The 144,179-nt window shown below is 43.7% G+C and overlaps 2 protein-coding genes across 2 annotated transcripts; one reads left to right on the top strand and one right to left on the bottom strand.

Annotated features, from left to right (window-relative positions):
- The first annotated feature begins 27,327 nt into the window (after nucleotides 1-27,327).
- LOC101745707 (NACHT and WD repeat domain-containing protein 2) lies at nucleotides 27,328-74,181 on the top strand. Its single transcript, XM_004923456.5, has 33 exons — nucleotides 27,328-27,545; nucleotides 33,091-33,227; nucleotides 37,843-37,931; nucleotides 48,182-48,327; nucleotides 48,953-49,127; nucleotides 49,917-50,061; nucleotides 51,819-52,044; nucleotides 52,856-52,966; nucleotides 53,521-53,696; nucleotides 54,103-54,257; nucleotides 54,479-54,682; nucleotides 54,907-55,046; nucleotides 55,579-55,690; nucleotides 56,242-56,340; nucleotides 56,993-57,162; nucleotides 58,340-58,503; nucleotides 58,859-59,022; nucleotides 59,587-59,756; nucleotides 60,322-60,541; nucleotides 61,071-61,283; nucleotides 61,516-61,576; nucleotides 62,065-62,217; nucleotides 63,239-63,426; nucleotides 63,781-63,910; nucleotides 65,169-65,287; nucleotides 66,307-66,461; nucleotides 67,037-67,255; nucleotides 67,769-67,973; nucleotides 68,768-68,912; nucleotides 69,932-70,094; nucleotides 70,808-70,939; nucleotides 71,150-71,374; nucleotides 71,716-74,181. Exons 2-33 carry the CDS (start codon nucleotides 33,125-33,127, stop codon nucleotides 71,858-71,860), a joined length of 5,022 nt encoding a protein of 1,673 aa, XP_004923513.1. The 5' UTR covers nucleotides 27,328-27,545; nucleotides 33,091-33,124; the 3' UTR covers nucleotides 71,861-74,181.
- On the bottom strand, nucleotides 72,973-112,983 carry LOC101745856 (fibrillin-1). The gene is made up of 28 exons (XM_038020917.2): nucleotides 112,759-112,983; nucleotides 105,439-105,619; nucleotides 104,112-104,190; nucleotides 100,752-100,883; nucleotides 100,141-100,204; nucleotides 99,075-99,208; nucleotides 98,497-98,620; nucleotides 97,789-97,959; nucleotides 97,100-97,282; nucleotides 94,683-94,832; nucleotides 93,815-93,911; nucleotides 93,109-93,167; nucleotides 92,897-93,025; nucleotides 91,900-92,043; nucleotides 90,750-90,912; nucleotides 89,125-90,038; nucleotides 86,994-87,206; nucleotides 86,477-86,587; nucleotides 85,529-85,705; nucleotides 84,880-85,023; nucleotides 83,401-83,558; nucleotides 81,378-81,473; nucleotides 80,532-80,659; nucleotides 78,868-79,007; nucleotides 77,952-78,096; nucleotides 76,585-76,705; nucleotides 75,170-75,291; nucleotides 72,973-74,809 (listed from the first exon to the last, which is right to left on the bottom strand). Exons 1-28 carry the CDS (start codon nucleotides 112,814-112,816, stop codon nucleotides 74,647-74,649), a joined length of 4,500 nt encoding a protein of 1,499 aa, XP_037876845.1. The 5' UTR covers nucleotides 112,817-112,983; the 3' UTR covers nucleotides 72,973-74,646.
- Between the last annotated feature and the right edge of the window lie 31,196 nt (nucleotides 112,984-144,179).

Raw genomic sequence — 144,179 nt, 5'->3', positions numbered from 1 at the left:
GCAAACAGATCTGTTCATCACACGATCACACGAGTGTTTGCTCAACATGGCAGTCGAACCCACGACCCTTGGCGCAGTAGTCAGCGGCGCAAACTTAATGGTAGGCAGCGGCTTGGCTCTGCCCCTGGCATTGCTGACGTCCATGACGTCCATGACATTGCGACGGTGATCACTTACCATCAGGTGGGCCGTATGCTCGTCTGCCTATAAAGGCTATAAAAAAAAAACAACGACTGCACTACCAAGTCAGTCAGTCAAGTAAAAATAGGTAAGTTAAAATGCGCCTACATCGAAATTCGTTGATCTATTTTTAATATGCAGCTCATAGTAATAGGGGTTAAAGTATGAAATTGCCGTTTTTTTGTAATAGGTAATTTTAATTGACAAAGAACTTTCATGGTATGAGATTTTTGAGTCAAACTTTTTTCAAATGGTAGGTACCTATAAGGTTCTCTTTTTTAAAATGTGCAACATTTGATTATCGACTTTCAGTTGTTTTTTTAATTCAGCTTAGACAAGAAATACTTCGAAAATTCTAGTGATTTTTGAATACGAGTTCCGACGCGGAACTAACGCTGCAGAAAAAGTTCGTAATATCAATGTTGCATTTGGAGAGGGGATTGCTAATGAATGCACTGTGTGAAAAAAAAAATGAATTTAAATTTTTCAGTATAAATCGTCAATTTCATACTTTACAACCCTTAATATTACAGTAGGTGATAAGTAACCGATTTCACGAAAAACATTAAACATAATTTATGGAATCATAAGAATTGGAAGAGTCTTGCTCCCTCTCATCAGTATGTTCTATATATAGGTCTAGTATAAATAGGCCTCAATTGTAGGCCTCAGGCCTATAATTCATCTATGAAGATGTCGTTTTACAATACTGGCCATTTTAAAGTTTAATTAATTATGACTGGTAATCAAATCTAAATAAAAGTTATTTTTTCTCCTACTTGCTCCTGCGTGATCAGGATTCGGGGAGTAGTCAGCGGCGGCAACGATATGCTATTATCATGACGAAATCCTCCATACTCGCCAGACTTTGTTTGTAGGGAAATAATCGAATACCCGATAGGCAGTACAAAATGCACACCAGACTTCTTCAAGAGGGGCATTGATTTGGATGAGCGGTTAACTGATACATTAAATACAATCAAACTATAAAATACCTATCCACTAAAAACACAAGAACGAAGCAAATATGACATCGTCATTGACATTAGAAAAAGATAACTCATAAGTACCACACAAAAATTCGTTTAAGCTTTATTACAATTATCATCCCTTATATAACTAGTATCAAATTTTTCTGCAATTGGGGTCCAGCTGCCAATTATTAGTCTATATATCAATATATGCATAGCTTAATAAACAAATATCGCTTGGCTTTTGTTACGGTGGTGTTTGACCGTTTCGTCTTGGCAAATATGATCTTATGCTCTGCACATCGTCTTCGGCTGTAAGTATAAATATAGTCTTCTGTCAGGACAATTCCAGTGCTCGATTGCACTGATAATAGTCAACCTTACCTGGACCCACTGCGTTCATCCACAGTGCGTTTCCAGAAATATTTTTTGCCACGTACCATCCGGCTTTGGAATGAGCGCTATGACATATCCTTCTTCAAACGAGGCTTGTGGAGAGTACTTAACGGTAGGCAGCGGCTTGGCTCTGCACCTGGCATTGCTGAAGTCCATGGGTGAAGGTAAAAACTCACCATCAGGTATGCTCGTCTGCCTACAAGGGCAAAAAATCCAAAACAAAAAACTGATCAGCAATTGTCCATGGCAGAACAATTACGCTAGCTTACAAATTTTAATTTTGTTTTTAAATACCAATCACAAAGCCTTTTTTTTGTCATGAGGAAATCACCGGAATTCCGCCCTCCACTGGGGATAGAGCGCCCTTTAGGGGCATGTCGGAGGTGAACCTACTAAAACCCCCTGTCGCTCAACAACCAGCATCCAAACCTCGCATGAGACAGAACTCATGAAAAGGCAAAGGGGGGAAAGTGAAGCGTTTAGTGCGGAGCACATCTCCGCTATCACCCTCCCCCTCGGGACGCTGGACCGGCGGTCGTCGGCGCCACGACCACCAGTCCTCTCGGTCGGCATCACAAAGCCTATCTCAGTAGTTCTTTATAAGTTCTAAAAGTATCAACATAAAACAATTCTATCACGTCACATCTTTCTAACCGCAAATATTAAAAAAAAAAAGTTTTGATTAGCTTTGGTGCTGCATTACTTGTTTAGTTTAAGAGTTATTTATTGTTTAACTCAATTAATAATTGTTAGTTCGCTGCACTACTCTGTTATCCTTATCTAACCATTGTTATTACTACCTAGAAGGAATTCAAAATAATACTTTTGGAGAACAAAATTTTATAATATTTAATAATTCCTTATATTCTATAAGTAGTATAATTTTATAATATTCATTCATAACATAAGGCCGTGCCTTATGGGTGAGCAGTAAATGTTATTACGTACTTAAGATCATTTTATGGGCATACTTAAGCGTCATAGATTATTACTAAATATAGAAACGTCTTTTGCTTCTGAGAAACATTTGAGCAACTTCCTGACTAGATTAGATACGAACATTTTAGCTCTCTATAGATTAATTTCGTCTGTTATTTATTGTTGGAGCTTAAAACCTTTTTTTTTATTGCCCTCGTAGGCAGACGAACATACGGCCCACCTGATGGTGAGTGGTTACCGTCGCCCATGGACTTCAGCAATGCCAGGGGCAGAGCCAAGCCGCTGCCTACCGATCTTATGACCCAAATACGTGACGATTAAAGTTTCGAACAAGACATTAAACCTACATGAAATATGAGCGAAAACTCTCGAATAAAAGATCACAGGAGGTATAACAGAAGGAACGCTTTCACTTCTGTGTAAACTAAATAATCTTTGAGAAATTTTATGTTCATATACAGGGTGCTATTTTTTTCGTACTCAAGATTCTTCGGGAGGGCCCATAATTGTTCCTAACCCTTTTATAATGGCCATTTGCGATGACGTGAGAGAGATTTATATGCACACATTCCAAGATTTACAGTGTACTTTTATTTTTAAAACATCTCAATATGGTGGCTCCTACTACGTTCCGCTAGAGGATTGAGAGAATATATTTGACTTTGAGATTAAAGGCGCTTTCAGACTACGCTATTATGTATTAGCATATAGTATTTATCTCATAGCACAACAATATCGCACCCAATACGTTGTTATGGACACGTTCACACTGTACTGTACTATATATTATTTGGCTAAGTATAGGCTGCTATACTACTTGGCGCTATGGTATAGCGTAGTCTGAAAGCAGCTTAAAGCTTTTATTGTATAGTATAGCCGCTGTGACGCCCTTCAAACATGATCGATTTACAGCAGATTTGTTTTATATCTGGATAAGTAAGACAAGTAAGACAAGGGACTTCAAGTATGCGCAACCACAAAAACATTAGAAAAGGTTTACTAGCTATGTATTATGTGACGTACATAGAAACAAATAAAAAGGCCGTATATACATGTAGAATTTGGATCGTGGCGCATAAAATAAAACAATTACACAATTGTTACCTACACTTTTATACTTCTTTGCTAAAATCTTCTTTATAATAATCAATCAATCTTTATAATAATTAAAAAATCAGCTGACACCTTTAGGCCTTGATCATTTTAACAGTTTACGCCATCTTCTTTTTCCTTGTCATTCTCTTTCCCTTTACCGTTTTCTCTCACTCACATCTTAACGCTCCGTTCTACACCGTCCCCTCTCATACGTTCCATTCTTACCAATCCTATATATACGCAGTCAATTCTGGTTTGTGATCGTATCCATTCCGTATGTTGGGGCTCATCGAGAATACCCACACCAGTAGAATTATAGACAGCTTGGTTTTCAGAGTTGAAAGCGAGGACCTTCCACCGAGTATATATAATCTAATTGAATTGGTGTTTTTTTAGAGCCTATATAATATGTATAATAGAAGATGTGATTCTATGTTGTTTATTCGCCGGTTCCTTCTCTATTTGCTGGTAGCCTAAGAGCTCACGGGCTCAAACTGAGTGAATTTGCTATCACTAGCCCTAACAAGAGTAGGGTTTCGCTGAACCTACCACAGGATCGGAATCGCGATCCACTGTGAAGGTGCGGCGAGAAACTCAGTGAGTGTCAGGAATGTTTTTTTACAGTATTCGTTAAGGCCACGGGTATTAAAACAACACTAATATTTTTCTTAGTTCACTTGCACGGTACTAGAGACTAGAACAATGCGCATTTGACATCATCGTTGTATGGAAGCGATCGTGATCAGAATCTAACCGTCATTTGCTTATGTAAACGTTGTTATGCAAGAAATGTCCAATCAATAAAACTATTTTGAACGTAAATTTAAATGCATCGCGTTAAGTACAGAATTTTCTGGAACTAATCTGGATGCAGACTGCGCAAAACTGGTTATTGTGGCGAACCTTGTGGAAGGTTTAGCAATGGATCCATTGGTCCGGAAAAAAAAATTATAACTTTATGATAACAGAGCTTTCGAATACGATACATTCTCTGTGTGAAGGAGCTTGGCAGCGGGTAGAAAATATTATAAAATTTTAACAAGAAAGGAACCCAACTTCAAGAAAATAAAATGAGACTATCATCAAATTAGTTGAAGTAAATTAAACATCATTATCAAGGATAGCTTGAAAAGCACTAGTCAGATCTTCATAGAATTTAAATGGGACCACACGAAAAGCATCAGTTTTTAGATAAATAAAATCCATTATCCAAATTGGTTCACCTGGAAAAAAGTTTTAAGGTGACAGACAAAAACTGCAGTCAAATTGTGAACTTTCTTTTTTGTGGCATCTAAAAAGTGAGGCAAGGTCCAACAAACAGACATAATCTAAAGGATTGTTTTGGAAAATTTTGTGCGAATTATCGTCGCTGCACTAGACTTTTCAGCAGTGGCGGTAGGTTCATGATCTTCATAGTGTAAAACAAGGGCTTAGCCCAGGGTAACCCTTTGGAGCAAGAAAAACATGCCTTCCCTAATATTTTTTGCGTGGCTACTTTCTGCCTGACGACATTCAATTGTGCAACATAACACACACATGACTAAAATATGAGGTTGTTTGTTTGATTGTTGTTGTTGTAGTCCTGGGGTACATAGATGGTACATAGGGCCCTCGCATTCTGTGTCCACTTCACCAGGTCAAGATCCAGGTCTCTCATCTCGGTTTCCATGGTGCGTTGAAAAATGTGCGCAGGTCGACCAAGTCTTCTACTACGCGGTTGGCATTTGATTGCACCACCAAAAAGTACTTTAGCAAGTAAGTCCTATGGTTGGCCTGGCTTCCAAACTTAATTTATTTCTGATGGGTTCTCTTAGGTTTGGTGAACGTAAAATTAATTTAATTTAGATATGGGAGTGACTTTCTGTAAAGTGACAATTTCTGGAAATTTCTGGAATTTATTGTAAAATAATAAATCATAAATCATAATGAGTTGCTCGCTCCGGGCATTTCAATATCGTAGTAATTGTTACGTTATAATACTCATTGTAAAAAATTCATATTTAAAAAATAATAATCTAATATTAAAAAATAAATAAATAATAATTTCATATTTAAAAAAAAAAAAAAAAGACTTGCCCGCTGAGTTTCTTGCCAATTCTTCTCAGGACGGAGGCTAGTTCTTGTGAACTGGCGGTAGTTCTTTTGACGTTCAACAAGTATGTACTTTCATTTATGTTGAATAAAAATTTTTTGATTTGATTTTGTTTTTGATTTGATAAACTTGATTAATTCTAGTCTAGATTGATGTATAATAGATGACCGCTTTTGGTTCTTAATCAAGGAAAGGCTGCGTAAAACTATATACGTGGAACGTAACGTACAATATAACTACATATAAAATGGCTTTTAAAATGTTAATTGCGAAACAGGAACACGATATATATAATCCCTTGTTTGATCTCAGAAGGCGTAGAGATCTTCAAAAGGGAAAACGTATCTGTAGCCATATGGAGGCCTCATAGTTAGGTACCACAGCCTACCTATTTTTATAGCTATTATCCTTTTGAACGCGCCGTCGGTCTAATAGCATGTGTAACGGACGTGACGTCAGCTGTCATGCCCTGCCGCCAGCCAAGCCGCCAAGCCATATTAACACGCCCCCTTCCGCCACAGCCACCGCCACCGCCGCCAGCCAAAGCCAACGAAGGGGGGATAGTGTTAATAAAACAAGCCGTGCCAGCCATTTCTACTGCTTTCTGCATTCTCGCACAAATAAAAGAACTTGTCGTTACGCTGCTGGTTTTTATTGTCACATCATTTGCAACAATCAGAAGTGGCATAAAGAAATTAAACAACGTCATATACACGCTCAGATCTCTCGGTCTTCCGACAAGTTGGAAAAAGAAGATGATGAAGCTCCTATTCCACCGGCGAAGGAGATGTAGAAAAAAATGCTTCAGAAGGAGGTCTACAAGGCGATACTTGAGCTACAGGATGAAGAACCTGGAACAATCAAACCAAACGAACATCGACGTCGTCGGACGAAGAGCGCCCGCCGCCCTGTCCTTCCATCATTCTGGTTCACGCGGACGGAAACTAGAAGAGCAACAACGTGGAGTTACCCACTGTGGCACTACGAGCTTCACGAGATTCACGGCTACGAGCTTCCTTCTCCCTGCCTGCGACGCTGCTGCGCGGCGAAGACGGCTACATCAAAGTCATCAACATGGGCTCGGAGACCATCATGTGGCCGCCGGGCGAGGTCCTGCCGAGGGCTAACAGCTGCGAGGAGCCGCAGCCAAACAGGCAGGTGTGTTGCATTTCTACTTGCCCTAGCCATGCCATTACAAATATTTCGAGATTTGAGGGTAGAAATAAAAAAAAAATTTAAAAAGAGCCATTAAATAATAAGGGTCATTCTGATTTTAAAAAAATACAGTATAAGCATTGCTTTGCTACGAATACACATGATTTAGGTATTGCCATTTAGTTCAAATGCTAATTAAGCTTACTAGTGATCAGCCCGTGTACCGCCACTTCTAGACTTTCTCATAATTAACAAACTATAGTTAAATCTAAAGCTAATCAACTTTTAGATGCCGGCATTATAAAATAATCAGAATCTAGTCATGCTTCACCAGTGGTCTTATTAAGAAAAAGAACGGCGACAGTAGGCTATGCGTTGATTATCGTGTGTGAAACGCTATGGTAAAATATAAAAGTATCCACCGAACAGTAAGTACTGCACGAGTTTAGATTTAGCCCAGGGCTACCATCAATTGAGCGTTGTGCCAGACACACAACTGCTTTCATTACACCGCAAGGTCATTATTTCGGGTACACTAGAATTCCTTTTGGTTTAGCAAATGCGCCATCTGTATTCATGCGTTTCTTCTTTTTCTCCACCTTATTCCACAAGGTGGGGTAGTTAAATGCGTTTAATAAATAAAATAATTGAGTCTGTGGGTAGAAAAGAAATGGGTAAAAATAAATGTAGGTCAAATCGAGATACTAGAAATTTTAAATGATTTACCTCTACCCTCAGTTGGTATAAAATCAGGTTCAATAATTATTGAGAAAGTACTTGGGAAATTTTATGGTGGAGACTTAAAATTAAATATGAGTAAATGTTCATTCTTGGAAAAACAAGTCACTTATTTAGGTCATGAAATATCTTCAGACGGTATACAGCCGGGTGCAACAAAAATTGACGGCCGTTTCGCAGTTTCTTGTGCCAATTAATGCTCATAGTGTGCGACAGTTTATTGGTTATGTGTTACTTTAGAAAGTTTATTCCCAGTTTTGCCATGATTGCACGTCCATTAACTGAGTTAAGAAAAAGAAAAAAAAAGATAAATCATGGGTGTGGGGCCGTGAACATAACGCGAATTTCGAACAACTGAAAAACAGTCTATGATCCAAACCTCTGTATAATCCTATGCTTCTTACAGAAATACAAACCGATGCGTGTAACTTAGGAATTTCTGGTATACTATTACAAAAACAAACTGACAACTCACTGCGGCCTGTTATGTATTTTAGCCGAGTTACTAGGAAGGAAGAGTGTGTATCATAGTTAAGAGCTCATAACCTGGCGGTCGTACAATCGCTTCGTAGGTTCCGTGTTTATGAAGTAGGTAAACATGATATAGTAGAAACTGATTGTACTGTGGTTTGTGCTACGCCTACCAAACGCGACATTATAACACGCATTGCGCGATGGTGAGTTTTGAAAGAAGATTGTGACATTAGTGTTGAGTATAGACCTGGTGAACGTATGGAAGGCATCCTGTTGACATGATGAACGTGAATCGTCTTAGTTACTGATTGATTCTGTACTGTGCAACGTCAGGACGAAAAGCTTAGTTCGATTATAAAGCAATCTATACTAACATTATAAAGCTGAAGAGTTTGTTTGTTTGTTTGTTTGAACGCGCTAATCTCAAGAACTGCTGGTCCGATTTGAAAAATTCTTTCAGTGTTGTTAAATAACCCATTTATTGAGAAAGGTTATAGGCTATATAACGCTAAAGACCGCTAAGACCATCACTGTGTCACGCTAAGACCAATACAAGCGAAGTACCAGTAAAGAATGTTTCAAAATCGGGTTATTTTCCCTTTTGAGAGCTTCCGCTGCGTGCGCTGCAGAAACGGTTAAAGTTTTCGCTAAAATAATGTGACAGAATTGTTCCCCTTTAAAAGATCAAAAAAAAATGTCCGCAATAGCATATAGTCTATATGTTAAGGTTGGCTCAATTTGTTCTAAAATAATGCATTATTTGTGAACTATATTCCACGCGGACGAAGTCGTGCTGATGTTACAGATAATTATGAACTAGTTCAAAAAAACTTTTAACGGAAACAGACTCGCAGTCCCTTCGGCTAAATGGAAAATTGTACAAATGCACTATGACGACATTTGTCACGTGGATCTAAATCATCGTTTAGCTTTGATTAAAAGCCAATATTGGTTTCTTAAAATGACACGCTTTATTAGGAAATACGTGGCAGCATGTCTTTATTGTACACATGAGAAGGATAACTATGTTAAAAAAAGAAGACTGTATATATCCGATCTCTAAGCCATCTGATACTATGCGCATGGTACAAATAGATAACATGATGCCCTTCTGTAGGACATCTAAAGGGCACCAACCAGTACATGATCGTAATGAAAGATGCGTTGTCTAAATTTGTGATAGCTGAACTAACGCGCACTGTAAATTCAATCGGGACCATTCGTGCATTGAAAAATATATTAATAGGGTTTGTCCAGATACCCGAATTACGTGGTGACAGACTACGGGAAAGCTTTTACGAGTAGGTACTTTAAAAAAAATATCAGAAGATAAACAGTTTAGGCATACGTTAAACGGTATTGCTTGTCCGCGCGCTAATTGGCCAGGTTGAACAAACTAAACATACAATTTTATGTGTTGCGGGCAACTGATCCTAGTGAAACTTCAAATAATTTAAACTCCGTCATTTGAGGCACAAACAACACAATTAAAAGTAACAGCGGCTACAAGCCTTGTGATTTAATCTTTGCGCGCTCTGGTAGGTCAATATGTGATGTTTCGATTCCTGGTCGCGAACCAGAAACTGTTGACGCACGGCGTAAGATAGCTGCAGCTAGGATAAAACAAGCGAGTACAATAATGACACACAACATTAATATAAAAAAAAACGCTCATGTTTATAAGAAAAGGCATATTTGTATCGTAGAGACAGGCGCCAACTGGTTAGTAGCGCCGCTAGGATTAATACCAAATTAGACGATTTGTACTCAGGTCCGTCGATTTGTACTCAGGTCCGTATGTAGTAACTAAAGTAGTAGGTAACAATTGGTATCGAATTAGAAGTATATATCTAAAAGGTTTACGAAGTTATAAAAACTTCACTGGCCTGGTATCAACAGATTCATTAAGGCCCTATAAAAGTATAGCCCATGTGTCCGATAGCGCTAGTAGTTCCGATGAGCAGGTCGAAACTGAAGACCTTATTGATTTATTTGAGAACTAAATGTTTTTGTGTGTTCCCCATTGCGGGAGCAATTGTTGCAGGATGGCCGAATGTAACGGACGTGACGTCAGCTGTCATGCCCTGCCGCCAGCCAAGCCGCCAAGCCATATTAACACGCCCCCTTCCGCCACAGCCACCGCCACCGCCGCCAGCCAAAGCCAACGAAGGGGGGATAGTGTTAATAAAACAAGCCGTGCCAGCCATTTCTACTGCTTTCTGCATTCTCGCACAAATAAAAGAACTTGTCGTTACGCTGCTGGTTTTTATTGTCACATCATTTGCAACACATGTGACCGACCAGTTTGCTGTATACAAGACTTAGGTGTACTTGTTTTCATCGTGTATGACCATTTTTGTTAATAAAACACGTCCCAACTTTGCCCGAATACAGCAAAATCAAATCGAGATTAAGCTGTGAAAGTTTTTTGTGCATGCAACCTGAGGACTTGTTTGGGATGATTCCTTTGTTAACTTTTTTCAGCCGAAGCACAACCTCCATCCATACCACAGCTCATACCAGTACATTATTTTCCAGGATCTGTTTTGCTACTTAAATACCATCCGGCTTTGAATGCTGCTGACTCTGCTTCTTAAAGCCTCTTTTTAAAAGACGTGGTCTTTCCATCGAGTCACGAGTGTCATTGGCGGTAGTCAACACATTAGCTGTGTCCATGGTCTTGCTGGTGTCCATAAACATCAGCAATTAATGTGGGATAGGTGGACCGTAGTCTCATTTGTCTAAGAAGACAGAAGGCATTCATTATACTAGTAGTCCCACAGTAGTCGAAATTCGACTATAATTAATTGAAATTATAAGATTGAACATTATTATACTTTTCAAAGACTATTAAAATTTATTATACCTCTATAATCACAGATTTCGCCAAGACTACACTATAGACTAGATACTATAGACTACACTATAGAATAATTTTAAAGATAAACAATATTAACCTATTTTCAATTTGACCACAGACTTTAAGCATTAACTAAAGTTTGACAATAAATAAAGAGTATATATACATATGTGTGTGTGTCAAATACATGACAGTGTGTGTAATGTTTTCTTTATTGATTTAATGTTTCTTTGTGCATTCTTTTATAAAATCATTAGCATTGTGCACTCCTTTTCTATATTCTCTATAAGTGTAGGAAATTTCATACTCCTCCGTCCGCGCAATTTTCGTAAAAAGGGGTATTTTTTTTTTTTTGGTCAGGAGGAAATCGCCGGACTTCCGCCCTTTTCTGGGGATACTGGGCGGGGTATGTCAGAGTCGAACTGCCTAAAACCTCCTGTCGCTCAACAACCAACGTCCAAACCTCGCATGAGACAGAACTCATGACAAGGCAAAGGGGGGAAAGTGAAGCGTTTAGTGCGGAGCACATCTCTCCCATCACCCTCCCCCTCGGGACGCCGGACTGGCGGTCGTCGGCGCCACGACCACCAGCCCTCTCGGTCGGCAGACTCTCCGAAGCCCGCCTAGATGGCGCCGGTTAGAGTGGGTTACCCTACGGAATACCCCGCTGGGCCAGAACCAGCGTGGGTCGAGGATAGCCGGCCTTCCATCACCCGGATGCTCTTGCGTAAAACGCGTGCAGAGCAGCTTGCACGTCGTCTTCTTAGGCCCCCCTCGCCGGTCCCCAGACCGACATGTGAGGGGGACCCGAAACACTTAGAGGGCCAGGGCTTGGGCGAGATCCGCCTCCCTGGCCCCCGCTCGACGGCGGCGGGATTGTGCGTCTCTCACGCGCCCCGCCGCCTCCTTCTGCGAGATGGTGCACTCGCAGAAGTCGAGCATCGCCTTCCACGACTCGTCGTCGCCGAGCATCGATGCCACAACACTCGGCAACGACAAGTCGGTTCCTATTTTTGCGACGAGGACACGGCGCCACCCCTCCCATGCGGGGCAGGCGACGAGCGTATGCTCTGCCGTGTCCAAGTCGCAACCACAATGGTGGCACTCTGCCGTCGGCTCGGCTGTGATCCGGTGCAGGAACTCACCGAAACAACCATGCCCAGTGAGCACCTGCGTAAGCCGGAAAGTGAGGCGTCCTCTGTCACGATTCACCCAATCCACAAGGACCGGGCGAATCGCCTCGACGGTCCTACGACCAGCCGAAGGATCAGCCAGCCGTCTGGACCATGACTCCAGCACGGACCGCCGAGATTGGGCCCTCCGTGCTCTGACCACACTGGGGCTGGGACGCGCCACGCCCCGGGCACGAAGTTCAGCCCGCCACCTATAGTCAGCGGCGAGCGCCTCCGCTTCCAGAACCCAAGGCGGCGTCCCAGCCAGTACACACGCCGCCTCAAAGGAGATGGTGCGATAACCACGGATGACCCTGACCGCGATGGTGCGTTGCGGCCGTTGCAGCAGCTTCGCCACCCCCACGGCCAGGGACTGGCCCCACACGGGCGCCCCGTATAGGGCCATTGATCGCACCACCCCCGTATAGAGACGGCGCGTCACCTGGTCAGGCCCCCCGACGTTGGGCAGAAGCCGGCTTAGCGCGCCGGCCACCCCCAACAAACGAGGGACCAGGTTCTGAAAGTGAGCACGGAAGGTCCAACGACTGTCCAGAATGAGGCCGAGGTACTTCAACTGCACCCCGACCCCGATACGGACGCCTCCAACCACGATATGGGCATCGACAGGTGGCACTCTCCGGGGCCTGTGGAACCACATGGCCTCGGATTTACTGAGCGCCACGTCGAGGCCCAATCTCCTAATTTTGCCGACGACATGCGCCACCCCAGCCGTAGCAAGACGGGCAGACTCAGCAAAACTCCCCCCCCGGGCCACGACCAACAACGTGTCGTCCGCGTAACATATTACGCTCAGGCCCGGGAGGAGGGCACCTCTCAGCACCCAGTCATACCCGATATTCCACAAAAGGGGGCCGAGCACCGACCCCTGTGGAACACCGCGCACGACCGGGAACCGGTGCAGGATCCCACCATGTCCGGTACACGTGACCGATCTGTCCTCTAAGTAGGAACCCACCAGCCGGCGAAGGTAGGGGGGCACTCTATGTCGTTCCAGCGCCCCCCCTATCACGGACCAGGGCAGGGTGTTAAACGCATTGGCGATATCGAGCGACACCGCCAAAGCCACCCCACCCCTGGAGACGGCCTCCTCCGAGAGGGCCCGCACGCGAAGGATCGCGTCTACCGTTGAGCGGCCCTCTCGGAAGCCATACTGCTCCGCCGACAGATCGGGTCCCACCCCGACCAGATGCTGGATGATGCGGGCTGCCAGAATGCGTTCCAGCAGCTTGCCCACCTCATCCAGCAACACGATGGGACGGTACCCGGCGGCAGTATCCGCCGGGCGCCCCTCCTTTCTCAACAGCACGAGTCTGCCCGTCCTCCACGATGAAGGAAACCGTCCCGACTCGAGGCAGGAGTTGTAAAGTCTCAAGAGTCGGTCCCCTAGGGCACCAAGAGCCAAGGCCCAAACCCGGCCATGGACGCCATCCGGGCCGGGTGCAGTGTCCTTCGCGCACATTTTGCGAACGGCCACACGGAGCTCCGCCCCCGTTATATGGGGCACCTCAGCAGGGACTTCGCCGTCGTAGTCCGGCGGCGCGTCCCCATAGCGGGAGCGACAAATCCCTCCCGCTCCTGCGGGAAAAGCACCGAGACGATGTCCCGCAGCTGCTGAGGCTGGAGACGCTCCGTGATCGGGGGGGCCCATGGGCGCATTTTATTGCGCACCATATGATAGGGCCGCCCCCACGGATCCTCATCCAGCGTCTGCAAGAGACCCTCCATGTGTTGGTTCTTGGCTCTTCTGATGGCCAGCTGCAATGCCCTCTGCGCGACGCGGAATGCGCCGTGCAGCCGGGCCTCTGCTGCCGCGAACGCAATCGGATCGTTGCGCCGCGGCAGGCGGCGGCGGCGATGCCTGGAGCACTCGCGCCTCGCCCGAACGCACTCCACGCGGAGTTGCGCAATTTCGGGCGACCACCAGTACGCCTGGCGATTAGGAAGTCGAGGGCCGATCCGGGGCATCGACGCATCACAGATGCGACGCATCGTGTCCCGGAACCACCCTGCCTCTCCCTCGACCCGTAAAAAGGGGTACAAAGTTTTTTGCTTCACGTATTAATATATAGATTCCTATTCACAAAGCTTGAACGACAAAAATCAGTGTCGCCAGTGTAATTATTGTTGAATTCAAAGATAATTCGTGCACGGTACCGTCTGTTGATAGGGGACAAAAAACAGCTGTTCGGTCAATGAACTTATAGTCAGTTTTAGTCATACCGATTGTGTGTTTTCGTTGTTAGAAAATCGTGACGTCAGACCTTTTAATTTTGATGTTGTTACGGATGACATAAACATAAACTTGCACATGATGGTAATTGAAAACATAGTTTTGATTGTTTTTCCTATATCTATTTTACGCAGGCGGGTACTAATTTTTCTAATGAAATACGTACTTAACAGATGGACACGTACTTAACAGGCACGATTTCCACCATAGAGGAATAATTATAGCATCGTGTTATAATTTGCATAATTAGTGGTGGTAGGACCTCTTGTGAGTCCGCACGGGTAGGTACCACCACCCTGCCTATTTCTGCCGTGAAGCAGTAATACGTTTCGATTTGAAGGGTGGGGCTATGGGCTCCAGTAACCATTCAACACCAGGTAGGCTGTGAGCTCGTCCACACACCTAAGCAATAAAAAAAATCTATTCTAATTTTAAAATTTACTTAAACAGACATAAGCCAAAATAAAAATAGAAACAAATTTCGGAATATCATAAGAATGATTAGCTTACAAATCACTCGACCATTAGTACTTGTAGCACCATTAGTTTCATCATCATATAGAAACTGTACTACTCTAGGGTTCGGAATAAATAAAACTTTCACCGAAATACAAATTAAATCTCTACTTAATAATTACAATACTTAAGGTACACTTCACAAATTGCAATTTAAGTCTTCCGTTTTTTTTTCAAACATATATACGTTTTTGCTATTTGACAATAGATGACGACACACTTCTCGAGCGCTTCCGATAGTACTAGTACTTTTGTTATTCGTTTTTGCGATTTGATGACAGATGGCGTTACTCTTACCGGCATAACAATACTTTTTATGTATAACGACTTATCCTGTATAAAGTAGGTACAGCATAATTATTGGAGGTTTCTAGAAAGGAAATAGAGGAAGAGGGAGACCTAAGAAGAAATAGACGGATTGCGTGTAAGACGATATGTGTAAGAGGGGAGAGAGCGAAGAAATGGTATATGATAGAGGAGAAGACATGTTGCACCGACCCCAAGTGACTAGGAGAAGGGCGAATAATAGTTACAGCGTTAACAATGACGTTACACAATGGAACTATACAGCAATCAAGTCACGCATTCGCCGGGCCACCTTGCTTCAATACTACGGGTATTACATATCCGTGAGCACAAGTGGATTAGGAGTATGAAGGACATCCTCTCTCCTATACTTTTTGGATACCAAAATTGGAATTCAAATTTATTCAAACCTAAATTTATATAATACAATAGTGTTTTATAAAAGTATGCTGGATAAAAAACGGAAACTCAATGGAAATCTCCGAAATATAACAAAATAACCTCAAAAAGACTACAAAATTAGCGAGCCTAATGTATTTTTAGATCTTTAAGCTCAATGATGTCATTAAATATTGTATCGAAATGTAGTTGTAAGACTAGACTGTATGTCTCTTACTATAGAAACAATTTTAAAGACTTAATCACGTCAAAAGAACATGAGACAAATTATAGACAAAAAAAATTGATACACATCAGAATAACGTTGACCACACTTTTAGAAGAAATTTTCATAAATACAAGTTCCTAACAACCACATTCGGAGCCACTCGTCAAACCATTAGCACTAGCAAGGCATGTTCTCTTAGCCAAGTCCTTCATTCCGCTCATCTGTCCTAGCCAATCAACAAGGTCTCTTGACCAGCCGTGATCTTCCATCCAGTAGAAGATATTCCTTTTATCGTTTCTCTCAGAAGCTTCTATCATAATTAGATCACAAATACTTAGGATACCTTTATTTAATTTACGCCATACGTATTTTGGGTTCAGAAAGCCTGTGGAGCCTTGGTCTATTTCATTCATCATGCAAATGCGTATGTGTGTGTTCGGGAAAGCTGTTATAGCGACATGATTTCGACCTGAGATAGGGTTCACATTCCCTTGCTTTACCCAATGAGACAAAGGGTAAACGTATGCATCGTCATTCTATCCAGTAGAGGGATCCTTATTTTTCTAAAGAAATATGTATTTGACACATGTTCACCTACGACCACGACGAAGGAAGTGTGTATAAAATATAACCCGAAAATTTTATAACTCAATTATTAATAGTATCATTTTATTACCTAAGCACGCGATGAATGATTTTGCCACAGAAAAAGCAGCCCGCACGTGTGGATAGGATCATTCTAACTGCTTCTGGTATGAAGCAGTAATGGGTTTCGGTTTGAAGAGCGGGGCAGCCGTTGTACTATAAAACTGAAGCTTAGAGCACATGTTTCTTTTTTTTCCTACCTATTCTAGTAACCTCGAGGGGTTATTCTAGATTCACCGACCTATTAGGTGAGCTAACGGGGCTCAAACCGGGAGTGTTGCTAACACTGGCCCTAGCAAGAGCAGTGCTTCGCAGAATCTACCACCGGATCGGGAACGTGACCCACTCAGAAGATCCGGTGAGAAACTCAGTGGGCTGTGTCTATGGGTTAGAGCCCTTCGTCGCAAGCGGCAGGTTCGGCGAGGACCGGTGCTTGAGGTACCTAAAAGTACCGTTAATGCTTCGGGAGGATCCGTAATGACGTGTCTAGGGCGACGTTGACTGTTTACCATTCGGTCCACAGGATCGGGTAAGGTGTAAGGTGGCTAGCTACATTTACGTTGCTTGTACACATAAAGAAAATTTATTCTGACGGTTATGCTTTTAAACACGCTTTTGTTGGCTTTTTTATGTTTTTTTTTGTATGTAACGGAATCTTATAGCGGTATTTTCACCCGTTTCAAGATTTCCGATGGGTGGACGAGCTCCAGCCTGGTGTTGAGCGGTTACGAGAGCCCATAGACATCTATCTACAACGTAAATGCCGCCACCCACCTTGAGAAATGAGTTCTAAGGTTCGGCCCTGTCTTTCAAACGGAAACGCATTGCCGTTTCACGGCAGTAATAGGCAGGGTGGTGGTACCTACCCGTGTGGACTCACAAGACGTCCTACCACCAGTAAATCAGTAACTCAAAAGTTTGCGCACGCATCAAGGACCCATGACAATATGTATAATAATTTAATAACCTCGCTCTAATATCCTGACCACTATAAAAAGGCTAAAAAAAACTTTGAAAATAAATAATTGTTAGTTGTTTTTGCTATTTAAGTTTGTTTTTTTTACTTTTGTTTATCTTATACATTTTCTCATGAAAAGTTTCAAATTCAACAGTAAAATATTCGTAGAACGATATTCGTGCAAACAATTAACCAACTACCGACCAATAAATCGTTAACGAAATATGAATTGATAACAACAATGTACAGTCGTGGTCAGTGAATGTATTTACCTTGATTAAAGTACAGTCGGCAACAACAGTTTTGTGGTGTTAATGCAAAAGTAATTGTCGCATTACTACAATTTATTTAAAATTGTTTTATTACAATGATGGGTGAACAAGCTTACAGGTCAGCTGGTGTTAAGTAGCCAACGGAATTTGTAGATATCACAACATGAATACAGCTATCCACCATGAGACTCAACCAAGTCTCAACCATGTTGCATAACTGCTGCCTCACTGCTCAAGGCCACAACTTTACTTTGACGACCACGGTATATGCCTTACAAGATAGAACCCATGAATAACGCAATATTTTCTTTGTATTATAATCACCTGTATACATTTGTTGCTTGTGATATGATGGTATTATAAACCTTTATTCATTGGGAACATAATTACATACTGTATCATCACTACATATATATATCACGCTTTCAAATATAACAGCCACATTAGACGAGATAGGTTAATGACCCTCGATAATGAATGTTTCACACTGCGGGTTATGAATGTTTTACATTGCGGGTTTTAATTTAGACTCTTGCCATTCAAGCTTAGGTAGCTTGTTGCATGCTCTATTACTGGAATTGTAATTGTATTCAATGCCTTTTTAAATGTACCAACACTGTTGCAATCAACTGTACCGATCGCGCCGTATACGATATGGGCTTGCTTCAGGATTCGAATGAATCAAAATAAAATTATGAACACAAATGTTACCGCACAACTAATTCTTATTGGTCCTATGGGTTTTAAAGCACTGAGAAGCTTTTAGTTCTTTTTTTCGAATTGTCTTCCTTTATTTCTTGTGTCATAGATGAGTTGTAAACACAAAAACTGCCGATACAGTGTTCACTAGAGACATTTCAAGATTAATCTCACCATCCGCTTATAGTATTAATAATGACTAAGAACAGATCACGCACGGACTATTCTACTTTATTTTATCATCCCACAGACATCCACTGCTGGACATAGGTTACCCCAAGCCTCGCCACAAAGATCGGTCCTGCGCTGCTAGCATCCAGCGGATCCCTGCGAACCTCAATAGGTCGTCAGTCCATTTTTTGGGAAGCCTACCGACTCTATGTCTTCCGGTACACAGTCACCAATCAAGAACTTAGAAATTTTCGGCGCCAACAGCCATTTGTTCTACGAGCAATATGCCCTACCCACTACCACCTCAACGTTTCAATCTTTTAGGCTATGTCGGTTACCATAGTTTTCCTGCGAATCTTCTCATTTCTGATTTGATCTCGTAGGAAAAAGACAAACACGGTCATCAGGCACCAATTTAGGATTCCCTGTGCTATAGGCACCATTTAAAGTTATAAATATGTATGTAGATAATAAATACCCCGATAAAGAGCAAACAAATCTGTTAATCACGCGAATGTTTGCCCGATGTGGGAAACGAACCCACGATCTCGTCGCAACAGTCACATGGAACACATAGAACAGCGCCCCTAACGGCAAACGTAGCTAAACATTCAAACTTCACACAAATTTGAGTTAACTTTTACGCTTTCGAGAACGTTAAAAAACTCTCACTAAGCACACCGTTTTCTATATGTGAAACTATGGATAGGCGGGTTTTGCATAAAAATTTATTTATGTTTTAAATAAATTGCAATATATTAGTATGAGCACGAATATGAAAATCGCGGGCTTGGCCAACTCTGCGCTAAGGATCTCAAAAAAAAAGCGAAACGCGTTATACTAAATCAAATTTACTGCGTTCACGTTAATTCTTAATTAGTCGAAGTAATTGTCTATTAACATTGTTGTATTAATGAAACGGTCCCGAGACTTGGGGGGAGGGGAGGGCGCGATCATTACTTTTATTAGATTCCCTGTAATTATGTACTTCGTGAAATCGTTCCGAGTGAAATGGCGTTTCTGTTTGAGAAAGCCTTTTTATTTATTAGACGGGTTATATCTATATACATAAAAGAAAGTCGTGTTAGTTACACTATTTATAACTCAAGAACGGTTTCACTGATTTGGCTGAAAATTGGTGGGAAGGTAGCTTAGAACCAGGAGAAGGACATAAGATACTTTTGATAACCTTCCCCTGGGAAGTGATATAAAACGTGGTATAACAAAACGCAACTGATATGGAATAACAAAACGCAACTGACAGCTAAACATAATGTTGTCTATCGTTAAATATAGTACAATTTTGAACTTGACCGGTTGATGTGTTTGTTTCGAGTTTTTATTAGCTTATTGTGCCGAGATAGGTAATCATTAAGAAGGTCATGCCGCGACCAACACGATCAAATTTTTCAAGACGAAGCCGTAATGCCACTAGGATTCGAAACATTTCGAGTGAAAAGACTTAATAAAAGAAGAAAATATAAGAATAATAATAACACCTAAAATACATGGCCAATAAAGAATCATTAAAATACTTGCTTTTTTAATTTACATTAATTATCCAAATAAAAAATTGATCTTGGTAAAACAAAGGTCTGCTCATTGATTGCCTCTAAGGCGGAATAAAGGTCGCCGGGTCAACTAGTATTATATATATTATAACTATTTCGGTCATATTGCCCGCCGACAGTCAGATAACTTGGACAAAGTGATTGTGACGGGCAAAATAGAAGGAAAGACACCCCGCGGCCGATTACCTAGCCGTTGGTGTGATCAAATAACCGCCCTAACTGGGCTGCCAGTCGCAACCGCCATTCGAGAAGCTGAGGACCGGATGAGATGGAAACTACTCACGAGACAGGCCACGTTCAAGCTTCAGGGACACGACCTACAGCAATGAAGAAAGCGACGAAGAAGAAGAAGCTCACTTGACTCATTGGACGAAGTGGCTACCGGAGCTCATAGTCATCGACAAAGTAAAATATCTTCGTCCACATCGATACATAAGTTCTGAGTCTCAGTTTTACAGTACAACGGCTGCCCTACCCTCCAAACCAAGATGCATTACTGCTTAATGACATAAATAGTATTACAAGACACGCAGGGGCCCGTAAACATAAAAGCATACACATATTATTGGATTACTCTATAAAAATGCATCAAATTGAGACGTATGTTTTTTTTTTCTTTTTTTTTATTGCCTTGATGGGTGGACGGGCTCACAGCCCACCTGGTGTTAAGTGGTTACCGGAGCCCATAGACATCTACAACGTAAATGCCGCCACCCACCAGGGGATATGAGTTCTAAGGTCCTCAGTATAGTTACAACGGCTGCCCTACCCTTCAAACCGAAACGCATTACTGCTTCACGGCAGAAATAGGCAGGGTAGTGGTACCTACCCGTGCGGAATCACAAGACGTCCCTACCACCAGTTGATTTTTATTACACGATGTTATTCCTTCACCGTGGAAGTCAATCGTGAATATTTGTTAAGTACCTACGTATTTCATTACAAAAATTGGTACCCGCCTGGGATTCGAACATCGGGGCATCGCTCATCCTTTAGGCCACGACTACTTCATCAAAAGACGACGACGACTTGATCAAAAACTTTACCTTTGAAATCATATTATATTATTGTAAGACTGCTCCGCGACAAAATAGACACGATAGAGGTTCTTACCCAGTCGAGTCAGCCAGTACTCTGTAACTGACACGCGAGTGATTACGCAGTTTATTTTTAATTTACCAGTTCGAGATTTATTAAATAAAACCAATGTATTTCTTTTATTATGAATCCGTGAACACTTAGTATAAAATTTGGATGCCAGTCTACGGGATTTGAAGATTGGAAAGCTCAGTCACATTGCGAGTACAAAAGCAGCCATGTGTTTTAGGCCATAAATATTTGTTCATATCGTTACGCCGGTAAGAGTAACGCCATCTATCGCCGAATAGTCGAACTAATATAGAAGGATCTAGTGGCACCTAGAACGGTCGAGAAGTACAACGCCATCTATTGTCAGATATCAGAAACAATACTAGAGATGTGTGGAATATTCTCGATAATTCTAGGGATGAGGTATCGAATATAAAATCGTTGCAGATACAGCACGCAGTCAGTCAGTAATCGGAACTACTCGAAGCGAAACAACGAATTGAGAATTTTAAAGTGTTTGTTGTGTGTTTTAAGTATACAATAATACAGTTTTTAAGTTGTACTTTGGTGAAATTTTATTTATTCCGAACCCCAGCGCGTAACAATATCCATTTAAAAAATAACTGTACTACGTTTGTTAAATATGAACCGTAGTCAGCTTACGGTCTCGGCAATACCTTAATCCGTGTCCGTTTCTTTTTTCTAGTGATTACCGACTCTTGACTACTGTAAAAATGCGTTTGCATGACTCTCAATATAAGCTCGTTATAAGATACCTTTATGAAAATATGTTCGGCATTCAGATTCTCAGCGTTCTTGTCCATCTTCTTCTTAGTTGGTCTCTTCATTGCTGAAGGCGCTATGCTTCTCCACGTTTTCCTGTTCTCAGCGTTCCTTATAGCTTCGGTCAATGGCAGGCCCGTGAGCATCTTTACCAGATCTGATTAGCTAGTAATCTAACCGGCACCCATAACGAAACCGGCACCCAAAACGAGAAATTCCCACCTATGCCCGGTAGACCGTGTAACATTTTTTGAAGTGAAAACTTTTTTGATAGCGTTCTGAATTGAAACTCGATGAAACGAAAAAGCGACACTAAAAAGAGACAAACATATACATCTATTAAATTCAGCTAGTCAGCCAATGGCATATAATACTTCTGAAAGTTTCCTTTCTACTTAGATATAAATTTAAATAGAATTCATAAAAAGAGACAAATGTATATAGGACTTAACCTGCGAGTGAACGAGACAGAATGTTTATGAAGGGTCTGCTTCGAACGCGCGCTAACACATACGATCTTTTATTATAAAGGGTGTTTTTTTTTATTTTAAAAATCTAGCTCACATATCGATTCAAGATTCTGATGATCTTAGTGTTCCTTTAATTAGAAACTACAGTAACACGATTTACATTTTCAGCTCAAAGACTCTGAGAACTGAAACAGAGTAATAATTTTAATGTTTAAGTCATAAAGCGCAACCGAAACGGTACAAGGCGCGGTCCGGAGCCCTGTTTACGATGGTCTAATCGTGGAAAAGCAGGTACCAATCAGCACAAAAATAGAAGCATTTCCGATGTAGCTTGGACCAAGTTACGAGCTTACGATAGTTAAGCGTTATTTTCCAAGATCCATTTAGGTTTTTTTTATTGCTTAGATGGGTGGACGAGCTCACAGCCCACCTGGTGTTAAGTGGTTACTGGAGCCTATAGACATCTACAATGTAAATGCGCCACCCACCTTGAGATATAAGTTCTAAGGTCTCAGTATAGTTACAACGGCTACCCCATCCTTCAAACCGAAACGCATTACTGCTTCACGGCAGAAATAGGCGGGTTTTGTAGTACCTACCCGTGCGGTCTCACAAGAGGTCCTACCACCAGTGATGTGGTGTGTGTGTGCACATAACGTTTTACCGCATTTCTCGAATTTCTTTTAGTCGTCCTCTTCCACATTATACTTTTGTTTAAGTATTTATATTGTTTCCTATACGTTAGATTAAATGAAACATCGCGCCTTTGATTTTACAGGTTTGCTGTTCTAGATTATTACTCTTAGAGTAATTAGAGGGTTGCAAAGATATTAGGGCAAACGGTATGACAGTGTTCGATGAAAATATTTAAAGAATTAATCTAATGATGAAACAAAACCTAGCCTTCTTGGTTCTGTTATGTAGCCACCAGATTAATCATCATCGCAGTTTCATGTCAATTTATTCACCAGAACATCTTTATTCACCAGTTAATTAATAACTACCCTCCATTGACCTTTTTTGAGTGATAAAAATGAAGTAAATGAAGCCTACTGACCTTTAAGGTGGTTGGTTGTTTTTATAACCTAGCATGCTTTAATGTATCGGTGCTGAAAGCGAATACTTAATATAGGACATGTTCACAAACGACTTCCAACGTGAAGGACAACTTCCAACAATCATATAGTAAACTAGCTCTACCCGTCCGCTTCACTGGGCATTTAAAATTAACATTATTATTTCTCACCCCCCCAAAGATTTTCATCATTAACGCCCCCGCAATTGGTGTAGGGAGTCCAACACTCATATAAATATTAGCCTACCCATTAAGTACATGTGTTTTCTACATGGATACCAAGTTTCAAGTCGACAGACAAGACATCCGTAAAAACCACTGTAGATTTATATATTAGTATAGGTATAGATTAACAAGCTCTCATACTATTCCTGATGAGGCGTATCATGGGAATACTCTACTGCATAACTGCATACAGCTCGTATCCTAGAGCACATTCAGGGTTTGGACTATGTCACTTACCACCAGAGCGCTTGAGGACATTTTATTATAATAAACGCAAAGTAAGGAAGGTGGAAGGTGAAGGTGGAAGGACGTATTGTGAGTCAGCATGGGTAGGTACCACCACCCTGCCTATTTCAGCCGTGAAGTAGTAATGATTTTCGGTTTGAAGGGTGGGGAAGCCGTTGTGCTCTTAAAATTGAGACCTTAGAACTCATGTCACAAGATGGGTGGCGGCATTTACGTTGTAGATGTCTATGGGCTCCAGGAATCACTTCAAACAAGGTGGACCGTGAACGCCAGCCTGCCAGCGCGACGGCTGATAGTTGACGATGAATTAGTATTCATTCATAGAGTAGTCTCTATGAACTATTAAAATCGAAACCGCCACCAAAATCGCTGACGCTCGTCGCTTGCACCAGCCCCGAAAGACTACGCCCAGTTGAGGCAGAAGGTGCGGTCTGCATACAATGTCGGTAATGGATTGCTTTTGTACAATATACTTGCGCTTCACACAACAACTGAATATATTGAGCAAATGAATTATATTGTTTTCTTTTATTGAAATACTGTTATGGAAAATTACATTAGTCGTGGTACTAATTCACTTATTGGTTATGGCACAATAAAAGTATGAATTTCAGTAGTCAAAATAAGAATAAGTATTCCCTACCTTGATTCCTCTACGTCAGGGGCAAATGGAGGTGGAAAATTTGGTAGAGTCGAAATGATTCGTGACATGATGTAGATCTCACTGTCGTGGCGTGCAACCTCTTTGATAGGACATAACGATATAGACAAGACTAAGACAGGCACTTGACAAGAATTCAAGAATAAAGAGAGAAATGGAACGAGGGCGAACGTGTCTAGCGGCAGGCAGTCCTTTTTTTGACTTCCTAAAAGACGGACACGAACCAGACGACAAGGAACGAATTGACCGTTCTCATGTGTACATAAAATAGACGAAAAAAGAACGAACCGACCGTTCACTCACTTTTTCGGCCATTCAGAATGTTTTTTTTTTATATGATTGAAGAATTACTGGTGGCCCTCAGGCCTTTCTAGTTTCACCAGGTGGGCGAGAAAGGCTCAGCCAGGAGGGGTGGGATTTGCTAACAGCTACCCGAGCGCCTCCGAAGGAGACCTAACAACTCAAGGGCAGTTGCTTCGCGAATGAATCTACTACTGAATTGGAATCGCGGTCATCTGTATAAGTAAAGTTGATGTGTTCACGTTCTATATAGACTCCGAAACTACAGAGCCATTTTCGATGAAGTTTTTAAGAAATATTTCATAATTCTGAAGGTTGATTCTGTGAATTTTGATGGCTATCGAACTGATGTCAACTCAAAGATACGCCATTCAGGCGTAAGTACCGGCTTTGACTAAGACTAATGTCTTAATTTTTAATCGAAACGTAATGTAAACGTTTTAATGTAAACGAAAATCAGTTTTAATAATAGAATAAAATAATGCTTAAAATTAAGCATTATTTTATTCTATTATTAAAACTGATTTTCGTTTACGTCACCACTTACAAAGCTCCGAAAATGATTTACTGTAAAAGCAGTATTAATTGTCTACAGCTGCAAAAAACCGGAGAAAACACCAAATTACGAAGGAAATAACAAACAACATTAACCTATTCAATTCCAAGATTTTCTTTACGTTGCGGCCTCAAGAAATATTTTCGTTCTAAAACATAAAGAACATTGCGTCTACGCTAAGAAAAAAAAAAGACGTTAACCCACCAGATTAAATAAAAGATACTCACGATCGCAAACAAATTAAAATTATAAGAAATAAAATAATGTAATACATTACGTGAATGTGTAAGCGATATTATTTAATTTGTCAAGGCAATATAGCGCTGAGTGTTTCTTGATGGGCGTGCCTTTATGACTTCACCTAGCGTTCTCTATGTGTTCATTTCGGTAATGTGGATTCCGCGTGGATTTCATTTCTTTTGTTTTTGCATTTTGTTAACTGATCTTTTACCGTACTCACCCTTAGAGACGTAGTATATATACGGATTAGCTTACAAAATTTGTTTGTACCCTCACTTGATGTACATGCTATATTTGTATACATTGGCTGATTAACTAAGTTATTAGCTATTAGTCAACCAAAGGTAGTGCTGAAGTCGTCGTGGCCTAAAAGATAAGACGTCCGGTGCATTCGTGTTGAAGCGATGCACCGGTGTTCGAATCTCGCAGGCGGGTACCAATTTTTCTATTGAAATACGTACTCAACAAATGTTCACGATTGACTTCCACGGTGAAGGAATAACATCGTGTAATAAAAGTGAAACCCGCAAAATTATAATTTGCGTAATTACTGGTGGTAGGACCTGTTGTGAGTCCGCGCGGGTAGGTACCACCGCCCTGTCTATTTCTGCCGTGATGCAGTAATGCGTTTCGGTTTGAAGGGTGGGGCAGCCGTTGTAACTATACTGAGACCTTACAACTTATATCTCAAGGTGGGTGGCGCATTTACGTTGTAGATGTCTATGGGCTCCAGTAACCACTTAACACCAGGTGGGCTGTGAGCTCGTCCAACCATCTAAGCAATAAAAAAAAAAGAGAAAATAATATTTGGCGCATTGAAACATGCATTGAATACACAAATACATACATATAATATATATTCGGGAGGTGATATTTGGTTTATGCTACCAGCCTTCTGGGCACGCTGCCGAGTGACGACGGCTTGGCACAGTTATATTTTTTGTAAATATTTTGTAAAATAGCTATTATTTTGTAAATATTTCTGTTCTTAGAAGAAGAAAACTAGCCCTTTTTGGAACGAAACTCGACGAACGAAATGGGACGATGCGGAGGGGTACCCTAACCGGGAAAAAGCGTCCGTAACGTAAGATTTTTATTAGTAATGCACACAGTGTACGACTTAACTTTGTAATAACGTACAAATTAGTAATGTACACAGTGTACGACTTAACTTTGTAATAACGTACAAAAAATAACATAATTTTTTATCATTCATTGACCACGATCTCAGAGCGTTCGTTTGCGCAATACACTAACTCTTATGTAAACAACCGTGAATCAAGTGTACCACAATAAGTTCGCACGTTACCGAATGACCGTGGGTTGTTGCGAAACCTCCAGCTTTATTTTCTTTATACCTCGAATAGAACTTAAAATTAACATTTTAATAATAAGGAACCTCGTTCATATCCGGTGTTCCACGACACCACACTTTTTTTTTCCTAATCTAACATTTAACCCATCAGCGACTTTCAAACTTTAAAACGCATTTGTCGCGGTCGCTGCGGAGGGCGAGTGACGTCAGAAGCCTCCCAATACCAATTCTAAACGAAAACGATAGCCTAGCAACCGAATAACAGATTCGCTTTCGTATAAAAAAGAGAGAGATACATCAGTCGCTTAAAAATTGTGAAACGATCGCTACGCTTTGCAATTTGGAAACGAAGGGGCAGTTTTTTTTTCGACAATAGTGCTTCAACGCGTCTTGTTTGCAACGGCCACAGCTAAATTCGACTTTTCAATTTGAAAACAAAAATGGATCGATGAACTGCGACCTTAGCGTTTAGAATGTTTTATATCGATTAAAGTTTTAGCGTCACGACGCGGCACAGGTGAGAATTCGTCTTCATCCATTTTGACAGATTCGGTGGTGCAGTATTTAGCGGCCCTTGCTGTTGCGCCAAGGGTCGTGGGTTCGATTCCCACATCGGGCAAACATTTGTCGGATGAACGAGTTTGTTTCCTCTTTGTCTGGGTGTTTATTATCTATGTATATATGCATATTATTATGTTTTACTTATATAAATATTTATGTTATGTCTCTGGTACACATAAAACAGGGAATCATAGCTTGGGTCCGGATGACCGTGCGTAATTTATTCCCAGTTTTTATTATTATCCATAGTGACCGAATTCGTGGAATACTCTAAAATTTTACGGTTAACTAATATTAAGATACGAGAAACGTCTAGGTTAAGGCTTCCCCGGTCACCGTTCTCGTCGAAACCGGCGTCGCTTGCGACGAAGGGCTCGATGAGTGAATTAACCCATAGACACAGCCCACTGAGTTTCTCGCCGGATCTTCTCAGTGGGTCGCGTTTCCGATCCGGTGGTAGATTCTGCGAAGCACTGTTCTTGCTAGGGCCAGTGTTAGCAACACTCCCAGTTTGAGCCCCGTGAACTCACGTACACGTCAAGAAGAGAATAACCTCTCAAGGCATAGGTAGGAAAAAAAGGCTTCATACCTTAGTTAGATAATTAGATTCGATTTTGGGAAGAGCGGAGTCTCCTAACAAAGGCATTATTTTCCTAAAAGGAGGCTTCAATTACTAACTGATAAGTACCAATTATGTGGATGACTAAACTTTTATTTTTATTTTTCATAATCGATTCTTTTTTGGTGGTAGCACGCATTTTAAGTCCACACGGGTAGATACCATTGTCCCGTCTACTGCTACAGCAAAACGGTTATGCCCTCCGGTTCGATTAGTGCAAAAGCCGTGACACAATCCTATTGAGACTTTAACCTCATGTCTCAAGGTGAGTGGTGTCGTGACGAGGATTATCAGCTCCGATAAGCAGTACGATTTACAGTTCTACAGTTCCTTGAAGAAGGAGAAGATTTTGAAACAGTTCTCATTATCAAATGCGTAATTTATTTTGGGAGATTTAAATATATGAAGTGCTTGTATATTACATATATTGCGAATTATGAAAACAGTTAATGTTTTCTATAATCTTTTTCTATACTAATATTATAAAGAGGAAATATTTGTTTGTTTGTTTGTATTGAATAGGCTCCGAAACTAATGAACCGATTTGAAAAAATATTTCACTGTTTGAAAGCTATACTATTCCCGAGTGACATACACTATCATCTTTTTTGAAAAAAATTAGGGATCCTTACTAAAACTCCAATAATGTAACCCAAGGTGTAAAAAAATTACCTAAAATATTCTTTACATCGCGTGCCCAGCGAAAACTATTCATAATAGAATAAAATAATGTACCACGACTTTGAAGAACACATTATTATTTACAAAAAGTGTCGCGACAGATGCCGCAATAAATGTTTTTTAATTTAGAAAAATAAAACAACGTCAAATATCGTTGAAATTATAGTTAAAGACCCGAGCGCAGCCGGAGCGGGCCGCTAGTTTCATTATATTTCTGTGCAATCAATTAAGGGTGAACACAAACGTTAAACTAAAGTGTTCAACCTACATCTCATATGCAATAAGTTTAACTGTAACTAATGTATTTGGCGAGGCGACGCGGGCCGTATACTTTGAAAGCTCATAAAAAATAGTTTGTCAGATTATGAGCGAACCCATAAAGATTGTACAGGAAATGTTTTGTCGGAGTACACCGATTCGGAACTCGTAAATATCTAAATGCGAATGCGAACATGTGTACATTCACAACGATGAATAGCACACAATTCTAGAATAATATCGAAGAAAAATCTCGATTTCAATGTTAAAATTGCGACTATAGGAAAGATATTTCAACGAGCAGGTTCTACAGAGCCTACTGAGTTTCTCACCAGATCTTCTCATTGGCGGTAGGTTTGGCTATGGCCCTAGCATTGATGACGTCTATAGTCGACGGTACCTATTCACCATCAGATCGGTCTTATGGTCGTCTGCCAACAAGGTCAATAAAAAGTAGTGGATTGCGATTTCGATCCGGTGGTAGATTCCGAAAGTAAGAAGTCGTCGTGGCCTAAAGGATAAGACGTCCGGTGCATTCGTGTTGAGCGATGCACCGGTGTTCGAATCTCAGGCGGATACCAATTTTTCTAATGAAATACATCCTCAACAAATGTTCACGATTGACTTCCACGGTGAAGGAATAACATCGTGTAATAAAAATAAAACCCGCAAAAATTATAATTTGCGTAAATACTGGTGGCAGGACCTATTGAGAGTCCGCGCGGGTAGGTACCACCACCCTGCCGTGAAGCAGTAATGCGTTTCGGTTTGAAGGGTGGAGCACCCGTTGTAACTATACTTGAGACTTTAGAACTTATATCTCAAGGTGGGTGGCGCATTTACGTTGTGGATGTCTATGGACTCCAGTAACCACTTAACACCAGGTGGGTTGTGAGCTCGTCCACCCATCTAAGCAATAAAAAATAAAAGAAATTATGTCAAGCTTATGTAATTAATTGTAATTATACATAGTATAAATTTACTATAATTAATATTATTAAAAATATATTTACAATTATATACAAGAATTAAAACCTGTATGAAAATGCTCACGAATAAACATTACCAGACAAACAAAATAAATTAAAACTGACAAATCTAATTTTGGTTCCATTGATTTTGTTTTCGTATCTCACGTCTGTTTGTTTTATTAATTGTACTCTGTTTAAACTCTGTTCATAGTATGATATTTTTTCAATTTATTACTGTTTTTTTTTAATAATTTATTTTACACTTACATATATGTGAGTCGTCTATTATCAAAGGTGGCAATCTGTGCATTTGGACAATTTTTTTTTATTGATATGTCAATACAGATTGATTTGAATATAATCGTCTCCTTCAAAGAATACGGTTCAAAACCTGCATTAAATAAAGGTTAATAGTTAACCTGTTATTTATCTAAGATGTCGTTCCGAAGAGTTTTGTGACTGCCAGTGGAATACAAAGTCAATAATTCGTTTTTCTGATTTACCAATCATTGTCCAAAAGTCAGATTGCCGCCTTTGATAATAGTCGACTCATGTATAAGTTTGTATGACTTAGAAATTTATGAATAGAAAATTTGAAGCCTATTATACTATGTAACTAAGCATGTAAGACTAACATTAGTAGCTAGAAGAATATCGTACACCTGTATCATCTGATAAATAAGCAAGTAACATGGGTCATCTTTGCTCTAACATGTAAGTTTAAGCAATTTGACTAGGGTTGTCGCTGTTTGATTTATTTCTCCTAATTTATACCGATGTCACGTGTTACCGGGTCGCGTTAATCACGGATTATCACCTTCAGTCACGGCATATTGTTACGAAGCCTTGCTCCAACGATTACGATAGTGCTATCGAATTTCAATGCATCACTCTACATGTGCATGACTTTTATCGGTTAGATAAATCTTTTTTTTTTTTATCTAAGTCATAAAATGTACGCTATTATGTTTGAGTGCTCGGAAATCTGGGAAAAGAACGTAGCTTTTTAGATGGGCGTTTTAACGAGTTTTCTCTTCAACTATTCTCAATCTGCTTACTGGTGGTAGGACTTCTTGTGAGTCCGCACGGGTAGGTACCACCACCCCGCCTATTTCTGCCGTGAAGCAGTAATGCATTTACGTTGTAATTGTCTATGGACTCCGGTAACTACTTAACACAAGGTGGGCTGTGAGCTCGTCTAACCAACTAAGCAATAGTTAAAAAAAAACATCTTTTTCGTTCATTCATTTTAAAATGGATAATGTTTGAGACGGATTTCGCGATTCGCTTACGTAAATAAAATTACTTTTCCGATATGATCGTGGATGTCCAGGTCAATCGTTCGTGTGACCAAAAGAACTGTAAAGTATTGGACACGTCGAAAATGATGACAATAAAAAAAGACACGAGATTATACTGATCATATTACTGAATGCTTACATTATTAAAGCATAGCTGATTTTAAAGGTACGGAAGGTTTTGAATGTACACGTACCGCCACAAATAGAGAGAGATGGAGAAGTCTCTCAAAAACCGCAACCAAGCAATAAGACATACATAGCCACGACCACTCCGCCAGGAGTGTACGACTGAGAAGAAGAAGATTTTAAAGGTCTTCTAATCTTGAAGACCTATTGACCAAACCTTTATGTTGGTCAATATCGTGTCCGTGTTATAGCGATATTTTGCATTACGATATCGTGGTTTATGGTAGTCATAAGGCCCTTCACATTGACAGATAAGCCCATAGTCTATTAAGCTTTTTTGTAATTACTGAAGCCCACATCAGATTTGTAGCCATTGCCACGATAAGTACTAAACAAAAGCCGCCTTGGTCTGAAAGATAAGACGTTCGGTTATAACCGATGCGACTATTCCAATGTTCAAATCCCGCAGGCAGGTACTAACTTTTGCGCGGCAAATCGCACTCAATTTGTGTTCACGAATGAACGAAGAACGACGTCGTCTCCAAAAATGAAAGCCACCGAAATCTATTGCGTAGTTGCTGATGGCAATCTACTTTAATGTACCTGTTAAACATCCTACATATCTCAAAGAACGTTTCGAGTTCCTAGGTGATACGCATAATTTTTCTCTGAGATCATCGGATAACCTGAGACTGAAAATGCCGGTGCATTCATCATCATTCTTTGACAATTCATTCACCGTCCAGGTGGTTCGATTGTGGAATGCTCTGCCGGATGCAGTGAGAAGTGCTCCAACTTTAAACTGTTTTAAAAGAATGGTGAAGGAACACTACTTATCCGCTTAGTGCTGTTTGTTGCATCATTATCATTTATAATTTCCATACTGTTGATTTATTATGTGTGTGTAAGTATATTAGTATGTATTGTATGTAAGTATGTATATTGGTATATATTATATTATGTAAACGGTATATATCTGTTTATTATATGTATATATTTTCTATAATAATGTATTGTATATGGTACACCGCAACATACCTGCTATATTTTTTATATTTTACAGAATTTCTGTGAATTAAACGGTTGTCTGGAAGAGATCGCTTTTAGCGATAAGACCGCCTATTGTACATATGTGCTTTTTGACTGTTTTTTTTTAAATGTAAATTGTGTTGGTGTGCAATAAAGTGTATTCTCTCTCTCTCTCTCTCTTAAAACTTAAACAGTACAATTGAGGTTTCTGCCTCTTCTTCCTCATCGTAACGTCGTTTCGTGCTGGTTTCTATAAGACCCGGTAAACATTTGAACACCATGCTAGCTATGATCTTGTTCGCCTCACAAAGCACAAAAAATATTTACGATGGGGCTCTAGAACTTATTATTTTTGGTAGGAAAGTAGATGAGGTAGCTCCTGCTATGATCGAATGCCAGATGTACCATTATCAACCATTCGATTTCTCTAACCTTAAAACCATATTACAGTTATTATATTCATTGATTTATCAAGAAAAAGTCACGTTAAGAAGATATCAATTGGAATGTTTTCAGAATCTTCTAGAACCAGCAGCCACTGCGATCTATCATGGACGACCGCACCGTGGACTTAATCTTCGGAGGCTCCCTCAAGTCTCTTCCACCAGTTAGTTCCAAGATCGTGAGAATATTCACCAGCTCCACGTTTACTGGTAAGCGTATCTAGATCGAATTGAATGTTACTTTAGACTACAGTACCACAGAGGTTACCTAGTATTCAGGGTGACGCAAGAGAGGCACCTTATTGTGATCTGCATCTCTTTATTAGAGAAGCCTACCTTGGAGCTGTTGAATATAAAAGGTTTTTTGTTCTCGTTTTAACCGAATCAAAAAAAGAGAAGGTTTTCAATTCCTCCAAATTATTTTTAAAGTAAACCGATTTGGTTTATCCTATATTTGAGAGATAGTACTTCTTGCATGGTCGTAAAATTATATTAAGACCTGACAAGTAGTTTTTGAGTTATCTTTAACTATGATTTTTTTATTTATTGCTCAGTTGGGTGGACAAGCTCACCGCCCACCTGGTGTTAAGTGGGTATCGGAGCCCATAGACATCTAGAACGTAAATGCCGCCAGCTCCTACCTTGAGATATGAGTTCTAAGGTCTCCGTTTTTACCGTACAACAGTTACAGCTGTCCCAATCTTTAAGCCGAAACGCATTACTGCTTCATGGCAGAAATAAGCGGGGTGGTGGTACCTACCCTTCCGGACTCACAAGAGGTCCTACCACCAGTAAATTTTTATTTGACCTCGACTAGACTTGATGATATTCTCATTTTATAAACACATGGTATTCATTTTTGTTAAAAAATATTTTAAACCATTATGTTAACGTCTGATTTGTCCCTTTAAGTTCTGACGGCATCATATAGAGTTCGGATCCCAAGCAAAGACAGTGCAAATCTTATAGAAGATGTACAATATGTTTGTTTCTTTGTAGTTTCGCTTTTCAGGTGTAATTTTATCGAGTTTGTAATCAGTTCTAAAGGGATTTGTAATTCAAAAAGACCACGACCACTCTGAGTCGGGATTATCAGTAAAATCTACGCTGTTATATTTAGGATCTCTCCCGCCGCCTTATTTAAATAAAAAAAATAAAATAAAAAAACTTCAGTTTCAGAACAAAGAACACATTTTTCAAGTTTCAAATCTTCATTAACCGAAGTGTCTGAACATTAAACCGCATCTATAAATATGCTAAGCTATAAAACGCTCGAGTATCAGTAGGTGGGTCATGGGGAGACGGGGAAGTGGGGGGTTGGGGGGTGGGGTCGAACGAACAACTTTTAATTAACGATGGTATCGGATAGTGGCTTCAATAGCTTTGCAAATTTTTATATTCGCTTATTTTTTTAATGTTGCTTCGCACCTTTTGGGTGGATTTAGATTTTTGGTTGTGGATTTAAAATGTCTTTCAGCCATTTTGGGTTCATCAATTCATCACAGATCTGCCTTAGCGTTTTAGAATAAAACTTCTTTACGAAATTAATCTATATATTAATACGTGAAGCAAAAACTTTGTATCCCTTTTTACGAAAATTGCGCGGACGAAGGGGTATGAAATTTTCCACACTTATAGAGAATATAGAGAAGAAGTGCACAATGCTAATATTTTTTAAAGATAATGCATAAAAGATACATTAAACCAATAAAGAAAACATTACACACACTACATACCATGTATTTGACGCACACACGCATGCATACTATTTATTGTCAAACTTTTGTTCTTGACGTCTGTTGTCAAATTGAGAATAGAATATGGTTTGTCTATATTTTTTATAGTGTAGTCTTGGCGAAATTTGTGATTATAGAAGTATAAAATACAATCATAATAGTGCACAAACTTACGATTCCAATTAATTATAGTCGAATTTCGACTACTGCGGGACCTCTAGTTTAGTTTTAATCAACGTTGCTTGTCGAATTTCGCCTGCGAATCGTTTTGGTTTCTCTATTATATTACATAACTTTATTGAAAGTTTTTATGTGATAATAAGATAAACAACAAACACGCCGATATTGGATCACATTAACCATTAATTTCAATTCGCAAGCCTCGCATCTATTATTAAATGCATTGAATTCAATTTCGCGCAAACAATGCTTCAACCGTATGCGAAGAATATTCCTTTTGTAATTACCTACTTCCACTATAACTTTATAGTTGGCGCATAGGGCTCGCGTGACGATGGATCGTGTCTATCTGTGACCCGTTGAGGGTGAAATAGTGTGGGCGCACCCTAATAGCTGTTTAGCGAGCTAGGTTATACTCTACAATGTCTTTCCGCTGGGACGCATTTAGGGGTTTCATAAAGTCAAAACCCCCCAAATTTAAACACGTTTGTATTCACTAATACGGTAGTTATCAATTATCGTGTTGTAAGCATAAATTAATTGGTTCCAGTTAGTAGGATCATGGAGCTTACCGCAAATTTAGGCTTTTTGAAAGATGGAATGTGACAATGTCTATTGCAATGTGTCTATCTAAGCGGGAATCTAAATCCCGACATTGCGCTGAATGTGTCTGTTAACGCTTTACTCAGACCTCCAATTACCGTCAATAGATAGAAAACACATCAGTACCGACGCCATAAGTACATCAACAAATTTAATAATTGATATTAAAAGATTGCTAGCAACGTTATAACGAGATATTTATTCAAGCCTTCATCGAGGTCGAGTTTGGATAATTGCAAATATACATCCGCAAAGGAACACGATTCATTATGTCCAGTGTCTGCGGGTTCGGATAATGACGGTTAACCGTAGATGATCCATGGGTTCGGCTGCTAGTTCACGCGTATAGAGATAACTAGATGATGACCGATGATTTTTTTTGATAACGCCATCTTGTTGTTTCTTTAAAGCGGTTAGTTGCCCTCAATTAAGAAAAATAGTATTATTATTCGCCAATAGATGTCGGGAAGAGTTGATTATTGAAAACACGAATAAAACAACATTTTCCGAAAATAAATCGTAGCTAGATTGATTTATCGCCCCCGAAATCCCCTGTATACTAAATTTTATGAAAATCGTTAGAGCCGTTTTCGAGATTCAGATTATATATATTATTATATTAATATACAAGAATTGCTCGTTTAAAGGTATAAGATTATCCGTTCGTGAGGTACCTGTTGTACCTTCTGACTATCGACCCACTCGGTCCCGTACAAGGGATTTACGAAATTGTGCTATAAAAAGGATTAAGACATCGTGGCCTAAAGGTTAAGGCGCCCGGTGCATTTGTATGTAGTGATGCATCGATGTTCGAATCCCACCGGCTGGTACCAATTTTTCCAATGAAATACGTACTTAACAAATGTTCACGATTGACTTTCACAGTGACAGAATAACATCGTGTAATCAAACTCGCAAAATTATAGCTTGTGTAATTATTGGTGGTAGGACGTTTTGTGAGTCCGCATGGTTAGGTATCACCACCCTGCCTATTACTGCCGTGAAGTAATGCGTTTCGGTTTGAAGGGCGGGGCAGCCGCTGTACTGTTAAAAGTGAGACCTTACAACTCATGTCTCAAGGTGGGTTGCGGCGTTTACGTTGTAGATGTCTATGGGCTCTAGTAACCACTTAATACCAGGTATAATCTTAGCAACAAAAAAAAAAGAATACAGTAATTTTAAATGTATCGTACACATTTAAGTAATGTAAATAATAAATTCATTAACGATATTGTTTTTCCACCCGGGTTTAGCACCCGGTTCCAAAATGGGATCCCTTTTACGGCTTTCTCTGAGCGCTACCTCTTGTTTAAGCGATGTTTAAAAAAGCTTAAAGCTTTCGACAGCATCTCAGATAAATCTGTGCCTGGTCTTAGAAATGTCATTAGTAACCACTGCTTTCCAAGCCTAGAAGGCTAATGATAGATTAAACTTAAGAAAGCATTTTGACAGTAAATTTAACCCGACACATTTTTTACTGAATACGTCGCTATGTTTAGGGTTACCACACACAGCCTTGTTTATGAGTTTAATTGTAGACTCGTGGGCGAGTTCACGGCGAAAAACATCGCACTAATGGAATGAAACGTACAGAGAAATCTTTAAGTGATAAATTTCTATAATAATATACTTATTAGACAAAGCTGAATAGCACTGAAGCTTAGTATAGAAAGGCACACCGGTATCATTTCAAATCGACTGTCACTATCACAGTCTTATTTATCTAATGTCAAAGTCACTATTTGACTTAACATGATGACCCTATCGCCGCCTCCACACGTTGGCCCCAACATAGGCCCCAACGCCATTCGACCAACGTGTGGATCCAGAAAATAGCATTGGCCCCAACATTGGAGTGATCGTCCGGTGCATTCATATATAGCGATGCACCGGTGTTCGAATCCCGCAGGCGGATACCAATTTTTCCAATGAAACACGTACTTAACAAATGCTCACGATCGACTTCCATGGTGAAGGAATAACAGCGTGTAATAAAAATCAAACCCGCTAAATTATAACTTGCTTAATTACTTGTGGTAAGACCTCTTGTGAGTCCGCACGGATAGATAGCACCGCCGTGTCTATTTCTGCCGTGAAGCAGTAATGCGTTTCGCTTTGAAGGGTGGGGCAGCCGTTGTAACTTACCTTAGAACCTATATCTCAAGATGGGTGGCGCATTTACGTTGTCGATGTCTATGAGCTCCAATAACCACTTAATACCAGATGAGCTGTGAGCTCGTCCACCCATCTAAGTAGTATTTCAAATCTTTAACGAAACCTGACTATTCACTTGTGTATATTTGCAGACACCACAATGGAACGAAATACTCTGATGGCCAAATGTTACCCAAGGATCAAAGACTACTGCAGAGAGAAGCACGGATTGGAATTTCAGGTGATCTAAAATCGAGGTTCTCTTTCTATTGTCTAATAAAATATGAATTTTTATTTTATAGACTAGTTTCACACTAGTAAGTGGTATGTTCGGCTTTAAGAACGGTAATGTATTTTACAATCAACCAGAGAATACTCGTTAACGTATTTTTACGCGCTGGTGTTCGGGATAAATAAAATTCTACCGAATGACAAGCTAATACAGTATTTATCACTTAGAACACACATATAACACCTTAAAATTCTCAATTCGCTTCTTCGGCTTCGCTTCAGGTGATCCGTTCGCTGTTTCGCTTCGAGTAGTTCTGATTACTAACTGACTGCGTGACATCTCTGCAACGCTTTTATAGCCGATCCCACATCCCTAGAATTATCGAGAATATTTCACACAACTCGAGTATTGCTGTTTCCGCTATCTGACAGTAGATGGCGTTGTACTTCTAGAGCGTTCTAGATGCTACTAGATCCTTAGATATTCGCTCGACTATTCGGCGATAGATGGCGTTACTTTTACCGGCGTTACAATATTTTACTAAAAATTAGACAGGATAAGTACTTTTCTTCGAACGCTGTCTAGTATCAAAATGTGGATTAAAGGCTAAATTTCACGTGATGAAAATATAAAAAAAAGCATATGTATCTTTTTCGTGAGTTGATGACTTGGATTTCATTCAAGTTAATAATTTTATTTGTCATGCATTGTCGTTCTGAACGAAAAACATAAACTTTGATTAAAATAATTTTAACCTATTAATTTTGTTCATAAATTCATAATTGTAAGTATAATATCTGCGTCTCGTGATAATTCGAAAAAAACTTAACATACACGTTTATATGTAGAGTAGTAGTGCTTTTATTTTTCCAAATAGAAAGGCAAAGGTGTCGTAACATACAGCCTTATCTTTTCTATTTTTATATTATATATGTAAAGAACAATCTTTATGAACTATTTAAAACTCTTTAGTTTTTAAAAAGGACTTTTCTTCAGTGTCATTCAGTGTCGTGGAGTGAAGTCTGTCATTCAGTAAAAAAAGAGTTCAGTTTTGTATAGTCTATTAATACTGTTTACTGTTTAATTTTTAATATTAATTTTAAAAGAGATTATGGGTTTTAAATGTTTTTTCTTATCATACCACAGAAAACACAATTAAGTCGTTTATTGCTTATTCATTCTGAAATAGTCCATATCATTATGTGAGGCTGTCAGCGTAAAAGTGACCTAAGCTTACCATAGTTATTATAGAGCAATGAGGTTTAAGTTTTCATGAATTTGAATTCGAGTAGGCAAAAAAACAATACGCGCAAAAATAATGTTTACAGAGCCATCTGTTATCTATGGGCGAAACTGTGGATAGGGCCGGTTTTGCATCAAAATTTATTATATTTTAAATAAATTGCAATATACATGTTTTATAAGCGTGATTATGAAAAATTTGAGGTTAGGCCACTTTTGCGCTGACGGCCTCATATATAAACGTAATATTCTGTTAGATACAAAAAGGTCTTTTTTTTTTATTGCTTAGGTGGGTGCACGAGCTCACAGCCCACCTGGTGTTAAGTGGTTACTGAAGCCCATAGACATCTACAACGTAAATGCGCCACCCACCTGGAGATATAAGTTCTAAGGTCTCAGTATAGGTCACAAAAGAATGTTTAACGTGCACCACTACGCACTGACTTTTGTTATTTATTTTACATAGAAATAATAAAGTAAAGAGGTACCTACGTTTGAAACGATACGAGGTCTCTTCCAGCGATTACAATTCAGGGGAACATAGGTTATTGAATTTCAGATTGTTCAAATTCAAATTCAAATTCAAAATCATTTATTTCAACTTAGATGTCAGTATGACACACTTTTTGAATGTCAAAATACAAATAACAATGTTAACTCTACCACCGGTTCCAAAAAAAGCCACAGTCCTGAGAAGAACCGGCGAAACAAACTCAGCGGTTCACAATCACAAAACAAAATTGAACCACTCTCAAAGTAAATAAAACACAACATTTATATAGTGAATTCAATATAAACAGCTGTGGTGTCAGCTAATTAACAATTGTTTACAATGGTAATGGGAAAAATAAATATTTTCGATGTGTTTTTTTAGTGATAATAGTCTTTTCGTCCTTGTCTTTGTTTTTAATAAAGATAAGACATCATCATCATCATCATCAGTCTTTATCTGCCCACTGCTGGACATAGGCCTATATGTATATAAGATAACAATATATATAAGATAAGACGCACGGCCCAAATCGGACGGTTCTCATGTAGTTGACTTGAAGGGTGGGATAGCCGTTGTACTATACTGAGAACTTAGAACTCATATCTCAAGGTGGGTGGCGGCATTTACGTTGTAGATGTCTAAGGGCTAAGGTAACCATTTAACACCAGGCGGGCCGTAGGCTCGTCCAACCATCTAAGCAATAAATAAATAAAATCGTTTAAAGACAAATCGCTACATTTATTCATATATTTATTACACTTAATGTAAAATTTACATTGGCGGACTTAATGCCTAAGGCATTCTCTACCAGTCAACCAAAGGTAGTGCAGAGTGAATAGTGGTAGGTGCAATGAAATTTATATTAAGTTACAAATACATACACAAAAAAGTATATACATACATATATACATACATACATACATAAATAAATACTATATGACCCATGTATTTTATTGAAAGTTTCATAAACCTGCAATAAGCCGTCGCTATAAGTATTTAATTATTTTTAGTCGCTTTGCCGCGAACCGCAACGTTCGAATTTTAGACATTTTTTATAACGACCACCACAATTGTAATAAAAAAGGTGAGTTCTCAAGTGAGTTTTCAAGATAAAAGCCAGATAATGTTTGACCTAATTCAGTGGATCGCGACGGTAAGGAAATGAACCGGATTTCTACGAATTGATTGGAAACCGTTTATTTTCTCAAAATACTATAAAAATTGATGTCTTCCTCTGATCCGAATCTGGTATTTCGTTTTGATTAAGGGTCAGTTTCGATGTGACGTTGGCTCTTCGATTTAAACTGGAGTTTGTCGTTCATCCAAGCAAAAAGGGCTACATTGATTTGGATGATATTTCGCACATAAATGACGCGGCTGTCAGATTTTTACTAGCGGTAGGACCTCTTGTGAGTCCGCGCGGGTTAGTACCAACACCCTGCCTATTTCTGCCGTGAAGCAGTAATGCGTCTCGGTTTGAAGGGTGGGGCAGTCGTTGTAACTATACTTGAGACCTCAGAACTTACATCTCAAGGTGAGTGGCGCATTTACGTTGTGGATGTCTATGGGTTCCACTAACCACTTAACACCAGTTGGGCTGTGAGCTCGTCCACCCATCTAAGCTATATATATATGTGCTAATAAAATACGAGTGCCTTTTTTATTTTGAGTACCATTGAGTACTCTTCGCAAGCCTCGTTTGAAGAAGGACATGTCGTAGCGCTCGGGAAACAACGTGTTCTATCGTGTCTTCGCTGGTACGGGTTTATATGTAGCAACCGATTTAGTTAATCGTTTAGTAGCTTATAGACCAAAGAGTAATAATACGCACATACCCGATCCTGTAGACCAAATGGTAAACAGTCGACGTCGCCCAAAGCACGTAATTAGGGATCCTCCCGATCCATTAACGGTGCTTTTAGGCACCACAAGCACCGATCACCGTCCTCGTCGAACCCGTCACTTGCGACAAAGGGCTCGACGAGCGAATTAACCTATAGACACAGCCCACTGAGTTTCTCGCCGGATCTTCTCAGTGGGTCGCGTTTCCGATCCGGTGGTAGATTCTGCGAAGCACTGCTCTTGCTAGGGTCAGTGTTAGCGAAATTCCGGGTTGAGCCCCGTGACCTCACCTACACACGTTAGGGTGAAGCTGAAATAGCCTCTCAAGGCTATCAGCATAGGTAAGAAAAATAATAATAATAATAATAATACGCAACCAATTATCCCGGGAAAGTCTAACGCGCTTTATTTTATCTGGTTTCCGAATCTAGCTTCTTTGTTTACTGGCATTTTAGGTGTTCTAGAATATTTTTTTTTTTTTTTAATTGTAATTTCGGACCTTTTTTTATAAGAATTGTAGACTTTCTCACAGCTCCGATCTTCAGTTTGTCGGAATTCAATTACGTAACATTAAGAATGCATTCACAGAAACATACTGTCTAAATTTCTAGTATATGACCACGTTCCGTATAAGCCGGAGCGCTAGTATAATGAACGATATAGCCGTTGTCCAATAACTTGGAGTCGTCAGCCGACCTCACACCACGAGGTGGGTAGTGAAATTCGAATTGCAATTTTAATGGCAAAATAACAAAGTACCAAACTAAAATAAAATAAAAATTGTATAATGAAAATCCCCGCCTTAAATTTCCTTTGACCTATTCCCGGTCATTATTAATCTTTCGATTATCGGAATACCCGATATCCGAACGATTTCAGTGGAAATTCTTTATGTGTGTAAGCTTTCTTGCTCGAGATCCGCTATATGACATTCCGAGAATGATGTTGTCAAGAGATAATCGATGTTTTCTATACATACTAGCTGAACCCGTCTGCTTCGCTGGGCATTTAAAATTAACATTATTATTTCTCACCCCCACAAAGATTCTCATCATTAACGCCCCGCAACTGGTGTAGGTCGTCCAACACTCATATAAATATTAGTCTATCCATTAAGTACATGTATTTTCTACATGGCTCGGTCGCGGTCGGTCTCTGTATCGTTAATAGGGGCTCGATCGCGACTTGCGTGCGGTGGACGGGCGAGTCTATCGTGGACCTGACGTTCGCGAGCTCGCCCGTCGCACGGCGCATCCTCGGCTGGAGAGTGGTGGTGGGGGCGGAATCGTTGTACGATCACCGGTATATCCGGTACGATCTTTCTGCCCCTGCGCCGACGCCGGCTGCAGGTGCCCGCGGGGTTGACCCCCCGCAGAGTGCATCCCAGTCATTCCCTAGGTGGGCACTGAAGCTCCTGAACAGGGAGCTCCTGGTGGAGGCCTCTATGGTGGCGGCGTGGGCGCCCAAGCGCCCACAACCTGTTGATGTGGAAACCGAGGCCGAATGGTTCCGAGGAAGCTCGGCTGCACCGCGAATATCGCGCTGCGAAGGACGCCCTGCGGCTGGCCATCAGGCGGGCCAAGGAGCAGAACATGGAGAGACTCTTGGAGGCGCTCGAAGCGGATCCGTGGGGGAGCCCATACAAATTGGTACGCGACAAGTTGCGCCCGTGGGCCCCCTCTATGACTGAGCGTCTCCAGCCCCAGCAGCTGCGGGACATCGTTTCGGCGTTGTTCCCGCAGGAGCGGGAGGGTTTTGTCCCTCCCGCTATGGGCGGGCCGTCTGACACCGTCGACGGCCAAGCTCCTGCTGAGGTGCCCCGTATTACCGAGGCAGAGCTCCGGGTGGCCGTTGTCAAGATGACTGCGAAAGACACGGCCCCCGGCCCGGACGGAGTCCACGGCCGGGTATTGGCCTTGGCCCTCGGTGCCCTGGGGGACCGGCTCCTTGAGCTATATAATGGCTGCTTGGAGTCGGGACGGTTTCCGTCGCTCTGGCGGACGGGTAGACTTGTGTTGTTGAGGAAGGAGGGGCGCCCGGTGGATACAGCCGCCGGGTATCGTCCTATCGTGCTGCTGGACGAGGCGGGAAAATTGCTGGAACGTATTCTGGCTGCCCGCATCGTTCGGCACCTGGTCGGGGTGGGGCCTGACCTGTCGGCGGAGCAGTACGGCTTCCGGGAGGGCCGTTCGACCGTGGATGCAATTCTTCGCGTGCGGTCCCTCTCGGACGAGGCCGTTTCTCGGGGTGGGGTGGCGCTGGCGGTGTCTCTTGACATCGCCAACGCATTTAACACTCTGCCCTGGACCGTGATAGGGGGGGCACTGGAGAGGCATGGAGTGCCCCTCTACCTCCGCCGGCTGGTTGGGTCCTATTTGGGGGCCAGGTCGGTCGTATGTACCGGGTACGGTGAGACCCTTCATCGTTTTCCGGTCGTGCGTGGTGTTCCACAGGGGTCGGTTCTCGGCCCCCTCTTGTGGAATATCGGGTACGACTGGGTGCTGAGGGGCGCCCTCCTCCCGGGCCTCCGCGTTATTTGTTACGCGGACGACACGTTGGTCGTGGCCCGGGGGGATGATTTTAGGGAGTCTGCCCGTCTCGCCACAGCGGGAGTGGCCCTCGTCGTCGGAAGGATAAGGAGTCTGGGTCTCGACGTGGCGCTCAGTAAATCCGAGGCTCTGTGCTTTCACGGGCCGCGGAGGGCGCCACCAGTTGACACCCACATCGTGGTTGGAGGCGTCCGGATAGGGGTCGGGGTGCAGTTGAAGTACCTCGGCCTCGTGTTGGACAGCCGGTGGGCTTTTCGTGCTCACTTTGCGGAGCTGGTCCCCCGATTGATGGGGACGGCCGGTTCTTTGAGCCGGCTGCTCCCGAATATTGGGGGACCGGATCAGGTTGTGCGCCGCCTCTACGCGGGGGTGGTGCGATCGATGGCCCTGTACGGTGCACCTGTGTGGGCTGAGCCGCGCAACCGGGCCACTATGGCTCGGTTCCTGCGCCGGCCGCAGCGCACCGTTGCCATCAGGGTCATCCGCGGATATCGCACCGTCTCCTTCGAGGCGGCGTGTGTTTTGGCGGGGACGCCGCCATGGGAGCTGGAGGCGGAGTCGCTCGCTGCCGACTATCGGTGGCGCAGCGAGCTCCGTGCTCGGGGCGTGGCGCGTGTCCCCGAGAGTGAGCTGAGGGCGCGGAAGGCCCATTCTCGGCGGTCCGTGCTCGAGTCGTGGTCGAGGCGATTGGCCAACCCCACGTGGGGGCTACGGACCGTCGAGGCGGTTTACCCGGTCTTTGATGACTGGGTGAATCGTGGCGAAGGACGTCTCACCTTTCGTCTGGTGCAGGTGCTGACCGGGCACGGATGCTTCGGGAAGTACCTGCGCCGGATAGGGGCTGAGCCGACGACGAGGTGTCACCATTGTGGACACGACCTGGACACGGCGGAGCATACGCTCGCTGTCTGCCCCGCTTGGGAGGTGCAGCGCCGTGTCCTGGTCGCAAAGATAGGACCTGACTTGTCGCTGCCTGGCGTCGTGGCGTCGATGCTTGGCAGCGATGAGTCATGGAAGGCTATGCTCGACTTCTGCGAGTGCACCATCTCGCAGAAGGAGGCGGCGGGGCGAGTGAGGGAAAGCTCTCCTCACTACGCAGAAACCCGCCGCCGCCGAGCAGGGGGTCGGGACCGGGGTCGTATCCGTGACCTGGCCCCCTAAGAGCTAGGGGTCCCACCCGTTTTGTGCGGGGAGAGACCCAGACGTGGGGTGGCGTGCTTGCACGCTCACCCGCAATAGGAAGCCGGGTGATGGCAGACCGCGTTCCCCCGACCGCTCTGGGGGAAGGTGTAACGCGGCGCCATCAAAGCGGGCTCTCGGCCCGCTGAACGAGGGAACCGGTGGTCGTGTCGCTGGCGGCCACCGGTCCGGCGTCCGTGGGACGGTGGGATGGATGTAATGTGCTCTGCGTCAACCCTGTCCCGCCGTTTCAATAGCCCCGACTGGGCTCCGGCCCGGTCCGAGGTAGGGCGCCGGTTGTGAGCGGCAGGAGTTTTTAGTGAGGTTCAACTCCCACATACCGGCGGATCCGGCGATTTTCTCCTGTGGAAAAAAAAAAAAAAAAAAATTTCTACATGGCTACCAAGTTTCAAGTCAATCGGATGCATAGTTCAGTAGTTATAACGGAACATCCGTAAAAACCACTATAGATTTGTATATTAGTATAGATTTGTTTTTCTGTAGTGACGATTCTTAAGACTACGTTATTACGTAGGCGAAGCAGATATTTGGGAAATATGACTTCAGTTCGAACGCGGCAGAAGTGAATGCTCCAGAAATACATTCCAAACTCTCGCAGACTTGACCCTTTCATTTTGTTTTCTTTTTTTTCAGTGTTGTTTTATGAGTATTCTTTCCATTTGATCGCAAAACAAATCGCAAACATTGCTAAAGCAGTTTTCACTTTAAGAACACAAACACATTCAAATACTCCAAGCTAGGACCTTCCTCTGTGTTATGGATTACCGCTAACACAAAAGATACGAACAAATACATCCAGATACAAAGATAGTAAATTCCGATGGGGAATCAAACTTGGATTTTGTAAAGCAGTACTGTGAATCACTAACCACGAATTCGAGCTTGTTAGCTTATATGGATGAATAGAAAAATTCCACGTGATAAAGTATAATGGAAGCCAATAGACAACAGGAGCTACACGACTTATTTCAGGCCAGTCTGAGTGAGGTGATCAGAGCATCTATAGACCAACATGTGAAAGTTTTTTTTTATTACTTGGGTGGACGAGCTCACAGCCAACCTGGTGTTAAGTGGTTACTGGAGCCCATAGACATCCACAACGTAAATGCGCCTCTCATCTTGAGATATAAGTTCTAAGGTCTCAAAGTATAATTACAACGGTTGCCCCACCCTTCAATCCGAAACGCATTACTGCTTCACGGCAGAAATAGGCAGGGTGGTGGTACCCACCCGCGCGGACTCACAAGAGGTCCTAGCACCAGTAATTACGCAATTTCTTGAGGATCCTCAATGTGGCCCAAATAGTCTAGAAGTACTTGCTAGTGCCCATTTTTTTAAAGTCACCACGCGCTTTTCTGCCGCCACACAAAGTTTACGAAAACACGAAGCGAATTCTCAACTTCCGTTCGTTCATTATTATTAGTATTTACGAAAGCTCTAAAACGTAACTTAGAAACGTTGGAAAGTTTACAAAAAGCTACGTTCACCCTCACTCAGCTCGTTCTATTTCGGTCAACGGAAGCTGCGCCACGTGCGCAAACGCAATGTTCTCCAAAACTAAAATTACTAAAGTTTATCGACGCTTCGGAATTGTTTGAGTTACGAGAAATAGTAATAATGTTTTTGAACTGTTACTATTCTTGCATTGGTCGTTGTACTTTCGGTCGGTGTATTTACGGGTTCGTGAACGCAGTCGCATTGCACCGAACATTGTATGTGTATTGTACCCAGACCTCACGACTTTTGTGAAGACAGCGTTTTAGCAGTTAACGTTCCCAAGTATAATCTCCTATGCGTCTGGAATGCCAAAAAGCTCGAACAATTTTGCTGCTGGGATATCGCATCGTGAACTCCCACAAGTACTACCATGTTTGCCTATTTCGGTTTTTTTTTTTTTTTTCTACCTAATCTGAGAACCTTGAGAGACTATATCAGCGTAACCTTAACTAGTAGATGAGCTCACGGGGCTCAAACCTGACGACGTTGCTAACACGAACCCTAGCAAGAGCCGTACTTCGCAGAATCTACCACCGGATCGGAAACGTGACCCACTGAGAAGATCCGGCGAGAAACTCAGTAGGCTGTGTCTGAGGGCTAATTTACTCATCGAGCCCTTCGTCGCAAGCGACGGGTTCGACGAGAACGATGACTGGTGCTTGAGGTACCTTAAAGCACCGTTAGTGGATCGGGAGGATCCTAAATGACGTGTTTGGGGTGACGTCGACTGCATTCCATTCTGTCCGCAGAATCGGGAATGTAGTTACCGGTGGCCACGATGAGAGGGTTCTCGTGACGTGCCGCTTTATCGAAGTGGGCCTATTTCTGATGCAAAATAGTCGCGTTTTCACGTTTGAATCACGTGACAGCTATTAAGCCGGAACTAGTTCGCGGTAGAAATAGGGTTAATACTCGTGAAGGCTCACAGGATACCCTGTTACCAGTAATAACATAGCAAAATTTTGTTGGGCGATTTTACTTTTATCACCGTATATTTTTTTTGTGGTGGTATTTATTCGTGCATTTTGTGCTAAGTACGTGTTTCATACGAGAAATTGGTTTATTTTTTATTGCTTAGATGGGTGGACGAGCTCACAGCCCACCTGATGTTAAGTGGTTACTGGAGCCCATGGACACCTACAACGTATATGCCGCTACCCACCTTGAGATATGAGTTCTAAGGTCTCAGTTTAGTACATCGGCTGCCCCACCCTTCAAACCGAAACGCAGTACTGGTTCACGGCAGAAATGGGCAGGGTGGTGGTACTTACCCGTACGGACTCACAAGAGGTCCCACCACCAGTAAGAATGGTATGCATTTTAAAGTATGTGCTGATGACATTTGAAGGCTGACATAGTCTTCTTAGGTTAGGATGACTTCTTAGCTATTAATAAGAAAATAAAGTTTACAAAAAAAATTCAATTTATATCCTTAGGTGGTGGATATGCGATGGGGAGTAAGAGATGAGGCCACAGACGATCATATGACCACAGAGCTGTGTATGAGAGAGATCAAGAACTGCCAGAGGCTATCAATGGGGCCTAATTTTGTCGTTTTTCTGGGTCAAAAATATGGCTACAGGTTGGTTACTGATGATATACATACATCTTGTAGTAGTACGTCACATTTACTGTGCTTTTGGCATGGTCAGTATCCGTGAGCAATGGTGATCACTCACCGTAAGGTGGGCACTAAGCTTTAAAGTCCAAAAAATAGACTACAATGTATCCCGACTACAATGTATCACTTTTTGAAGCTATTATCTGGTCTATTCAAACACAGCTAAAATGTGAAATCAAAGATAAACGACAGCCATGTGGCCACATCAATAAGGTGGCCAAAAAAATCCGCTGGACACATATTTACTGGTGGTAGGACTTCCTGTGAGTCCGCACGGGTAGGTACCACCGCTCTACCAATTTCTGCCGTGAAGCAGTAATGCGTTTCGGTTTGAATGGTGGGCAGCCGTTTTAGATGATATGGGCTCCAGTAACCACTTAACACCAGGTGGGCTGTGAAATCGTCCACCCATATAAGCAATAAAAAAAAACAGTTCTAAGTTTAAGCCTGGACATGGCTTATAGTGCATTTGGTTTGACAAACTAGACATCATGGTGCCCTGGTCAAAAAATACTTGTCGAAACCACCATGTTCGTTATGTTTAAGAGGTTTGTTTGTATTTCTGAGAAAATAATAATATTTCCAGGCCAATACCTACTTACGTCCTGTCGTCAGAGCTACAGATGTTAAGAGAGGAGCTAGCAGCTGGTGGTGTGGACGTCATACTTCTAGACACTTGGTACAAAAAGGATTCGAATGCTGTTCCCCCTATATCAGTTCTTCAGCCTATTTCATCTATATTGATTAACTTCAATAATAAGGTTAATTATATAAATACAGATATATAAGAAATTCTATTTCAGACATTCATTTAATGGACATTATTTTCGAACAAAGCCCTTTTCAAGGTTCAACACAATCTGACCTCTAAACGAAGTCATCTTGTATTACGAAGTTAATGCCGAAGAGCTGGCAGCTACCTTGGACAAAGAATAAGTCTAGCTATTCATAGGGGGAACGCTGCCAGTATCTTCGGAACCATGCCTAAAGAGACTTCTTTTAATTATATATTTCAGTTATTAAATTATTATTCTTATTATTTACTAATATTAATATGATTTTAATATTATTAATTTAGTATTTAATTAATTTATTTTCTTACTTTTAAGTTTAAATAGTCTGGTAACTTTAAATATCTGTCGGCGTTTTCAAAAAGACACTTTTTTATTTTGTTTAACCTAAATTATTACTGGTGGTGGACCTCTTGTGAGTCCATATGAGTAGGTATCATTACCCTGCCTATTTCTGCCGTGAAGCAGTAATGCGATTTGAAGGGTGGGGCAGCCGCTATAACTATACTCGAGACCTTAGAACTTATATCTCAAGGTGGGTGGCGCATTTACGTTGTAAATGTCTATGGGCTCCAGTAACCACTAAACACCAGGTAGGCTGTGAGCTCGTCCACCCATCTAAGCAATATAAAAAAAAAAACTTAGCAAGACAAGTATTCATAATAACATAGAACTCAAATATGTACCAGTAAACGTAGGGGCGGCCCTAAATACTGCGACATTCTACTTTAGCCTAAATTTAACTTAGCCAAATTTCAGAGGGTACCCAAACTCCAAGCTGAAGATCAAGCAATCTGGTGGGACACTCTTGGAAAGATGCAGAAGCTTTTCCGGAAAGCTTCATTGCAATTGTACAACGCCGGAAAAATCGATAAAGACACAATGCACAATTACTTCATGTCTGGTTAGTGTTAAAGAAAGACAATTATTGAATCATTTAAATAAATAAATAATAGATTGAAAAAAACTAACAAAATACGCTTTTATAGAAAATCCAACTAAAAAATAGAAAATAAATTTTAATAAATTTGAATTAAAAATAGTGTATTATAATATATAATATAGTACATACGTCTGAAGCTAATAAAAAAGCGTATTAAAAAGAAACGGGTTTTTGAGTTGTGAAATTAAAGTCAAAATGACATAACAATTTAATAATTGCTGTGATTCGTTTATCAATAGACATAAAAAATGGTTGGTTAAGGAACCATTTTTAATCATTAGAGGAAACTTGGGTTATCCTTTGTTCACACTAACGGACTCATCTGGTCATCGTCTATAAATATCTCATTTAAACAGCAGCACAAGAATTTCGAACCTTATAAAATTTCAATAAGCCTTCATTAATCCCACCGTTACTTATTGTAATATTCAGTAAACCAATCATCCTAATATAATAAATTCGAATTGATGAAATTCGGCATAGAAATAGTTTGAACTGTAGGAAATTGTTAATCTAGAAAATTAGTTTTATATACATACTAGCTGTACCCGTCCGCTTCGCTGGGCATTTAAAATTAACATTATTATTTCTCACCTCCACAAAATCATATAAATATAGGTATTCGCCTATCCATTAAGTACATGTATTTTTTACATGGACACCAAGTTTCAAGTCAATCGGATGCACGGTTCAGTAGTTATAACGGAACATACGTAAAAACCACTTTATAGTTATATATTAGTATAGATGTGAAACAAAACAATAGCAATAACAAGCATGACCAAATTACCTAATTTATTAAATTTATTCTATGTATGTAATATACATAACTAAAAATCATGTTTGTTCTTTAGGCATTCCTAAATCATCTGAGATTTCTGTCATAGTCGTAAATTAAGATAGGCTACGATAGGCGCATTAGTACTTATATAAAACAGATGTTTTTGATACAATTAGAGGGTCATTATCGTACTCATTGATTACAGCAAAGAGTTCGGCGAGCGAATTAACCCATAGACACAGTTCACTGAGTTTCTCGTCGGATATTTTCAGTGAGGCGCGATTCCGATCCGGCGGTAGATTCTGCGAAGCACTGTTCTTGCTAGAGCGAGTGTTAACAAACTCCCTCAGATTTTCCTTGTGAGCTCATCTACCCGTCTGCGAGAAGCTGGAATAGCTCCTTAGGCTACCAAGGAATAGATAGGAAAAAGACTCGCCTCTCTGCACCATCGGAGCAGAGCGCATCCATACTATCTGGAACCGCTGCGTTCATCGACAGTGCGTTTCAAGAGGTCTTATCTGCCACGTACCATCCGGCTATGGAATGAGGTCCCCTCCACGATGTTTCCCGAGTGCTATGATATGTCCTTCTTTAATAGAGGCTCGTGGAGAGTATTAAGCGATAGGCAGCGGCTTGGCTCTGCCCCTGGCATTGCTGAAGTCCATGGGCGACGGTAATTACTCACCATCAGGTGGGCCGTATGCTCGTCTGCCTACAAGGGCAATAAAAAAAAGATCAAACAGGAGCACGACATTGTCTCACTAAGAAAAATAAAATAAAAAATACCATGGTATTCGTGATGGTTCTATTATAATACTTTTGTACAGTAGCTTCCAATAAAAGCCGACCTAAAATTTACATTCATAGCTCTACATTCATATCTTTTAAGTGACTTTTCGTTTGCTTACATAATTTCCATCTTTCGAAACGATTCTAGTAACGGAACGCGAAGTTATCAATGGAATTTTAAACGTGAAGAACACAAAAAATCACTGTCTGGCCTACGTGAGATACATCAACAACATCAACCTTCAAAACCTGAAGAAAGCCAGCAATTTCGTGGACATCGTCAACAGGAGTCTTGATGCGGAGGCTTCGAAGCTACTTGCCGACTTGAGGGATGTGAGATTGCCGAATAAAATTGAGACAACCAACATTCAGAAGTGAGTATTACTGGTGGTAGGACCTCTTGTGAGTCCGCACGGGTAGGTAACACCACTCTGCCTATTTCTGCCGTGAAGCAGTAATGCGTTTCGGTTTGAAGGGTGGGGCAGCCGTTGTAACTATACTGAGACCTTAGAACTTATATCTCAAGGTGGGTGGCGCGTTTACGTTATAGATGTCTATGGGCTCCAGTAAGCACTTAACACCAGGTGGGCTGTGAGATCGTCCACCCAACCAATCAAACAAAAAAAAGTTCGATTTTTTAGTATAACTCAAAGACGACCGACTTCCGTAGCTTAAAATTTTACCACACCTTTTTTGTTGTCTACCTATCTGCTAGTAAGTAACCTTTAGTTGCTATTCTGCCTTCACCATAACTCGTGAGCAAGATGACGGGAGTCAGCCTGAAACAATTTTCTAACATCTCCCAAAGCAAGAGCAGTAAGTATGTACTTCGTTTAACCTACCATCGGATTGGAATCGCGACCCAGTGAAAAAAATCCAGCGAGAAACTCAATGTGCTTTATTGGTCTCTAATCCAACTTAATTTTTCTTACTGAAAACAAATGCAAAAAATAAAGATACATTGGGAAATCCAATTATTAGTTTAGGTTATTAATTAGATCCAATTATTTTGTACGATTTAATTGTTTAGAAACAAAGGATAAAAACCGGCAAAGTTTACGACTTGCGAATGAATAAGAAATCTCCATTGTTTAAATAATGATTGTTATCTTTGTATCCTTCTTTGTGTATTTATTATGTTAATTGACTGCATCGATGCGAGCATTTTTATCTTTATGTTTACAGGTATACTGTGGAATGGATCGGTCGAGACGGTCTAGATACAGAGACGCACAGCGAATATCTCAACCATTTCATTGCTCATTTTTATAAGAACATCATCAAATTGGTCGACAGGTGAATTTACTATTGTATTTGTATACATTTATTTATTTATATTTTATTATATCATTTTTAATAGACTAGAGACAGAGTGAGATATAATATACTATATAACACATGTTGAAAAGTGTTTCAATTTTAACTGATATTTCTTAATCATTCAAATCAATTCAAGAAACGAATCAATTAGCATTAAAATGAGAAAATAAACAAATTCATAAATAAACCACATAAACTTAAAAAAAGATGCGCGCTCAAGTTGGTGCACGTGAAAGAAGTGAAACTTCTTTTGCGGCGTGTAGTACTGTGGTTTTCTTAGTTTTTCATCTTTAAATCAAGTTTCTCTTGTAATAAGGAATGCTGTGTATAAGAGAAACGACCTAGCTTTCCTTGTCCTTTCCGACTTTCCATGGTCGAGTAGTTCCCGAGACACTCTGTCTATTTTCTCACTCTCGCTCTTCCTAAATTGTATCTTTTCTCTTTAACGGTAACGAGTCTATAGCGAGTTAAATTCAACCATCAACACGTCTAAAGAAGTTTCACTTCAAAAATCCTTGTCTATTTTCTAGGGCAATGCGTAAAGAAGACAGTAGCGCACAAGGTCAAATTGTAACAGAAATCCTGCAGCATTTACATGCTTGTAATAATTCTGTCAAAGTTTTTCATGGCAGAGAAGAAGATTTGAAATTCATCGAGGACTATATGAAAGACGCTTCCGATAAACCATTGGTTTTGTATGGTGAAGGTAAAATCTAAAATAAAAAATTGGTTTTGGAATTAAGTTCTGCAAGTTTTACTACCGCGGTGCGAATTTACTTAGTAAGACTAAAGGCTGTTTTGGCTTAAAATATTTTTCATTTCGCTAGATCACGTTGGTTTAAAGCACATGTTTTATTGAAGAAGCAGAATATGTTTTTTTTAGAGAATCCTTCATAATAATAAAGAATTAAACAATGTTGAAATCACTTAAAATAGTTCAAACATGAGACACCGTCCAATGGAGTCAAAATCCACGCAGCCTCTCTATGAGTAGATTAACATTTAAAATAAAATAGAAAAGGCAATAGGCAGGCGGAAGCTGTTCTTCGGTTCTTAGCATCATTATGTTCATTTATCTTTGAAAGCTGTAGCTATGCTTTCAAATTCACTAGGCGGCTGCGGAAAGACCAGTTTACTAGCCAAGAGTTCCGCCATGTCCCTCGATACATGGTTCGCAGAGGCCCGTCCTACAAACATCATCAGATTCCTTGGAACTACACCTGATTCCAGCGCCTTAACTCCGACGCTTATCTCAATTTGTCAACAGGTCAGTCGATTTAAGCACATAAATCTTTTTTATCCATTAAATTCTATTTAAATTAGTTTATGTACTCGTATAAGATCAAATTCTAAATGAATTTAAATATGTTTCCATGTTTTCATATTGGCAATTAGATCATAAAATACTATGAGACTACAAGTTTTTATCTTCATAGACTGTTGTCTATTTCAATTTAATAATTAGAAATTGATTTGTTTCTCTTTAAGATATCCTACAACTTTGCCCTTCCGTTCGAGAGCATCCCAGACGACCTCGTGCCCTTGACTGCTCATTTCAAACAGCTACTGACAATGGCAAGCCAGAACCAACCCCTACTACTCTTTTTAGATTCCGTTGATCAGCTAACTGGCATTGGCACAGAAAACAATAAAGTATCTTGGCTACCCACAAGATTGCCACCACACTGCAAGGTAAGACTTTTGATGCGCAAAATTTCAAATCTTTTTTTAAATATTATTCTCTCATTCTTCTACCAACAACTACGTTTTTTCGACAGTAAATTTAGTACATTTATTTTGGCTTTCGCTCATTGAAACAATATGTTGTGTAATGTTTTGAGATCTGAAGTAAAAACAGCTACCATACTTTCTGGTTTATTACCCATAATCTTATTATTTTCCATTACTCTTTTAAGATAATTGTAACATGTGCGTGCGAAGAAGCTAATCCAGATGTGTCCAAAGAATATGACGTACTTCGGAGGATGATTGACTCAGAAGACAGCTTTTTAGAAGTCAAAGCTCTCGGCGAAGATCTAGCCATGCAAGTTCTGAAGTAAGAAATTGACGAAACGGTTTGGTTTTGCGCTCATCAGTTTAGATTCTAGGTTTATTCTCAGTAAATATCCTCAGCTTTTGCAGTGGAATAGCAAACTTTGTTTATTTTCATTTGAAGTCCCAAAAACAGTTCTCTGTATATATTTTTTAGTAACTAAGTGAATGATGAAAGCTTCAAGCTAGTGAGTTGCTCTGCGGTTTTTTTTCGTTTTAAATTTGTTATTATGAATGAATGAAAGGCCTTGTATTTTCCTGCGATAAAAATTTCCTTGTGTTCACTCTCAGATTCATAAACTATTTGTCGTTTTCTATACTCGTTTAGATGTAAATTCATAAAACAGTATCGTATCGTATTCGTATAGCTGATTTATCCAATTCCCGAATCATGTCATTTGACATAAAACGTGTGTGAATTATATAGTGCGCGATTGAGTCACGTAAACATAATTATGCAAAATTTTACATTTTCAATATCAAATATAGGTATTAACTATAGATGAAGCTTGTAGAAACTAAGAACCTTTTTTCAGATTGTGGATGGCATCTGCAGCCAGAGATCTCACAAATTACCAGTGGCGTTTGGTTTCTAATGCCATTGGACAATGCTCTTTACCGATATTCGTGAAACTTGTTTTTGCAGAGGTAAAGTTTAACATTTTATCTAGGTATCCATCTTACAACAATATCGGCAGCAGTGTTTTTGGTAATGCCTTTATGGTTTGAGAATGGAAACATTGTATTGAGGTCACTGTTAACATGATTTTCAGCGGCTCTAGTAGCCAGCCATGGAGATAATTTTCTTTCAAATGGAATTGAAACATTTTCTATAATAGTCAGCGGTACCATTTTAACTGTAGTAAAACTATTAATGATTCTTTTTTTGGGTTTGCTGAATTGCTTGTAGCCCAGGGAACGGAGCTGTGAACGGGGAGCCGTAAGCTCTTTTTTTATTTATTGCTTAGATGGGTGGACGAGCTCACAGCCCACCTGGTGTTAAGTGGTTACTGGAGCCCATAGACAATACAACGTAAATGCACCACCCACCTTGAGATATAAGTTCTAAGGTCTCGAGTATAGTTACAACGGCTGCTCCGCCCTTCAAACTGAAACGCATTACTGCTTCACGGCAGAAATAGGCAGAGTGGTGGTACCTACCCCTATAATTCCAATGTATCATCACTATTCCTTCACAGGTCTGCAGATGGAGAAGCTACACCAAGCCTCAGGATACCCACCTCGCTTCTACAGTCATGGATTCGATTATGATGTTGTTTGAGAGGATCGAAAAACAGGTTTCGTCACTAATAGCAATTTTCATCAGAATAAATGCTGTTTATATGTATAAGGGGGCGTAGTTCTATGCGATGGTTGGATCAAATTAAGACGGCATTGGATTTGAACATCAATGTTGCTATCCACTTCGCAGAGGACAAGAATGAATGGAGGAACATAGTCCAAACAAAAATGCTCCGCAAAGGTCACGACCCTCAACACTGAGGAGCATGATGCAAGGAGAAGCAGGAGATAGCATTTTATATATAGCTATAATTTTATATATAGCTATATAGATAGCATATATTTTTTTTTGTTGCTTAGATAGGCCTAAGCTCTCAGCCGGAACCCGGAAATTTAAACATATGTTCGAAGTTTCATTGGTATTTTTAATGGCTACATTATGTGACTGCTCAGAAATAGACAGAACAGTGATGACCCATCATCATCAGCCCACAGTCGTGCTGGACATACGCCTCTCCCAATTCACATCACTGATGACTTGTATGAACTTGCAATACGTCTGGATCCCGTTGACTTACTACATATTGTATTTCAATTCTATCGGTTTTTTTTCTCTTCGCTCCAAAGATTGAAAAGGAATAAGCATATTTTCATAGAGGATATCGAAATACAACTTTATCAAGTCATCATTGTTTTCCGTCTCCTTAGCATGGACGTCTACTGGTCTTTCACGCTTTGGCTTACATCACGGCAGCCCGCAGCGGTCTTTCCGAGACGGAACTTGAAGATCTCATATCGTTGGACGACAGAGTCTTGGACGACGTATACCAGTACCATTTGCCGCCTGTCAGGAGAATTCCTCCTCTGCTTTGGACTAGGTAAAACATAATAAAGAAATCCGTCGAATTGTAAAGTGTTTTTGAATACACAAAATGGTTCATAGTACGATATCTCTAAATAGTGGTTATTCAATTCTGTACCATTAATTTGTGCAGTAAAATATGATTAAAACAAAAGTCATCTAAGTAAATAAAAATCCGTTTATATACTAGGTTAATTGTTTTGAATAAGTCACACGTTCACTTTCCTCTGGAATTCTCTTGAACAGAGCAAAGGTTTTGAAGAGCATTCAACAGTAAACTTTTCCGGTCATCGTTCTCATCGAACCCGTCACTTGCTACGAAAAGCTCGGCGAGCAAATTAGCCCACAGATACAACCCAGTGAGTTTTTCGCCGAATCTTCTCAGTGGGTCGCTTTACCGATCCGATGGTAGATTCAGCGAAGCATTGCTCTTGCTAGGGTTAGTGTTAGAAACGTCGCCAGGTTTGAGCTCCGTGAGCTCACCTACTTGTTAGGATTACGCTGTAATGGGCTCTCAAGGCCATCAGTATAGGTAGGTAGGAGTAGGCTTAGGAACCCCGGTAACCGTACTCGTCGAAATCGACAAAGAGGTCGACGTGCAACCTAACCCATGCATCAGCCCGCTGAGTTTCTCGCCGGATCTTCTCAGTGGGTCACGATTCCGATCCGGTAGTAGATTCATTCGCGAAGCAATTGCTCTTGAGTTGTTAGGTCTCCTTCGGAGGCGCTCGGACAGTTGTTAGCGAATCCCACCACTCCTGGCTGAGCCTTTGCTCGCCCACATGTCCTGGTGAAACTGGAAAGGCCTCCGGGCCACCAGAAATCTATCAATCATAAAAAAAAAAGTATAGGTAGGAAAAAAGTTAACTTTGAAGCTAAAATATTGGTAATGAGTATATGGCAACGCAACCAGTATTTTTGACTACCATAAATTCTGTGGTCTGGAGCTAGTAGGGCCGATAACAATAATCATTATTTTTAGTATTAAGCATTAGAACAATATGCCATAAATAACCAAACAATATGAAAGCGAAAAGAAACTTTTATAATTGAGGAATTACTGGTGACCCGGAGGCCTTTCCAGTTTCACCAGGATAGGTGGGCGAGCAAAAGGCTCAGCCAAGAGCGGACATGTTAATAACAGTCGAGCTTTGTAAAGTTTGAAAGGTTAAATGTATTTATTTCACTATCAGGATCCGTAACGATTTGCCTAACTACCTCTCTGAACGCGAAGCCGACGGTGTTTCCGTGATGAACTGGTACCACAGGCAGTTTCGTGACACAGCCCGCGAGAGATACTTCAAGAATATGAATATGGCGATGTACTTTCATTCTATGATTGCTGATTACTACCTCGGTAGGTAGCCATTAGTTGACTTTGAATTTTCTTTGATATACCAGAATGTGGAAGAAAAAATAAAGCTCACAAAACTTAAAGTAAACAGTGGCTCGTAAAATATTGTTTCATTATTCTTTTATATTTAGAATAGTTTTGCAATAACCATTGTTTTTAGATAAGGCCTTATTAAATTCTCGGTTTTCATGAGAGCTTCGATAAACTTTGTTCTAAAAGTGTATGAGAGTCGAAAAGTCTGGTTGTTCTTAATCACGATTACCATATTTAAATGTTTTACAATGAATTCTCACAATAGTCAGATTTACTATCATGCTTTTGTTAGAACACTAATACATTACGAAATATTTACACTTAGGTATCTGGGGTGGTGGTGTACCAAAGCCGTTCAAGTATACAGAAATCCAGCGTCATCGGTTCAATCTTGCGGATAGGGAGGGTGTGGCTGACAGGAAGGTCCCACTTCAGCCTTTGGTCTTCATGTCAGCCGATGGAACATCCAAGAGATACAATTTACGAAAGGTATATAGAAGACCATGGGAGCAGAGTTTATCCATATCATCTGGAACCGCTGCGTTCATCGACAGTGCGTTTACAGAGGTCTTTTTTGCCACGTACCATCCGGCTATAGAATGAGCTCCCCTCCACGGTGTTTCCCGAGCGTTATGACATGTTCTTCTTTAAAAGAGGCTTGTAGAGAGTATTAAGCGGTAGGCAGCGGCTTGACTCTGCCCCTGGTATTGCTGAAGTCCATGGGCGACGGTAACCACTCACCATCAGGTGGGCCGTATGCTCGTCTGCCTACAAGGGCAATAAAAAGAAAAGACTGGAAAATGCACATTGTGGTTTGGTCCAAAAAGTCCTAGTGCAAGGAAGGCTGGCGCTAGTCTTTCTTATGTGAACTGTTAAGGACTCGACGTTGATGCCTTACCTACATACCATTGCAGATGTCTATGGGCTCCGGTAACCATTTAAAACCAAGTGAACCGTCCGCACCTCTAAGAAATAAAAATAAAATAACAGAAACCCACGCACGTTTAAATAATACCTTACCATAATAATCAGAAGCCTCAATATTGTCGACAGTTTGGAGAATTGCCATTTCATCTAGTAAGATCGAAGCGATTCACCGATTTATACGCAGAAGTACTCTTCAACTACGAGTGGCTTCACGCGAAACTCAACTGCTGTCCTCTGCAAGCTGTCCTGGCTGATTTCGAAGATGCTAAGCTACATGTTAATAAAGACGCAGTGAGGTATAACATAATATCGTCGTAGTGGAATAAATCGGCACTATTCGCGGGGCTATGGTACCATTGGACTGAAACTTTGTGCAGTTTTTATTAGTCTCTAGTACAATAAAGACTATTTGGTCAATCACCTTCCTATTGGTCAAAACTTGTTAATTGGTTGCCTGGAGCACTAAAGGCTGCTGAAGATGGACAGATTCACATGGAGAAGAATTATGCTACGATTTTTAAGAGAACAGATATCAAATTAACCAAGAATACATGTACTCAACGCCGTTTCGATTAGGCTCGGATCTACTGGTCTTAGTATTGCTGATGTCTACGAGCACTTATAAGCAATTGGTTATAAGTGTTGGTCCTAATTAGGACGACCGTACTCTCGACCATATTCAAGAGGACAAATGTAATCGGTACTTAGGATAGGAATTAGGGAAGAATACGTCTACCTACAAGCACCAAGTTGTAGTATTAACTGGAGGACAGAACTTCATTTTACCTTAATTAGTATGAGAGTTCCACTGGTACGTACTCAGGATGTTTGATGCAAAATTTATTGGACATCTATTTTCAGAGAATTAATGCTAGTAGCAGATGCTTTGCGTCTTGGTGGTGCTATTCTGGGTACATACCCTGATATGTTGGCGCCCCAATTGGTTGGAAGACTTTTGCCGGAGGCCCCTCATAATCCTGCTGTAGCGTCTCTGCTGAAACAATGTCACGATAAAGGAAAAAATCACTGCGCTTTACTGCCATCCCACCATTGCTTACACACCCCGGGCGGTCCTTTGAAGGTTAGGGCTATAATTGTTGTAATCAGTTGTTATAACGCGTATTGCGAGAGCGCTCAAGTTCGTATAATAAATTTGTATATTTTTGCCGTGATGCAGTTATAGTTTATACTGGTGGTAGGACCTCTTGTGAGTCCGCACGGGTAGATACCACCACCCTGCCTATTTCTGCCGTGAAGCAGTAATTCGTTTCGGTTTGAAGGTTGGGGCAGACATTGTAACTATACTGAGACCTTAGAACTCTTATCTAAAGGTGGGTGGCGGCATTTACGTTGTAGATGTCTATGGGTTCCGGTAATCACTTAACACCAGGTGGGCCGTGAGCTCGTTCAGCCATCTAAGCAATAAATAAACAAAAAAGTTATAGTTTCCAGTTAGAAGGTAGGACAGAAATTGAAATTGAAACTTGAACCTCATGTGTCAAACTGATTGGTAGAATATGCGTTCTGACCTCTATGTACTGCGTTAACCACCATTGAAAACATTATCGCAGACTTATTGGTGATTTTCGCAATTTTTTTTTTTATTTCAGTATTCTTTAGAAGGTCACCAATTCGCTGTTTTCGCATTTCGCCTAAGCTCGGACAAACGCTACGTTGTGTCAATCTCTAGTAGGGTTATATCCTGGGACCTTTCCACTTCGGACCTGGCTCGAGATCTATGTCCACAATTGGAAGGTATTATGCAGAATCTGGAGCTCTCACCCGACAATAAATGGGCCGCTGCTTCAACGAATAACTCTGTCGTGAGTAAAATTATTAAGTTCTTGGTTAAATTTCGTCAAAGTATCTTCCTTTTTTAACACGCAAATGCTGCGACATCTAACTATCAATAAACATGATAATGTACAATTATTATATCTTAATCAAGAACGTTGATACATGATGTGAACTTGTGACTTTATTGTGATAACAATTATTAAGGATGCAATCCGGTTATTTAAAAAAAATAGTAATCTTAATATCGCTTTTTTTCAGTCCATGTTGTTGAACATGCTGACCAGTGAATACGTGACCATTGATAATCCACTTGATGAAGGTAAGCTTCTTCTTTAAATCAGAAAAATATTTTGTCAGTGACAGCGATGCTCATGTCCACAAAAACTTTTAGGCCCTGCTCAAAATGGTTCGTAAAAATCTTAGATTGCTATCAGTTTAAATTATTTTTCCAAAACTGGTTCGTCTATTCATTCGACACTTTAGAAAATTTTTGCTCAAGAACGTATAGAGTTATTAAGTTGAACTTTCGAACTCAATTATCGATAATGAATACTAAAATCTACGGCGTAAGGAAGCCATAAAAATCTCATACTTCTCAGTTAATTTAATAAAAATGGATTGTTTTGCCCCTCGTAAAATTTTTAGGTTCATTGGAACTTCTTGTTGACCAAAAATAGTGAGAGTGGAATTTGACAAAAGGAAAGATTTTCTACTATCGTTATTACTATTTTAAAGTAGACTATCTTTCTTGGTAGTTTCGGTTCTTTTTTCACACCAGTGGCTATCTAATAAAAATATAACTTGAAGGGGAAACAGTCCGAGGAGTTTTCGTCCTCAACCATCACATGATAATTTACGGTCCTCGCTCCTGGGTCCAGTACAGCATGAGAGGTGAACACGAGAAGACTATTCCTGCTCCCGATACCGCTCCGTATGATGACGTCGAATGGGAGATACTCTGTAAGCAATACGTCTATTTTCAGTCTCTAATAGAACCAACAGGCGAAGCACACTTGTAAACACACACTGTTATTTTCTTATCAGCATAACTAAAATACACATGTGTACCTTTTTTAATATTTTATGACACCAGCCCAAACCCTTTTGTCGTCGTCGTGGCCTAAAGGATAAGACGTCCGGTGCATTCATATCTAGCGATGCACCGGTGTTCGAATCCCAATTTTTCTAATGAAATATGTACTCAACAAATGTTCACGATTGATTTCTACGGTGAAGGAATAACATCGTGTAATAAAAATCAAACCCACAAAATTATAATTTACGTAATTACTGGTGGTAGGACCTTTTGTGAGTCCGCACGGCTAGGTACCACCGCCCTGCCTATTTCTGCCGTGAAGCAGTAATGCGTTTTGGTTTGAAGGGTGGGGCAGCTGTTTTAACTATACTTGAGACATTAGAACTTATATCTCAAGGTGGGTGACGCATTTACGTTGTAGATGTCTATGGGCTCCAGTAACCATTTAACTTAATATAATGATCTATAGCTTAACAATTAAAATAAGTTTGTGATTACTGTTGAACTGTTTGCACACCGGCATTTGCACCACCGAATAAAACGTATTGAAAGAGCGTATTTTTGCCGCCTAGCAGTCATGTATTCCGTATGTAATCTCACATCTATAACTAGGTGAAGGAGGCATTACGTCCATGGACTCTTCACAACAAGAGAGCTATAATATATTCCACTTATATCTTATATAACAATATAAAAGTTAGTAAGCATATCATTCTCATGTGCTCTGATAAACAACCAGATAGACAGCCCACTGAGCTTCTCACCGGATCTTGTCAGTGGGTCGCGTTTCCGATTCGGTGGTAAATTCTGCGAAGTACTGCTCTTACTAGGGTTAGTGTTAGCAACACTCTGACTTGATCTGAATGATGATAAGGTCTTATTGTCCAGTTTTAAATGCCTTGAGCTATTGAGCAATTACTAATGTAGCAAGTTATGCGCCCTTAGCAATGGAGTTTCGTGATTTGGAGAACTTCGTTCTGGTTATGTGGAGCGGGGATTTGGATGAAGATAGGTTGCTGGTGTTGTTCTGTAAGGAGGGGGCTTGGATGCGGCCTCTGAGATGCAGAGGTGCCATGGCTCTCAGCAAAAACTGGAACAAGATCTACTCTAGTGACCCTGATAGAGGATACCAGGTGATCTTTAGTTGAGTTCATTAGTTCCGATGCTTCGAATGTTTACTGTTTACGTGGTCATGGACGACTACCACTTCGCAGAAGCAGTTTGAATGTGTCATAGACTCGTAAAAACTGACACAATTATTAAATAAGTAATAAGTAAAGTAAAAATAATTAACAGACCTTAACTGAAATGCCAAACGTATCTAATTATTTTAGTAATCATTATTTTCAAAGAAACGGACCATTTCTTCACGTAAGGACCGACTATAATCAGCGAAAATATCAGCCATTTTACATCAAGTAGGTAATAATATTGTCGGTAATTGATTTTCATTATCATCTAAAATGGGTTTATGCACTCCATTCCAGATATCAATTTACCAGCTCAATGACGAAGAAGGCTGTTGGGACAAAATCGAAGAGTTACATCATCGCGAGACGGACACCGCTGAAGCAATGCTCCAATTAAAACGCGGGAAAAAGGACAAAATGTTGCTTGGTTAGTGTCGACGAAAGCCAATACATATATCTTTGTTCAAATGAAGCTGTCGAAATATTGGCAGAGGCCTGACACTGTCAATATCCAAAGGCGGAGGTCGAAATCATGCAAACTAGTCTTGGTTTAATTTCCGGCCCATCAAAATGAATATAATAAATAAATAAATAATAAATATTTACTAACAGTCACGCCACATTAAATGGTCCCGTGATAAGTTCGTAAAGAACTTGTGTTACAGGTACCAGATAACGGAAATAAATATAAGATTTTTATTATACACATACACATATTTAATATACATCCATAACCCTGGAAAAGACATTAATATTTATCATACAAATATCTTCCCTTGGCGGGATTCGAACCCGCGACCCCCTTGTGTAGTGACCATGTCACTTACCACTACACCAGACGGCCGAATATAGCCGAAATATTACGTTTGTTAATGTGTAAATTTCATATATGGTGATCATAACATAAGGATCACTTTGGAATGGTTTTTTTATTCACTGCTAAGATGGGTGGAGAAACTCACGGCCTATCTGGTGTTATATGGTCACCAAATCCCATAGACATCAACAACGTAAACACCTTGAGATATGAATTGTAAGTCTCAGTATTGAAGTACAACGGCTACCCTACCCTTCAAGCCGAAATGTGTTTCTGCTTCACGGCAAAAATAGGGACAAATGATGGTACATGCCCATGCGGGCTCACAAGACGCATTACCACCAGTAACGTAACCTACACATAGGCGAATGAGTTAACGGAGTCTATTACAATTTAAATTGAACCATCCTCTTTCAGACAAAAGGTTGAAATCCCAATTATGTTTTTTTAACAGCTGAACTATCAAACTGAAACTCATGATGGTTTGGCTACAAAGAAACGACAACGTAACCGGTACGAGTTTGCTGATGAAAAATACTGAGTAGCAATCTATTTTAATGGCGCTTGCCACGTACCATCCGGCTATGGAATGAGCTCCCCTCCACGGTGTTTCCCGAGCGCTATGACATGTCCTTCTTTAAAAGAGGCTTGTAGAGAGTATTAAGCAGTAGGCAGCGGCCTGGCTCTGCCCCTGGCATTGCTGAGGTCCATGAGCGATGGTAACTACTCACCATCAGGTGGGCCGTATGCTCGTCTGCCTACAAGGGCAATAAAAAAACTAAACTTTCATTAATTCAAGATCCTATGAAACTTTTGAGTTATACATTTTTTTTTAATTTACCGTTCATTCTTATAACTGTTGTTACAGCCACAACAACTTACAGCTTCGTGGTGTGGGATTTTGATGGTGCGATTCCTCGAGATAAGCACGTAATAGAATACAAAAAAAAGAAGGGACAAGAAGACAAGAAGGACGTTGAAAAAGAAGTAAGTAACAAGAGAGTAAAGAGTATTAAGGATTCCAGGGTTTAATGAGTATTAGAAGTTTTTGTTTTTGACGGGCGGAATAGCTGATGTTAAACTTGGTGTTAAGTGATGATCGAAGCATAGAGGCAGTGTGATATGAGCTCTTAACTTCATATGTATTATATGCGTTTTCCCACCATTACAACTACAACCCACTACCAATTCGCATCAAAGAAAGATGAAATCGTGGTAGCTACCCGTCAGCTCAATATGTTCTTCTAATAGCAGCCAAGATAGGAGAGACTATTTTTTCGGTGGTTCACGGTCGACCTTATGGTTAATGGTTACCAGAACTCATAAACAACGCTATAGAGAATGCCGCCTTGACTTTAGGTGGAAATCTCAATTCTATTATGCAAGTGGTATTTGATACTTCAAGCCTAAACGCATGAACGATTTGCCCCAGAATATTTTGAAGGGTGTTTTTTATTGCTTAGATAAGTGGACAATCTCACGGCTTACTTAATGTTAAGTGGTTACCGGAGCCCATAGACATCTCTATAGTAAATGCCGCCACCCACATTGAGACATGAGTTCGAAGGTCTCACTTTTAATAGTACAACGGCTGCCCCGCCCTTCAAACCGAAACGCATCTGCAACGGCAGAAACAGGCAGGGTGGTGGCACCTACCTGTGCGGACTCACAAGACGTACTCCCACCAGTATGACGGTATAGCCATATAGACGGTGGTATAGCCATGATTACAGTAAGTCAGAGGTACTCTATCAGTTATGTTGGAATATCGTCAATAGGACTCTTTGGTAACTACCGGATCCTATATTCGTTTCCTGAAGAAGGTGAAGATTACAATTCAGCCTCACAAACGCTACTCTGTTATTATTTAGCTAAATCCACTCTAAGAATTTAACACACTCGTGAAGGAATTACTCTGATTGGATTAATTGTAGAGATTATGTTTACCACTGTAAGTAGAGCCTACATCGTACCTGATGGATGATCGTATATATGTATATTTCTAGGACGAGATGATAAACGAGGAACCAACGAAAAACGTACCCCTTCACGGTATCGTGCTAAAGCTGCCACATACAATCCGAAATATATCCACGAAAATGACTTTATCGAACTCTTTTATGATTAGCAACAACAATACTTACGCTGTCGCTGGAGTCAGGTACGTTTAAAGTAACAGATATTTTTTTCCTAGCTATGCTGATAGCCCTGGGAGGCTATTTCAGCTTCGCCCTAACATGTAGGTGAGCTCACGGGGCTCAAACCGGAGTGCTGCTAACACTGGCCCTAACAAGAGCAGTTATTCGCAGAATCTACCACCTTATCGGAAACGCGATCCACTGAGAAGATCCGGTGAGAAACTCAGTGTGCTGTGTCTATGGGTTAATTCGCTCGTCGAGCCTTCGTGGCAAGCAACGGGTTCGACGAGGACGGTGACTGGTGTTTGCTGTACCTAAAAGCACCTAACAGATATACGGGCTAGAAAGATACGGCTTTTCGAAGCTATAACGTTAATAATATCCTAAATGTAGCTTCGATTTATAGTAAATTAGTAAGAAAAATGTGGCGTTTTGGTAAGTTTGATTTTCTGAATTCACAATACAAAATCAGGCCCTGAGTTTTCTTTTCAATGGTGAAACTGCATCCAAAATTGGTCGTGTAGTTGCGGCTATTTGAAATCACCTCTAAAAACTCTTTGAATAAATATATAGATATATAATTGTACGTCGGTTTTAGGAAAAACCTTTACGTCTGGAGTCTTGAAACCACGACGCTGATAAAAGTACTGGACGCTCACTTTGGCAGAATAGTCCAACTGGAACCGTTGACTGTTGGAGCTTGGAACAATGTGATAACGTCGTCCATAGACAGGACGGTCAAGATATGGAACATTGATAACATATTTGAGCAAGTACATAAGATTGATCGACAAGAACTGCCCATTGATTCTATTAGGTAAACCACATCTACTATCATGGACACACCTTTTGGTTCATTGTCTTTATTTTTGTGTACGCTAGCTACCAGAACCTAATTTTTTTTATGTTACATCAAATTTTATTAAAACTACGCAATGATGATGGTCAAATTCATCTATTACAATCTTTCGACCATTATTTTAAAAAAAAAATATCCCAATGTGATCCAATCTCTATTGGCTATGTAGTACTTAGCAACTGATTTCTTCGGACACGTTTCGCGACGAAGTGGCCGGTCCATAAAACACTTCGTTGTACAGGGAAGGATTGATGGTACGGGACCGCGTGGGAGGTCACCAATGCGGTGGACCAACCAAATTAAAACTAGAATGGGAGGTCCCCTAAATGAGTTCAGTAGATTAGTCTCGAGCAGGGAAAGGTGGCATTGTGAGACGTATCAAGTCTGCCCCCTCCAACATGACGACACGACCACTCTGTCAATAGTGACACGATTGAGAAGGAAGTGCTTAACAATATTTCCTATCCATAGCCTAGCACGCGACAAGCAACTAGCGGTAACCGTCACCCGTAGCTGTTGGGGCCTCTGGGATACGAGCACCGGTCGGTTGATGGCGCAATTAGCTGACGCTCCGCTCGGCGCCATCGTCACGCACGCGGTCATCACGCCCACTGGAGATCACGTAGTCACTGCGGAATCGGGCTGCGTTATTATATGGGATACTCCTGAAAAACAGGTACAAAAACAGACAGAGCTCTTACACATGTCTCGCTCCAAATCGAGAAACAAGGAATCTTCTGAAAATTTTGTTGGTCTAGTATAAAATGTATATGAATATTATTATTTTCAAACCATGTAGCGCGAAAACTGTCACGCCATGTGAATCAAGTATCGACTGTATAAAGACCATCCTTTTTTTACGCTGGGGAATCCATTTATGGATAGCCGGTCGAGGGGGGTAACGAACCGGATTATGTCGCACTCCGGCGCCTCTAGAGAGGTAGAGGGAGACAAAAAAGATATAAAGACATCAATATATACTACAAAGACCACCCTACCCCATAATCCAGAGCGAATTATTGCTTCATCGCAGGTATAGGCACGATTTTTGAAAACGCCCTTGCGTTCTCCTAGCACGGCCTATTAAATACTGGTTTGGAATTACATGCGTATATAATACTTAGATATTCCCATTACCAGTGAATCTCTTAGTCATGTTTAAGCCATTGGAAGTAATGGGATGATGCCACATTATGGAACACAGAGTAGAAATCTCTGGCTCTATCTCTAGATCGGAGTCAAATAGATTTAATAGATGATATCCATGTTGCATTGGACTTCGGTACACAGATAGATTTCCGTAGAGTTTTTCATAAGCCTCCTTTGAAGAAAGTTCTGTCGCAGTGCTAAGTGAAGCATTAACTGACAGATACATATAGGTACATGATCCCAATAATTTCAACGGACTTGTACGAAGCCCTGAATTTACCTGTCCATCTTTTTATTGGTCGATGCATCATCCATTTTCAGGGAATCTTCAAGGAAGAACAAAAAGGTGTAAAACAAGTTCTGCTTCTAGAAGACGGGACGAAATTCATCACGATATCTATGCAGGTGCCCGCTGATAACACGGATAACGTTGCTGTTGCTTATATCGTGGCAAGAACTATACCTGGTATATACAATTCTAATCAAGTATCTGAATAGGATTTTGAAGCTTACACGCTTAAGGTGCTTAATGCTTTGCAAATGAAAGTCATAATAATATGAGTACTTAAATAAAATTTTAATATAGGTAATGCAGGTTATTCTAGTGAGAAGATTTCAATTTCGTTTGATAAATTATTATGATGGTGAATTTTAAGACAAATTTTATATCCAAAACGTATTTTTGTGTGGTATTTTTAACGACATCTGTATATCTTGTTTCAAGCGGATTTTAATTATTAAAAGCTTATAAATGTCAACTTCAAATTCTTAACACTAAAACAAACATAATCAGGCCCAATAATATTACATCTAGATTTTTCCAAGCTGATCTCATTAGACACTTCAATTCGTGACAGACTTTAATTATCATTTAAAGAACTTTTCACAGTACCGCCTAGAAGTAAGTGGTTACCGTCGCTTATGGATATTGGCAATCTCATGAGCATAGATAAGCTGTTTATAAAAAGGGACTTCGAAAAAGGTCATATCCGGTCATATCCTGGTCATACCCTGGAAATAAAAACAGTTCACAGAAAATTTAAAAACTGTAGTTCAATTTAGGTTCGTTCAGTAAAATCTTCTCACCACAAATACCACAGTGTCTCAAGACGAAAGTCTTTGACCAGTGTATTGTCAGTGATGACATATGGCACTGAAAGGTGGTTGCTCACAATGGAGCAGGACACATTGCTCGTAGAACGGATGGCTGTTGGGGCCAGAAAGTTCTTGAGTGGCGACCGCGTACCGAAAGACGCAGCGTGGGTAGGCCTCCCACAAGATGGACCGACGATCTATTGAGGTTCGCGGGGATCCGCTGGATGCAGACAGCGCATGACCGGTCTTTGTGGCGAGGCTTGGGGGAGGCCTATGTCCAGCAGTGGACGTTTATCGAAGAACCGGCCTGCCGATCAAATAGTCCTAAATGTAACTAATAGGAAATTTAAACTCAAATTTGATTTGAAATATTCACTATTTTATTTATAGACGGTGAAAGAATTTACACAGCAGAATACGACGTTCGGGGTACCGGCTACAGAGCCGCTGTGGTTTCTGCAGAGGAACATCATCTAGTTGCTCCCGGAGTGGACAAGTCCTCCAGGGACTGTCTACATGTATTCCATGCTAGAACCGGAGCGAGGATACATAGGTTTGCATAGATATGCTATAATTAAAACTACTTTACTGGTGGCAGGACTCCGTAGGACCTCTTGTGAGTCCGCGCGGGTAGGTACCACCGCCCTGTCTATTTCTGCCGTGAAGCAGTGATGCGCTTCTGTTTGAAGGGTGGGACAGCCGTTGTAACTATACTTGAGACCTTAGAACTGATATCTCAAGGTGGATGGCACATTTACGTTGTGGATGTCCATGGGCTCCAGTAACCACTTAACACCAGGTGGGCTGTGGATCGTCCACCCGTTTAAGCAATTAAAAAAGAAAAAAAACTTTAACAGTTTATTATCGTGTTTATCTCATTACCCTTTTCATATTTCATTTAAGGCATGATTTTTTTTAAATAGAAAAATAAAAAAGGTTAATAACACAATATTCATTTCCAATAGAAAAATAAACAGTAGTTACCTAGTATTTGATTAAAATATCAACGAATAATTATAATCGATACCGAAATGGTATATTTTAGAGGAGTAAGTATGTAGGGAGTAAACATGTTGCGCCGACCCCACGATACTGGGAAAGGGCAGGAGAATCATGTGAATTTTAAAGGTGCGATATATTTTATGTATAAAATCTGAACAATAAGTTTCAGAACGTCGGTCTACAGAGCCACCCGATCGATGGAAGATCTTCTCTATGTCCTTTTCCCCAAAACGTCTATTCTAACATACTTCTTGATATAAACAGGATACCAATTAAGAACAGCGGCATCAAAGACATGCAATCTATTGTGGCGTTGCCCCACAAGGCGCTCTGGGTGGCAGTCGTCGGTAATGACAAAGCCGGTATATTGGACATCAAAAGCAAAAGACTCATCAGGTATGTTTATTGAAAATAGGCAAACTATTATCTCATAGTCCAATATCAGAAACAGGTTTATTGTTACTACCCACAAGACTTGTTTAGTTTAGGGAAATTTGACTACCGTCAATTCAGTGGACAAGAATTTAACAATTGACATCTATTTGACTGGCACAAATATTGAGAGTGTAAGATGTGATGGCCTATATAATGATTCCCTGTCATCAGATTTGTTCCACGTTGGAATGGCGCATGTACTCGCGATGGTAAGCTGGGGCTCTGTGCGCCTTCCAGAGGGGGGCTCGACCTCATAGAACTAAAGAGAGGAACATCGGTGCACCCCCTTATATACAGGGCGGCTGAAGGCGTATTTTCCATCATCACCATGTTTAGCTCGACAGACCATTATGTATTTTATTATCACAGCGGCAGGAAAACACTGAGAGTTTTCAGGTAAGATTTATTTATTTTTTCAGAAGACATGTTAATCTTAAATGTAATTTGAATTATTTTTTTGAGTCATATAAGGCATATTGAATTAAATTTGCTTAATTAAAATAACCTTTCCTCCCTCGAATTATGATTCGTAAGGCATTAAAAGGAAACAATTATTCTAATATTTTTATCCTTAATTTGTGTGATCCTTGCCTGTCTGACGCGCTAAGGTTTACTACAAATAAGTCTATGCCTCCACATTGTTTATGACCATCTTACTTCGATATCAAACGCCTATGTCTGGCTACCTCGATTTTTGATCTAGTTGATAACCTCACTAACTTGGTATATATTTACAGAACAATAGACGGTCGTGCTATAGCTGAGTACCGGGCGCCGGCCGAAGTCACAGGCGTGGCCAGCGCTCATGGAGGCAAAGCTGTCGCTATCGCCTCACAGGACGGTTGTCTCACAATCCTTAACATTGTTGACCCATACGAATGAAGTTGGGACGGGTAGTGAAACTTTTGTCTCTCTCCTGCTTCATTAAGTTTTTATCAAAGAAAGAGAGAGCGAGAGACAGAGAGAGAGAGAAAGAGAGAGAGAAAGAGAGAGAGAGAGAGAGACAGAGAGGGAGAGAGAGAGAGAGAAATCGGATAGCGAGAGCACAACGCTGATTTTTTATGTGACGACTTCTACCAGTCAACTCTTATGGCAAGCCGCGTTAAGAAGCTGTTTATTTATTGGAACAGCACGTAATGTACACATTCGGGGGTCGGTGACCTGAAGTGTTCAGCAGTTGTTTTCATTACATTGTCTATTCATAAAACACGAATGTGACGCACATACGCATACTAGCCGGTCACCGTCCTTGCCCAACCTTGCGACGAAGTGCTCGACGAGTAAATTAACCCACAGACACAGCCCACAGAGTTTCTCGCCGGATCTTCTCAGTTGGTCGCGTTTCCGATCCGGTGGTAGATTCTGCCAAGCACTGCTCTTGCTAGGGCCAGTGTTAGCAACACTCCCGGTTTGAACCCGTGAGCTCACCTACACGTCAAAGAGAAGCTGAAATTGCCTCTCAAAGCTATCAGCATAGGTAGGAAATGCATACTAGTGGGTAGCTTAGATACACTTCAATGTTATCATTTGATGTAGAGGTTAGAAGATTTGTAAATGCTTTTGCTAGTTTTAGTTTTATATGCTAAATTCTTCTTCGGTGCTTAAATTAAGATGTTGGTTTATAAAATAATTAATACCTGTGCTGCTCCTCTTTGTGTCGTGTCGAATGTTCACTCCATCGAGGACATTCAGAGGAATTCCTTGAAATACCCTCATCTCCTTTGCTCCAGTCGTGTCGCTGGAAAGTGTTTCTTCCTACATCTATTTGACATATCCACAGTTTGCTTCAACCTATCTGCTTCTACTTTGGTCTTGAAACAATCTTTGAAAAGCGAATACTTGAAGTCGATGGGTATTTTTGATGGCAACATAAACAGACTTTCTTGGCTAATAGTAACGTGCGCGTAACGAAAGAAGAAGTAATCAAGTGGCTTTTTACGATTAAATTATATTATCGTTCATGTTGGGTCATGTTATATAAAATAAAAACTAGATTAAAAACTAATTTTGTTTTATTACTTCAATACTAAAAATAGGCAATATACATTTTTTTTATGTAATCGATCTATTAACAGCGATATGTAATCTGTAAAAAATTGCACAGATAATACAATCGATGTTGTCTACAGTATACTTACAACTATTTGGAATATTATACACGATAATTACGAATACTGCCTCTTAGGAAACTACAATTCGAAAAATAATTTGACAGACCTTTATTTTAAATCTCATTCGATTAGTTACAAACATTACTTTATAGGTTGGGTTTGGACGCTTTCGTTTCCCGCGTAAACAGAAATTCTAAAATGGCTGGAACCTAAAGATCGGGAACTCGATTAATAGTGATCATACCCGTCGAAAATGAGTATTTTTGAAATTAAATTACTTACGAAATAATCGAGTGATATCCCTTAGAAACCTTTCGAAGTTCGCACACAAACAATGAGCTTGATAAATCTATACATATAAATAAAATTGGAGTGTCTGTTTGTAACATTGCAATAACCGCTTTTTACTACGTGAATGTATGAATATATATACGGTACGTAGACCAAAATAACATTTTTTTTAAATTTTGTCTGTCTGTCTGTTTGTTCCGGCTAATCTCTGGAACGGCTGGACCGACTTTTATGAGACTTTCACTGATAGATAGCTGATGATCTAAAGAGTAACTTAGGCTAACTAGTTTTTTTAGACTAGCTTCGCCCCGCGGCGTCACCCACGGTACGAAAATAACCGCGGGTAACATGGCGGGACTCTGCTATTAATAATTTAATAATAAAACTTAATGTTTCCGAAGCGAAGCGAGGGCGGGTCGCTAGTTAAAAATAAAAATATTAAAATCCTCATAAAAGGCACATTCGGTTCGCCTTTCTACCCTAATATAAATTTGATTTTACACTTTAACACAAGATGTCACGTGTTATGTTAGTTACAAATGACGTTATCATCCATTAGGGTTGTCAGGCATCATTATGCCATAATTGCAAGAACGCAGTTTTTTTAGGCTTTCGATGCTTCGAATTCATTATGTTTTCGTGATGACGTCTTTACCGTTAAAAAAATGGAGAATCGTGAAAATCTAAAACTCATAAAGAGGTTGCCACGCTTGCTTGGTCAACTAAATCCAATCACTGAAAACGGAATTAGCTGCTGTACCTTGACTTTTCCGGATTTCTCGTCACATACGCAATATAATGATTTGAATAAGTATTGTACATCGATATTTTGAAAGAGACAGTCGTCTAATTTTATTTTTGTTGTATAGCGTTTTACCTGTGTGCGACGAAACACTAACGATCCGGCATCTATAAAGACTAAACGTCAATTAGGTAATGTGCGACAGATATAACGCTCTACGAAGCAAAAATTAACCGTCTCTTTCGCACGGTCGATGTGCAATATTTATTGCCGAGTACTATACGTCATTTTCGAAAGCTTAAAATTTATTCAGGGCGATAACAGGAAGATCTATCAACATACGGAATTCCCTTAATTTGGTTATAAACAATGACCACATTAAATTCGTTTGCTACAATATAAGGGACATGTAAATGAAAATTGATTGAAAAATTCATATTTTAACATCGCAATAACGTCTCTATTCTTTTTCTGTTCTATTTATTTAAGTCAGCATAAATGCCTTTTTACCAGCGCGAAAATGTTTAGAACTCGTAATCGGACACGTAAATGAATATTTTCGCGACAGCAATGCCTCCGAACTGCCCATTGTTGTATAGCTCCATTATTAAGTCCAACTTTATGCTCTGTGGTCCTTCCAGAGGACGACCCAGAGACATCACGCCTTCGTTGTTGTTCTGGGATAATCTGTAACGATAGGATAATGTGAGAATCTTGAAGGCGTGTCCTTTAAGGCATATACAGGCATTTAAGTTCTCCAATATTTTGTTCATCACTATATTATACCTTTGTTGTTCTGTTATTGCAATATTAAAAAAACCTTTTTGATTATTATTCTGGTATTTTTAAGACCAGTCACATAGATCTACGAATTAAATCCAAAAACAATTTGAAATTTTCAATTTTAAAAGTTTCTTTCCACGTTTTTTCGCAATATAATTATTGAAGTGGTCTTTATGAATAGCCGTGTCCAATGGGGCTGGAGTGATGAGAAAAGTGATGCAATTACTATCTACAAATTGTCTTTTCAAAGGAAGAGGTACTCACAAGAAGGTATTAATATCAGCTTTATCTTTGACGGTTGGCGGAGCGTCAACTTCCACCAGCTTAAGTTGGAACTTAATACGAGCGTTCGGCCAAGTCGGGCCCCTCATCGTGAACAGGTTCACCTAGAAAATAGTTTAATTCATCAATTCACACATAATTTTGGGTGCACCAAATTTATCGACATAGTACAGCGGATTAGTAAGCTAAAGTGGCAATGAGCAGGCCTGGTCACCTTAGTTGGACAATCGAAAACCGTTGCGGTAAACGCGTTCTTGAGTGGAGATTGCGAATTGTCAAAACGAAGTTTTTTTGTTTATTCCTTAGATTGGTGGTCGAGCTCACAGCCCACCTGGTGTTAAGTGGTTACTGGAGCCCATATACATCTACAACGTAAATGCAGCCACCAGCCTTGAGATATGAGTTCTAACGTCTCAGTATAGTTCCAACGGCTGCCCCACCCTTCAAACCGAAACGCATTACTGCTTCACGGCTAAAATAGGCAGGGTGGTGGTACCTACCTCTGCGTCTCACAACACGTCGTACCACCAGTAATTACGCAAATTATAATTTTGCGGGTACCCGCAACCGAACCTTTGTACCCGCCTGCGGGATTCGAAAACCGGTGCATCGCTAGATAAGAATGCACCGGACGTCTTATCCTTTAGGCTACGACGACTCTCAAGATGCCCTCAGACTCGCTGGAGTGACGATCTATGCAGCGTGGCTGGCAGGAGCTGGATGAGAGAAGCCGAGGATCGTGCTCAATGGCAAGCAATTGGATCGTTCAAATGACGATTGTAAAGATGCAGGCCACTTGGTCCAGACTCTGGCATTCTTGAGTAATTTTCACGACGGTATCTGCACACCTTTTTTCTTCAATCCGTGTCAACCCAATGCTGAGTGTAGATGTCCCCAAATGCACTTGCATTGGCATTTAAAGAAAAACAATCTTCCTTATTTCTTAGACTATTAAATTTCAAGGCTTTTTGATCAGAACGCGAGAAGTGAAGTTGTGTGTTTTGTTTTATTTTGTCTATTTAGTCTTTCTTCAGGCTTATATGTGTAATAAAAATGGTTTATTAACTGTTTAATATCTGTGACAGTGCACAAATGTGGGAAAATCAAACAAAGCCGCTGGACGTAACTTCTCGGGATCCTCCAAAAAGTCCACTGAAAAATCTCAGAAAAGGACTACCATTTTACTGAGATTATAATATTTCATTCTATATCATCTCATCTCATCTCAATTCATTTCATTTCATTTAATTTCATTTCACTCCATATTATCATTTTCCATAAAAATAAGAATATAAATTAAAATAAGACATGACTTAAATGTCTTAGTTACCAGGTCATAAAATCCCTTAATAAAAATTACCAATAATAATGAAATGACAAAGAGAGGTTTTACAAACCGTAGAAGCGGGTATGTATAGTTTCGAAACGAATGTGATGAAGTTGTATGATATTGTGGTGGGCTTGTGTGCGCACTCCCAGTCTCCAAGTCTGCAAATTTCGCCAGCCTTCGAGCAGCGGCTGAAAAAATTAATCGTGAATTACTTCAGAGACAGATACCAGAAAATACAATTTGACGATGAACTAAAAGATAAGATAAAACATTAGCTGAGAGCTTCAATGTTCATTGACGGTTTTCGGTCATTGAATACTTAAGCTCCTCTAAAATATCCAAAATGTACCTAAAGGATTGAAAGAGTAAGAGCATGAAAGACTTAAGTTTCTTTTAAAGACACGTTGATGGCATTTTATTTGACAATAATGCCTTTAAAGATACATGTATTTTTATTTTAGACATTTAGATACGTACAGTGTTGGATTTACACTAGAGGCAGTCGGGGCAAGTGCCCAGGGCGGCAAAATATAGAAAGTGAAAAAAATTTTTTTTGTCTTATCGAGATTGCTCAATATAATTAATAAATTCTATTAATTAATTCATTTTCTGTTTAATTGATAATTCAAGAAATTCAATTAATCCATTATTTGTGAATTATAAGTTTGGCACTTTTGGATTTAGGTAATCAACATATTTTAATTTCGAAAAATAAAATATATAAACTATAAGTTTAAAAGTAAAGTTCCAGTATTGGGGCGGACTTTTTTCCCGTGCCGAGGAGCGGCGTTAAGCTTAAATCCGGCTCTGGGTACGTATATAGTTAGTTTTCCAATTACAGAGCATAATGCGACTCAGTGTCGCACAATGCCGAATTATGCTGAAGCTTAATTGGAGCGTGAATTAGTTTTCAAATGCATCAGCAGAGTGCGCTAAGTTAGCACAGTTTTAATTAACATTGATTATTTCTAAGAAACTACGACGAAACGAAAGCCTTACAAATTTTTTCAACATTAAATAATATTACTAACGATAATATAAACAAAATTTCGATCAATGCCAACTTAAAGAAAAAACACTTGTCAATTTTCTGTCACTGAGTCAGTATCGAGTGGACTTTTTGGAGGATCCCGAGAAGTAAAGTCCAGCGGCTTTGTTTCATTTTCCCATAATAATTGTACACTTTCACAGATACTAAACACTTAACAAACCACCGTTATTATACATTTATACTTGAAGAAATACTAAATAGACAAAATAAAACAAATCGCACAACTTCACTCCTCGCGTTCCCGCCAAAAAGCCCGGGCTTTCCGTTTATTTTTTCTACCACAGACTATAACAATGTGTGTAATTAATGCTACCAATGGCTGTATGTACATCTACAATCCACAACTAAGGTATAGGTAGATTTTGATACTAAAATTATCTTACTGTTTATTTTCTAGCCTGTAGCCCGGCGGGCAGGTAATCTGGGGACAACGGTAACTTCCTCTGGTGTTGAAACAAAGGTAGCTGGTGCTCCCGAATATGCCACTTTTCGCGCAAGTCGCTTCGCCAGTTTCGCATTCGTCGATATCTAAATTGAAATACAAATTTTTTATAATACTAACCTAAAATATGTGAATTGAAGTTAGTAGGTACTAAAACTAATGATTTTTTATACAACAGATATGTTATCTTCATAGTAACTGACTCTTCAAATCTCATCGCGCCATATATATCTACATACCTACCGATATAGTGCACACACATGTTGACAAGTAGCATTAATGAAAAGTACAAAAGATGGGATAAGCGCGTGAGTAAAAAAGATAGCTATAATTGGAACGATTGCACTTTTTATATTATTATTGCATTTGTTTCGACGCGACTAAAGACGAAACGTCCCAATTGGCCTGTTTTCGAGTCTTCACTTGACGTGCTCTTGATACATATCTGCTTCTTTTTACATATAAAATATCATTGACTAAAACTGACAAATAATCACTATTTTGTCAGTTTAGAAAGCAACGAAAAATGTTGCTGGAAAATTAAAAATACGTAAATTAAAGTAGTAAAGTAAATTAACCTTCATGTATGTTATTTGAGGAGAATGGACATTTGATTGAATATTGAAAATAAAAAAATCATGTATTTACAATATATACATCTTTAGAAATATTTTTGTAAGTTTTTTTTTTGTATTGCTTAGATGGGTGGACGAGCTCACAGCCCACCTGGTGTTAAGTGTTTACTGGAGCCCTTAGATATCTACAACGCAAATGCGCCACCCACCTTGAGATATAACTTCTAAGATCTCAGTAGAGTTACAAGGAAAGTTATAGGAAATCCGTCGTTATTGACTTACCGATACAGCTCCTTTTGTCTTCCGAAAGCCTATATCCCCTAGGGCAGGAGCATCTGTATCTCCCCGGCTCGTTATGGCAGCGACCGATGCACAACATTTTCGATTTCAATTCCGAACACTCATCTATGTCCGAACAGGTTCTGTTAAAAATCAATTTTATTAAAATCAAAGAATTTTAACAAACTTAGATGATATTAGCCGTACTCGCTCGCTTCGCTGGGCATTTAAAATTAATATTATTATTTATTGTCATTATTATTACGGAGTCCTCACTTCTCATATAAATATTAGCCTATCCATGAAGCACATGTACTTTGTACGTGGATACCAAGTTTCAAGTCAATCGGATGCATGGTTCAGTAGTTATAACGGAACATCCGTAAAAACCACTAGATTTATATATAATTATAGATAAAATAATGACCCTCCGCATAAGTTGTATTCCACAGTAATTCACATCTCGAAATTGACTTTTTGTTTGTGTGATTTGTTTTATTTTGTCTATTTAGTGTTTCTTCAGATTTAAACGTGTAATAACGGTGGTTTATTAACCGTTTAATATCTGTGAAAGTGCACAAATGTTGGAAAATGAAACAAAACCGCTGGACGTAACTTCTCGAGATCCTCCAAAAAGTCCAATGAAAAAATCACAGTAAATGACCACCATTTTACTGTCATTTAATTTCATCCCAGTTGGTTAATGTCTCAAATTAATCATCTTCATTTCATTTCACTTCATAAAAATAAGAATATAAATAAAAATAAGACATGACTAAAAGGTCTTAGTTACCAGGTTGTAAAACCCCTTAAAAAAAACATCTCGAAATTAAAAATTTTGAAATTTTACATTAGCAAAACTAAGCACAACATTACAAATAAAGGTTTTTTTTTCAAATCAAGAGAGAATTAAAGCAAAAAAATACCACGACTTTAATCTATTGAAGAGAAGATAGTTGGTGCTTATCTAACACGTGCGAACATCTTATCTTGAAGATGAAAAATCAAGTTAAGCAAACTGTCAGACTTCAATATCAGTCAGACTGACTCGGTGGCACATTAGTTAGCGGCCCCGACTATTGCGTCAAGGGTAGTCGGTTCGATTCCCACATCGTCAAACATTTAGGTAATGAACAAGTTTGTTGGCTCTTTGTCTGGGTGTTTATTATATATGTATATACTTAAACGTATATACGTCAATTTCTGTCAATGTATGTACTCATCCTAATTTGGGACCCGATGAAAACTAAGCAAATAAAGGCTTCGTCAAACAGAACGCGTAATTAGCGCGCGTTAGAGCGCTAAACTAACGCCGCGCTATGACGCCGAGATGTGTTGTACTACTATGGTAAGATACCGTCAAACAGAGCGCCAGCGCTATAGGCGCTATAGTAGTACAGTAGTATATATACCACAGTGGTACAACACATCTCGGCGTCATAGCGTAGCGCTCTGACGCGCGCTTATTACGCGTTCTGTTTGACGAAGCCTTAAAAATATATAATGTGCACAATTGATTTAAAGGTACTTAGAGCAATAAGCACTTTCATTTGATAGGCACTTTAAGTCACAGAGGCTCTCAACAGAAGTCGCATTAAATAAAAAAGCTTCGGACACTATCCCTCTGAAGTAATTATAGAATTTAGAACATAGTTAGGTTAACATACTTGTTGTCAATATTTAAACGGTATCCTTTGTAGCAGGAACACCGGTATCCTCCCCAGACGTTGTTGCAGCGGTGCTGACAAAGGGACCTCGAATTGGATTCAGTGCATTCGTCTACATCCACGCATACCTAAAAGAATTAAGTTTATACATACAAACGATATGTCTGATATTGATGACTGATGATTTTTGGGGGTCACGAGAAAGATATTGTTGCAAAAACGAATAAAAATCAGGCTACAGGGAACAGACTTTTGAAGTCATCGTGGCTTAAAGGACAAGACGTCCGGTGCATTCGTATCTAGCGATGCAACGGTGTTCGAATCCCGCAGGCGGGTACCAATTTTCCTAACGAAATACGTACTTAACAAATGTTCACGATTGACTTCCACGGTGAAGGAATAACAACGTGTAATAAAAATCAAACCCGCAAAATTATAATTTGCGTAATTACTGGTGGTAGGACCTCTTGTGAGTCCGCACGGTTAGTTGCTATTATTACCTTATTGCAGCATATCTGCAGCAGGCGAGAGGCACGGTCTGATGAAAATGATGAATCCTTACGTGGTGGAGGTACCTACCCGCCCTATTTTTATTACACGATGTCATTTACCGTGGAAATCGTAAATCGGATCGTCAATCGTGAACATATTTTGTTAAGTACGTATTTCAATAGGAATATTGGTACATACTTGCCGGCGCTTTTAAAACACCGTTGCATCGTTACATACGAATGCACCGGACGTCTTAATCTTTAGGCCACGACGATTTCGAATTTTCAATTTTTTTTTCTTGGGCGTTCTTCATATATATATTTTTAATTCTTTCAACATTATATTCATGTTTACCTTATTATTAACAGGAGCGGGTCTGAAGCCGTTATGACATTTGCACTGGTACGATCCTATGGTGTTAATGCAATCCGCGTTTCGCGAACAGATCATCTGAAATCAATCATTTGATTATAAGTTTATGTATCTCGCTGTTTAGAAGGATTAGATTAATTTAAAAACGAGACAAATTCTCGCAATTTGAGTACTGTAAGGTCATTTAGTTTCGTCTTGCTTACCGTCTTCCCTTTTATTATTATATAAGTTTATATATCTTGCCAATTAGAAAGCTCTCAAATAGATTATTTTAAAAATAAGACAAATTCTCGCTATTTACTGGTGGTAGGACCTCTTGTGAGTCCGCACGGGTAGGTACCACCGTCCTGCCTATTTCTGCCGTGAAGCAGTAATGCGTTTCGGTTGGAAGGGTGGGGCAGCCGTTGTGACTATACTGAGACCTTAGAACTATATCTCAAGGTGTGTGGCGCATTTACATTGTAGATGTCTATGGGCTCCAGTAACCACTTAACACCAGGTGGGCTGTGTGAGCTTGTCCACACATCTAAGCAATAAAAAAACTTTGTCTTGCTTGCCGTCTTCCCTTTTATTATTATATAAGTTTAGGTATCTCACTACTAAGAAAGCTCTCAATTAGATTAATTTAAAAATAAGACAAATTCTCGCTAATTAAGTACTGTAAGGTCATTTAGTTTGTCTTGCTTACCGTCTTCCCTTTTATTATTAAATAAGTTTAGGTATTTCACTACTTAGAAAGCTCTCGATTAGATTAATTTAAAAATAAGACAAATTCTCGCTAATTAAGTACTGTAAGGTCATTTAGTTTCGTCTTGCTTACCGTCTTCCCTTTTATTATTAAATAAGTTTAGGTATCTCACTACTAAGCAAGCTCTCGATTAGATTAATTTAAAAATAAGACAAATTCTCGCTAATTAAGTACTGTAAGGTCATTTAGTTTGTCTTGCTTACCGTCTTCCCTTTTATTATTAAATAAGTTTAGGTATTTCACTACTTAGAAAGCTCTCGATTAGATTAATTTAAAAATAAGACAAATTCTCGCTAATTAAGTACTGTAAGGTCATTTAGTTTCGTCTTGCTTACCGTCTTCCCTTTTATTATTAAATAAGTTTAGGTATCTCACTACTAAGCAAGCTCTCGATTAGATTAATTTAAAAATAAGACAAATTCTCGCTAATTAAGTACTGTAAGGTCATTTAGTTTGTCTTGCTTACCGTCTTCCCTTTTATTATTAAATAAGTTTAGGTATTTCACTACTTAGAAAGCTCTCGATTAGATTAATTTAAAAATAAGACAAATTCTCGCTAATTAAGTACTGTAAGGTCATTTAGTTTGTCTTGCTTACCGTCTTCCCTTTTATTATTAAATAAGTTTAGGTATTTCACTACTTAGAAAGCTCTCGATTAGATTAATTTAAAAATAAGACAAATTCTCGCTAATTAAGTACTGTAAGGTCATTTAGTTTCGTCTTGCTTACCGTCTTCCCTTTTATTATTATATAAGTTTAGGTATCTCACTACTTAGAAAGCTCTCGATTAGATTAATTTAAAAATAAGACAAATTCTCGCTAATTAAGTACTGTAAGGTCATTTCGTTTCGTGTTGCTTACCGTCTTCCCTTTTATTATTAAATAAGTTTAGGTATTTCACTACTTAGAAAGCTCTCGATTAGATTAATTTAAAAATAAGACAAATTCTCGCTAATTAAGTACTGTAAGGTCATTTAGTTTCGTCTTGCTTACCGTCTTCCCTTTTATTATTATATAAGTTTAGGTATCTCACTACTAAGCAAGCTCTCGATTAGATTAATTTAAAAATAAGACAAATTCTCGCTAATTAAGTACTGTAAGGTCATTTAGTTTCGTCTTGCTTACCGTCTTCCCTTGTATTATTATATAAGTTTAGGTATCTCACTACTTAGAAAGCTCTCGATTACATTAATTTAAAAATAAAACAAATTCTCGCTAATTAAGTACTGTAAGGTCATTTAGTTTTATCTTGCTTACCATCTTCCCAGCAAGGTCACACTCGTCCACGTCCTCACATTCATGGTCACCAGCTAAACGGTGACCATTAGGACAGCTACACGTGTATCCTCCGGGCAAGTTCGTACAAATTTGCAACGGCCCACATCTAGCTTCTCCGGTTACACATTCGTTGATATCTGTAAATGTATTCACGCGGTAGAGGACACTTTTTAAATTACGTCACTATTAATTTCAAGAAATGAAACAAATTCAAGAAGAAAGCCAAGACTAACTGAACCAAAATTGCTTAGATGAGTGGACGAGCTCACGGCCCACCATTTATTAAGCGGTTAAGTGGAGCCCATAGACCCTTACGACGTAAATGCAGTCACCTGCATCGAGACATAAGTTCTAAGTGCTCACCCTTCAAACCGAAACGCATTACTGCTTCACGGTAGAAATAGGCAGATAATTTAGTTGTCGTTGATGGTGGTGGTAAGGTCACCAGTGCCGGGCGGCACAATAACGAGTCCGTAATTGGATGGACAGTTTATTTCCAATCACAGATAGTATAGCAATATTTAGAAGGAGAAATTGGAGTACAGAAGGCAAAGATAAAGCGGTAGTAAGTTCAAACACAATAATACAAAATAGATGAAAGCCATAAATCGTAACGAAGCAAAAGAGTACGCGTAAGTCGAGGAGTGACACAGTCTTAGCGTAGCGTTGATCAAACCCGACTGGCCGCGAGCGGCGGCCGAGTCGTGGCGCAGGCGACGACCAGTACGTACGCAGTTATACATAGTCGGGGTCTTTGCCGCATACTAGCGGTTACGCCCGACTATGCTTGTGTAAATAATGTAATTTTGAGTAGTGTTGTGAATGTATGATTGTTTGGCGTATTTATGTACTGTATGAGAGTGTGTTATAGAATACGTAATTAAATATGATATAATATTAAATATTGCGTAGGTGTACAATGTAAATTAATAAATAATATGAACTAATATACATAAATATAGTAGAAACACCTACAGATAACATCCTCTGTATTAGGGAAATAAACTCCAATATAAAAATTCGATCATGTACCTAGTGAATTCGATTTAATGTACACAAGAAATAACACACAGCGGACGGTTAGCGTGGTATGGACATGTGATGCGTAGAGAGAAGATGCATGTGACTAGGAGATGTATGGAAATGGTAGTGCAAGGTAGAGGGGGGAAGAGTTCGACCGAAGAAGACATGGATGGAGTGTATGAGTGACGATATGAGAGAGAGAGAGAGAAAGTACTGAGTGTTGAGAAGACGGCTGATAGAATAGAATGGAAGAAAAAATTAGCTGTGCCGACTTCTCCTAGTAGAATAAGGTGGAGAAAAACAAGAAGAAGAAGTAATAACACATACAGCGCTGGAAATACACACGAAACAATAACATATTGTAACCCAACTGAGAATTATGATAGTGACGGAATTTATTTAACAGTTATATTAAAACAGCAACAACAGCATTACCTTCGCAAACATTGTCTATACCGAGGCGGTATCCCCACGGGCATTTAAAAACTCTACCGCGGTCATCGACGTGTGTGACTTTTGGACTGACCGGACTTTCTGGAGGCTTGCTTGTATAGCTGACTACTGGTCTCGAATCATGTGCTGGAAAAGATATGCAAAATGATTATTTCTAATGGTTCAGATGGGCAGAATCCCTGAGTAATAAGTTAACTCTAACAAAGTGTGCGGCTTCCTGCATCCTGCTTAAGAAGTAACCTAAGCGCCGCGAAGGCGTACAGTTATTGGGCGATAGTGGAGAATTACTTACGCATAGTATCGCAGTTATTGTTCCTTGGTGACAGATACATTCCTAGATTACTCGCGTCAATAAAGAATCGAAATGTGTTCATTGCCTTTAGGTCTTCATCTACCTAGCGAAAGCGACTCTTTATTTAATCATATTTTTACAGTCGATACCACATCCCTAGAATTGTCGAGAATATACAACACATCTCTAGTATTGTGTTTCCGCTATCTGACACTAGATGGCGCTGTACTTCTCGAGCGTTCTAGGTGCTACTAGATCCTTCGATATTCGTTCGATTTTTCGGCGATAGATGGCGTTACTCTTACCGGCGTAACAGTATAGTACTAAGTATAGACTTACGAGGCTCATTCCCATAACCGGGTGGGAATAGACCATGTCTCCTGATCGGCACGCATCGATGCCGAACATCATCGAGACTCCAGTTCGGTGGGCATTCACATTTGTATCCTCCTTGAGTGTTGACGCAGATCTCCACAGCAGCACAGTCCGCTTGACCGTTTGTGCATTCGTTAATATCTGTTGGAGTAGGGGCGGTTTTTATTGGATTGAATTGGAGGTAAATAAGGCTTAATAATAGATTTTGAAATAGTTATAATAGTTTTGGTAATGATTTTGATTTGGATTTTGGATTAAGACTAGACATTCACTGTTAAGAACAGGGCTGTCTCCTATGTGTGACTTTTCTTTGTTTATTGCACAGAGACTAATTGACAAATTTTATTGAACACATTCACTAATATTGGGTGAATGAAAATGAAAATCACTGATGGCAGGACCTCTTGTGAGTCCGCACGGGTAGGTACCACCACCCTGCCTATTTCTGCCGTGAAGCAGTAATGCGTTTTGGTTTGAAGGGTGGGGCAGCCGTTGTAACTATACTGAGACCTCAGAACTTATATCTCAATATGGATGGCGCATTTACGTTGTAGATGTCTGTGGGCTCCGGTAACCACTTAACACCAGGTGGGCTGCTAGCTCATCCAACCATCTAAGCAATAAAAATAAAACTTCAGCTTGCCGACTCTTTGACTTATGTCATTGATTTCAATTCTCTCTCGAATAACCTCATTCCTAAATTTATCCTTCAAAGAAGCAACATACCAAGCTTGGGTCTTTTTAAAGCTCTTTGAACAAGTTTGAGCTCTACTCCTCGTTTACTATATGAAAAAAATACTAATAAGAAAAAGAATACCATAAATTCTCATTTTCGATTCTCATCGATGCCTACGTTAAAATAATAAAGATAACCTATTTATTTATGTGGTTAAAGAGGAATAACAATATTACCTTCACAGGTGCCTGTTTTTTGATCCAGATAAAATCCAACATCGCATGGGTTCCTAGGTCGGAATGGCCGCGTTGTGATCGGCCGATAATCAGGATAGCTCCAGAAAAAGTCTGAAAATAAAATATGAACAACTAGAATAATATTTTGTTTAAAAAAAAAATATGTTAGAATTCAGAACGAATTGTTCTTTTTTTCTCTCGAATAAATCGCAATGGCTTACATCGCTGACGTATAGAAAATGTTTTAAATATATTATACTCTGTTTTATATTTTGGTGGGAATATGAAGAATCTCTCAATTCAAACCACACGATATAAATTATTTATTATGATGATTATTTTTTTTTCCAGATAGAATTGAGGGTATTATGGGGGCTATTTTAGTATATTTACATAGATTAAATTTAAAACTTAGTTGAATTTAAACTGTATTTTAATCGTAATGACAACTTAAAAATTTATAGGTTATGTTAGGAAGTAAAAGGTAAAAAAGGTAAAAGGTAAAAAAAAACTTTACTCTTTTCGCTGGTCGTAGGAGCTGTTGTAGTGGTACTTGTTGTTGTGGATGTACTCGTCGAGGTAGACGACGTTGTTATAATCGTACAAAAGCCTGTGTCATTATATTTTGTGTATCCCGGAGCGCAGTTGCAAATATATCCGCCGACGGTGTTCTTACAGACCTCAGTATTATTATAGCACGTGTGGCGATTCGTGAAACATTCATCGACATCTGTCGAAAGAGAACTGTAATTATTTTATGAATATACAAGATTTTTCAAAACTCACCTCTATTGAAGATCATTAGAACTCCATCGAACTGTTCAAACGTAAATCTTATATAAGGAGTGTCTTGTTTGCGACTGGGTATATACCATTGTTTTCAAATTAAATGATACGGATTTATACATACACATAATACGGAGATAACGTCACAGATAACTAACTAGTCAGGTCATAAGTATTGTCACACAGTAAAAACTTTTCTTTTAGAATGCTGGCGACAAAAAAGTTTATTGAATTCGAATTTCGAATTGTTCATGAAAATAAAAATGTATACTTTTAGAATTTTCACTCATTTTTAAATATGGAGTGGACGCTTAAAGAAGACCGTGTTGCAGTTATTGCGTTGCATCGTTGCCGTTACGCGCCAATTCCAATTTTTAACATACTGAAAAATTTGAATATAATCAAAAGATTCGTTTATCGTACCATCAAACGATACAATGAAGACTCTAGTGTAGATGACAGGTCAAGAAGTGGTCGCCCTCGGTCTGTTAGGACTCCAGCAGTGATAAAAGCTGTGAAAGCGCGAATTCAAAGAAATCCCAAACGTAAGCAGAAACTGTTGGCCCTTCAGATGGGGTTAAGCAGAACCACGGTGAAAAGGGTGTTAAATGAAGACTTAGGGCTTCGGGCATATCGAAGAAAAACAGGACATCGTTTGAATGCTCGTCTAATGGACTTGAGACTGAAGAGATGCCGCGCTTTGTTGAAGCGGTACGCGGGAAAAAAATATCGGGCAATTCTTTTTTCGGATGAAAAAAATTTTACCGTAGAAGAGAGCTGCAACAAACAAAATGATAAGGTGTACGCACACAGTAGTGAAGAAGCGAGCAACCGTATTCCGCGTGTCCAACGAGGTCATTTTCCATCCTCGCTCATGGTATGGTTGGGAGTTTCTTATTGGGGCTTAACAGAGGTACATTTTTGTGAGAAAGGTGTAAAAACGAATGCAATTGTGTATCAAAATACAGTCCTGACGAACCTTGTGGAACCTGTTTCTCATACCATGTTCAATAACAGGCACTGGGTATTCCAACAAGATTCGGCGCCAGCTCATAGAGCGAAGAGCACACAAGACTGGCTGGCGGCACATGAAATCGACTTCATCCGGCACGAAGACTGGCCCTCCTCCAGTCCAGATTTGAATCCGTTAGATTACAAGATATAGCAACACTTGGAGGAAAAGGCGTGCTCAAAGCCTCATCCCAATTTGGAGTCACTCAAGACATCCTTGATTAAGGCAGCCGCCGATATTGACATGGACCTCGTTCGTGCTGCGATAGACGACTGGCCGCGCAGATTGAAGGCCTGTATTCAAAATCACGGAGGTCATTTTGAATAAACTTTAGTGTCATATGTTTTGTTAAGTTCATTTTGGTATATGAATGGTTACATAATGAATAAACTTGTTTCAATTATTTTACATTAAACATGTGACAGAATTTATGACCTGACTAGGTATATGTGACGGATTTCTTGCTATCAACACTGAGTTGCTTAAAATCAGTTTCGTTCACATGAGAAAATAAAATCTAATAGTATTTAAATATCCTAATTCAAATCCACTTTTTTATTTATTTATTACTTAAAAGGATGGACGCCCACCTGATGTTGAGAGGTTACCGAAGCCCATAGACACCTATGACGCAAATGCCGTCACCCATCTCGAGATATGTGTTGTTGTTTACAGTACAACGGATGTCCCGCCCTTCAAACCGAAACGCATTACTGCTTCACGGCAGAAACAGGCATGGTAGTGGTACCTACCCGTGCAGACTCACAAGACGTTCTACTACCAGTAAAAAGAAATCCGTTACTTGTGTTTTATCATTTTAGTATTTCTGTTACGATTTGAATGTGCTCACCAAAACATGCTCCGTATTCATCTGGTTCGTATCCATGGGGACAACTAATGGGCTTAACGCTGACTTTCGTCCATTCATTTTCCGGTATACTGTTCGCGTCGATAACCACAGATCCATCGCTTGTTCTCTTGCCTTCAACAGTAGGCGCGTCTTTGCTAACATCAACAAATATTGTATGCGGATAAATAGGCTTTCCGGATTCGGTACTGTACGGATACTTCTCAGAAGTTTTCTCGTAGGTTGTATCTTTATCGATTTCGTAAGGAACAAAGTTCGTTGAGATATCTTGGTCCGGTTTAAGTTCTGCATAAGTAATTGTCGGCTCTGGATATCTCGGCTCGTAAGGTATTAGATTTGACTTCGGTTCACTGTCAGTAATGTATTCGTGGGTTGTTGTTGTTGAAGAAATATCAGTTTTCGGTTCACTGTAGAAGATACCCGGTTCAGTTGGCTCTGGTTCCGTAGGCTTCGGAGACTGAAGTTCGGGATATTCGGTTTTTGGAGGTTCCGGTTTCGGCGTTTCGGTATTAGGTTCAAATTTCGAAGGCTCTGATTGAGATGGTTCGGGTTGCGATGTTGCTGGGATCGGTGTTACTGTAGTTACTGGTATAGTAAGTGGGCGTGATTCTGTTGTTGTCGATTTTGGTTCGGAATAAAATATATCCGGTTGGATTGGCTCGTTATAATTCGGCGGTGGAATTATACTATTTATATCTTCATCGGGTGAAGGGTGCGTAGGAATATTTATAGTTGGTATTTCGCTGGACGGTGAGGGTGATGGTGAACTCGGTTGAATAGATTGCGTAGAAGATGATGAGAGCTCAGTAGTTGAAGTGCTGGTAGTTGTAGTAGAAGGTGTGCTATTATCCAGATTATTCACTGCTACTGTTTGTTTTTCCTCAGGATTTTCTCCACTACAAAAAAGTGTTACACATTAGTTATTGAATCTTCTTCTTTGTCTCCACCTTACCCCACTAGGTGGAGTCGGCACAGCAAATTTTTCTATTCCATTCTCTTCTATCAGCCGTCATCTCAAAACTCACTCCTCTCTCTCTCATATCATTATTCACACACTCCATCCATGCCTTCTTCGATCGACCTCTTCCCCCTCTACCTTTTACTACCATTTCCATACATCTCTTACTCACATACATCTCCTCTCTACGCATCACATGTCCATACCACGCTACCCGTGCGCTCTTTAATTTATCAATCACCGGGGCTACTTTCACACTTCCTCTGATATGCTCATTCCTTATCTTTTCCATTCTTTTCACTCTACACATCCATCTCAACATTCGCATCTCAGCCGCGTGCACTCTTCTATCATGCTTTACTTTCGTCGCCTTGAATGTCTCTCTTAATTACGATTCAGCATCTTTGCATTGAAAACTAAATCTCTATCTAACACATAGGTTAGGTAAATCAAAACAGATGAGTTTAAATTTTTTTTTTTGTTTGTTTTTCAACCGATTCCTTTCTTTTGTTTTGTACTATTCTTTATGTCCGTGAAACATCAATAATTAAACAAAAGAGAAAAGCAATACAAAATGGAATGTAACTGATAGTAGTGAAATTACGATCATTGAATAACAATTTGACTAATTTAATGCGTTAACACTCACTCTTCTATATCGTAATAGACGTATTCATATTCGGGTAGAGCTGTTGTGGAAGTTGTTGATGTCCTCCGCCTTACGCAGCGGAAAGACCCTGGGATGTTGATGCACTGGTACTCTGGGCCGGCGCGAGCGCAATTGTGAGTTCCTAGTGCGCACTCGTCGATATCTGAAGAAAAATTAAGCCAAATATTAGAAGTGCCTTGTGATAATTGGATCAGTTGGATGCTCCACTTCCTAGTACCATGTTCCTAGTCAGTCGGGTCGTGAACTTGAGGGAGCATTTTAGTTCAAACTATCTTTTTCCATTCTTCCACTTTGTGCACTGTATAGTAACATTGATGCTGGAGTCTAATGCTGGACTACGTCTCCTTGACCCCTTTCTTTCCACTTTGCCCGTAATAAGTAGTTTTTCGAGATCGTCACTCTTCTTCTTTGCAACGTTCGCAATTGGTTGCTAACGTATCCTTTACTTTATAATCAATTTATAATTAAACCGTGATGAGAATAAGCTAAATAACTTATCTAATCGAAAATTTTGCTGAAAGACCTAGATCTTGGCCAAAACCTAAATCACCTGAACCGGTCCAGATTTTGATCTCATAAATAAAAGGTTTTTTACTGGTTGTAGGACCTCTTGTGAGTCCGCGCGGGTAGGTACCTGACTATTTCTGCCGTGAAGCAGTAATGTGTTTCGGTTTGAAGGGCGGGGTGGCCGTTGTAACTATACTGAGACATTAGAACTGATTTTTCAAGGTGGGTGGCGCACTTATGTCGTAGATGTCTATGGGCTCCAGTAACCACTTAACACCAGGTGGGCTGTGAGCTCGTCCACCTACCTAAGCAATAAAAAAAAAGCTTTAAAATTTTGTCTACTCAACTAAAGCTTATTTTTTAGCTGTTGCTCGAGAGATGTTAACAGAGAATAGATAACTGAATTTAACCAAATGGACCGTGCACCATCTATTAAGCCGAATCTTTTGAATTTAAAGGTTTAACTCTGAACAAGATTTTGATTACACCAGCTAGTAAATTGATAAAAGGTACATCCTTTCCCATAAAATGCGCCTGGTAAACACTGTACCTTACTGGAAACAAGAACGATCGTAATTCCTTTAGATTTATTTCGTGAAGGCGGCCTTATTCTGTGTCTTACCTTCACATGTGCCGGTTGAATGATGCAAAATGTATCCGGTGCCACAAGATGTAATCCTGATGCAGAGGAAGGAACCAACTGTGTTATCGCAACGCTGCGAACCGATAATGCAGTTGTGTTGGCCGGTAGCGCATTCGTTCATATCTGGAATTTGTTATTTTAGCTTTAAACAATATACTGATTTATTTGCCTATGCTTATAATGAAATTGGGTATTTTAACATACGACCGATGATCAATAAACAGGCAATCCGAGAAGAAGACAAAGCTTACGCTGAAAGACAACACCTCAAATCGTCCACATTTGTCTTACCACAAAAGATGTAGCAGTATTAATGCAGTAACCAACCTTCTCTGAGTACTATGAAATTGTACTTCAAGATAGACAGTGGCATTGACGTTGTGAGGTAATTCGGGTGTAGATCTGCAGGAACTATTCAAGAGTTAGTGGTGAAATCCTCTAGGTAGTGGGAATACGGATTACAATTACAACAACACAGCGCTATACCTTCACCGTGGAAGTTAATCGTGATCATCCGTTAAGTAGATGTATTCATTAGAAAAACTGGTGCTTGCCTGGGGGATTCGAACATCAGTGCACCGCAAGATACGAATGCACCAGACGCCTTATCCTTTAGGCCACGACAACTTCAACGTAATGCAAATAAAAATAGTAGATGAAACCGTAAAAGTAGTTTTTACTGGTGGTAGGACCTCTTGTGAGTCCGCACGGGTAGGTACCACCGCCCCGCCTATTACTGCCGTGAAGCAGTAATGCGTTTCGGTTCGAAGGGTGGGGCAGCCGTTGTAAGTATACTGAGACCTTAGAACTTATATCTCGAGGTGGGTGGCGCATTTACGTTGTAGATGTCTATGGGCTCCAGTAACCACTTAACACCAGGTGGGCTGTGAGCTCGTCCACCCATATAAGCAATAAAAAAAAAAAAGTAGTTTCAATTAAGCTAGTAATAAATCTGGTAATGTATAAATGAGCTTACCAATACAAGCACTAGTGGTAACGTCCAATTCGTATCCAACTTTGCAGTGACATTCGTAACTGCCATTTGTGTTGAGACAGTTCTGATGCTGGTCGCAAAGATGGGTTCCTTCAAGGCACTCGTTTATGTCTGAAAATTTGGTTCTCAATATTTAAAAGTTTCATCAGATATTAGATGGAAAAACAGTAATAAGTACTTGCAAGTTAGCTTACCTTCGCAAACTTTTGAATTATTGCGCATTCCATCTGGACACTGCTGATTGGATTTGAATCTTGAAAAAAAAAAGGAGATTTATTATGCATCGTCCAATGCGAAAAGTAGATTCCGATCATGAGTTAAGATGACTATCTCATATCACCAGTCATAGGCAGAGTAGGTACCTTTGCTCAAATGTGTTTTTAACCCTAGGAGCACGAATCGTCGATAGATCGACTCTCCATTGATGCGAATAAAGTGCGTACCGTCGAAATACCGACTATTGCGCAAGTTTTATTATAGGTATCGACCTGTACGGAAGTGATATAGCGCGCGCGTGTGTAACGTTTTTAATAAATTAGTAACATTTATAACTATTAAAATTATTTTGCTCTGAATTTAGCATGGATTTTTGCATTTTTTTTTTCTAAATTAGTTAAATATGTTAAACTTTTTGATAAGTATTTTTTTTTCCCAAAATGATTTTACAATTTCTGCAAAATCTAATAAGCTCAGCACTAAAACAGTTACAAAAGTCAACTTGTATCAAAAATCTAATTGTATCAAAAGCAAAATTTTTGCTAATATCGATCTAAATTAATAATGTTGCATCAGATAAATTAATTATTGAAGTAATAGTCGTTTTCTTAAATGCTTTGTGGGCATACCATACAATTCCAACTAAGCCAACTAATTAAATTGGGGTGGATATTAATTGCGTACCTGCTGACTTTCGATTTGCAGTCATATCGACCGAGTTGATTGATGCAGTCCTGATCTGACCGACAGATTTCTGTATCGTCTTCGCATTCGTTTATATCTGTACAGATAAAAAAAACCATCAAAATTGATATCGAAAAAAAAAGGTAAATTTCCTTAATTTCGTTAATCTCTTGTATTTCATGTTCATTTGTGAAAATTGGCTTATTTAATTGGGGAGCTACACGTAAAGAATATAGGTATCGCTATAGGCATAATATAGAATATAGGTAAAGAATATATTTATATATGTATTTCTATATAGTCCTCGAATGGAGGCCACGGATGGGTACAAGGAGCGTGGGGCGTCCTCCAACCAGGTGGACTGACGACTTAGTGCGCACGGCGGGAATTCGTTGGATGCGGAAGGCGGAGGACCGCATTATGTGGAAGGCATTGGGGAAGGCCTATGTCCAGCAGTGGGCAGATAAAGGCTGATGATGATGATGATGATGATGATGTATTTCTTGTGTGCGTGTGTTTTTCACTGAACTCCTCCTAAACGGCTGGACCGATTTTAATGAAATATTCTGTGTACCTTTAGGTGGATTCGAGAATGGTTTAGATTTACAAATCAGCCCGGCAGATGGCGCTGCAGTCGGTATCTTTCTTTCGGTGTTATTTATCTTTCCTAGAAATAATTTTTAAGGCAACACAACGTTTGCCGGGCCACCTAGTAGGAATATATAAATATAGGTGATCATATTGATCCTGGTTCCGGTTTTCTAGCTTAGAGGTTGCCTCCAAGTGACCATGGAAAAACGTCTTTCGTGAGATTCTTTGCTTTCTAAGCCTTCCACGAAAATTAGACCAAAATTGGTGATAAACGAACCTTCACATCTACCATTAACTTCGTTGATCTTAAAGCCTGGAGGGCAGTGCTTTGATACCATATCTTGACAGTGGAAGGAGCCGTGCGTGTTTATGCAGAATTGTGAAAGAGGATTGCAGTCGTCTTCATGTGAAACGCATTCGTCCATATCTGAAAAATAACCAAAAAAAATGTATTTATCCTCTGCTTTCTTTTTTTTATTTATTTATTTGTGTCTATGGGTTTTAAAATTGAACTTCTAATAAATTCTCTCAGTTTGATTGAATCGTATTTATCTTTAGCTGCAAATTCCAGCTAATGGAATACGAGCCACCCTAAACTTTAATTTAAAACACTCGACCTGCTTAGGAATAGGCACAGGCGACTTGGTATGTACGGGTTGTGAAAAATTGACAAGTGTTCTTGTATGTTAGTTTGCTCTTAACAGTTATAGTATCGACTGTGGCATATGAAATAATATCGCCTAAAATAACAACTTTGCATTATGAATATTTATTACGAACTAGCTTTCACATGCCGCTTGACTCGCGTTATTGTAGAAATAAAAGTACTTTTTTTCTCGATGAAAGTACCTTATGCTCTTTTCTGTATCCATGGTAACATGTTTGTAAAGTTACACCCTCTATCGCGTTTTTTTTGTCTCCCCTGTCTATTCACTGGTATCCAAAGAGGCTATTCCATCTACGCTATGGCTGGCAGGTGTATTCACGGGGCTCAACCTGAGGGCAGAGGGGTTGAGCCCCGTGAATTCTCACTCCAGTTTGCTTACACTGGCCCTAGCAGGGGCAGTGCTTCGCAGAGGAATTATTCGAGATGATACCGGCATCTCGTTTTTACCACCGCACCGCCCGCCACCGGAGTAGAGTTCATCCATACTACCTGGAGCCACTGCGGTCATCCACAGTGCGCTTCCAGAGATCTTTTTTGCCACGCACCATCCGGCTATGGAATGAGCTCCCCTCCACGGTGTTTCCCGAGCGCTATGACATGTCCTTCTTCAAACGAGGCTTATGGAGAGTATTAAGCGGAGGCAGCGGCTTGGCTCTGCCCCTGGCATTACTGAAGTCCATGAGCGACGGTAACCACTCACCATCAGGTGGGCCGTATGCTCGTCTGCCTACAAGGGCAATAAAAAATAAAAAAAAGAATCTACTGCCGGAATCGCGACTCACTGAGAAGATTCGATCAGAATCTCAGTTGGTTATGTCTATGAGTTAATTCGCTTAGCGAACTCTTCGTCGTAATCGACAAATTCGACGAGGACGGTAACCGGATTGCGCTTACAATGTTAGTGAGATCATAGGCTATCACAGTATTATTATAAGTAATTTTGAATCTACAAACATAATTGTAAAAATGAATATTTAAAAAAATAATCTAATACATATTTAAAAAAAAAGACATGCCCGCTGAGTTTCTTGCCAGTTCTTCTCAGAAGGACGGAGGCTAGTTTTTGTGAATTGGCCGAAGTTCTTTTTGACGTTCAACAAGTGTGTACTTTGATTTATGTTGAATAAAAAAAAAATTGTTTTGATTTGATTTCACAGAGCTATTTCTCGACATAGTTAATGAATATTGAATTAAATAATTATATCAAGGGGTGAAAGGTCGTTTGGTGAAAGCGTCATTTCGTTTAATACGCGACATTTATCTTTGTAATTAAGTAAAGATCAAACAGTTCAAAGTTTTTAATTGAACATCAATTAAGTTGTAGCGTGCAACACTCAGGTGTCCCGTGACGTCATACTGCGAGAATTCGCGCGCGTCGATTTAAGTTGATTGTAAAACGTATTATAATTTTAGTTTTAATTTGTGCCTTGTAGTGCCTAGCGACTTGTTTACTCTTTTTACTTTATAATAGAACATTGTACACATATTATATTATTATATTGTTGAATTGGTGTGTTTGACTTTTATGTGTTCGAAGCATAATATCCCGAGAGTACAAATAACAAACCACAAAGTTTACTCTATTCGAATAGCTGAACAATTTATTTTATTATGATACTAGTTGACCCGGCGAACTTTGTTCCGCCACACGGTTTGTTTCAAACACATCAACCGGTCAACTTCAAAATTCTACTATAAATAACCATAGAATATATTACGTTTAGCTGTCAGTTGCGTTTTGTTATTACATATCATTTCTGTTTTGTTATACCACGTTTTATGACACGTCCCAATGGGAACGTGATAAGAAGTATCCTATGTCCTTCTCCTGGTTCTAAGCTACCTCCTCACCAATTTTCAGCCAAATCAGTTCAGCCGTTCTTGAGTTATAAATAGTGTAACTAACGCGACTTTCTTTATATACCTATATATAGATTTTATCCAAATTTTAAACTTTAAGTGACTCTCCTGTAAAGTTTCAAAAATGGCGCTTAAACCACTATCGATATGTACTAATTTGGTTTTACCTTCACATTCTCCGTGATGACCGAACTTGAATCCTTGAGGGCATTTGTCTTGTTCCGGAGTCATCGGAGTACTGCTCAAGTTGACTGGATCTCCACTGACTCCATCGCATTTGTAGCCTCCGACTGTATTCTCGCACACGTGCACGGGACAAGGGGGCTTCGGCAGCTTACATTCGTTAATGTCTAAAAATATTTGATCGATAAATGGGCTGTGTTGGGTCACAAACCAATTATTACCATTACCATACCATATTTGAAAGCTAATAAATAATATACTTAGCATATTATACATAGCATATAGGTAGCTTAGCATAATATACTTTTGACATGATATACAGATAATGAAATATGTATTGTGCAACAAGTGACTCTTTACATTACCAACTATTACTAACATACAGAATAGTCGAATATAGAAAAATACTTTTGAGTTGTTGGCATATTGAGAAGTTTTTGTGGGAACCGAAGGCAAGTCAAAGAAATTCTGAATAAATAATTATAATCAATTGGCTGATAAAGTCCTGAAATATGAGAACTTAAATATATGATGGGGTAATCCCCCCTCTATAATGTGCCTATTCTTTAATCACTTGCTAGCGACTGTTAAAATACGGCAATATAACTTCCAATAATAAGAACAGAGAAAGACATAGAGTAGGAAATAGAGATAGAGTGGGAAATTTACTTACCGTCACAGAGATCTTTATAGATGTTCCTAAAGAATCCCGGAGGGCATTCCTTCATGAGTCCTTCACGATTGAAGTTCATTTGTACGGGCACACATTTGTAAGAGCCTCGTGTATTGAAGCATTTGGTTCCAGGGAGGCAGATCGACAAATCTAGTTGGCATTCATCTATATCTGTAACGGAAATGCAGAGTATATAATTGTAGATCAATATGGCAATAACCACACCCTGTATAATCCTCAATGACGATACAGTGTGTGGTTTTTTAAATAAAGTTTATTTAACTCGCGATGTGGTTTTTTTATGATTGAAGGATTACTGGTAACCTGGAGGCCTTTTCAGGTTCACTAGGATAGGTGGGCGAGCAAGGGCTCAGCTAGGAGGCGTGGAATTTGCTAATAGCTACCCGAGTGCCTCCAAAGGAGACCTAACAACTCAAGAGTAACTGCTTCCCGAATGAATTCACTACTGGATGGGAATCACGACCCGCTGAGAAGATCCGGCGAGAAACTCAGCGGGTTGATGTTGAGGTTAGGTTGCACGTTGGACTCTTTACCGAGTTTGACGAGTACGGTTACCGGGGTCCTTAAGTCTGCTCTTAGTATTAGAGCTAAAGACGCCTAATCGCCATGCTATTTATTCGTGTCTGCTAAAGTTCAAAAAGGTTGTTATTTCGTCTATCCGTCAGCGATAATACACCAATGGCATACCTTTACAGGACTTCCCATCCGGCATGAGTTCATAGCCACGTCGACAGGAGCATTTCACTGTGATGCCATTGTCGTTGCATTTGTGCTGACAAGGATTCCGTGGTCGGCAGCGGTTTTTTATAACCTAAATTTTTACAATTTTAGTTTGAACAACAAGTAGGTACAAGACGTTAAGTTTTCTGTTAATTTTTTTTTTTTTATAAGCCTTTTATTTCCCTTCTAGAAACCTAAGTATTACATGTAAATATTCTCAACCATATATGACTTCCACATTCAGATCCAATTCCATTGCCGTTCACTTTTCCTCGACAGGAATCCCTAATTGGGTATAGGCCTCCTCCAGCTTAATCCAATTTTCCCTGTTCCCAGCCTGCCTCATCCACTCCTTCCCAGCGGTGACTATGATATCATGTTTTCTGTTAATTTAACTGAAATATTCTGACGTACCCAGCACGATACAATACCTAATTAAGTTCATGATAACCACAATGCGAATGTCAGTGCTTATTTGGAGACATAAGGTCGCTTTTACATTGTATTCTACAACCTTCCTTTCCTCCTTCTCCAAAAATCCTTACCTCCTTGCAATTCCTCCCGTCAGCCATAAGCATGAATCCAGGATTACATTCGCACTTGTAAGACCCTGGTACCGGAATGCAGTGGTGGGCACAGAGTTCGGTTGGAGCGTAGTCTTCACAAAGCGATGCTATTTCTAAAACAAAGCGTATGCTAGTTAGTGTTTTATTGACTTTTTGGTTGGCAATAAACATAACTACAGAATTTATACGTGAAGCATAAACTTTGTACCGCTTTTTATTTAAGAAGATTGCGCCGACGGAGGATTTTGAAATATCTCACACTTATAGAGAGCACTGACTGGAAAGTGTCTGGCAAAAGGAAGAGAGGCCGCCCCAGAACAACTTGGCGTCGCTCGGTGGAGCAGGAGCTAGGGGTCTTAGGCATGACGTGGGAGGAGCTAGAACAGAGTGCCCAAGACCGATATAAATGGAAAAATTTGATTCGAGCCCTACACCCCCGCAGAGGGTAATAGGAAAGAATGATGATGATGATGATATAGAGAATATAGAGAAGAAATGAATTTTTTTTTTAAATTATGTACATCAAATACATTCAATCAATAAGCAAAAAACATTACACACACTACCATATATTTGACACACACACGCATGCATACTATTTGTGTATTGTCAAACTTTTCTTATTGCTTATAGTCTGTGGTCAAATTGAGAATAGATTAAATATTGTTTGTCTTTATTAACATTTGTCTAAAGTGTAGTCTTGGCGAAATCTGTGACTATTGAAGTATAATAGTTTATTTTTATTTTTTATTGCTTAGATGGGTGGACGAGCTCACAACCCACCTGGTGTTAAGTGGTTACTGGAGCCCATAGACATCTACAACGTATATGCGCCACTCACCTTGAGATATAAGTTTTAAGGTCTCAAGTATAGTTACAACGGCTGCACCACCCTTCAAACCGAAAGGCATTGCTGCTTCACGGCAGAAATAAGCAGAGTGATGGTACCTACCCGTGCGGACTCTCAAGAGGTCCTACCACCAGTAATACCACCAGTTTTTTTATTTACGTACCTACAAGACATTACTAGCTTATGATAACTTACTTCCAATCGATTCCGGACTAACGTTAGTATGTACCATACTCCTGTTGCTCTCCTGCGCTCCATTCTATAACGATAATTCTCCAGTCAGTTATTTTTACATATTACGTCATTTGGGGTCAAAACAAACGATACACAGAAATGGTTCGTATCTAACTTGACGCGAATGTAATCTATTTACATCTAAGCGATAAAAAAAATGTTAGAATAATATTATAATCAAATAAAAAAAAGTAAAAAAGGCATATACATTTCGGAAAAAAATGGATGGTTTCAATGCAAGCACTATCTTGTATAAATAGTTTTAATTGTAAATTGTAAATAGTTTTGATTGCTCGATCCTACCTATTTATGATTGAATTCATGATTTCTTCAGCCATACTCTGTAGTGCCTAGTTTCAATTATAACACGAAGATAAATATTCATTTATTGTTTTATTATATTATAATATTATTATTATTATTTTTAAAAATTATGTATATGTTTCATTTATTATCGTATTATCCTATTTATAAATCCTAGATTTTAATTTTTCGTCAAGTTTGCGATTAGTTCATCAAGCAGGCTTAGGAGGACTGAATTTCATAGTTAACTTAAATGCTATGAAACTCACCTTGCAGCATTGCGCGTAAGCATCATCAGCCAACAACTCCTCGGCGCTGTTACCGCGTGTCAGGACATCGCAGATCGAGAAACCTTTAACAAGTCCTATGTTCTTTCCCCTGACGCACTCCCCACAGCAAACCTGTAGGATTTGTAGGCTTTAAAAAGAACAGTCTGGACTGTTTTTTCATGAACATAATAGTGATGTAAATTGAGAAATTAAGCAACTCTTTCAGGGGGCTGGGTGTACAGCTTTTCAACAAGATCCCACAAAACGTTCAACTACTACCTGTTCATAGATTTAAGAAAACTGTCAAGGAACGTTTGTGCAACAAGGCATATTATAAAGTTAAGGATTTTTTACCAGATGGCACTACGTGGGAATGAGGCGTTCGCTCCTGGCCTTTTCATTTTTCATTTTTCATTCTTATTATTATTTACTTGAATTGTATTTTTTTGACTTGTTTTTTCGTAAAAAAAAAAGCCCGCTGAGTTTGTTTCGCCGTTTCTTCTCAGGACTGTGGCTTTTTTTGGAACCGGTGGTAGAGTTAACATTTTCTTTTACATTTTGACATTCAACAAGTGTGTTTTTGATGACATCCAAGTTGAAATAAATGATTTTGAATTTGAATTTGAATTTGAGTGAAATTGAAGCCTAAAACTTCGGTGTCGCTCATTTTTGGATTTCTCCAATAACCTTAAGATCTGCAGTGTGCTTAGTGCGAGCTTTTTAGCGTTCTCAATAGCGTAAAAGTTAAATCAAATTTGTATGGAGTTGGGACGTTTGCCTATGTTTGCCGCTAGGGGCGCTGTTTCAACTGCTGTTGCAACTGCTGGTGAAGGAATAACATCGCGTAATAAAAATCAAACCCGCAAAATTATAATTTGCGTAATCACTGGTGGTAGGACCTCTTGGGAGTCCGCACGGGTAGGTACCACCACCCCGCCCATTTCCGCCGTGAAGCAGTAATGCGTTTCGATTCGAAGGGTGGGGTAGCCGTTGTAACTATACTGAGACATTAGAACTTATATCTCGAGGTGGGTGGCGCGTTTACGTTGTAGATGTCTATGGGCTCCAGTAACCACTTAACACCAGGTGGGCTGTGAGCTCGTCCACCCATCTAAACAATAAAAAAAAAAACAGTTAACTTTTACGCTATCGAGAATGTTAAAAAACTCGCACTAAACACACTGACTTCTTTCATCTGACGTAATCAAGTGATTTAGAGATGAAAGTCCAAATAGTTAAGTGGTCACCGAAGCTCATATGGACCACAATCATGAAGTCTCTATTCGCTATTGAATCGCGGGGGTCAACCCCGATGACTTATTAACTTATATTAACGTTTACCATACTTTAGAAGTCGTCGTGGCGTAAAGGATAAGACGTTTGGTGCATTCGTATCTAGCGATGCACCGGTGTTCGAATCCCGCAGCCGGGTACAATTTTTTCTAATGAAATACGTACTCAACAAATGTTCACGGTTGATTTCCACGGTGAAGTAATAACATCGTGTAATAAAAATCAAACCGGTAAAATTATAATTTGCATAATTACTGATGGTAGGTTATCTTGTGGGGTAGCCGTTGTAACTATACTGAGACCTTAGAACTTATATCTCAAGGTGGGTGACGCATTTACGTTGTAGTCTATGGACTCCAGTAACCACTTAACACCAGCTGGGCTGTGAGCTCCTCCAGCCATCTAAGCAATAAAATATATATACAATGTACTAAATTTGTGAGATTATAATGCTTCTACGGTTTGTAATTGTAAGCATTATCATCATTAAATATTTATGAACGTTGTGTTAGAAATTTGAATATTTCTAATCTAAATACCATTATCTTGTTTGCTGATTTTTAAAAACTGCCAATTAATTAATTAAATAATATTGTGAACTTGGAAAGGATGAAACAGCCGTCTAAAATACAACTGAGACTTCGACACTATATCTCAAAGTTGATGGCTCACAGATAAATAAAAGTCCATCTGGCTACCGGAATGTTAGAATAGTCTTACCCAACCAAACGAGCTTTTAAGGCGGAAATCGAAAGTGTAAGGTAAACACGGAAATCAAACAAAAACTGCTCTCAAACGCGGCTAAAAGTGAATCTACCTTGAATATACCAATCAATAGGTGTTGTTTAACAAATAATTCCGCAACCGTGGAAAGACTTGAACCACATCTGTAACGCGGTATGTAGGTAATTAGGCATCTGTTATCACTAGACATGTGCTGTTATCATGTATCTAAGACGTGCTTACATTGCTGTGTACATACAAATCTGTTGCTATACGGTATTCCGGCTATTCTTACGTTGGAACACCTAATTATACCGGATATTTTTTTAAGACAACCTCTCTGGTACGGTTGTTTGGAATTGTATCCTAAAAGGTATGCCTGGGGTATCTCTACCGAGTAATACTACTCCACTCAGAAGCGGTTCTACTTTTGGCAGAGTGATACTTAAGGGTACCACCTTCAGCACTTTTTATGAATCTCTTTTGTATCTGTTCTATTTCGACGCTTACAAGAGGGCCCTATGGTAAATTTTGCACATGGGCTAAAGACACCTTGAACTATAACTTGGCTCGTATCTCGTAGGCAGATACCAATTGTTCTAAAAAATACATTCTTCACCTTATCACCAAGACTTTCCACGATGTGTGTATGTAACTATGTATATACAAAACAGTAATCAAACCTCATCATGTTAAATCGGGATTAGCAAAGAAATGTTTGCGTAATTACCGGTCGTATCATCAATCCGTACGGGCAGGTATTACCATTATCCATGGCACGCACACAATTATGTCTATGAGCTATTCGTAAGGACTCAATACCAGTAGAGCACGTCCACCTATTAGTCCAAAAAATTGTAGAGCCCAATGTGATATCGCACCAACAGCTAGCCCATGCCGCATTTGAAGTGTGGGACATTAAACTATAATTTCGTGATACTAGTTCTTTTTCTCCGCCTTATCCCACTAGGTGGGGTAGGCACAGCTAATTTTTCTCTTCCATTCTCTTCTATCAGCCGTCATCTCAACACTCACTCCTCTCTCTCTCATATCGTCATTTACACACTCTATCCATGTCTTCTTCGGTCGACCTTTTCCCTCTCTATCTTGCACTACCATTTCCATACATATCCTAGTCACATGCATCTTCTCTCTACGCATAACATGTCCATACCACGCTAACCGTCCACTCTTTCATTTGTTGCTTACCGGGGCTACTTTCACACTTCCTCTGATATACTCATTCATCATGACTAACTATACAATATATCAAACTATATATCAAACTATAATTTCATGATAGATATGTGCTAAATCATTTTATATACTTGACTCATCACAAACCTTAGTGGAACCAGATGTAGAGTCACAGCGCTTCGTACTAATTCCAATGTCGATACCGTTTTCGCAGTCTCGCTTCTTCCTGAAAAATGTTTTATCAATGAAGAACAGAGGGGTTTTGAGGGAAAAAACATGATTCCAATAACAATTGGTATCTTGTTTCTTTTCTTTGTTTGACCGATTTGGCACAAGTCGTTTTGATATAGTTTGGGTTATAATTTTAATGCCGGCCGTCTGCTTGTCTTCAACGCTTAGTGGTTCTGATGGTTCTATTGCTTCTTTGTTAACGGCTCTTTAACGGCCGTCTGGTGTAGTGGTAAGAGACATGGTCACTACACGAGGGGGTCGCGGGTTCGAATCCCGCCAAGGGAAGATATTTGTATGATAAATATAAAAGGTCTTTTCCAGGGTTATGGATGTATATTATTATTATATATATGTGTGTGTATAATAAAAATCTTGTATTTATTTCCGTTATCTGGTACCTGTAACACAATGTCTTTACGAACTTAGCACGGGACCAGTTAACGTGGCGTGATCGTTAGTAAATATATATTTATTTATCTTTGTTTTACGGTAGATAAGGCGAGAATGTCGTAAACATTCCTGATTGAAGGACCGAATGCCCATTATTAAATACAATGGTGACTTCACTCCATCAAGGTGATTATGGAATCAGGTTGGCTTATTACGGACTATGGAACAGACTGAGAGGTGAACGGCAAGATTGTTAAATGGCAGTCCAGTCCACCAGTCGAAAATGGGTCACTCGTGTGGACCTAAAATGCGTCCTAAAACCGGTAGGGGTATTTCTGTATGTGACCGTCGCTGATGGAATCAGCAATAAATCAATTTCTGAACGTCAAAGTGTCAGCAAACTGACGTCCGCCATGACACCAATTCTCTTTCAAATCCAGCTTTTTTTATTTATTACTTAGATGGCTGGACGAGCTCACAGCCCACCTGGAGTTAAGTGGTTACTGGAGCGCATAGACATCCACAACGTAAATGCGCCACCCACCTTGAGATATAAGTTCTAAGGTCTCAAGTATAGTTACAACGGTTACAGCAAACGAATCAATTTTATTTTACCCTTATATGACAAATTTAAAGACTGAATACTAGTATTGCCTTAATATTTCCTATCTTAATGTGGCTCTTGCTTAGCAGACGGCTGGATTTGAAAGAGATTTGGTATCATGGCAGAGGTCGCTCGCTGACACTTTGACGGTCAGAAATTGGACAGCAATGTTAAGGACAGAGACTCTGACTGTCACTAAAGACTCTTCAAGCCTCGTTTGAAGACATCGCCGTTAGATTTAGTACTTACTGAGTATACTCTTTACAGCATTGAGATCTGGCTATGATGCAGAGTGTGTTGAAGGCTGCCGGCACCTTCGATGGTAGGGGGTGCTCAGCCGAACAGTCTGGCGTGGTTTGGTTCCGTGCATCAGCAGTCCCCGCGTTGCAGCATAGCTGGATGGCTTCTGTCATATCGTCGCCTATGTCACCTGAGAACAGAGAAGGTTTTACGTGAGCACTGTCATGTCTATAAATAATGCTTTGGGGTGCTTTTCAGGATATTATCAAAATAACCCTTCTACTCATATCTGTTCATAAAATATTTATAACTACTGATACCATGCACCCCACGCTTCTTTTACAATAAAATCATTTTTTCTTACACTATTTTAAATTCAAATTTATTAAAATTTATTTTCTATTTTTTAGTTGGATTTTCTATAAAAGCGCATTTTTTTGTTTTTTTTAAACTACTATTTATTTTTCATTTTTTTAGTTGAATTTCTATTTTTAAAAATTTTTTTTTTGCATTTTTTTTTATCTTGAATTGTCATAGGTCCTTAATAAGTACACCAAATTTCGAGTTAATCCGACGTTTCAAAGGGGGTCAAAATCGTGTTCAAAGATTCCGTTACAAACATACATACGTCTGAAGCTAATAAAAGCGTATTAAAATACAGAAGAGAGCTTTCATGTTAGAAAACTAAAAATAAATTATTTGTATCTTAATTAACATGTAAGTATATTTATAACAGCGATATCACAAATAACTCACAGCACGTGATCCAATGAATTATGATCCGTGTTTTCCTTAAAATAAATGCAAGAAGCGGTTCTTTAAATACGTAATATTTGTTATAAAACGCCCAGCATAAAAAGACACATGTTAAGAACAAGTTATAATAGCTTTAGAGGTTTTCTATATTTGTCGCCCTTAAGCACGTTGAACGCCCATACTTCAGTGACCATGCGTAAATGAAGAAATTCTTGTTTAAGACAGTATTTCGGTAAGGGTGATTGCAGTTGGTATTAAAATAACATTCTTAGATAGTCTTATGTCTAATCTATTACTTATTTCTAATTATATTCGTAATTAATAAAAGTGAAGAGATTAATATAATTCCTTGATTACAAGAATTCAAGACCATCTTTTTTAATGCGCTTTTATTAGCTTCAGACGTATGTATGTTTGTAACGGAATCTTTGAACATGATTTTGACCCCCTTCAAAACGTGAGATTAACTAAAAATTTGGTATACTTATTGAGGACCGATAACAATTCAATATTAAAAAAATATTAAAAAAAAAATATTTGGAAAAATTGAAATACAACTAAAAAATTAAAAATAAATAATAGTTTTAAATAAAATAGATTTTATATTTTTTAGTTGGATTTTCTATAAAAGCGTATTTTGTTTGTTCTTTTAAACAATTTTTTTTTGAATAGGCCGTCATAGGTCATTGCAAATATACCGTAGAGTCGCAAGTTTTGCCGCCGAGAAGAATCTTCAAGAAGATGGGGAGTTGTTGTTTGCACATTGTATGAACGGTTAGTTTTATTTATTGCTTTAGTGAATTGACGAGCTCACGGCCCACCTGATGTTAAGTGGTTATCGGAGCCCATAGACATCTACAACCTAAATGCCATCACCTACCTCGAGTTATGAGTTCTAAGGTCCTCGTTTTTACAGTACAACCGTGGCCCCACCTTTCAAACCGAAACGCATTACTGCTTCACCGCAGAAAGATTTCAGAATTATTTCGGCGGAACCAAGTTTTACACATTTTAATTTTAAGCTTAACGTTTTACTATGAACTTCATTACGAAACTTCAAAATGCGCATTTTAATGTCTATAATAGCGCTCTTGAAAACAAGGAATTTTAAATATTAACCAACAAAATTGTATTGCATATTGCAAGACATTTTTGACGACTCGTTTATTAATCAAAATAATTCAATTCTGTCTTAGCCTGACGCAAACGTCGTGCTCTGAATGTCTACTTAAATATTGATCGTTCGATTATAGATTACAGACTGGGACGGAATAACGGTATCATCTCAAATATCTTTTCGTATCGAATGCATTTTACATGGGCGTATAATGGGTGTATTTTATTTTTCGGTAGCGTCAATTTTAAGGCATCAATTATATTAAATGTTTATTATAAAAATATGTTGAAGGATTTGATGTCATCATCAAAGAAATCATCCTCACCCAGAAGGATTCCGAAGACCGGGAAAATGGAGGAGTTTAATTACGTAATCGGACTCTGGCACTAGAGCAGGAAAGCGCTAGGGAAAAAAAGAAGTAATTTAAAAAAAAAAGGAAATCGACTGATAAAATTTGTGACGTCGTGATAAGAGAAAGAAATTTATATAAAATCTATCTAATAAAAATTTCGGTCTTGATTTGTCACTCCAGCCATCTTTATTTCAACTAATTTTAATATCGGAACTTTAGCTATTTGGGTAGATCAGTTCATCCCTAACACCCGGTTCAGGGATAGTGATTATCAAAACCCTATTTTTGCCACGTTATAAGGCCAATTTATCCACTGTGGAATAATGAAGGATAAGGAATGAGATATCCTCCATTTTTGTTCATCGTTCCCTCACTGCTGAGGATCGCGACCACATGTGACTTTCCTCCATAGTGTTCAGTTATAGGTGGCATGGATCGCATGGTATAGACTACAACGAACCGCTTTGTTAACCAGATCTGACCATCTAGCTGGTGTGCTGCCCACGGCGCGCTTACCTTGCTGTGCGACCCAGAATTATCAGCTTCTCTAATAGGTGGCATGGATCGCATGGTATAGACTACGACGAACCGCTTTGTTAACCAGATCTGACCATCTAGCTAGTGTTCTGTCCACGGCGCGCTTAGTATGCGACCCGAAATAATGAGCTTCTCTAATTCACGTCTAGGAGACCGCATGATGTGTCCGAAGAAGTTCATAACACGTTCTTATCCTGCTCCTCATAATCGGGGTTCACTAATAATCTTCCATAACTGAACCCCGAAGGCTGACATAACCTTAAACTAAGTTTCGAAGGACTCCTCACGTTTTGGTCGTGCCAATGACCATGTCCATGGATTAAGTTACCATTCGGTTACCAATCAGGCGTTAACACCTACTTTGGATCGGAAAAAAAAACATAATTAATTATAAATGTACGTGATGTACGAACATCAAGACTCAAATTCTGTTATATTTACATTGTAATACAAAATCCTTATCTATACGCGTAGTTTGTTCTAAATTTCACGCGAAAACATGATGTAATATCGGCTTGTAATGTTCCCAGTAGAACATCACGAGTAACAAAAGGAACAGTATTGTATATTGTGTCGAAAAGATATCAATTAATTCCTCAACACAAGGCACTCAATGAAATTGTTTCCGTTAAACAAATTATTATTATTCATCATCTTCGATTTCAGTTGTACAAAATCACGCCTCTCCAAATGATTCGCAAGTTCTGGTTCAAATGACCTTCTGGTTCAATTACTAAAAGATTTCATATACATTACAATTTACAATTATTTATAATACTGAAGAAGTCTCAACCTTACGGGATATGGTAAGTTTTTTTTTATTGCCCTTCTTCTAGGTAGGTAGCGGCTTGGCTCTGCCCCTGGCATTACTGAAGTCCATGGGCGACAGTAACCACTCACCATCTGGTGGGCCGTATGCTCGTCTGACTAGAAGGGCAATAAAAAAATAATAGGTAGACGAGCATATGGCCCACCTGACGGTGAGTGATTACTGTCGCCCATGGACATCAGCATTGCCAGGGGCGGAGCTAAGCCGCTACCTGACGTTAAAAATGAAAAGTACAAGTATACGTAAGCGTACACATATAGCCTAATCCATTAAGTAAAATAATAATATAAGCAATATTCATAAAATTAACGACCAGATTTAAATTCCAATTTTTTTTATCGGAAAACCAATTAATTTGAACACAGATACCACACCTTAAGAATCCACTCAAAATTGATTTAGCCGTAGGGACGGCATGTGCTGCATTATCACCCTCTCAAGAGCTGGCAACCCATAATTAAAATAGATTTAATGACTCAATCTATGAGAACAGTGTTTATTATTATGGCATGTGGTTAAAGACTCGTAGTGATGCGCCAGCTGTTTGCTTTCGGCATTATTTTATTTTGTTGCCGAATTTCCTTGAATTAGTATTCGGTTTTTGGCCGACTGATGCCCATAAAGAATTATCTCGATTAAATATCATATTTGCACACGTTTCTGTAATGTTGGCTCGAGGTTAATGCTCCGGCAAAATTAATTAAAATCGATTCGGCTATCCGATTAATCGGTAGGTAGCGACAGTGTTATTTTTCGCTAATTCCATTAGTGAAGATTGGCACGCGTTGAAGAATCAATATAAATTCTAAATGTTCTATTCATATATATCTGTAAGCCTTAGAGTATTATTAAACTCTCTAACGGGCCAATTCTGATAGTCAATATATCGACGCTTGAAAGGCAAACGTGACTAAGCGACAATGCGTGAACTTTACAGTAGACTAATTTAAAGTTGAAATATCTGAAAAAAAAAAATATTTTAACAAATCTAGCTGTAGGATTGAAATGATTTTAATAGACCTAGAAATATATTTTTTTTGCGCATCAAATATGGTTATTGCCTATCATTTATGTACAAAGCAGTCATTGTCGCTTAGTCACGTTTGCCTTTCAAGCGTCGATATGATAATAAATTTGGTGAATTTTCTTTTCTCCTTGGGCAAATTGGCTACTTGAGCCAAAGACATTTTTCTCCCTACATAGTCGCCGGTAGCTTAGGCGTCTATTTCAGCTACGCCCGGACGGGTAGGCGAGCTCACGGGCTCAACTTGAGAGAACTTGCTAACACTATCCCTAGCAAGAGCAGTGCTTCGCCGAATCTACCACCGGATCGGAATCGCGACCCACTCAGCAGATCCGGTGACAAACTCAATTCGCTAAAAACAATACTATGTCAATGCCGCCACCTAAAACATGAGATTCAATCTCGTATAACTATCGGTTGTCCGAACCAAACTGAAATGCATTATTGCTTCAGGGCAAATCTAGAATGGTTTTGGGCTTACCATCAGTAAATGCCATTACGCTAGTATAATAAATACTAAAGAAACTTAACTTCGCATTCTCGAAGAAACCGAAATAAAAAAATCTTAAATAAATTTCGAATTATTATAGATTCGGCATTCGGCTATACAGTCCCAACTCTAATTCCAATGAATATTATTTTAATATAATTTGGCCTAAATCGTGAGAGAATCAGGTCAGTGGGCTCATTTCGAGCAGATGTTATGTTTTTTTTTTATTTAACTCATATTATGTGTATTGTTGAAGTGGCAAAATTAGATGAAATGACTTTCTTCAATCCGCTCTAAAGACTATATTTCAAATCACAAAAAATCCTTAGAAATTTACAACTGAAATATAGTCACATAGTTATTAGCAAATCATCATTTTAACATCGGCTCAGGATGTTACGTAGCAAAATTTCGTACCAAAATCTCAATGCAAACTGCATCACCTCGTTTTGTGAGCTCACACGGTACCTTGCCTATTTTGTCTCTGAATCAGTAATGCACTTCGGTTTGAAAGTTAAGACAGTCATCTTTGTGTTTTTAAAGTGAAGACTTCTTAAAACATACTCTTTCTAGGTATTTATCCCACATGTTGGTGGGGTCAGCTTTTCTTATTCTACTCCTCCATTACGCTCTGTCTACAACATTCTCGTCTCAATGTCCTCTTCAGCAACATTGCATTCCCTTTTGACCTCCAGAATTACATCTTTCCCCTTGTTTTGGGTCTCCTCTAGGTCTCCGACCTGGGAGGTCGAGCAGTAATGCCAAATTTTCGGCATAATTTTTTAAAACATACTATTCGGGTTTAGACGGTTAAAAAAATTAGGTAATTTACCTTGTTACAAGCGCACCTCTCGCAGTAAACGATCCGACCACATCTTATCATTAAGCTATTGGTTTTTTTTATTGCTTTGATAGGTGGAAAAGCACGGGTCCCACCAGGTCAACCTGGCACTTTGAGATAGCATGCAGAAGTGTCAGGTGTATATTAAAACTGGTGTCCACCATTCAAATTGGAACGCATGACCACTATGCGTCAGAAATAGGCGGGGTGGTAGCATCACATATATTCGTTATTCATTAGTATATCAGAGGAAGTGTGAAAGTAGCCCCGGTAATTAAAAAATTAAAGAGCGGACGGTTAGCGTGGTATGGACATGTGATGCGTAGAGAGAAGATGCATGTGACTAGAAGATGTATGGAAATGGTAGTACAAGGTAGAGGGGGAAGAGGTCGACCGAAGAAGACATGGATGGAGTGTATGATTTTTTTTTTTATTTTTTTTTTTTATTGCTTAGATGTGTGGACGAGCTCACAGCCCACCTGGTGTTAAGTGGTTACTGGAGCCCATAGACATCTACAACGTAAATGCGCCACACACCTTGAGATATAGTTCTAAGGTCTCAGTATAGTCACAACGGCTGCCCCACCCTTCGAACCGAAACGCATTACTGCTTCACGGCGGAAATAGGCGGGGTGGTGGTACCTACCCGTGCGGACTCCCAAGAGGTCCTACCACCAGTACAAGTTATTTATACAAACGCAATTGAAGCTTCAACCTTATGTTTTAATCGGTCACTTAACACAGCTAGGGCTGCACGTTCGTTTTCCCATCGTTAAAAAACTTCTCATTAAGCAAAAAGAAAAATATTGTGTATGTTAATTAATTACGAAGTGTTATTGCACAAACTTCCTTTCGACAGCGTGTAATATATTATTTTGTTATCATTGAAACAAACGTAAATAATACTGTGAATTCTCAGATGGAGTAAGTACATCGCAATTACACGCATCATTTTTCCCAGTAACACAAATGTTTATTTAATGATAATTAAAAAAAAAAAAAAAAATTCGTTTTGATTTAACATAATTGAAAAATAACTCGCACTACTTAAATTATAAAGGAATAAGCAATTTTAAACTTTAATAGAGGGCTTCCGAAATATAATATGTCAATTTAAAAAAAGGAAAACCCCAAAGAAATTCAAAAGCGCAATTATTATTTTCGCCAAAATATAACTACTTCATACCAGCAAAACACCAAAGATTTCTCCAAATCTTTCCATGAAGCTCATTGCACATCAGAACTGACGATAACTTAAAATATTAATTACCCTTTTAACATACCCAATGGCCAAATTATCACTTAAGGTATCCCAAGCACGTTTCCAGCCAAAAAAAAAACTTACTTTACGATAAAACAAAAGCTTAAAAACATCAAACTCACCAGAGACATCCCGACACACAGTCAGGAATGCAATTATTAGCGTATTTCTTAACCACATTTTCACGCGAAACTTTCATTAAGTTAAACACAAATTAATTTCACTTCACGTAAGCTCATCAGAGTTGTTTCCGAATCTTTTTTAATGCAAGCTTAAACGTTTTAATCCTTGCAGGAGTGCGGTACGCGCGCGGTCGCGGCGCAATCTATTTTAGTCTTCGTTCACGTTCGTAACTGCAACCATCTCTGTCTTGTCATAGATTAAATATTGCAGAACGTGCATCGTGTTCTCTTAGTGCCTCATGTTTTCAAAGCACCCTTAGAGTATCGTAAAGAATGAGTATTTACTTATTATTCGATTGCTTTAGTTAGCCATAATGTAGATACTACAAAAAAAATATATATATACTTATAATATTAAACATTACATTGTTTAATCCACGAAGTTTCTACACCACTGAGTTTCTCGCCCGATCTTCTCAGTGGGTCGTGATTTCGATCCGGTGGCACATTCTGCGAAGCATTGCTTTTGTTAGGGCCAGTAATAGTACATTATTTTTTTATGATTGAAAGATTACTGGTGGCCTGGAGGCCTTTCCAGTTTCACCAGGACAGGTGGGCAAGTAAAGGCTCAGCCAGGAGGAGTGGGATTAGCTAACAGTTGTCCGAGCGCCTCCGAAGGAGAGCTAACAACTCAAGAGCTGCTACTTCGAATTGAATCGCTTGAATTATCAGTAGATAATTCGAGATTCCGATCCGATAGTAGCCGGATCGGAATCGCGACCCGCTGAGAAGATTCGGCGAGAAACTCAGCGGGCTGATGAATCAGTTAGGTTGTACGTCGTTAGAGTTGAAAGCGTCTAATGCAAAGGTTAAAGGATCTGATGGATCCGTAAGGACGTGTCTAAGACGTCTACGGTGACTGGCTTCTGCGTGATCAGGATTCAGGCAGTATCAGCAGCGGCAACGATAGCAACGAACCCATTCTCTCTGGTTGACCCTGTGAGCCTACCTGCCAATTACAGCGTAGCTTGAACAGCCTCTTAGACTACCAGCGAAAAAAAACACTAACTATATGGATCAATCGGTGAGTGTGTCTGATTACTATACCGTAAGGTTCCATTCGCTGTCGAAGTCAATATCTAAAGTATAGTTTTAGTTTTAGTTTAGTTATCTATACTAATACTAATACTTACTAATATATAAATATATAGTGGCTTTTACGGATGTTCCGTTATAAATACTGAACCATGCATCCGATTGACTTGAAACTTGGTATCCATGTAGAAAATACATGTACTTAATGGATAGGCTAATATTTATATGAGTGTTGGACTCCCTAATAATAATGACAATAAATAATAATGTTAATTTTAAATGCCCAGCGAAGCGGGTGAGTACGGCTAGTCTTATATATATTTTCAGTTATAAGTCATGAGAAATTCAAAAGATTCCATAACATTATCGTGTAAGCATCAAACGAGTGTCCCGTCTATAACTTGAGCTTACACTGCGCTTCCCACACACAGACTGGATAACAAATCGGTGTCGAACCGGCGAGACTCGACAGGACCTAGCGATATGTCCTGGGAAATATACACAAGCACTAGTGCAAGTAAATATTTGTCGTTTAAATGTATAATGATTTTTAAAATTATTCATCATAATTATTATCTTTTGATAGATTCATTTGTCTTATTTAAATTTGGTAGACTACAATGATATCTATACTTCTATATCTATTTCTATATATATATATATCTATACTCTATACTAATATTATAAAGAGAAAAGTTTTGTTTGTTTGTTTGTATTGAATAGGCTCCGAAACTACTGAACCGATTTGAAAAATTCTTTCAGAGTGACATAGGCTATAATCTTTTTTGAAAAAAATTAGGGATCCTTACTAAAACTCCAATAATGCAACTCAAGGTGTAAAAAATTACCTAAAATATTCTTTATATCGCGTGCCCTGCGAAAACTATTGATAATACAATAAAATAATGTACTACGACTTTGTAGAACACATTATTATTAACAAAAAGTGTCGCGACAGCATATGTCCATCTATTATAGTTATGCCGCAATAAGTGTTCTTTTATTTTTAAAAATAAATCAACTTCAAATATCGTTGAAATTTTTGTTAAAGACCCGAGCGGAGCCAGAGCGGGCCGCTAGTATATATACCTAGTCAGGTCATAAATTCTGTCACATGTTTAATGTAAAATAATTGAAACAAGTTTATTCATTATGTAACCATTCATATACCAAAATGAACTTAACAAAACATAGATTCTTATGACACTAAAGTTTATTCAAAATGACCTCCGTGATTTTGAATACAGGTCTTCAATCTGCGCGGCCAGTCGTCTATCGCAGCACGAACGAGGTCCATGTCAATATCGGCGGCTGCCTTAATCAAGGATGTCTTGAGTGACTCCAAATTGGGATGAGGCTTTGAGCACGCCTTTTCCTCCAAGTGTTGCCATATCTTGTAATCTAACGGATTCAAATCTGGACTGGAGGAGGGCCAGTCTTCGTGCCGGATGAAGTCGATTTCACGCGCCGCCAGCCAGTCTTATGTGCTCTTCGCTCTATGAGCTGGCGCCGAATCTTGTTGGAATACCCAGTGCCTGTTATTGAACATGGTATGAGAAACAGGTTCCAAAAGGTTCGTCAGGACTGTATTTTGATACACAACTGCATTCGTTTTTACACCTTTCTCACAAAAATGTACCTCTGTTAAGCCCCAATAAGAAACTCCCAACCATACCATGAGCGAGGATGGAAAATGACCTCGTTGGACACGCGGAATACGGTTGCTCGCTTCTTCACTACTGTGTGCGTACACCTTATCATTTTGTTTGTTGTAGCTCTCTTCTACGGTAAAAATTTTTTCATCCGAAAAAAGAATTTCCCGATATTTTTTTCCCGCGTACCGCTTCAACAAAGCGCGGCATCTCTTCAGTCTCAGGTCCATTAGACAAGCATTCAAACGATGTCCTGTTTTTCTTCGATATGCCCGAAGCCCTAAGTCTTCATTTAACACCCTTTTCACCGTGGTTCTGCTTAACCCCATCTGAAGGGCCAACAGTTTCTGCTTACGTTTGGGATTTCTTTGAATTCGCGCCTTCACAGCTTTTATCACTGCTGGAGTCCTAACAGACCGAGGGCGACCACTTCTTGACCTGTCATCTACACTAGAGTCTTCATTGTATCGTTTGTTGGTACGATAAACGAATCTTCTGGTTATATTCAGATTTTTCAGTATATTAAAAATTTGAATTGGCGCGTGACCGCAACGATGCAACGCAATAACTGCAACACGGTCTTCTTTAAGCGTCCACTCCATATTTAAAAATGAGTAAAATTCTAAAAGTATACATTTTTATTTTCATGAACAATTCGAAATTCGAATTCAATAAACTTTTTTGTGGCCAGCATTCTAAAAGAAAAGTTTTTACTGTGTGACAATACTTATGATCTGACTAGTTATAATATATAGACACTGGAGCGGCTTGGCTGTGCCTCTGGTAGTGCTGACGTCCATTCAGTAACCACTTATCATCAGGTGGGCTGAATGCTCTTCTGATTACAGAAGCAATAAAAAGAGATCTGCTCTATGGGGCGGATTGGACGCTGCCTCTTACCCGGTTTGAAAAAGTATGAAATGCAGAGGTACCTATTTTGCTGATTAAGAATGTTACCGGGTTTGTTCTCGCTAGGCACTCCAACCACTCTGCACCCAGATTCCACTGCAGCAACCGCTCGATATGAATGAACGATGAGGCTTAGGATATCCCACGAAGACCTCAATCAGAGGACAACACGAGGCTTTGGACTTTGTGTTAAGGACAGTGATAGAGAAATATATAAATCTAATTTATTGTTATATCGCAGCTTAAATAAATCTTCTTCTATATATTATATAAAAATGAATTGCGGTTCGTTAGTCTCGCTAAATCTCCAGAGCGGCTGAACCGATTTGGCTAATTTTGGTCTTGAATTATTTGTGGAAGTCCAGAGAAGGTTTAAAAGGTAGATAAATATGAAAATGCTGGGAATTAAATTGAAAATAACAAATTTGTTTTTCCTTTAATGTGTCCCCCAAAAGCTTAGGTATTTTGTTTATCGATTGAGGCACTACGAAGTCTGCCGGGTCAGCTAGTCTTAAATAATTTTCGAATCTACCTAAGCCAATCTTTCTGTTATTTTTTATGAATAACACAAAGCAATCAAATTCATGAATTAATTTAATTATCTAAATCGAAAACATTGAAAAAGTAATCATCGTATATTTGCTATAGTTACCTCTCAATAATCCTGTATAAATGGTGGTCAAAGAAGGTATAAGACTTTTGTGGTAGACAGTAGAAATAGAGTTAGTAGGGGTGTAATTGCTCTGATGGATGGTCCTATAGTATATTGTGACGGGACTACATCAATCTTATTACCACCACCACCACCATGATTTTGGATTTACATTTTTTTTAAATTGGTAAACAAATCTTTGAAAATAAAAATTATGGCTCTTCTACGTAGACGAGCGTACGGCCCACTTAATGGTGAGTGGTTACTGTCGCCCATGGACGTCAGCAATGCCAGGGGCAGAGCCAAGCCTCTTCAGAGTGTCTACATAATAATATATCATCGTAACCTACTCACCTCTTAAATCCATTAAAATTCAAATTTAAAAATCATCACGTTTTTACGACAAATATTTACTTGCACTAGTGCTTGTGTATATATCTCAATATTGTATCATCAATTGTATCAATCAATTACAAAATCGGATAGTTATTTAAAAGAATAGTTATTTGAGTCGTCGTGGCCTAAAGGATAAAACGTCCGGTGCATTTGTGTCGAGCGATGCACCGGTGTTCGAATCCCGCTGGCGGGTACCAATTTTTCTAATGAAATACGTACTCAGCAAATGTTCACGATTGACTTCCACGGTGAAGGAATAACATCGTGCAATAAAAATCAAACCCGCAAAATTATAATTTGCGTAATTACTGGTGTTAGGACCGCTTGTGAGTCCGCACGGGTAGGTACCACCGCCCCGCCTATTTCTGCCGTGAAGCAGTAATGCGTTTCGGTTTGAAGGGTGGGGCAGCCGTTGTGACTATACTGTGACCTTAGAACTATATCTCAAGGTGTGTGGCGCATTTACGTTGTAGATGTCTATGGGCTCCAGTAACCACTTAACACCAGGTGGGCTGTGAGGCCGTCCACACATCTAAGCAATAAAAATAAAAATAAAAAAATCAAATAACCTTGTTCCGTCACATTTATAATTAAAGGGGAACGCTTTTGAGAGTAAGACTTTAATGGTACATATAAGAAATATATTCTAGAGGCCGAAAAATACCCCACAAAAAACTATGCACACTTTTTACTGGTGGTAGGACCTCTTGTGAGTCCGCGCGGGTAGGTACCACCGCCCTGCCTATTTTTGCCGCGAAGCAGTAATACGTTTCGGTTTGAAGGGTAGGGCAGCCGTTGTAACTATACTGAGATCTTAGAAATTATATCTCAAGGAGGGTAGCGCATTTACGTTGTAGGTGTCCATGGGCTCCAGTAACCACTTAACACCAGGTGGGCTGTGAGCTCGTCCACCCATCTAAGCAATAAAAAAAAACTCGCGAAATTACAAAGGCGATTTCTGCGAAATGTAGAGGCGTTCTTTTGCTTATAATTTCAAACTGTTGATTGCGATTCCTCAGATGAAGGTCAGGACAGCCCATCCGTTCAACCGATAACCCGGGGTCACACTGATAGCGTCGTATTTACAAGCTCGTAGGCCAACGGTTCCTTTGGCAAGACATTTCGGACCGGCTTTTGTTTCCCTATATTTGGTGCACATAAAGAACAATGCTGGCTACTGGTAGCTTTGCCAATTTACTGGTGGTAGAACCTGTTGTGAGTCCGCGCGGGTGGGTATCACCACCCTGCCTATATCTGCCGTGAAGCAGTAATGCGTTTCGGTTTGAAGGGTGGGGCAACTGTTGTAACTATACTCGAGACCTTAGAACTTATATCTCAAGGTGGGTGGCGTATTTACGTTGTGGATGTCTATGTGCTCCAGTAACCACTTAACACCAGGTGGGCTGTGAGCTCGTCCACTCATCTAAGCAATAAAAAAAAATAACCAAGTACATCGCAAAATTCTTTGTGATTTACGAATTAAATTTCTACATTGAAACTTAAATGTAATGTCTTGATAAGTGGAATTCATGTTTAATACGATTTCATCCATTAATAACAGTTCTCGTGTTGGTATTGTCATATTTTGTTGCTGCATTTTGCTTTGCAGCAGTTTGCTTTTGAACTTTAATAAATTGACCACATATGAAAAAAAAAAGCATCAGTATGCATCGTATTTACACATTGTGGCACTGTGTAAATGTTAACACCCCACTCTCGTAGCGCGGTTTTTTTTAAAGTATTAAAATTTATAAAAAAATTGAATAATAAGTATTATTATTATAACTATCACAAAAGCAAACTTTATACCAAAAAAAAAGGTATTTTATTTTCGTTTTTGTGAATAATTAACCGTAAAAACCTAGTATAAAAACATTAGGACAAAAAAACGAATTTTTTTTTGTAGAGTTGTGTTATTTTCAGTAATCGTGTGGCGAGTAGCCATCATACAACGCAAGATAATTGACAGATGCCTGAATCTCGCTTACGACATTTTCAAGACAAGCTTGCATATGAGTCGACTATTATCAAAGCTGGCAATCTGACTTTTGGACAATGATTGGTAAATCAGAAAAACGAATTATTGACTTTGTATTCCACTGGCAGTCACAAAACTCTTCGGAACGACATCTTAGATAAATAACAGGTTAACTATTAACCTTTATTTAATGCAGGTTTTGAACCGTATTCTTTGAAGGAGACGATTATATTCAAATTAATTCGTATTGACATATCAATAAAAAAAAAATTGTCCTAATGCACAGATTGCCACCTTTGATAATAGACGACTCATATATACAAGTTCCGAATAACAACATTCGGACCGTCGGTCTACCGAGCAATATCACCCGCTCGGTGGAAGATCTTCTCTTTGTCGTAATATAGCATCAAAACAAAATATTTAAAGAAGAAACTAGACATAAACATGATTAAAAGAGTGTCGCTCACTTAACTATGAATTATCGTTCAAGATATAGCCCTAACTGTTTGTACAAACGTTGCGTTTGCCGCATTGTTGTCCATCTTTGCTATTATCGCAAGAGTTTGGAACTTTTAGGGATCCACCTAAAAAAAATTGTTGTTTAGCTTCTCACTAGTGGTCCCGCAGTAGTCGAAATTCGACTATAATTAATTGGAATTGTATGTTTGTACACTATTATGATTGTATTTTATACTTCTATAATCATAAATTTCGCCAAGACTACACTATAAAAAATATTAACAAACACAAACCATATTCTATTCTCAATTTGACAACAGACGTCAAGAAACAAAGTTTGACAATAAATAGTATGCATGCGTGTGTGCGTCAAATACATGGTATGTAGTGTGTGTAATGTTTTCTTTATTGATTTAATGTATTATTAATGCATAATTTTAAAAAAAATATTAGCATTGTGCACTTCTTCTCTATATGCCTGGAAAATTTCATACTCCTCCGTCCGCTCAATTTTCGTAAAAAGGGACACAAAGTTTTTGCTTCACGTATTAATATAATAATTCGACCATAATAAACCTATTTAAGAAGAGGAGAGTGTGCTTACCGCGATCAACCTTCACTGAACCAGCCAATAGACTGTCTATAGACGTAGACTCTTTTCAAACCAGGGTCGAAGAAGACATGATCGATGAAGAATACAAAATTATAAAGTTTTATCTTGATGATGATACTTTATTTTAGTGCCTGAATGAAGGTTCGTTAATGGCTTTAATCATCGGGTGCGAGAATGTCCTCATTGGCAATGAAGCGGAAACAAAGAAAGCATTGATTTCGATGGCGCCAATACTATACAGAACCAGTGTTGTTAATTGATCGATTCACGATTGCCTTTGTTTGTAGAAACTTTCGAGTTTTCTAAGAAACGCATCGTGTTTATTCGTAGATAATTTTCGTGGCCCCGATGATGACAGAACTTCGTCTGCGCGATCCAAATCCGGAGCTCTGAAGAGGTATATTTTAATTGTTCACATAAATTTTGGGTTACGATCGAATCCAATACAGATGAAACGTCTATAATTATTATTATTGTGATTTCCAGTTTTTTTTTTCGTTCCACATATTTTTTTTTGCCTATTATAGGCAGACGAGCATACGGCCCACCTGATGGTAAGTGGTCACCGTCGCTCATGGACGTCAGCAATGCCAGGGGCAGAGCCAAGGCGCTGCCTACCATTAAATACTCTCCGCAAGCTTCGTTTGAAGAAGGACATGTCATAGCGCTCGGAAAACACCGTGGAGGGGAGTTCATTCCAAAGCCGGATGGTACGTGGTAAAAAAGATCTTTGGAAACGCAATTCCCAATCATTTAGTTTCTTTTGGATGTCACTTATGACGGTGATTGTACGTCAAAGTATTGGTACTAAAATGAAATACGGTCTTAAGAAGAATAATCTCGGAAACAAACTGAACGGGTTCTTGAAATACACGTTTATTAGATTGGTATTTACGTATGTGTTTATGTGTAACAACGAAATCATTGAACATAATTTTCACAGACTTTAAAGCTCTAATATCCCGACCAGTGTCAACAGGATAAAGAGATTAATTATTAATTATTCTATTTATCCTGTCCCCCCTATCTTTATAATATAAAGAAATTAATTGTTGGTTCGGTTTACAGTTCTTTAGTTTTTATTGCTAAGTTGGATGGACAACCTCTTTTTTTTTGTATTGGCCTTGTGGGTACGAGTATACAGCCCAACTGATGGTGAGTGGTTATCATCACCGGAGCCCATAGCAACTACGTTAATGCCCCCATCCACCTTGACCAATGAGTTCTAAGTCTCAGTTTTTACGGTACAACGGCTGCTCTACCCTTCAAACCGAAAAGCATTACTGCTTCACGGCAGAAATAGGCAGGTCGGTGATACCTACCCGAGCGACTCACAACACGCTAGTTCATAGATGTGTTTTTTAACTAAATATGTTTTAATTAGTACCTTATGCCTGTCATTTCTATGTCATAAGTATTATCGGAATAATTTCTAAATATTCCTCCCTAGTTCTAGAATTAGTATGACACCACAGTGTTTGACGAATGTTATATCACATAGCCCTTCCTATGAGTTTTGTAAAGAGTGATTACGGTAAACCAGTTCGGATCTGTCTCCAGCATCGCTGCTCTCAATCAATAATGCTCAGTCACACTCACCATCTGATAGGCCGTATGTTTACCTTTTTTTTTTTTTTTTTTTTCGGGTAGAGGGCCGAACCTCCTACGAGGTCCCCGCGCAAAAGGGGCGCGCGGGGTATGTGAGACTCAACGATCTGCATGGTGTTGTGAGCAGACCGCGGGCCCAAGGATTTTAGAGCCCACCCACTAAACGACTCCCCTGCACTCGACGTCCGATCCCCTCCGAGGTCAGAACCCGGATGAGGTAGGGGGGCTACCGCGGTCAACACTACAACCAGACGGCGCGGCTCACCCCAAGGACGCCCAGCCGACGGAGCCTTCGAGGCGAATCGAAGGCTCTGAAACGTCGGCCGTCTCGGTACGGCAGCCCGTCGGGCCGCCCAGACGGTGCCGCTGGTGTCCCGGAATACCCCGCTGGACCAGAACCAGCCTGCCGGGTCGGGACGCGATACACCGTCGACCGGTCGCTCTAATCACTCCACGGCAGCGCGCTAGAGTGCTGGTAGCGCGCCGCGCGGCCTCACCCCCTCAGGTCGCCCCTTGACCTTCACCGGGGGGAGGCCGCCACCTACAGGGGCCGGGACGTACGGGCGTATTCCCGCCTCCGGCCCCCGGCTCGACGGCGACGGATCGGTGCGGAAAGGGAAGAGCTCTCCCTCTCTCGCTCCGCCGCCTCCTTCTGCGATATGGTGGACTCGCAGAAGTCGAGCATCGCCTTCCAGGACGCCTCGCTGCCGAGCATCGTAGCCACGACGCGCGGCAGCGAGAGGTCCTCTCCAATGACCGCGACGAGGGCGGCGCGTTGCTCGTCAAATCCAGAGCAACGCGCCAATGTGTGTTCCGCTGTGTCTTCCTCGTCGCGGTCAGCGCAGTGGTGGCACTGCGCCGTCGGTTCCCTTCCGGCTATTTTGAAAAGGTACCGGCCAAAACAACCATGGCCGGTCAACATTTGCGTCAGCCGGAAGGTGAGGCATCCGCGGTCGCGGCCCACCCAGTCCGCGAGAACCGGGCGGACCGCCTCAACGGTACGGAGGCCGGCCGACGGGTCCGCCAAGCGGCGAGACCACGCCTCCAGCACGGACCGCCGAGATTGGAGCCTCCGCGCTCGAACTACTCCTTCGCCGGGGCGCCCTTCCCCCCTAGAGCGAAGGTCGCTACGCCACCGGTAATCGGCAGCGAGCGCCTCCGCCTCCAGGTCCCAGGGTGGCGCCCCGGCGAGCAAGCACGCCGCCTCGAAGGAGACGGTGCGGTATCCTCGGATCGCCCTGACCGCGATAGCGCGCTGCGGACGTCGCAGCGCGGCGACGTTCTGGCGGGTCAGGGCGTGGCACCATACGGGCGCGCCGTATAGTGCCATCGACCGCACCACCCCCATGTAGAGGCGGCGCGCCACCTGATCGGGACCCCCGACGTTTGGAAGGAGCCGGCTCAAAGAGCCGGCCGTTGCCATCAGCCGAGGGCCCAACTTCTCAAAGTGAGCGCGGAAGTTCCACCGACCGTCCAGTTCGAGGCCGAGGTACCGAAGACCGGTCACCCCGACCCCGACGCGGACGCCTCCGATCACGAGGTGGGCACCCACAGGCGGCGCTCGTCCCGGCCCGTGAAATAACAGGGCCTGGGTTTTGTCGAGCGCCACCTCGAGCCCCAACCGTCGGATCCTAGTGACGACGTGTGCCACGCCTGCGCACGCCAGACGGGCAGACTCCCGGTAGTCCCTCCCCGGAGCCACGACCAACGTGTCGTCGGCGTAACAGATTACGCTCAGCCCGGGGAGGGGTCCCCGAATGACGCCCCGCAGGACCCAGTCGTAGCCGATGTTCCACAGCAGGGGGCCCAGGACGGACCCCTGCGGAACACCGCGCTCGACGGGGAAGCGGTACATCGCCCCACCGTGTCCGATGCACTGGATCGACCTGCCCTCGAGGTAGGAGCCGATCAGTCGGCGGAGGTATGCGGGGACGCCGTGATACTCCAGCGCCCCCGCGATCACCGACCAGGGCAGGGTGTTGAAGGCGCTGTTCTCGCTTCACTCGGCGCGAAGCTCCGCGAGGGGCGACGCGTCCAGTGGGAGGGAGACGCCAGTGCTGTTCGCAGACAGCGCGCAAAAGCGGACTCGGCGGAAGCGGAAGTCGGCTCGACGGCCGGCGTCCTCCGCTCCGTCTGACTCGTCCGAGGGTGAGCCTGCCAGCGCCAAATATATGGCGTTGGCGGAAGGGCCGGCGACTGCTGCGGCGTCGCCCGCCACTGATTTAGAGACTCGTTCGTCTCGCGGACTGGCTGCTGCCTCCTCGGCGCAAACCAGGGCCGCCCGCCGTGAGGCCAACGAACCTATAAAAAACGGAGAGGTTGAGCATCTGGAGCGCTCCCTTACCGAGGTGGGTCCCTCCGACCCCCTCAGAACATGTGATATCGCCCAGAAATTAGTGGCTGCGGTAGTGAAGAAGTCGGCCAAGGGCCTAAAGGGCGACTGCGTGCGGGCCCTAAAATCGGCTACCTCCTCCCTGGAGGAGCAAATGGCAATTGCAGTAAGCCGCACCACGAATGATGAAACGGTGGGTCTACGAAAAACAGTGGACCTGCTGCACGCCCGACTGGCCCAAATCAGTGCCGAAAACGATCGCCTTCGGCAGGAGAACGGGCAGATGAAGGTCGACATGGCTGAGATGCGCACGCTCGTGAACGACTTAGTCGAGAAGCAGTGCAACTCGGCCCCTGCATCTACTCCGCTCGAGACAGAAGAGGCCAACGAGGCCGAGGAGTTGAGGCGGCGGCTCCTAATACAGGAGGCACGCAGCTCGAACGTGGAGCGTGCGAGACCGCCCCTCGCTCACGAGAGAAAGGGAGAAGCACCAACACCGGCACCCCGCAGGATCATGAAGACGACCGCCAGCTCTAACGCGGTATCAAGGGCCACCAAAACATATGGCGGCCCCAAAACCAAAATGGGCGTAACTCCTGCGGCACGTCCCGCCGCGATTGCTGCTGCGAGGGCAACAACGTCCGCCCCTCCGAAGACACCGGCGTCTGCTCCTGCCCCTACCCAGCCTGTGAAGGCGGGGCCTGGCAGGAGCCGGACTAAGAAAAATAGGAGCGTCAACGCCGCAAAACCGGCCCCGACCCCCCAGCCCCGCCCACTGCCCCCTGCCCCGGCCAATATGGAAGAGGCCTGGACGACGGTAGTGCGGCGTGGGCCTAGGAAAGTGGCGGCGCCTGCTGCGCCGCGTCCCAAGCCCGCCCCTACGGCCACCGCTCCCCGCCAAGAGGGTCGAGCGGAGCCGAGGGGCCAAAAAGGAAGAAGAGGAGCACGCAGAAAGCCGCGCGCCCCGCGGTCGGCTGCAGTGGTATTGGAGCTGCTGCCGGCCGCCAAAGAAAAGGGCATCACGTACCACGACGTGATGACCCAGGCGCGCGGCGGCGTAAATGTGGACGCCCTCGGCGTGGAGGGTGGCGTCAAGGTCCGGCAGACGGCCAACGGGGCTCGTCTTTTGGAGTGCCCCGGCGAAAACACGAACGCCGCGGCCGAAAAACTGGCGGCCCGGCTTCGAGAAATTCTGCCGGACCCCGAGATGGTGCGCATCGCGCGGCCCGTGAAGATGGGAGAAGTTAAAATCACGGGCCTCGACGAGTGCGCCACAAAGGAGGAGGTCGCCGCAGCCATTGCGTCGCAGGGCAACTGCGCCCTCGCCGACGTCAAAGTCGGAGAGCTCCGGGTGACATATTCCGGAACCCGGACGGCGTGGGCGCGTTGCCCGATTGCAACGGCGACCCTCCTGGCCACCCCTCCACAGGGGCGGCCTTCCGACAGCCCAGGAAGGCTGCGCGTGGGCTGGGTAGTGGCCCACGTGCAGCTGCAGGATGCCAGGCCGTGGCGTTGTCTTCGGTGCTTCGGCACCGGCCACGGCCTCGCCAAGTGCCCCTCGACCGTGGACCGCAGCGGCTTGTGTTTCCGCTGCGGCCAACCGGGGCACAAGGCAGCCTCCTGTACCACAGCCGCGCCGCACTGCGTCTTGTGCGACGCGGCCAAAAGGAAGGCCGACCACCGGGCCGGGGGCCCGGCGTGTAAATCCGCCCCCTCCTCTACAAAAACGAGGAGGGGCGGAAAGAAAAAGAAGCCGGCTGCAAAAAGGGCAGCCGGTGAGTCAGCTCCCGCCGCGGCACCAGAGCAGCCGCAGGGCGGGACAGACGAGGGAGCGATGGACGTAGCCCCGTAATGGGTTGCGTCCATCGCTTCCTCCAATGTAATTTGAACCACTCCGCCAGGGCACAGGATCTCCTCGTCCACACCATGGCGGAGTGGTCAATCGATGTTGCTGTCGCTGCGGAGCCGTATTTCGTCCCCACCGACCAGGACTGCTGGATGGGGGACGTCGACGGCTCCGTGGCCATTGTGTTGAGACAGTCCGCGGCGTTACCCCCCTTGGATATGGTGGCCAGGGGACCCGGGTACGTCGCGGCTAGGATCGACGGGACCGTCGTGATCGGGGCGTACTTTTCTCCGAACAGGAGCCTCGCCGAATTCGAACGGTTTCTGGGCGGGCTCGAGGCGCTTTTACACCGCCTCGGGTCCCGCCCTGTCATCGTCGCGGGGGACTTCAATGCCAAGTGCACGGCTTGGGGTTCCCCCCGCACGGATGCGCGAGGCGAGGCCCTTTCGGAGTGGGCGATCGCGATCGGCCTCTGTCTCCTAAACAGAGGCACGGTCGCGACTTGCGTGCGGTGGAACGGGCAATCTCACGTGGACGTTACGTTCGCGTCCCCGTCCGCCGTGCGCCGCACCCGCGGCTGGCGCGTACTCGAGGGGGCGGAGACGCTCTCGGACCACAGGTACGTCCGATTCGAGCTCTCCGCCTCCTCCTTGTCGTCGTCGTCAGCCGCGGGCGCCCGCGGTGAGGAAGAGCTCCCGCAAGGTGCGCCCCGTTCGTTCCCCAGGTGGGCCTTGAAACGAATGAACAAGGAGTTGCTGATGGAGGCGGCCGCTGTTGCTGCGTGGGCGCCAAAACCCGCGCGGCTCGCGGACGTGGATGCGGAGGTCGACTGGTTCCGGGGCACCATGGCAAACATTTGTGATGCCGCCATGCCCCGGGTCGGCCCCCGAGCACCACGTGGGGGTGCATTCTGGTGGTCGCCCGAGATCGCAAGACTCCGAGAGGAGTGCGTGAGGGCGCGCCGCCGGAGCGCACGCCACCGCCGCCGCCGTAGTCGCGACGCAACGTTCGCGGAGACGGCGGCCCGGCTGCACGCTGACTGTCGTCAAAAGCAGACGGCGTTGCAGCTGGCCATCGGCGAGGCCAAGAAGCAGAGCATGAAGACTCTCCTGGAGTCGCTCGACGAAGATCCCTGGGGGCGCCCATACAAGATGGTTCGCAGGAAACTGCAGCCGTGGGCGCTCCCGGTGACCGAGCGGCTCCAGCCTCGGCAGCTGCGGGAAATAGTTTCCGCGCTTTTCCCGCCAGCAGCGGGGGGAGACTTTGAGCCCCCCCAGATGGACGCCACGTGGGGCACGCCTCCGCGTCGCCCCAGCGTTCCCGCTGCCGAGGAGCCCCCTCCCCCTATCACGGGGGCGGAGATCCATGCGGCCGTGTCCAAAATGAGAGCGAAGGACACGGCCCCCGGCCCTGACGGCGTTCACGGCCGGGTCTGGAGCTTGGCCTTCGAGGCCCTAGGGGACCGGCTCGGGGGGCTTTTCGAAGCGTGCCTCGAGTCGGGACGGTTCCCGTCGAAATGGAAGACGGGCAGACTGGTCCTTCTGCGGAAGGACGGGCGCCCCGCGGACTCACCCGCGGGCTATCGCCCCATCGTGTTGCTGGACGAAGCGGGCAAGATGCTCGAGAGGATCGTCGCGGCCCGCATCGTCCGGCACCTGACCGAGACGGGTCCCGATCTTTCGGCGGAGCAATACGGCTTCAGAGAGGGCCGCTCGACTATCGACGCAATTCTGCGCGTGCGGGCCCTCTCCGACGAAGCCGTATCCCGGGGCGGGGTGGCGATGGCGCTATCCTTAGATGTAAGGAACGCCTTCAACACCCTGCCCTGGTCGGTGATTGCGGGGGCGCTGGAGTATCACGGCGTCCCCGCATACCTCCGCCGACTGATTGGCTCCTACCTCGAGGGCAGGTCGATCCAGTGCATCGGACACGGTGGGACGATGTACCGCTTCCCCGTCGAGCGCGGTGTTCCGCAGGGGTCTGTCCTGGGCCCCCTGCTGTGGAACATCGGCTACGACTGGGTCCTGCGGGGCGTCATTCGGGGTCCCCTCCCCGGGCTGAGCGTAATATGTTACGCCGACGACACGTTGGTCGTGGCTCCGGGGAGGGACTACCGGGAGTCTGCCCGTCTGGCGTGCGCAGGCGTGGCACACGTCGTCACTAGGATCCGACGGTTGGGGCTCGAGGTGGCGCTCGATAAAACCCAGGCCCTGCTTTTTCACGGGCCGGGACGAGCGCCGCCTGTGGGTGCCCACCTCGTGATCGGAGGCGTCCGCGTCGGGGTTGGGGTGACCGGTCTTCGGTACCTCGGCCTCGAACTGGATAGTCGGTGGAACTTCCGCGCTCACTTTGAGAAGTTGGGCCCTCGACTGATGGCGACGGCCGGCTCTCTGAGCCGGCTGCTTCCAAACGTCGGGGGTCCCGATCAGGTGGCGCGCCGCCTCTACATGGGGGTGGTGCGGTCGATGGCACTATACGGGGCTCCCGTATGGTGCCGCGCCCTGACCCGCAAGAACGTCGCGGCTCTGCGACGTCCGCAGCGTGCGATCGCGGTCAGGGCGATCCGAGGATACCGCACCGTCTCCTTCGAGGCGGCGTGCTTGCTCGCCGGGGCGCCACCCTGGGACCTGGAGGCGGAGGCGCTCGCTGCCGATTACAGGTGGCGTAGCGACCTCCGCTCTAGGGGGGAAGGGCGCCCCGGCGAAGGTGTAGTTCGAGCGCGGAGGCTCCACTCTCGGCGGTCCGTGCTGGAGGCGTGGTCTCGCCGCTTGGCGGACCCGTCGGCCGGCCTCCGAACCGTCGAGGCGGTCCGCCCGGTTCTCGCGGACTGGGTGGGCCGCGACCGCGGATGCCTCACCTTCCGGCTAACGCAGATGCTTACCGGCCATGGTTGTTTCGGCCGGTACTTGCACAAGATAGCCGGAAGGGAACCGACGGCGCAGTGCCACCACTGCGCGGACCGCGACGAGGAAGACACAGCGGAACACACGCTGGCGCGTTGCTCTGGATTCGACGAGCAACGCGCCGCCCTCGTCGCGGTCATTGGAGAGGACCTCTCGCTGCCGCGCGTCGTGGCTACGATGCTCGGCAGCGACGCGTCCTGGAAGGCGATGCTCGACTTCTGCGAGTCCACCATATCGCAGAAGGAGGCGGCGGAGCGAGAGAGGGAGAGCTCTTCCCTTTCCGCACCGATCCGTCGCCGTCGAGCCGGGGGCCGGAGGCGGGAATACGCCCGTACGTCCCGGCCCCTGTAGGTGGCGGCCTCCCCCCGGTGAAGGTCAAGGGGCGACCTGAGGGGGTGAGGCCGCGCGGCGCGCTACCAGCACTCTAGCGCGCTGCCGTGGAGTGAATAGAGCGACCGGTCGACGGTGTATCGCGTCCCGACCCGGCAGGCTGGTTCTGGTCCAGCGGGGTATTCCGGGACACCAGCGGCACCGTCTGGGCGGCCCGACGGGCTGCCGTACCGAGACGGCCGACGTTTCAGAGCCTTCGATTCGCCTCGAAGGCTCCGTCGGCTGGGCGTCCTTGGGGTGAGCCGCGCCGTCTGGTTGTAGTGTTGACCGCGGTAGCCCCCCTACCTCATCCGGGTTCTGACCTCGGAGGGGATCGGACGTCGGGTGTAAGAGTGCAGAGGAGTCGTTTAGTGGGTGGGCTCTAAAATCCTTGGGCCCGCGGTCTGCTCACAACACCATGCAGATCGTTGAGTCTCACATACCCCGCGCGCCCCTTTTGCGCGGGGACCTCGTAGGAGGTTCGGCCCTCTACCCGAAAAAAAAAAAAAAAAAAAAAGGGTGTTGAAGGCGTTCCTTACATCTAAGGATAACGCCATCGCCACCCCGCCCCGGGATACGGCTTCATCGGAGAGGGCCCGCACGCGCAGAATTGCGTCGATAGTCGAGCGGCCCTCTCTGAAGCCGTATTGCTCCGCCGAAAGATCGGGACCCGTCTCGGTCAGGTGCCGGACGATGCGGGCCGCGACGATCCTCTCGAGCATCTTGCCCGCTTCGTCCAGCAACACGATGGGGCGATAGCCCGCGGGTGAATCCGCGGGGCGCCCGTCCTTCCGCAGAAGGACAAGTCTGCCCGTCTTCCATTTCGACGGGAACCGTCCCGACTCGAGGCACGCTTCGAAAAGCCCCCCGAGCCGGTCCCCTAGGGCCTCGAAGGCCAAGCTCCAGACCCGGCCGTGAACGCCGTCAGGGCCGGGGGCCGCGTCCTTCGCTCTCATTCTGGACACGGCCGCATGGATCTCCGCCCCCGTGATAGGGGGAGAGGGCTCCTCGGCAGCGGGAACGCTGGGGCGACGCGGAGGCGTGCCCCACGTGGCGTCCATCTGGGGGGGCTCAAAGTCCCCCCCCGCTGCCGGCGGGAAAAGCGCGGAAACTATTTCCCGCAGCTGCCGAGGCTGGAGCCGCTCGGTCACCAGGAGCGCCCACGGCTGCAGTTTCCTGCGAACCATCTTGTATGGGCGCCCCAGGGATCTTCGTCGAGCGACTCCAGGAGAGTCTTCATGCTCTGCTTCTTGGCCTCGCCGATGGCCAGCTGCAGCGCCGTCTGCTTTTGACGACAGTCAGCGTGCAGCTGGGCCGCCGTCGCCGCGAACGCAGCGTCGCGACGACGGCGGCGACGGTGGCGTGCGCTCCGGCGGCGCGCCCTCACGCACTCCTCGCGGAGTCTTGCGATCTCGGGCGACCACCAGAACGCACCCCCACGTGGTGCTCGGGGGCCGACCCGGGGCATGGCGGCATCGCAAATGTTTGCCATGGTGCCCCGGAACCAGTCGACCTCCGCATCCACGTCCGCGAGCCGCGCGGGTTTTGGCGCCCACGCAGCAACAGCGGCCGCCTCCATCAGCAACTCCTTGTTCATCCGTTTCAAGGCCCACCTGGGGAACGAACGGGGCGCACCTTGCGGGAGCTCCTCCTCGCCGCGGGCGCCCGCGGCTGACGACGATGACAAGGAGGAGGCGGAGAGCTCGAATCGGACGTATCTGTGGTCCGAGAGCGTCTCCGCCCCCTCGAGTACGCGCCAGCCGCGGGTGCGGCGCACGGCGGACGGGGACGCGAACGTCATGTCCACGTGAGATTCCCCGTTCCACCGCACGCAAGTCGCGACCGTGCCTCTGTTTAGGAGACAGAGGCCGGTCGCGATCGCCCACTCCGAAAGGGCCTCGCCTCGCGCATCCGTACGAGGGGAACCCCAAGCCGTGCACTTGGCATTGAAGTCCCCCGCGACGATGACAGGGCGGGACCCGAGGCGGTGTAAAAGCGCCTCGAGCCCGCCCAGAAACCGCTCGAACTCGGCGAGGCTCCTGTTCGGAGAAAAGTACGCCCCGATCACGACGGTCCCGTCGATCCTAGCCGCGACGTACCCGGGTCCCCTGGCCACCATATCCAAGGGGGGTAACGCCGCGGACTGTCTCAGTACGATGGCCACGGAGCCGTCGACGTCCCCGATCCAGCAGTCCTGGTCGGTGGGGACGAAGTACGGCTCCGCGGCGACAGCGACGTCGATTGACCACTCCGCCATGGTGTGGACGAGGAGATCCTGTGCCCTGGCGGAGTGGTTCAAATTACTTTGAAGGAAGCGATGGACACAACCCATTACGGGGCTACGTCCATCGCTCCCTCGTCTGTCCCGCCCTGCGGCTCGACAACAGCCGCGGCGGGAACTGACTCGCCAGCTGCCCTTGTTGCAGCCGGCTTCTTTTTCTTTCCGCCCCTCCTCGTTTTTGTAGAGGAGGGGGGGACTTGCACGCCGGGCCCCCGGCCCGGTGGTCGGCCTTCCTTTTGGCCGCGTCGCACAAGACGCAGTGCGGCGCGGCTGCGGTGCAGGAGGCTGCCTTGTGCCCCGGTTGGCCGCAGCGGAAGCACAGGTTGCTGCGGTCCACTGTCGAGGGGCACTTGGCGAGGCCGTGGCCGGTGCCGAAGCACCGAAGACAGCGCCACGGCCTGCTCTCCTGCAGTTGCACGTGGGCCACAACCCAGCCCACGCGCAGCCATCCTGGGCTATCTGAAGGCCGACCCTGTGGAGGGGTGGCCAGGAGGTTCGCCGTTGCGATGGGGCAACGCGCCCACGCCGTCCGGGTACCGGAGTAGGTTGCCCGGAGCTCCCCGACTTTGACGTCGGCGAGGGCGCAGTTGCCCTGCGACGCGATGGCCGCGGCGACCTCCTCCTTCGTGGCGCACTCGTCGAGGCCCGTGATTTTGACTTCTCCCATCTTCACGGGCCGGGCGATGCGCACCACCTCGGGGTCCGGCAGGATCTCCCTCAGCCGGGCCGCCAATTTTTCGGCCGCGGCGTTTGTGTTGGGGCCGGGGCACTCTATAAGACGAGCCCCGTTGGCCGTCTGCCGGACCTTGATGCCCCCCTCCACGCCGAGGGCGTCCACATTCACGCCGCCGCGCGCCTGGGTCATCACCTCGTGGTAGGTGATGCCCTTTTCTTTGCCGGCTGGCAGCAGCTCCACCACCACTGCAGCCGACCGCGGGGCGCGCGGCCTCCTTCGTCCAGGTCGGCCCCTCGGCTCCGCTCGACCCTCTTGGCGGGGAGCGGTGGCCGCAGGGGCGGGCTTGGGGCGCGGCGCGGCAGGCGCCGCTACCTTTTTTGGCCCTCGCCGCACCACCGTCGTCCAGGCCTCGTCCATGTTGGCCGGGGCCGGGGGCTGCGGGCGGGGCTGGGGGGTCGGTGCCGGTTTGGCGGCGTTGACGCCCCCCTTCTTCTTGTTTCGGCTCCTGCCGGGCCCTGCCTTCGCAGGTTGGGGCGGGGCAGGAGCGGACGCCGGTTTTTTCGTGGGGGCTGGTTTCGAAGCCCTTGTAGCCGCAGACGTAGAAACAGTCACGGCGGGAATCTGCACGGATGTTGCTGTCTTCTTAGGGCCGCTGTATGTTTTTGTAGCGGCCCTGCAGGGTGCTGGCACAGGCACACTTCCCTTCACCTCGTGAGCGAGGGGCGGTCTCGCACGCTCCACCTTGGAGCTGCGTGCATCCAAGATTAAGAGCCGCCGCCTCAGCTCTTCGGCCTCATCGCCAGGTTCTGCTGCTTCGGGCAGAGGAAGGACAGGGGCCGAGCTGCGTTGCCGCTCAACGAGGTCGGCAACCATCGTTCGCAACTCGGCCATGTCGACGCGGAGCTGTCCGTTCTCCGCCCGAAGTTGGCCATTCTCTTTGGCCAGTTGCTCGAGGCGGACGTGCTGCAGGGCCACTTCCTGCCGCAAGCCCGCCGTCTCCGTGGTTGTGGTGCGGTCTACGACGTCCTGCAGTCTCTCTTCCAGGGTCGCCGCTCCGGATTTTAGGGCCCGCACATAATCGCCTTTGAGTCCTTTAGCTGATTTTTTGGCTATAGTGGCAACCATCTCCTTGACAATATTGCACGCTCGGAGGGGGTCAGAAGGACCCACCTCCGTTAGGGAGCGCTCCAGTCGCTCGACCTCTCCCACCTCTGTCCCGTTTTGTGCCTTTCGGCAGGCGGCTCTGGACTGCGCCAAGGAGGCAGCGTCCAGTCCGCGGAAAGAGATTGTGTCGCAATCGGTGGCAGGCGGCGCCGCAGCAGCCGCCGGCCCTTCCGCCAACGCCATATATTTGGCGCTGGCGGGCTCACCCTCCGAGGAGTCGGACGGAGGAACAGATGCCGGCTGACGAGCCGACTTCCTCTTCCGCCGAGTCCGCTTTTGCACGCTGTCTGCGAACAGCACTGGCGTCTCCCGCCCACTAGACGCGTCGCCCCTCGCGGAGCTCCGTGCCGAGTACAGCGAGATTAAGCTTTCGCAGCGCTCTAGGACCACGGTTGGGACTCTGTCCCTTACGCGACCCGTGTTGTCGCCCACTACGTTTTGGCATTGTTTGCCCCCCCCAGAAACGGTGGGGCAGCGTGCAGCCGATTGCTCGACCGCACGGAGGGATTCTCCCCCCGCGGAGCGGGAGGTACCCTCCTGGGGTAATAAATCTTTAACAGGTGCCATATTTCATTTTGTCCTTTTTTATTAACCAGGGGTCGGTCCCCTGGGGTCTGGTTGGTACCCTTGGGACTGGACTCCCTCCAGCCATTCATCCCATCGCCGGGCACCAGAGCTTAGGATTGGGGCATTTTTTAAAGAGGTTTACGTCCTCGCGGCCCCGTGCCTCGCGGCAGCGGCCCCCGTCCCCCACGCGGTGAGGATTACGGGTTGGCCGGCAGCCCGCCGAGTGCAACGAGCAACACGACAGACCACCGCCCGACGCTCAAACGAGCAACGACGACGAAGCCACGCCGGTATACCGGTACCCCCCTCTGGAGGGCGTGCCCCTGTAGCCGAAGCCGGGGACATGGCGACCAGCGGCCGGAAGATGCGTAAGCAACGCCGGCTCACTTCTCCATCAAAGGGCAGGCCAAAAGTGGCCCACCACCACCCGTGGGTTACGTCCGAAACGGGTCGGACGTGACCCGAAGAAAAAAGAAAAAGGGGGAAGAAAGGGGAAAAGAGAGGGAGCCCGAGCGTCTCCAGGAGGAACACCCTTCAGCGAGTGAAGGGCGTGGAGAGCCCGCAACTCCCCCTGCTGGTTTTGGTCCGCGTCATCCGATCTCTTTCGTTGCAAAGCCTAACTAGGCTACCCTACACCTACACCTAACCTACCTCCCTAACACCTAAGAATCCTTGCAACGAAAAAGATCGGACGATACCCCTGGGAGTGGGACTGTTCCCAGAGGATCCCGTTATCCGCCACCTACGGACGCGCCCGGTGGAAGTCCAGCAAAACTCCCCCACAGACGGAGCCCCCGGCCACGCAGAGTGCGCGCCGGGGGGCCCGCCCAGGTCCCTCGGGCCGTATGTTTACCTTTTTTTTTTTTTTTTTTTTTCGGGTAGAGGGCCGAACCTCCTACGAGGTCCCCGCGCAAAAGGGGCGCGCGGGGTATGTGAGACTCAACGATCTGCATGGTGTTGTGAGCAGACCGCGGGCCCAAGGATTTTAGAGCCCACCCACTAAACGACTCCTCTGCACTCTTACACCCGACGTCCGATCCCCTCCGAGGTCAGAACCCGGATGAGGTAGGGGGGCTACCGCGGTCAACACTACAACCAGACGGCGCGGCTCACCCCAAGGACGCCCAGCCGACGGAGCCTTCGAGGCGAATCGAAGGCTCTGAAACGTCGGCCGTCTCGGTACGGCAGCCCGTCGGGCCGCCCAGACGGTGCCGCTGGTGTCCCGGAATACCCCGCTGGACCAGAACCAGCCTGCCGGGTCGGGACGCGATACACCGTCGACCGGTCGCTCTATTCACTCCACGGCAGCGCGCTAGAGTGCTGGTAGCGCGCCGCGCGGCCTCACCCCCTCAGGTCGCCCCTTGACCTTCACCGGGGGGAGGCCGCCACCTACAGGGGCCGGGACGTACGGGCGTATTCCCGCCTCCGGCCCCCGGCTCAACGGCGACGGATCGGTGCGGAAAGGGAAGAGCTCTCCCTCTCTCGCACCGCCGCCTCCTTCTGCGAGATGGTGGACTCGCAGAAGTCGAGCATCGCCTTCCAGGACGCGTCGCTGCCGAGCATCGTAGCCACGACGCGCGAGAGGTCCTCTCCTATGACCGCGACGAGGGCGGCGCGTTGCTCGTCAAATCCAGAGCAACGCGCCAATGTGTGTTCCGCTGTGTCTTCCTCGTCGCGGTCCGCGCAGTGGTGGCACTGCGCCGTCGGTTCCCTTCCGGCTATCTTGTGCAAGTACCGGCCGAAACAACCATGGCCGGTAAGCATCTGCGTTAGCCGGAAGGTGAGGCATCCGCGGTCGCGGCCCACCCAGTCCGCGAGAACCGGGCGGACCGCCTCGACGGTTCGGAGGCCGGCCGACGGGAGTGGAGCCTCCGCGCTCGAACTACACCTTCGCTGGGGCGCCCTTCCCCCCTAGAGCGGAGGTCGCTACGCCACCGGTAATCGGCAGCGAGCGCCTCCGCTTCCAGGTCCCAGGGTGGCGCCCCGGCGAGCAAGCACGCCGCCTCGAAGGAGACGGTGCGGTATCCTCGGATCGCCCTGACCGCGATCGCGCGCTGCGGACGTCGCAGCGCGGCGACGTTCTGGCGGGTCAGGGCGTGGCACCATACGGGCGCGCCGTATAGTGCCATCGACCGCACCACCCCCATGTAGAGGCGGCGCGCCACCTGATCGGGACCCCCGACGTTTGGAAGCAGCCGGCTCAAAGAGCCGGCCGTCGCCATCAGTCGAGGGCCCAACTTCGCAAAGTGAGCGCGGAAGTTCCACCGACCATCCAGTTCAAGGCCGAGGTACCGAAGACCGGTCACCCCGACCCCGACGCGGACGCCTCCGATCACGAGGTGGGCACCCAGAGGCGGCGCTCGTCCCGGCCCGTGAAACAACAGGGCCTGGGTTTTGTCGAGCGCCACCTCGAGACCCAGCCGTCGGATCCTTGTGACGACGTGTGCCACGCCTGCGCACGCCAGACGGGCAGACTCCCGGTAGTCCCTCCCCGGAGCCACGACCAACGTGTCGTCGGCGTAACAAATTACGCTCAGCCCGGGGAGGGGACCCCGAATGACGCCCCGCAGGACCCAGTCGTAGCCGATGTTCCACAGCAGGGGGCCCAGGACGGACCCCTGCGGAACACCGCGCTCGACGGGGAAGCGGTACATCGCCCCACCGTGTCCGATGCACTGGATCGACCTGCCCTCGAGGTAGGAGCCGATCAGTCGGCGGAGGTATGCGGGGACGCCGTGATACTCCAGCGCCCCCGCGATCACCGACCAGGGCAGGGTGTTGAAGGCGTTCCTTACATCTAAGGATAACGCCATCGCCACCCCGCCCCGGGATACGGCTTCATCGGAGAGGGCCCGCACGCGCAGAATTGCGTCGATAGTCGAGCGGCCCTCTCTGAAGCCGTATTGCTCCGCCGAAAGATCGGGACCCGTCTCGGTCAGGTGCCGGACGATGCGGGCCGCGACGATCCTCTCGAGCATCTTGCCCGCTTCGTCCAGCAACACGATGGGGCGATAGCCCGCGGGTGAGTCCGCGGGGCGCCCGTCCTTCCGCAGAAGGACCAGTCTGCCCGTCTTCCATTTCGACGGGAACCGTCCCGACTCGAGGCACGCTTCGAAAAGCCCCCCGAGCCGGTCCCCTAGGGCCTCGAAGGCCAAGCTCCAGACCCGGCCGTGAACACCGTCAGGGCCGGGGGCCGCGTCCTTCGCTCTCATTCTGGACACGGCCGCATGGATCTCCGCCCCCGTGATAGGGGGAGGGGGCTCCTCGGCAGCGGGAACGCTGGGGCGACGCGGAGGCGTGCCCCACGTGGCGTCCATCTGGGGGGGCTCAAAGTCTCCCCCCGCTGCTGGCGGGAAAAGCGCGGAAACTATTTCCCGCAGCTGCCGAGGCTGGAGCCGCTCGGTCACCGGGAGCGCCCACGGCTGCAGTTTCCTGCGAACCATCTTGTATGGGCGCCCCCAGGGATCTTCGTCGAGCGACTCCAGGAGAGTCTTCATGCTCTGCTTCTTGGCCTCGCCGATGGCCAGCTGCAACGCCGTCTGCTTTTGACGACAGTCAGCGTGCAGCCGGGCCGCCGTCTCCGCGAACGTTGCGTCGCGACTACGGCGGCGGCGGTGGCGTGCGCTCCGGCGGCGCGCCCTCACGCACTCCTCTCGGAGTCTTGCGATCTCGGGCGACCACCAGAATGCACCCCCACGTGGTGCTCGGGGGCCGACCCGGGGCATGGCGGCATCACAAATGTTTGCCATGGTGCCCCGGAACCAGTCGACCTCCGCATCCACGTCCGCGAGCCGCGCGGGTTTTGGCGCCCACGCAGCAACAGCGGCCGCCTCCATCAGCAACTCCTTGTTCATTCGTTTCAAGGCCCACCTGGGGAACGAACGGGGCGCACCTTGCGGGAGCTCTTCCTCACCGCGGGCGCCCGCGGCTGACGACGACGACAAGGAGGAGGCGGAGAGCTCGAATCGGACGTATCTGTGGTCCGAGAGCGTCTCCGCCCCCTCGAGTACCCGCCAGCCGCGGGTGCGGCGCACGGCGGACGGGGACGCGAACGTCACGTCCACGTGAGATTGCCCGTTCCACCGCACGCAAGTCGCGACCGTGCCTCTGTTTAGGAGACAGAGGCCGGTCGCGATCGCCCACTCCGAAAGGGCCTCGCCTCGCGCATCCGTGCGGGGGGAACCCCAAGCCGTGCACTTGGCATTGAAGTCCCGCGCGACGATGACAGGGCGGGACCCGAGGCGGTGTAAAAGCGCCTCGAGCCCGCCCAGAAACCGTTCGAATTCGGCGAGGCTCCTGTTCGGAGAAAAGTACGCCCCGATCACGACGGTCCCGTCGATCCTAGCCGCGACGTACCCGGGTCCCCTGGCCACCATATCCAAGGGGGGTAACGCCGCGGACTGTCTCAACACAATGGCCACGGAGCCGTCGACGTCCCCCATCCAGCAGTCCTGGTCGGTGGGGACGAAGTACGGCTCCGCGGCGACAGCGACGTCGATTGACCACTCCGCCATTGTGTGGACGAGGAGATCCTGTGCCCTGGCGGAGTGGTTCAAGTTGCACTGGAGGAAGCGGTGGACGCAACCCATTACGGGGCTACGTCCATCGCTCCCTCGTCTGTCCCGCCCTGCGGCTCGACAACAGCCGCGACGGGAACTGACTCACCGGCTGCCCTTTTTGCAGCCGGCTTCTTTTTCTTTCCGCCCCTCCTCGTTTTTGTAGAGGAGGGGGCGGATTTACACGCCGGGCCCCCGGCCCGGTGGTCGGCCTTCCTTTTGGCCGCGTCGCACAAGACGCAGTGCGGCGCGGCTGTGGTGCAGGAGGCTGCCTTGTGCCCCGGTTGGCCGCAGCGGAAACACAAGCCGCTGCGGTCCACGGTCGAGGGGCACTTGGCGAGGCCGTGGCCGGTGCCGAAGCACCGAAGACAACGCCACGGCCTGGTATCCTGCAGCTGCACGTGGGCCACTACCCAGCCCACGCGCAGCCTTCCTGGGCTGTCGGAAGGCCGCCCCTGTGGAGGGGTGGCCAGGAGGGTCGCCGTTGCAATCGGGCAACGCGCCCACGCCGTCCGGGTACCAGAGTAGGTTACCCGGAGCTCCCCGACTTTGACGTCGGCGAGGGCGCAGTTGCCCTGCGACGCGATGGCCGAGGCGACCTCCTCCTTCGTGGCACACTCGTCGAGGCCCGTAATTTTCACCTCCGCCATTTTTACGGGCCGCGCGATGCGCACCACCTCGGGATCCGGCAGGATTTCCCTCAGCCGGGCCGCCAATTTTTCGGCCGCGGCGTTGGTGTTCGGGCGGGGGCACTCTATGAGACGTGCCCCGTTGGCCGTCTGCCGGACCTTGATGCCCCCCTCCACGCCGAGGGCGTCCACATCCACGCCGCCGCGCGCCTGGGTCATCACCTCGTGGTAGGTGATGCCTTTTTCTTTGCCGGCCGGCAGCAGCTCCACTACCACTGCAGCCGACCGCGGGGCGCGCGGCCTCCTTCGTCCATTTCGGCCCCTCGGCTCCGCTCGACCCTCTTGGCGGGGAGCGGCGGCCGCAGGGGCGGGCTTGGGGCGCGGCGCGACAGGCGCCGCCACCTTTTTGGGCCCACGCCGCACTACCGTTGTCCATGCCTCTTCCATAGTGGCAGGAGCCGGGGGCAGCGGGCGGGGCTGGGGAGTCGGGGCCGGTTTCGCAGCGTTGATGCCCCCCTTCTTCTTGGTCCGGCTCCTGCCGGGCCCCGCCTTCGCAGGCTGGGACGGGGCAGGAGCAGTCTTCTGAGTCTTGCGTTGGCCGGTGACTTTTGCTCCTGAGGGGGCGGGTTTTGGTGCCCCCGTATCTTTTTGGGTCCCCGAAGCGGCCGGACGTGCCGCGGGTGTCGCGCCCTTTTTAGGATCGCTATACGTTCTAGCGGCCACAGTCCTGCGGGGTGCCGGTGTAGGAGCTCCGTTTTTCACCTCATGAGCGAGGGGCGGTCTTGCGCGCTCAACGATCGAGCTCCTTGCCTCCTGTATAAGGAGCTGCCGCCTCAGCTCCTCGACCTCAGTGAGGCCTTCCGCTTCGGGCGGAGGAGGGACAGGGGCCGAGCTGCGTTGCCGCTCTATAAGGTCGGCCACCATGGTCCTCAACTCGGCCATGTCGACCCGGAACTGTCCGTTCTCCGCCCGAAGTCGGCCATTTTCCTCCGCCAGTTGCTCAAGGCGGGCGTGCTGCAGGGCTATTTCCTGCCGCAGGCCTGCCGTCTCCGTGGTCGTGGTGCGGTCCACGACGTCCTGCAGCCGTTCCTCGAGTGTGGCGGCCGCCGATTTCATGGCCGACACTTCTGAGCCCTTGAGGCCTCCAGTGGATTTAGCCGCAATGGTCGCGACTATCTTCCCGACTATTTTACAAGCTCGGAGGGGGTCAGAGGGACCCACCTCCGTCAGGGATCGCTGTAGGCGTTCGACCTCTTCTATTTTTCTATTTTTATTTTTATTTTTCGCCTCACGACAGGCGGCCCTGAACTGCGCCGAGGAGGCAGCGTCCAGTCCGCAAGACGACGGCTTCTCAAAATCAGTGGCGGGCGGCGCCGCAGCAGCCGCCGGCCCTTCCGCCAACGCCATGTACTTGGCGCTGGCAGGCTCTCCTTCCGATGAATCGGACGGAGCGGAGGACGCCGGCCGACGAGCCGACTTCCGCTTCCGCCGAGTCCGCTGCCGATCGCAATCGGCAAACAGCGCTGGCGTCTCCCGCCCACTAGACGCGTCGCCCCTTGCGGAGCTCCGCGCCGAGTACAGCGAGATTAAGCTCTCGCAGCGCTCTATGACTACGGTTGGGACTCTGTCCCTTACGCGACCCGTGTTGTCGCCCCCTTCGTCGTGGCAATGTTTGCCCCCCCCAGAAACGGTGGGGCAGCGTGCGGCCGATCGCTCGACCGCACGGAGGGATTCTCCCCCCGCGGAGCGGGAGGTACCCTCCTGGGGTAATAACTTTTGTACATGTGCCATTGTGTCATATTTCCTTTTTGATTAACCAGGGGTCGGTCCCCTGGGGTCTGGTTGGTACCCTCGGGACTGGACTCCCTCCAGCCATTCATCCCATCGCCGGGCACCAGAGCTTAGGATTAGGGCATTTTTTAAAGAGGTTTACGTCCTCGCGGCCCCGTGCCTCGCGGCAGCGGCCCCCGTCCCCCACGCGGTGAGGATTACGGGTTGACCGGCGGCCCGCCGAGTGCAACGAGCAACACGGCAGACCACCGCCCGACGCTCAAAAGAGCAGCAACGACGAAGCCACGCCGGTATACCGGTACCCCCCTCTGGAGGGCGTGCCCCTGTAGCCGAAGCCGGGGACATGGCGACCAGCGGCCGGAAGATGCGTAAGCAACGCCGGCTCACTTCTTCATCAAAGGGCAGGCCAAAAGTGGCCCACCACCACCCATGGGTTACGTCCGAAACGGGTCGGACGTACCCGAAAAACAAAAAGGGGGAAGAAGGGGGAAGAGAGAGGGAGCCCGAGCGTCTCCAGGAGGAGCACCCTTCAGCGAGTGAAGGGCGTGGAGAGCCCGCAACTCCCCCTGCTGGTTTTGGTCCGCGTCATCCGATCTCTTTCGTTGCAAAGCCTAACTAGGCTACCCTACTCCTACACCTAGCCTACCTACCTAACACCTAGAAATCCTTGCAACGAAAAAGACCGGACGATACCCCTGGGAGTGGGACTGTTCCCAGAGGATCCCGTTATCCGCCACCTACGGACGCGCCCGGTGGAAGTCCAGCAAAACTCCCCCACAGACGGAGCCCCCGGCCACGCAGAGTGCGCGCCGGGGGGCCCGCCCAGGTCCCTCGGGGCCGTATGTTTACCTTTTTTTTTTTTTTTTTTTTTTTCGGGTAGAGGGCCGAACCTCCTACGAGGTCCCCGCGCAAAAGGGGCGCGCGGGGTATGTGAGACTCAACGATCTGCATGGTGTTGTGAGCAGACCGCGGGCCCAAGGATTTTAGAGCCCACCCACTAAACGACTCCTCTGCACTCTTACACCCGACGTCCGATCCCCTCCGAGGTCAGAACCCGGATGAGGTAGGGGGGCTACCGCGGTCAACACTACAACCAGACGGCGCGGCTCACCCCAAGGACGCCCAGCCGACGGAGCCTTCGAGGCGAATCGAAGGCTCTGAAACGTCGGCCGTCTCGGTACGGCAGCCCGTCGGGCCGCCCAGACGGTGCCGCTGGTGTCCCGGAATACCCCGCTGGACCAGAACCAGCCTGCCGGGTCGGGACGCGATACACCGTCGACCGGTCGCTCTATTCACTCCACGGCAGCGCGCTAGAGTGCTGGTAGCGCGCCGCGCGGCCTCACCCCCTCAGGTCGCCCCTTGACCTTCACCGGGGGGAGACCGCCACCTACAGGGGCCGGGACGTACGGGCGTATTCCCGCCTCCGGCCCCCGGCTCGACGGCGACGGATCGGTGCGGAAAGGGAAGAGCTCTCCCTCTCTCGCTCCGCCGCCTCCTTCTGCGAGATGGTGGACTCGCAGAAGTCGAGCATCGCCTTCCAGGACGCGTCGCTGCCGAGCATCGTAGCCACGACGCGCGGCAGCGAGAGGTCCTCTCCAATGACCGCGACGAGGGCGGCGCGTTGCTCGTCGAATCCAGAGCAACGCGCCAGCGTGTGTTCCGCTGTGTCTTCCTCGTCGCGGTCCGCGCAGTGGTGGCACTGCGCCGTCGGTTCCCTTCCGGCTATCTTAAAGAGGTACCGGCCAAAACACCCATGGCCGGTCAACATCTGCGTCAGCCGGAAGGTGAGGCATCCGCGGTCGCGGCCCACCCAGTCCGCGAGGACCGGACGGACCGCCTCGACGGTACGGAGGCCGGCCGACGGGTCCGCCAAGCGGCGAGACCACGCCTCCAGCACGGACCGCCGAGATTGGAGCCTCCGCGCTCGAACTACTCCTTCGCCGGGGCGCCCTTCCCCCCTAGAGCGGAGATCGCTACGCCACCGGTAATCGGCAGCGAGCGCCTCCGCCTCCAGGTCCCAGGGTGGCGCCCCGGCGAGCAAGCACGCCGCCTCGAAGGAGACGGTGCGGTATCCTCGGATCGCCCTGACCGCGATCGCGCGCTGCGGACGTCGCAGCGCGGCGACGTTCTGGCGGGTCAGGGCGTGGCACCATACGGGCGCGCCGTATAGTGCCATCGACCGCACCACCCCCATGTAGAGGCGGCGCGCCACCTGATCGGGACCCCCGACGTTTGGAAGGAGCCGGCTCAAAGAGCCGGCCGTTGCCATCAGCCGAGGGCCCAACTTCTCAAAGTGAGCGCGGAAGTTCCACCGACCGTCCAGTTCGAGGCCGAGGTACCGAAGACCGGTCACCCCGACCCCGACGCGGACACCTCCGATCACGAGGTGGGCACCCAGAGGCGGCGCTCGTCCCGGCCCGTGAAAAAGCAGGGCCTGGGTTTTGTCGAGCGCCACCTCGAGCCCCAACCGTCGGATCCTGGTGACGACGTGTGCCACGCCTGCGCACGCCAGACGGGCAGACTCCCGGTAGTCCCTCCCCGGAGCTACGACCAACGTGTCGTCAGCGTAACAAATTACGCTGAGCCCGGGGAGAGGTCCCCGAATGACGCCCCGCAGGACCCAGTCGTAGCCGATGTTCCACAGCAGGGGGCCCAGGACGGACCCCTGCGGAACACCGCGCTCGACGGGGAAGCGGTACATCGCCCCACCGTGTCCGATGCACTGGATCGACCTGCCCTCGAGGTAGGAGCCGATCAGTCGGCGGAGGTATGCGGGGACGCCGTGATACTCCAGCGCCCCCGCGATCACCGACCAGGGCAGGGTGTTGAAGGCGTTCCTTACATCTAAGGATAACGCCATCGCTACCCCGCCCCGGGATACGGCTTCATCGGAGAGGGCCCGCACGCGCAGAATTGCGTCGATAGTCGAGCGGCCCTCTCTG

Source organism: Bombyx mori, chromosome 27, assembly GCF_030269925.1.
Source record: "Bombyx mori chromosome 27, ASM3026992v2".
In the NCBI taxonomy this organism is placed as follows: domain Eukaryota; kingdom Metazoa; phylum Arthropoda; class Insecta; order Lepidoptera; family Bombycidae; genus Bombyx; species Bombyx mori.
Note: the sequence above shows the minus strand (reverse complement) of the source record. Positions and strands in the feature narration are given on the sequence as shown.

What these genes read in the sequence shown, in the direction of transcription:
- LOC101745707 (XM_004923456.5), top strand. Translation starts at nt 33,125, where the DNA reads ATGGACGACCGCACCGTGGACTTAATCTTCGGAGGCTCCCTCAAGTCT. An exon ending in TGATAATCCACTTGATGAAG is followed by an intron (nt 61,577 to 62,064) that starts GTAAGCTTCTTC and finishes TATAACTTGAAG; the next exon opens with GGGAAACAGTCCGAGGAGTT. An exon ending in TACGCTGTCGCTGGAGTCAG is followed by an intron (nt 66,462 to 67,036) that starts GTACGTTTAAAG and finishes CGTCGGTTTTAG; the next exon opens with GAAAAACCTTTACGTCTGGA.
- LOC101745856 (XM_038020917.2), bottom strand. Translation starts at nt 112,816, where the DNA reads ATGTGGTTAAGAAATACGCTAATAATTGCATTCCTGACTGTGTGTCGG. An exon ending in TCATCACGGAGAATGTGAAG is followed by an intron (nt 94,833 to 97,099) that starts GTAAAACCAAAT and finishes GTTATTTTTCAG; the next exon opens with ATATGGACGAATGCGTTTCA. An exon ending in TGCAAATCGAAAGTCAGCAG is followed by an intron (nt 93,168 to 93,814) that starts GTACGCAATTAA and finishes TTTTTTTTCAAG; the next exon opens with ATTCAAATCCAATCAGCAGT.